Here is a 144179-nt window from a genome sequence, read left to right as displayed (position 1 = left end):
GGACCTACTGTATAGCACAGGGAACCATATTCAGTATATTGTAAGAACCTATAATGGAAAAGAATCAATCTGTCTGTCTGCTGCTGCTGCTAAGTCGCTTCAGTCGTGTCCAACTCTGTGCGACCCCATAGACAGCAGCCCACCAGGCTCCCCCGTCCCTGGGAGTCTCCAGGCCAGAACACTGGAGTGGGTTGCCATTTCCTTCTCCAATACATGAAAGTGAAAAGTGAAAGTGAAGTCACTGAGTCGTGTCCAACTCTCAGCAACCCCATGGACTGCAGTCTACCAGGCTCCTCCATCCATGGGATTTTCCAGGCAAGAGTACTGGAGTGGGGTGCCATTGCCTTCTCCATCTGTCTCTCTGTCTATCTAAAATAGCATCACTTTGCTGTACACCTGAAATGTAAATCAACTATGTGCCTGTGTGCATCCATGCTAAGTTGCTTCAGTCGTGTCCAGCTCTTTGCAACCCCATGGACTGTAGCCACCAGGCTTCTCTGTCCATAGGATTCTTCAGACAAGAATACTGGAGTGGCCTGCCATTTTCTCCTTCAGAGGATCTTCCCACCCAGGGATTGAACCTGAGTCTCTTATGTCTCCTGCGCTGGCAAGCAGGTTCTTTACCTGGGAAACCCCAAATCAACTATACTTCAATTAAAAAAGAAGATGAGATAGAAGAATCAACTTTTAGTCCTATCTTTGTTACTAGCAGGTAGAGGCTGCCTGCATTCTTGGCTTATGGCTTCTTCCTACGTCACTTGGTTTAGTGGTCACATTTCCTACTACTCACTCTGATCTACTCCCTGTTATTAGGAGTAGATCTCTGACCCACATAGATAACCCAGAATAATCACCTCCTCTCAAGAACCTTAATTTAATCACACCCCAAAATCCCTCTTATCATACTTGAATGTGTAGTGATAGTTGCTCAGTCATGTCTTACTCTTTGGGACCCCATGGACTGTAGCCTGCCAGGCTCCTCTGTCCATGGGATACAAGGTAACATTCACAGGCTCCAGATATTAGGATTTGGACACCTTTGAGGGGCCATTATTCAGCCTACCACAGATAACAACAAGAAATGGCAGGTGTCAACCTAAACCTTTTAGAAGATTACTGAGAGGAAAAAAAATCCTTTTCTTCCCTGCTCTACTATGACTATTAGGGAAAGTATTGACTGAAACAGCTTGCCCAGCAGTAAGGCAAGACCGTAGCTGCTTGCATGAGCTATCTTAACAACAAGAGGTCCTGGTAAGGAATGCAGAACCAAAAAGCTACCAGCAACCGGAAGAATTCAGGAAAGGTCAAAAGGAGAGAGGAGGATTCACCATTCCATATGTCCTACCAACCTCCCAGAATCCTTCTCACTGGAATCCATCTCAGCTGAGTGATGCACACACCACTAGGAAAGACCCTAAATTAGGGAAATTTCAAGCTAAGAGTATATGTATATTCATGAAGGGGCTTGAACAGCAGAGAACTCAGCACAGAATTGGGGCAAAGATTCAGAGTCTAAGCTTTAGTTGATTTAGTCACCAGGGTCAAAAAAGGTCAGCATCATTATTGTATCCTCCACCTGAGTTCCCGCAGAACTGAAAGGTAAGTATCAGATTGTGATATATATCCCTTGAAGAGGAACTAAGGCTTCATTTCATCGCTGAACTATTGTTTCTTAACTGCTTTTCCTTTGTTCCTGAATTCCTTCATTTCCATTTGTTGTTCAGTCATTAAGTCATGTCAGACACGGCGACCTCATGGGTTGCAGCATGCCTGTCCCTGTCCTTCACTATCTCCTGGTGTTTGCTCAAATTCATATCCATTGAGTTGCTGATGCTATCCAATCATCTTCTCCACTATTGCCCCCTTCTCCTCCTGCCCTCCATCTTTCCCAGCATCAGGCTCTTTTCCAGTGGGTCAGCTATTTGCATCAGGTAGCTAAAGGACTGAAGCTTCAGCTCCAGCAGCAGTCTTTCCAATGAATATTCAGAGTGGATTTCCCTTAGGATTGACTGGTTTGATATTTTTGCAGTCTAAGGGATTCTCAAGAGACTTCTTCAACACCACAGTTCAAAAGCATCAATTTTTTAGCGCTCAGCCTTCTTTATGGCTCAGCTCTCACATCTGTACATGACTACAGCAAAAACCATAGCTTTGACTATATGGACCTTTGTCGGCAAAGTGATATCTCTGCTTTTTAATATGCTGTCTAGGTTTGTCATAGCTTTTCTTCCAAGGAGCAAGGGTCTTTTAATTTCATGGCCTGTACAAAGGCAAGCATTGTGGCCAGACTTAGGTCACAAAATGCCTAAGACCAAAATGAAAGAAAGCCTTGCTTGCTTCTCTTTCTCCAGGACCGTTACCCTATCTGCTTCCACCAGCACCTCCACAAGTTCAATCTGGAAGCTTTCCAAACTCCTTACTTTAAGAGTTTTTATGAGGGCTTCATAATTTTGGTAGGAAGGGGAACCCCTTCCAGGGCTTGAGAGTGGCTCTTGTCTAATAGTTGGAAATGAATTATGCGAGGAGACTCTCATGCTGACAAAGCAAGAGGCTCTATTGGGAAGGGGCACCTGGGTGGAGAGCAGTGGGATAAGGGAAACCAGGAGAACTGCTCTGCCATGTGCGTGACTCGTGGTCTTGGGTTTTATGGTGATGGGATTAGTTTCCAGGTTGTCTCTGGCCAGTCCTTCTGACTCAGGGTCCCCCCTAGTGGTGCACGCATCACTCAGCCATGATGGACTCCAGGGAGAAAGAGTCTGAGAGGCTGGTATATATGGCCTGGAGTCTCCTCTATGGTTTTGACCTTTCCTGAATTCTTCCGGTTCGTGGTGGCTCATTAGTTTCATGTTCCTTATCCGGACCTCCTGTCATAAAATAGCTCATGCAGATGGTTACGGCGGTACCTGGCCAGGGTGGACGGTTTCAGTCAGTGCTTCCCTTAACAATAACACAGGCATGAATGATTAAATCATTGGCCATTGGTGAATAGATTCAATCTCCAGCCCCTCTCCTCTTCCTTGAGGTGTGGTTGGGGCTGAAAGTTCCAGCTCTCTAATCACAGTGGTTGGTTCCCCTGGAAGCTAGCAACCCCTACCACATCCGTAGGGTTCTTCCAAAAGTCATCTCATTAACATAAACTCAGGCTGTGGTTGAGTTGCAGGAAAGAGTGGTGCAAGAGGACGTTGCAATGAAAAAGAGAAAAAAGTTTTCCTTTTACTCTTGCCCTTTCCTGAGTTTTTCTTTTTCTTTAACTGTTCTAATCTATAGTCTGTAATGAAGTTTACTTTTCTAAAAACTAACCTGATAATATGTAAGTTACATCCTGTACCTATCTCCCTCTAACCCTGGATGAGCTATATTTTGCACCTGTTATCCTTTGCGTGTGTGTTAGTCGCTCAGTCGCTCGCTCTCTCACTCGCTGACTCTTTGTGACCCCGTGGACTGTAGCCCTCTGCCTATGGAATTCTCCAGACAAGAATACTGGAGTGGGTTGCCATTACCCTTCCAGGGGATCTTCCCAACCTAGGGAATCGAACCTGGGTCTTCCACATTGCAGGCAGATTCCTTACTGTCTGAGCCACCAAGGAAGCCCTGTTATCCTTTAACTCTATGCTAATCCCATCCTTTATCTGGTGCTTACCTTTGCAGCACTCTCTTTTCAGACCACTCCTTGTAGTTCTCTTTTTGCATTATAGAAAGAAGGCTGCAGGAACTTCTCTGGTGGTCCAGTGGCTAAGACTCTGAGCTCCCAATGCAGGGGGCCTGAGTTCAATCCCTGGTCAGGAAACTAGATCCCATGTGCTCCAACTAAGACCTGGAGCAGCCAAATGAATAAATTAATTTTTTAAAAAAGAAAAGAAGGCTGCAGTATAATAAACCAAACCAAGACAATAGACCTAAGTGGCTACAAGATCTAATCATAGGGCTACCTGTCACCAGCCTATGACTGCTTTTGAAACAATGCAAGAGGAAGAAGAATGTTAGATCCTTTCACCTTGGGAGCCCCTATCTATATGATCCTCCAGATTTCTGACTGGGGGGCACAGTTCTTGAAGCTCCAGCCTGCTGTGTTTCCCCTTTAGCCAGTAAGGATTAAAACCATCTTTCTATTTTCTCCAAACTCTGTCTCTATAATTTCTTGTCTTAGGTGGGCATGTGTGCAAGGTAAGTTATTCAGTAATATCTGACTCTTTGCAACCCTATGGACAATAGCCCATCAGGTTCCTCTGTCTATGGGATTCTCCAAGCAAGAATACTGGAATGGGTTCCCATGTCCCCCTCCGAGGGATCTTCCTGCCCCAGGATTGAACCCAATCTCTTACATCTACTTGTATTGGCAGGTGGGTTCTTTACTACTAGGGCCACCTGGGAAGCCCCTTGGTGGGCAGAGAAAGCCAAGATTTTGGCAATAACAAGGATGGTGATATCCCAGGTCTCAAGTGAGTCCCTGGGACAGGCCATCAAATGTGGATCCTTGGCTTCGCACGGGAAAGAATTCAAGAGCAAGTCATACAAAAGTGAAAACAGATTTATTTCGAGTGATACACATCCCATAGACAGAATGTGGTCCATTTCAGACAGTGAGAGCAACTCTGGGAGAAACACTCCATAGGTAGAGTGTAGTCCATCTCAGAAGGTGAGAGGCCCTCAACTAAGGGGTGGTTAGCCTTTATGGGCTGGCTAATTTCTTAGGCTAGTGCTGCTGCTGCTGCTGCTAAGTCGCTTCAGTCGTGTCTGACTCTGTGTGACCCCAGAGACGACAGCCCACCAGGCTCCCCTGTCCCTGGGATTCTCCAGGCAAGAACACTGGAGTGGGTTGCCATTTCCTTCTCCAATACATGAAAGTGAAAAGTGAAAGTGAAGTCGCTCAGTCATATCCGACTCCTAGCGACGCCACGGACTGCAGCCCACCAGGCTCCTCCGTCCATGTGATTTTTCAGGCGAGAGTGCTGGAGTGGGGTGCCATTGCCTTCTCCGTCATAGGCTAATGAGTGGGAGGATTATTCCAACTATTTGGGGGGAGGGGTAGAGATTTCCAGGAACTGGGTCACTACTAATTTTTGGCCTTTTATGATTAATCTAGGAACTAACTGTCAGGGTGCCTATTGGTGTGTCATTTAGATGCTAAGGTATTAAAATGAGATTATAATGTCAGTCACTCAGTCCTGTCCGACTCTGTGCGACCCCATGGACTCTAGCCCACCAGGCTCCTCTGTCTGTGGGATTCTCCAGGCAAGAATACTGGAGTGGATTGCCATTCCCTTCTCCAGGGGATCTTCCCAACCCAGGGATCGAACCCTGGTCTCCTGCATTATAGGCAGATTATTTACCATTCAAGCCACCTGGGAAGCTAATGAGGCTCAAAGTCTACTGGAAGTTGAATCTTTCACTATCTTGAACCCACCTGGTTCTAAGCAGTTTATGTCGTGTCCTCAACAGCCATGTCATTCTTTTAAAGGTTATACCTTCCCAACTTCCTGTCTCATTTGAAAGGGACTTGTAAAAATAACTCAATATACTCCTGTCACTTTTATGCTCTGCAACTATTTCAGGAGCTGGGAACAAAAACTAAATATCATAACAAAAGATGTTCCTACACCTCTTATCACTTAGGAAATCACAAGGGCTTTAAGAGGAATCATGGATGAAAGAGAAATGTATTTCTTATTCTTCTATATTGTTCTCTGATGGACCCTGTCAATGATGAAAAGGAAGAAAAGACATGCTAAAGACTAGAAGGAAATATTTGCAAGCCACAAAGCTGAAGAAGGACCTATATCTAGAATGTGAAAGGAAAATCAGAATGAAGTCGGTTTTGCTAAGAGAGCGCTAAACTTGAGCCAGGAGACCACTGAGGAAGTGTGACTTATGCAGGGCTCAGCCAGATGGAATATGAACTTTGAACACATTGTCTTAAAGTAGGCTTCCAGAACATCTGCACAATGTTCCAGAAATTCAAGATAACTTATCAGACTGTTACTCTAAATAACTCATGACTGCCTATAAGGACAAATATTTCCTTTTTCGCTTCAGAGCAAATCCTAGTCTTGAGAGACGACTTTAACAATCTTGTTGCTTTTGCCTTTATAGGCCCCTGACTCTTTTTCTAACCTGGAACATTCTTCTATTTTACCTGAATCTCTGTCTCCTGCACTGTGGCTCCTAAGTCCCCCAATAAAACTCTTTTGTTCTTTTCAGCCTCAATTGATTATTGTTGGACAAGAATATATTTTAAAATGCTGAAAACTTAGCAGTAAAAAACAAAAACCAAAAGGATGCAATCAGGAAATGAGGGGGTGGGGTGGAATAAGCACATAGATATATAATACCACTAGTCCCTAGGAAAATGAAAATTAAGACTATCAGCAGATAGGGTAGGGGTCCCCAGAGGAAGAGAACGAGGCATGGTTTTCTTGTCAGAAGAGAAGCAATTTTGTGATCTAAGCCTAGCCACAAGACTTGCCCTTGAACAGGCCTCAGTGGTTAATGATCTTAAGGGAACAAAAGAATCCAGGAACAAAGGAAAAGCAGTCAAGAATCAATAGTTCAGCCATAAAGCAAAGTTCTAGTTCCTCCTCAAGGGAAGAAATACAATCTAATGCTTATCTTTGAGTTCTCCAGGAACTCAGCCCCTCATCCGGGTGAAAGACAGTAACTACATGCTGAGCCCCCAGAGTGGTCAGAACCTAAGGAATGATTGCTACTGCTAAGTCGCTTCAGTCATGTCCAACTCTGCGACCCCATAGATGGCCTCCTACCAGGCTCCCCCGTCCCTGGGATTCTCCAGGCAAGAACACTCACTGGAGTGGGTTGTCATTTCCTTCTCCAATGCATGAAAGTGAAAAGTGAAAGTGAAGTCGCTCAGTTGTGTCCGACTCTTAGCAACCTCATGGACTGCAGCCTACCAGGCTCCTCCGTCCATGGGATTTGCCAGGCAAGAGTACTGCAGTGGGGTGCCATTGCCTTCTCCGAAGGAATGATTATGCCAACCTTTTCTAACTCTCATGATTTCAGTCAACTAACGCTTGCACTCTGTCAACCTCTGCCCTAATTCTGTGCTGAATGCTCAGCTGCTCAAACCCCTTCATGAATATGCATGTATCCTTAGGTTAAAACTTTCATAATTTTGCTGTTTTGAGTAGACACTGACACTGATCTGGACTCTGTGGGACTCCTGGGTGCAGGAAAACTTTCCGTTCAGGCTCCCTGACCTTCCCTGAGTTCTAAAAACCTGGTTCAAACCGTTGCTAATTAGGGAAGGGAGAGGATGCAGAGACCAAGGAGGGAAAGCAATAGTGTGGCCTTGAGGCAGGATCCTGATTCTCGCTTAAGGGATATACATAACAATATCTTTGGGCTCTTTGTAGAACCAAGTTCAGTTCAGTTCAGTCGCTCAGTCCGACTCTTAGCGACCCATGAATCGCAGCACACCAGGCCTCCCTGTCCATCATCAACTCCTGGAGTTCACCCAGACTCACGTCCATCGAGTCAGTGATGCCATCCAGCCATCTCATCCTCTGTCGTCCCCTTCGCCTCCTGCCCCCAATCCCTCCCAGCATCAGAGTCTTTTCCAATGAGTCAACTCTTCTCATAAGGTGGCCAAAGTACTGGAGTTTTAGCTTTAGCATCATTCCTTCCAAAGAAATCCCAGGGCTGATCTCCTTCAGAATGGACTGGTTGGATCTGCTTGCAGTCCAAGGGACTCTCAAAAGTCTTCTCCAACACCATAGTTCAAAAGCATCAGTTCTTTGGCATTCAGCTTTCTTCACAGTCCAACTCTTGCATCCACACATGACCACTGGAAAAACCATAGCCTTGACTAGACGGACCTTTGTTGGCAAAGTAATGTCTCTGCTTTTGAATATGCTGTCTGGGTTGGTCATAAAGCTATTCTCTTCTACTTCACTTAAAACTCTTGTCTCAGATTTGATTTGGCACATGTGCACAAAGTCTGAGCTTTCAGCATCAGTGCTGCTTTGGGCAAGATCTCTGTTGTTCTCCTTACTTGACACAAGTAATAAATTCTCTCTTCCCCAGGTTTTTTTCTTTTTCCTTTTTGGCTGTGCTGGGTCTTCGTTGCTATGCATGGCTTCTCTTTAGCTGCCAAGAGCAGGGGCTACTCTCTAGTTGCGGTGCACAGGCTTCTCATTGAAGTGGTTTCTCTTGTTGCAGAGCACGTGTTCTAAGGTGCACAGGCTTCAGTAGTTGCAGCTCCCAGGCTCTAGAGCACAGGCTTAGTTGCTCCACAGTATGTGGGATCCTCCTAAACCAGGCATTGAACCTGCGTCTCCTGCATCAGCAGGCTACCAGGAAAGCCCCCACTTTTCTCACTTTTTATCTTGATCATGTCTTACGGCTGGACACAGGTAACAAGACCATACTGAGATATCACTTCATGCCTATGAAAATAGCTAAAATAAAAATGGGTGGGTTTCCCTGGTGTGTGCATCCATGTAAGTTGATTCAGTCGTCTCCAATTCTTTGCAACCCCATGGACTGTAGCCTACCAGGCTCCTCTGTCCATGGGATTCTCCAGGCAAGAATACTGGAGTGGGTTGCCATGCCCTCCTCCAGGGGATCTTCCCCACCCAGAGATCAAATCTAGGTCTCTTACAACTCCTGCATTAGCCTGCCTGCCTATGCAGGAGATGCAGGTTCCATCCCTGGTCCAGGAAGATCCCGTATGCCTTGGAGCAACTAAGCCCATGCACCACAACTACTGAGCCCACATGCTGCAACCACTGAAGCTTGCACGCCCTAGAGCTTGTGATCCACAACCAGAGAAACCACTGCAACGAGAAGCCCGCACTTGCCATAACTAGAGAAAAGTCCATGCGGCACCAGAGACTCAGCACAGCCAAAAATAAAGTAAATAAAATAAAATAAAAAATAGATGACAATAACAAATGATGGAGAAGATGTGAAGAAAAGGAATTTCTCTTATATTTCTGGTGGAAATGTAAAATGGTATACCCTCTGGAAAGAGCTTGGCAAACTTCATTTAGTTTAAAAAAACATGCACCTAGAATATGACCCAGCAACTGCACTCCTAGATGTTCGGTCCAGAGAAATGGAAACCCACATCCACACAAAAGGCTATATGTGACTGTTCATCAAAACTTTATTTGTAATACTAAAAACTGGAAGCAGCTCTTAACAAAAGATCCTTCAATGGGTGAAAGGTTAAAAAACTGTGGCACATACTTTCCATGGAACTTGACTCATCAGCTGAAAAGAGTGAACTACTGATACACACAACAGTATCCATGGACCTCAGAGCATTACACTGAGTGGAAAAAAAAACGCCAATCTGAAAAGATCACATACTGTATGATTCCAATTAACTAACATTGTCAAATGACATTCTAGACATGGAGAGTTGATTAAGGGCCACCAAGGTTTAGGAATGGTGGAAGGGAGAGTTGGGGTGTGTATATTGCAAGTAACTGACTATTAGCTCTTTTTATTGTAGAAGGATAAGTGTCTGACATTAAGCTTTTGAGGGTTGGGGCCTCTACTTCAAAGGTGCTCATCTTAAACACACATGCTACTTGTAACACAACCAGATAAAGAGCCAGGCTGCCCCACACAAGAAGTCCCCCTTTTGGAAAGCCCTGACCGACCTCAATAACTCATTTGAGTGAGCAACCCTGCTTCTTTCTTCCCACGTTTTAATTCCCAAAAGAGTAAACCTGAGAAACCCTAGGCATCCCATCCTCGACCTCAATAAAGACTGAACCCTAGGTCCATATTCTCTTTCACTCTGTCCCGTGACCTTGCTGTGTGGCCCAAGATATGCTGTGTACCCTCCAGTGTCATAAACTTTGTTTTTTCAAAGTTCCCAGATGGCTTTTGACGATATGGATATGTAATCATAATAAGAACCATAAGGGCCAGTCCAGTTGCAACTCTGGCTCCCAAAGGGGGAATGATAAAGATGGGGCTTATCAAGCACAGTATGGCTCAGGCATTTCTAGCCCACAGTATCTGTACAGAAGGCTAAGATAGACACAGAATGGGGTGACTTTACGGGGCATTTTTGGTGAAGGAATAATACTGTCTCTTGATTGCAGCTGGGTTGCATGAATTTATACATGACCAAATAAAAAGTACTCACACATATATTACAGCAATATTAATTTCCTGGCTTTGATAGTGTTACTGTAGTTACAGAAGGCGTAAAATGTTTGCAACTTCCTATGAGTATACAATTACTTCAACATAAAAGACATAGAGAACCAACAAGTGGACACAGGGCTGGAAGGAGAGGGTGGGATGAATTGGGGGTTTGAGTTTGATATTTTCAGGGCAAGAGTACTGGAGTGGGTTGCCATTGCCTTCTCACTATATATACACTACCAAGTGTAAAATAGATGGCTAGTGGGAAGCTGCTATAAAGCACAGGAAGCTCAGCTCTGTGCTCTGTGATGACCTAGAGGGGTGTGGTGGTAGATGTGGGAGGGAGGAACAAGACGGAGGGGATATGTGTATACTTATGGCTGATTCATGTTGTACAGCAGAAACCAACACAACATTGTAAAGCAATTATACTCCAATAAAAAAAATAAAATGTTAAACACATACAATCATGTGTATGTAAGCTATAATACAATAAAGGCAATTTTTAAGTGATCTTTTAAATGTTTGGGAAAATGTAGTGTAACAACAGCCTGAGTTCATTCTTTGGAGCCAGGAATAATTGTGCCATACCCATAATCTTCTTTAATCTCAGAGAAATGTCTTAACCTCTCTGAGGATCCATTTTGTCATCTGTAAAATACACACAATACTACCCACATGACCAGGTTGTTGTGAGGTAAAGAAATCTATATAGAATGTTTAGTTCACATAAGCATTCCACAGATTTTAGTTTTCTTTGTCTTTTCCCCTATCCTCTTATGGGTTTTCTTATATAAAAGAATTCAAAAATCATTAAAATATATTCCTTATCATGTTTCTTTACTTTAGTGGTTAGTCATAGCATTGGGACTCACCCAGTCCTTAGCCACTATCATTCTGTGTTCAGTAAATTCACCCAACCAACACAGGAATTGTGGTTTACCAGGGAGCAATGTTAACACTTACCACTAGGTGGCAGACCCCACTGTCAATTGAAGATCGATTTGGTCACCAAAGGTGATGGTAACCAGCTATGTTTAGGTTATGAAGTCTTGCTGTTTCCTGCTCTGCAGGATATCTGGAAGAGATATCTCCAGTTCCTTCAGATTTTTCTAAACCCTGAGATTTTTTTAATGTGATCCAATCCTGTACTCAGTTAAACTTGATTCAACAGTGTATCGAATATTTATCAAGCTCCTGTGACAAATACTCTGCAAAGGACTGGGGACCAGAGCCATGCACAGGGACAGTAGCTTTTAGACTGTTTGTGTGTGTGTGTGTGCGCGCGTGTGTGTGAGTGTGTGTGTGTTTATTGCAAAGTGTTTCCCTATCAAATCCTCCTATGTAAATCATATAAGGAATTGTAAAATGTATCTGTTCTACTTCACACTCAAAATGCTTTGACCTGGGCAAAGCTAGAAAGAATATGACCAAGTGAACAAAAATGATTCAGATGGATTTCAAATCAACTATGGTACCTTCTCAAGACATCTGGGGTCATAGGATAACCAATCTGTCCCAGTTTTGCTGGGACTTTCCCACTATTAGATCTAAAAATCCCACATTCCATGAAACCCTTCCTGCATGAGTGCTAAATTGCTCTAGTATTGTCCAATTCTTTGTGACCCCATGGACTGTAGCCTGACAGGCTCCTCTGTTCATTGGATTCTCCAGGCAAGAATACTGGAGTGGGTTGCCATGCCCTTCTCCAGGGGATCTTCCCAACACAGGGATCGATCCTGCGTCTCTGGCATTGGCTGCATTAGCAGGTAGATTCTTTGCCACTGAGACACCTGGGAAGTCCAGCCTTTGGACTGGGCATAGGCAAATAGACGCCGATTTAGGCATGAAATTTGGGTGAAGCTGAGGCAATGAATTGGTCAGCTGGTGTTAGTAAAAACACTCAACCACACAGTCTTCAGCAACACCACCCTCTGCAACACACACACACACAACACCCCTCGGAGTGTGTGGATTACACAGCTCTGCACTCTGCTACCAAGAGCATCTGGTTAAGCATGGTAAAAGCAGACTCCAGTTACATGCTTAAAATAAGTTAGGAGAGGGACTTCCCTCGTGGTCCACTAGCTAGGACTCCATGCTCCCAGTGCAGAGGGCTTGGGTTTGATCCCTAGTCAGGGAACTAGATTCCACAGGCCACACAGAAGATGGAGGATCCAGCCTGTCTCAACTAAGACCCAGCACAGCCAAATAAATAAATAAATATAAAATGGCTCAGAGGTAAAGAATCTGCCTGCAATGCAGGAGTCCTGGGTTCAATCCCTGGGTCAGGAAGATCCCCTGAAGAATGGCAACCTACTCCAGTATTCTTGCCTGGAGAATTCCATGGACAGAGGATCCTGGTGGGCTACAGTCCCTGGGGTTGCAAAGAGTCAGACATGACTGAGTGACTAATTCTTTCATTTTAAAAAAGAAGAAGAAAAAGAATATCCTTCCTTTTAAAAAAGAATGTTAGGAGGATTGCACAAAGGTGGATCACCCGGCACTGTCAGACGCTGCTCAGTGCTGGGAACAAAGAGGGACAGTGGGGTAGATGAGTAGGAAAGTGGGACCCAGCCTGCTGCCCATGCTGCCCATGTACAGCCTACACATAGATAATGCATGGACTTCAGGGGCTGAGCCAAGTTTTCAAGGTAAACAAGGCTCAGGGTGCTGTAGCCTGTGTGTTTGATTTGGCACGGGGCCGGGGCGGGAGCAGAGGCAGGCATCTCATGATAATGACTCACAGTGCCTGGGAATGGCTGCACCTGAGGAGGGTGTATGAGGGACCATCCAGCCACCCTCGGGAGAGCCAACGTCTAGTTCGGGTGAGTCATGAGGCATGGTCACCAGCGGTCATCCCCTCCTCCAGCCTCAGTGGCTTGCAATCATTTCCTGTGTCATCCTTAGGCTCTGAGGGAACAGATAGAGATGTTGAGAAAAATAAGGCTTCCTTTGTCTATTCTTTGGCTAACCTGAAGTCAAGTTTGATGTGAAATGGAAGATAAATGACTGAATCTTTCTCTTGTTTAATAGGTCACTGTCACTTTCAATCTGGTCCTGAAAATGTTCCATGCTGATACTTTTACCCTTGTGTTTAGTCACTAATACATTTACATGTAGGGCTACTCTGGTGGCTCAGTGGTAAAGAATCCACCTGCCAATGCAGGAGACACGGGTTCAGGCCCTGAATAGGGACGATCCCCTGGAGAAGGAATTGGCAACCCACTCCAGTATTCTTGCCTGGAGAATCCCATGAACAGAGGAGCCTGGTGGGCTACAGTCCATGGGGTTACAAAGAGTTGGGCATGACTGAGCAACTATTACTTATAATTGATAGTCAAGACTGTTGAATGAGTGAATGACTATTCTGGTCTAGGATTTTGTCTGTGTGTTTACCTTTATGTTGCTACCAGAGACTGCTTCCAAGGAGAATCCTCTCAAATATCTCTGACCTTGAATCAGAGTCAGGATGGAAGCCTTTTATTTGGCCACTCGGCATTTAGGATCTTAGTTCCCCATCAGGGATCAAAACTGTGCCCCCTGCAGTGGATGCTCAGAGCCTTAATCGCTGAACCACCAGGGAGCCCCAGAATGGAGCCTTCCAGAAAAAGAAAACCCAGAGCTTCCAAACAAGACCAAGAATCTCCATATGAAGTGCAGGCCGCTGGACCCTGAGATTGCACCCTTGTTTAGACCCATTGGTCTTTTTCCTCTGCTTGCCCATCTGTGAGCAAATTCTTCCTATTAGATCTTCTATTACAGCTGAATCAGCTATAAACAATGTTTACCTCAAGAAGGAATGGGCAATAATAAGTATGAGTAACATCTAAAATTGATGCTTTTGAACTGTGGTATTGGAGAAGACTCTTGAGAGTCCCTTGGACTGCAAGGAGATCCAATCAGTCCATCCTGAAGGAGATCAACCCTGGGATTTCTTTGGAAGGAATGATGCTAAAGCTGAAGCTCCAGTACTTTGGCCACCTCATGAGAAGAGTTGACTCATTGGAAAAGACTCTGATGCTGGGAGGGATTGGGGGCAGGAGGAGAAGGGGACGACAGAGGATGAGATGGCTGGATGGCATCACCGACTCGATGGACGTGAGTCTGAGTGAACTCCGGGAGATGGTGATGGGCAAGGAGGCCTGGCGTGCTGCGATTCATGGGGTCGCAAAGAATCGGACACAACTGAGTGACTGAACTGAACCGAACTGAACATATGAAAAAGAAATCTTGAAGGTTTCTGCTGTTTTTTTAAATTGCTTTTTCTATTATTGTTTTTTTTCTGTTATTTGTAAACTGAATAAAGCTCATAGTGAAAAATCTAGCATAAATTCTTCAGTGGATTTAAATCTTTGTATTTTATTAAAGATGCCATTTCTGCAGATATTGGATTGTCATATATCTGTGTGTGATACATTGTTTAGTCAGCCTTCAGTCAAAGACTTTTCAGAAGTCTGGTAATAATTCCTTGGTCTCTGAGGTTGGGATCAACATGCTAAGGAAAAGAACGTCACCTGAATCCAAGATACAACTTAATCCCAAACTCAGCAGATGCTCATTTGAATAGGATCCAAGGAAAATAAGGGAGTTTCCTCTTCATCTATTAATTTTTCCTTCTTCAATATTGGTTATGAGTCTCTCCACCCTTCTAGAAAGATATTCCTTCAAAATCCCCCAAAGAAATATTTGAAACTTCCAGTTCTTCGGGACTAGATTCCAGTTCAAAGGTCTTTGACTTTGAAAAATGAAAAACAAAAGGTAGGGGACTTTCATATGTAAGAGAATTCCATGTCCTTACAAAAATCCCAGGTGGCTCAGCAGCAAAGAATTCACCTGCCAATGCAGGAGATGCAGGTTCAATCCCCAGGTCAGGAAGATCCCCTGGAAGAGGAAATGGCAATCCACTCGAGTATTCTTACCTGGAAAATCCCATGGACAGAGGAGCCTGGCAGGCTACAGTCCATGCAGTGGCAGAGTCCAACACAACTCAGCAACTGAACAACGACAACAACAACAACCTACTGTATAGCCTGGGAACCATAGCCAACATCCTGTGATAAACCATAATGGAAAAGAATATTTTTAGAATGTATTTATATGTAAAGAATCTATATCTATCTATCTATATATATGTATGACTGAATCACTTTGCTGTACAGCAGAAATTAGCACAGCATTGTAAATCAACTATACTTCAATAGAATAAATTTTAAAAAACTACCAATGCCTGCTTCCCTCCAGATATTCTAATTTTGTGGATCTGAGATACAGTCGAGCAATAGGATTTCAAAAATCTAATAGGTAGCAAAATTAGACAACTACTCACCTGGACAAAAAAGTAAAAAGCCCATTTGGTCTGTGCACTGGCCACAGTGCTAAGCATTTGCACTGATCCCACTAAGGCTAGATGCTAGTACCCTCTCTCTTAGTCTGCTAAGTGTCTCAAGCGATCAGGTTATTACACAAAGTTCTCGCTAGTGGTAGTTGGAGAGACTAGGAAAATTAGAAAGGGGATGAATATTAAAATTCCCGTATTACCATGAGAAATAACATCCAAGACGAGGGAGCTGCAGATGGACTGCATCCTTTTCTTAGAGTCTGCTGCTTAGGTATTCAGCACTACATGTGTCCATTAAATGGCCACAGAAGAAGATTGGATACTGATGATGTACCATTTCCTAATGGGTACAAATGCTTTCAGACTGCTCAGATTCATAAGACTATGCACTGGACAAGCGATTAAGGCTTGGAACACATTTTCAGTATGATGGTACTCTTGGGTTCTGTGTCATGTGGCCTTGGAACACATTTTCAGTATGATGATACTCTTGGGTTCTGTGTCATGTGGCCTGATGAAGGTGTGGTCCGTTGTGTTCTAAAGTCAAAGGCTTGGCTTAGTTCCAATACGGATCCATATTATAACATTTTTTTTTAACATAGTGGGATTTTTTTTTTAAGTTACAAATGAGGGTGGAGTGTATGGAGAGAGTAACATGGAAACATACATTACCATAAGTGAAATAGATAGCTAATGGGAATTTGCTGTATGACCCAGGGAACTCAAGCTGGGGGCTCAGTAACAACCTAGAGAGGTAGGTTAGGAAGGGAGGTGGGAGGGAGGTTCAAGTGAGAGGGGACATGGGTAAACCTATGACTGATTCATGTTGCTGTTTGGTAGAAACAAACACAACACTGTGAAGCAATTACCTTTCAATTAAAATAAATATATTTTCAAAAATATGCTAGAGTAACAGAAACTAAAAAAGATGTTATGAATGTAACTTAAGTTAAGATGCTATGGATATAATGTATAACATGATGAATATAATTAACACTGCTATATGTTATATATGAAAATTGTTAAGAGAGTAAATCCTAAGAGTTCTCATTACACAGAAAAAATTTTTCTGTTTCTTTAATTTTCTCTCTGTATGAGATGTGGATGGCCACTAAACTTATTGTGGTGATTTTTTCATGACATATGTGAGTCAAATCATTATGATGGACACCTTAAACTTACACAGTAGTGTCTGTCAATTACCTCTCAATAAAGCTAGAAGAACAAAAAAATAGTGTTGTGAATTATACGGTAAGCACATCAATACATCAGTACAGGGGCTTTCCAGAAAGTTCAAATGATAAAGAATCTGCCTGTAATGCCAGAGATCTGGGTTTGATCCTTGCGTCAAGAAGATCCCCTGGAGAAGGGCATGGCTACCCTCTCCAGTATTCTTGCCTGGAGAATCCCATGGACAGAGGAGCCTGGTGGGCTACAGTTCATAGGGTCACATGCTGTTAGTAGGCAGAATTAGAAGTTAACATTTCACAATGGACTATGATGCCTGAGCTAGTTTATTGTGTAGAATAACTTAGCAGTTACCAAAATCACCAGGCATTATTTAGTGACAGAGGCCTGGCTTCCAAAAGAGTTCTAGCACTGGCATCTCTGAAGGGGAAAGGTTGAAAAAAGAAAAGGGGATGACTTTAGAAAGGGAAGAGAGGAGAGAAGTAAAATTTACAAAACATTTAATGGATGAAATCATAAATCTCACCCCAATAGTTTTAATGAATCTGAGATTAAGAACCTAGGTAGATCTAACCAAATCACTGCAGCTGAAAATATTCTCTGCCACATATGGACCCGTAGAGCATCACACAGGTTCCCTGGCTCGGTATCACCCACTTATTCCCATTACACATTGACATCCCCAAAACTCCTTGTCATGCTCTGAACTCAGTTTCTTTGAGCACCGAATTATCGGATAGTATTGTTGCCTTCCTTTATTGTCTGGTAGCCAGTCACTTACCGTGCATTTCCATGTTGTCATTCTATTAAGTTTTTAATTAAATAAACAAAGATTTCAGTGTTTGAAGAATGAAGAAATTCTTTGCCAAAGGAACTTTAATGACAAAACTGCAAACAGTCATGCAAATAAATCACAGCTGGTTTGATGGGTTTGAGAGAATGGTTCTGTCTACTTTATGCTACCTTGGCTGCACCTGAGTTAAGAATTTAGTTGAGGTCTGGCCCCAGGATGTCAGATGGCAGAGAAGGACAAGGAGCCCAAGAGGTAAGGCACCGCAAATGACCCAGGAGCCTGGCAGAGTGAACCCAACTCCACATCACACCTGGGTGTGATGGTTAATTTCATATGTCAGCTTGGCTATACCATTGTACCCAGTTTTTGTTGAACACCAGTCTAGATATCAGGCTTCCCTGGTAGCTCAGTTGGTAAAGAATCCACCTGCAATGCAGCAGACCCTGGTTTGACTCCTGGGTAGGGAAGATCAGCTGGAGAAGAGATAGGCTAGCCACTCCAGTATTCTTGGGCTTCCTTTGTGGCTCAGCTGGTAAAGAATCTGCCTGCAATGTGGGAGACACGGGTTCAATCCCCGGGTTGGGAAGATCCCCTGGAGAAGACAAAGGCTACCCACTCCAGTATTCTGGCCTGGAGCATTCCATGGACTGTATAGTCCATGCGATTGCAAAGAGTCAGACATGACTGAGTGACTTTCACTTTCACTTAGTCTAGATAGCACAGTGAAGGCACATTTTAGAGGAAATTAATATTTAAATTGGTAGACTCTGAGTAAAGCAGATTACCCTCCATAATGTGGGTGGGCCACATTCAATCAGTTGAAAGCCTAAAGAAAAAAAGACTGAAGTCTCCAGTTATTGTTGAGTCTCTAAGTTGTGTCTGACTCTTTGCAAGCCCATGGACAGTTGCCCTCCAGGCTCCTCTGTCCATGGGGTTCTCCAGGCAAGAATACTGGAGTGGATTTTCATTTCCTTCCCCAGGGGATCTTCTAGACCCAAGGGTCAAACCCTAGTCTCCTGTATTAGCCGGTGGATTCTTTACCACTAGCCACCAGGGAAGCTCAAGGTCTTCAGAAGAAGAGGGAATTCTGCCTCCAAATGAACTTTGGACTTGAGATCACAACATCAAATCATCCCTGAGTCTCCATCTCCAGCCTGCTGGTCTGCCCTGAAAATGTCAAACTTAGTCCCTCAAATCACATGAACCAATTCCTTAAAAACCCTCCTCTCTCTCTCCATGCATACACAACACACATATTCTTTGTTATTTTACACTTTTAAAAGTATTTTTTTTAAGTTTGTTTTTAATTGGAGGATAATTGCTTTACAACGTTGTATTGGTTTCTGCTGTATAATGTGAATCAGCTTAGTTATACATATATCTGCTGGGATATATGTATGCTGGGAAAGATTGAAGGCAAAAGGAGAAGAGGGCAGCCAAGAATGAGATGATTAGATAGCATCACCAACTCAATGGGCATAAACTTGAGCAAACTCTGGGAGATTGTGAAGGACAGGGAAGCCTGGCATGCTGCAGTCCATGGGGTCACAGGGTTGGATACGACCGATCGACTGAACAACTATAAGAAAGCCTCCCTCCCACACCATCCCCATCCCACTCCTGTGGTTCATCACAGAGCACCAGGCTGGGCTCCCTGTGTTATACGGCAGTTCCCCACTAGCTAGCTGTTTTACACATGGTAGCATATATATGTCCACACTACTCTCTCTCATTTGTCCACCCTCTCTTTCCCCCATTCTCTACATCTGCAGCTCTATTCCTGCCCCCACACACATCCTATTGGCCCTGTTTCTCTGGAGAACCTTGCCTAGTACAGGAGGTGAGCCTTCTCCCAAGGTCCAATTTTCCCCGTTATCCATATCCAGCATGCAGGTGTGTTTAACACTCTGAGAAGGGGAAAGGTACAGCTAAAAGGGAAAACTATGACCCGGGCATCCTGCAGCTCCCTTAGGAGCAGTCACTCTGAAGTGAGTTTCCCCGCTGGCCAGAGAGGAAACAAATGACAAAGAGTCGTCTACAAGCTCTCTGTGTCCAGGCAGTGAGCGGGCAGAGAGGAGTGACAACAGTCTGCAAGCAGGACCAGGTGAGCTGGGCATGGATCTGAGCAGGATCTCTCTAGCCCATTTGTTCTCCTAATAGGAAAAAGGGCTTAACTGGAATCAAACTGGCCAAGCCTAAAGAGCATTAAAGCTTCCCTGGTGGCTCTAATGGTAAAAAATCTGCCTGTAATTCAGGAGATCTGGGTTCTATCCCTGGGTTGGGAAGATCCCCTGGAGAAGGAAATGGCAACCCACTCCAGTATTCTTCGCCTGGGGAATCCCATGGACAGAAGAGCCTGGCGGGCTACAGTCCATGGGGTTACAAAGAGTTAGACATGACTGAGCAGTTATCACACAAAGGGCGTTGGGACTAGACCTGTGAGCATCCCAGGAATATCTTCAGAGGAGAATCTCCAGAAACTCAAGACTTTCTGTTAGAGGCGCTGAGCATTGAGTTTATTTATTTAGCTGCCAAGGGTCTTACCTGCAGCACTCAGGATCTTTCACTGTGACCTGGGGACTCTCTTGGCACACCAGTTTAGTTGCTCTGAGGCATGTGGGATCTTAGTCCTCCAACCAGGGATCGAACTTGTGTCCCCTGCATTACAGACAGATTCTTAAGCACTGGACCATCAGGAAAGTCCCTGAGCACTGGGTTTTTTCATATTACAATCATGGGACTTTATTTTGAGGTCACTTGCTGCTAGAATTTGAACATGTGAGTTATATTTGTGTGATACTACATTAATTGGGCAATATTCCATTACCATCTGAGCCACCAGGGAAGCCCCACAAATTAAAAAAAAAAAAAGGCGACCTATCAATTCATTGCTGTGAAGTGAACTAGAAAAATTGAATAGATTTGTCAACAATATATTCTCCTTTGTGTTTTCCTCTTTCCCTGGACTAAGCAGAATAAAATCAGTTTCTTGTGACTTTTCAGGGACTTTTAAAACAAATGAATCTCCAGGAGATTCCAGAACTAGTGTGGACTGGCTTTCCAAAACTTATTTGTCCATGTGACCATTTTTTCAAGAAGCATTTCTTGAGGTTTGTGTTTCATGGGACACATGAAATAAACATAATCTTCTTTCTTATTACTCCCCAGTTCTCTATTCCTTTTGTGTGCAGAGCAAAGCTCTCAGTCTGACAAGAGAGAAGCCCTTCACATTCTGCCCCCTGCTCTGTGGGTGTATCTCTCACAATTTCTTTCTTTATTTCTCTTTTGGTTTTATTAAACTACTTGAGTTAGGACTAGTCAAATCTGAAGTCTCTGGTCTGGGGCTAGACTAATAGAATTTTTTCTTGAGCAAGAAATGGTTTGCCTGCTCCTTCCTACTCCCACTCCCTCTTTGACCATAAGGTTCATAGCTATCCTAGCTATTATGTCAGCTTCTTAGACTTTCAAAGGAATATTTAAATCAAGCAAATTTGCTGTGAGGAAGTTAGTTGTTTAATATGAAAGCAATCTAATTTTTGGTAACCTAGCTAAGTTCTCCTGGAAACTCTAAAGACCAAATCTCTTGCTGGTATTTTCAGATAATGATTTTGTACATTTCAGATGACTTTATCTTAATTCATTTCCATTTTTACCTTCTGTGTCTGTCCTGATGGTAGATATGGTTCTCACAATTTCTGTTCAGTGATGCAATAAAATTTACCATCCCTGGAACTGATCAAGTCCATGCCCATCTTTCATTCATGAAAGAAAGATTTATTTGGTTTCTCAGGACAAGAAAGATCTATGTACAAAGGTTCTATCCTAGTACACGTGCACAAAGGGCCTTTTGCATTTAATTTTTATTGTTATTATTATCAATTTTTGGCCATACAGAGCCACATGCCAGATCTTAGTTCCCCGACCAGGGACTGAACCCATGCTCCCTGTAGTGGAAACGCTGAACCTTAGCTGCTGAACTGTCAGGGAAGTCCCGCCTTTTGCATTTAGAAAAGAAGTAAGTAATGCTTAGTCCTGTGAGGCTCATACAGCTCTGAGAAATTTGGTATGAACTAAGAACCAGTCATAAGAGCTGGGGTTTACATCTAAAGGACTTCTCTATTCGTGGTTTGGGTTATTTCTACGCTTTGGCTTTGCAGAGGCCCAATTAGCATTTCCTCCTTTAACCATCATAGAAAAGCAAAAAAAGAAAAAACAAAGTCTCTGGTATTGCCACAGGCTGAGAAATAATCCCAATGTCTACAGAACGATACCATGCAATCAAGTTTGGACCACCATTGAGTAGGCGCTTTGAAGACACCCTTCCATGTAAGAAGGTTGCTAGGCTTGAAATGTTCCCTTTCAAGAAAAGGTTCTCTCTCCCATCCTCAAAGAACCTTTACTTGGGGGTTATCTCTGCTCCTCCCCGCTGAACTGCTTATGGCTACCTGGTACACATTCAAGTTCATGACGTGCTTGGCCTTTTAACTTAGAAAAACAACTCCAAGCCCAGAGTTGTGTGTAGAAGCCACCCTTCCTGCCTTCTTTTCAGAACTAAGATCAAGGTTTTCTTATGAAAGCGGGACTTCCTGGCAGTCCAGTGGTTAAGACTCCACGCTTCCCTGCAAGGAGCAAGAGTGTGGGTTTCCAGGAACGAAGACTCCACATGTTGTTGTTGCATGCTCAGTTGTGTTGGACTCTTTGTGACCCCAAGGACTGTAGCCTGCCAGGCTCCTTTGTCCATGGGATTTCCCAGACAAGAATACTGGAGTTGCCAGTATTCCTCCTCCAGGGGAATCTTCTCAACCCAGGGAAGGAACCCATGTCTCTTGCGTCTCCTGCTTTGGCAGGTGGATTCTTTACCACTAGTGCCACCTTGGAATCCCAAGATCTCTCATACCGGGCAGCCAAAAAAGAAAAAAAAAAGGTTTTCTCATAAAGGACAGTTTTTTCACTGATTTAACAAAAAGGGAGATAGTCATCAGAGAGATGTTTAAAAGGATAAAGTGAGGACACTCTCCTATCCCACAGCCTGTCTCTGATCTCCACGTTTTGGCTTCTGCCAGTTCTCTCAGAATAAACTGTTAAAGGAAGCACAGATCATCTGGGCCCCACCCACTAGCAGCCCGGCCACAGCTCCATCTGCCTTGGGGTTTCAGAAAAACAGATCCACATCTGAGTCACTGGTGGCCTCTCTGGGTGAAAAGGGGGCTGGCCTCTGGGATCAGGTGATGGTCGCCTGGCTGGAAACACAATTACTAAGCCAATAGGAAGAGTGAATGTATTATAGGCATGCTTGCCCTGCTTCTGACGTGCAGGAGCTGCAAAGAAGCTGCTTTCAAAGTGAAAGGAGGATTTCAGTTCACCACAGGCTGTCCGGAAAGGAAGAATGTGGCGACATCTCGTTACCTCAAAGCACAGCTGCGAGAGAGGAAGCCTGAGTTTCTGCAGATGGATCAGAAGAGCAAACATCACAGGCTGACAACCCTCCACGTCAGCTCAGCCAGGGTTGATCACTTTCCTCAGAGTATGGTTGTTGGGGGAAGTCTGTAAGGGTGATACTGGCCTAAATTTCCTGCTTGTGGGGGAGGTCTCTAAACTCAGCATTAAGGGAAGGGTGGATGCCTCCACCATCTCAATTCTGCAACAAGTGCAGGCAAACACCACTGGTTCTAGTCATTCATTTATTCATTGGTTATTTCATGTCATTTCACCATACTTACTGAGCGCCTACTAGGTGTCCAGTGTTGCACGGATGCTGAAGAGACAGCAATTAACAAGAGGAGCTGTACCTGAACTGGTGGCAGCTCAGACCCATGGTACTTTAGGATAAAGGACAGATGACCCTGTCTTCATGCTACCCAAGAAGGGCCAACCTGCAGGGGTTAGAAGTGCAAATAGATGAACATGAGAGCCAAAAAACCTTTGGGTTGGAAGGGACAGTTGGGAATTCCCTGGCAGACCAGTGGTTAGGGCTCCATGCTTCCACTAGGCTTGGGTTTGATCCCTGGTTGAGGACCTAGGATTCCTGCATCCCTCGCTGCCAAAAATGAAAAGGGAAGGTTCTGTCAGAATGATTCCCCCTGACTTCTTTTTCCAACTCCTGGTGTTTTTTTTTTTTTTCAGGAAAATGACACTTACTGACTCACAATTAATAGTGTGAACTCTGAATTATTTTCTTAGTTCTGGGTCAGCATTGATTCAAACTCTCTACACCAGTCCTCTCTCCAACCAGCTGTGTTTATTTGTAAGAAAATTAAAGGGAATTATTAGTTTATAAGTTGTTGTTTTTTTTTTCCAGTCATGCCATGCAGCATATGAGATCTTAGTTCCCTGACCAAGCATCGAACCTGCACCCCTTGTCTTCACAGAGTCTTAACCACTGCACTGCCAGGGAAGTCCCTATAAGTTTATTATTATTCTATAAAATTAGTGGGAATTATTCTGTTAGAACCATAGAATAGAGGAGGGAAGGGTAAGCATTTTTTTCCTACTGGGCACATTTAAAGATAATTAAAAATTACACTAATGTCTCTGATATCATTAGTGCTTCGGTTTTATCAAGATAAATATGCAAGTGATAGGAAAAGAAGAGGTAGGGAGTAAAAAGGAGAAAGAAATGAAACTTAAAGAAGACAGGAGGCTTCCCTGGTGGCTCAGTGGTAAAGAATCCACCTGCCAGTGCAGGAAATATGAGTTCGACCCCTGGTCCAGAAATATCCCACATATTGAGTAGCATCTAAGCCCAAGCACAAGTACTGAGCCTGTGTTCTAGAGCCTGGGAGCTGCAACTGCTGAGCCCACGTTCCCTAGAGCCTGTGCTCTTCACAAAAAGAGAAGCTACCACAATGAGAAGCCTGAGCACTACAAGCAGAGAGTAGCCCCCGCTGGCCGCAACTAGAGAAAGCCCGAGGGGAGCAAAGACCGAGCATGGCCACAAATAAATCAATAAAATTATAGGGGGAAAAAAAGTCAGGAGCAAGACTTCCCTGGTGGTCCAGTTGCCAAGACTCCATGCTCCCAACACAGGGGGCCCAGTTTCGATCCCTGGTTGGGATGCTGTATCCTACATGCCACAACTAAAGACCTCACACACTGCAGCTAAATATTAGGATCAGCCAAATAAAAATAAATAAATAAATATTTTTTTTAAGTCAGGAGCTTTGCCACAGTGAAGTGGGTAAAACAAGATTGGAATTTAATATTGCTATTTCCTGGGCTTCTCTCAACTGCTGTGCCCAAAGGGTTCAGATCTTTCTAAAAACTGATGAATAAAGATAACAGCCACTCATCCTTCAAATCTCAGCATCCAAGCTTCAGAATATGAAAGCCAGGAATTAATACAATATGTCAAAGAGGCATCAAAACTATAATTGAAAGACACATCCTGGTTTCTATTTTTACTTTTCAGCTTTTAAGAGGATAAAAAACCTTAGGACTGGCAGCACCTAGAAAAGACATCTAGGAGTTGATATTTAGCTGGAGATTTATTTCATTGTCTATTTAAAGATATCTAAGGAAGACAATGTCACAGCTTCCTAGATGAATCACTCCAGTGTTGAATGACTTCTCTAGCTTTCACCTACATCTAGTCTCCTGAGTTTCCCTAAGATGCTCTGCTTTTGTGATCGGGACTGTTGCTGCTCTACATTTTTCACAATTCAACATCACAGTGCAACCACCCTCGACAAGACCCCTGAACCTCTCACACAGTGGGATTTATGTGAGTTGGTGGCTAGTGACCTGGGAGCGCTGAAAACACAGCCCTTATCCACCTGCGCCAATGGATGGGACCTTCTTTGTCATGGGCAGGTGGCAGAGCTCTTGCCTTGAGCTTTGGTGAGTCCCTGCATGTCCTCCTGGCCAGGAACCTTTCATGTTGTTTCTTCTCCTGTATTACTTTGAAATCCGCTTTTAAACATCCAGGTAGTTTATTTATTTATTGTAATTGAAGTGCAATTGATTCAGAATGTTGTGTTCATTTTAAAACAGAACAAGATCCTATGTTCCTTGGCTCCATGTGCTCAACCTTTTTTTTGTCTGTGGAAAATTTAGCCAAGGAATAAGTTTAATCAGAGAAGTGAGAAAATGCAGAAGCAAAGAAAAGCAGTCAAACAGAACAAAACAATAATAGATTAGACAGTAAGTAAAGTCAAGGACCTTTAGTTCCTTCTCAAGGGCTATAGATAATATTTGGAGCCATATCCTGTGAGCTGTCTTATAGATACTGAAACCTCCACCAGGTGGGAGAAGGTAACTACATAATGACCAGACTGTAGCCAGGACATAAGCCGCCACAATTTCAAGAACTGGTCTCACGGAAATGGGAACAAATCCACCATGGAACTGAAGATTAACTGTACCGAAAGTAATTAGGAGGATGCCGATCACAACTCTGATGACCAATTTCAAGATGACCATCAGAGCTGACTGTCCTCTTTCTGCAATGTAGCCCTTCTCTCTGCCTATAAAAACTTTTGCCCCCTGATTATCAGTGGGAAGTAATATACTCTAGTATTCTTGCCTGGAGAATTCCTGTGGATAGAGGAGCCTGGCAGGCTACAGCCCATGGGGTCGCAAAGAGTCCGATACAACTGAGTGACTAATACTCTCACTTTCATATATATATATTTCATATATCTATATCCTTTTTCAGATTCTTTTCCATTATATATTACAGGATATTGAATATAGTTGCCTTTGTTATACAGTAGCTCCCTGTTTATCTGTTTTATATGTAGGTGTTTATATCTGCTAACCCCAAACTCCCAATTTATTCCTTCCTGCTTCCCCTTTGGTAACCATAAATCTGTTTTTCATGTCTGTGAGTCTGTTTCTGTTTTGTAAATAACTTCCTTTGTGTCACATTTTAGATTTCACATATACATGATATCCTAGGCTATTTGTCCTTCTCTTTCTGATTTACTTCACTAGTATAACAATCTCTAAGTCCATCTACCTTGCTGCAAACGGCAGTATTTAATTCGTGTTTATGGCAAGTAATGTTCCATTATATATATTATGGGGCCTCTATTTCTCCAGTGAAGCTCTTGTTCTCAGGCTTCACCAGTGAAGAGAAAATCAAGGGCCCAAATCATAACTCCAGAGATTGATTCTCTAAGGCCCACTCAGTCTTCCTGGAACTCCAGCTCCACAGTTGGCTATGCTAAGGCTCCACTCCAGAGTTCTTCCTCTCCTCAGTACTAGACACCTGTTGTTTTTGTCTACCCAGCCTTCATCCCCTCCTCAACTGATAGAACTCTGATTTCCTGTAGGATCATTCCCTCCCCCCAAATTATTAATACCATGTAATCCAGCAATCCCACTTCTGGATCCAGACACACAGAAGAACTGAAAGCAGGGTCTTGAAGAGATATTTGTACACCCATCTTCATAGCAGCATCATTTACAATAGTTAAAATTTGGAAACAACCAAAGTGTTCATAAATGGATGAATAGATAGGCAAAATATGCTACACACATACAATGGAATACTATTTGGCTTAAAAAGGAGGGAAATTCTGACATACACTACAACATGGTTGAACTCTGAGGATTTTATGCTAGGTGAAATAAGCCAGACACAAAAAGATAAATTCTGTATAAGTCCACTTATGTGAGGTATTTAGAAGAGTCAAAATCTTGGAGACAGAATGTAGAATGGTGATTGCCAAGGCTATTGTGTAATGAGCCCAGAGTTTTAGTTTTACAAGGAAAGAGTTCTGGAGATGAATGATGGTGATGGTTGTAAAACATTATGAATGTATTTAATAGTGTTGAATTACATCCTTTAAAATGGTTAGGACAGTAAATTTCATGTTATGTGTACTTTACCAAATTTCTTGAGAGCTTTTAACCAGCCTGATGCCCAGGCTGTATCTCTAATTAATTACACCAGATTCTCTGAGGATGGGATCTAGGCACACACACACACACACACATATATATATATATATATATTTTTTTTTTTTTTCCCTCTTGGAAATAATGGAAACAGTGACAGACTTTATTTTCTTGGGCTCCAAAATCACTGCAGATGGTGACTGCAGCCATGAAATTAAAAGACCCTTGCTCTTTTTAAGAAAAGCTATGACAAAGCTAAACAGTGTATTAAAAAGTAGAGATATTACTTTGCCAACAAAGGTCTCTATAGTCAAAACTATGGTGTTTCCAGTAGTCATGTACAGATGTGAGAGTTGGACCATAAAGAAGGCTGAGCACTGAAGAATTGTTGCTTTTGAACTGTGGTGTTAGAGAAGACTCTTGAGAGTCCCTTGGACTGCAAGGAGATCCAATCCATCCATTCTGAAGGAGATCAGTCCTAGGTGTTCATTGGAAGGACTGTTGTTGAGGCTGAAACTCTAATACTTTGGCCACCTGATGGGAAGAGCTGACTCATTAGAAAAGACCTTGATGCTGGGAAAGACTAAGAACAGGAGGAGAATGGGCTGAGAGAGGATGAGACGGTTGGATGGCATCACCAACTCAATGGACATGAGTTTGAGCAAGCTCAGGGAGATGGTGAAGGACAGGGAAGCCTGGTGTGCTGCCGTCTGTGTGCTGTGCTGTTCTTAGTCGCCCAGTCATGTCTGACTCTTTGCGACCCCATGGGCTGTAGCCCACCGGCTCTTCTCTCCATGGGGATTCTCCAGGCAGGAATACTGGAGTGGGATCCTACTCCCTCTTCCAGATTATCTTCCCAACTGAGGGACTGAACCCAGGTCTCCCAGGTCTCCCAGGTCTCCCAGGTCTTTATGGTCTGAGCCACCAGGGCAGCCCAAGAATACCGGAATGAGTAGCCTTCCTTTCTCCAGAGGATCTTTCTGACCCAGGAATCAAACCAGGGTCCCCTGCATTGCAGGTGGATTCTTTACCAGTTGAGCTACCAGGGAAGCCCAGTGCTACAGTCTATGGGGTCACAAAGATTTGGACACAACTGAGTCATTGAACAACAATAAAATCTCCCCTGGTAATTCAAGTGCAGTCAAAGCTGGGTTCCAGTACACTAAAAGTAAAGTATATGTCAATTCTCCCTTCTCAAACTCTTCTCGAATAGCACTGAGTGGAACGTTGGGTAGGATCCCCTGTTCATTAATGAAATATAAATACCTATATGGCCTTCTCTGGTGGCTCAGATAGTAAAGAATCTGCCTGCAATGCAGGAGAGCCGGGTTCTGTCTTTGGATCAGGAGGATTCCCGGAAGAAGGGAATGGCAATCCACTCCAGTATTCTTTCCTGGAGAATTCCATGGACACAGGAGGCTGGTGAGCTACAGTCTATGAGGTCACAAAGAGTCAGACATGACTGAGCAACTAACACACACACACAAACCTGTATCATTTATTTTTTAAGCCTACTGATTATTTCTTTTCTGTTTTTTTTCCTTTCCTTAAAACATTTTTATTTATTTATTTGACTATGCCAGATCTTAGTTACAACATGCAGGATCACTTTCCCTGACCAGGGATTGAACCCAGGCTCCCTGCATTGGGAGTGCAGAGTCTTAGCCACTGGACCACCAGGGAAGTCCCAAAACCTATATAATTTCAGTGGTTATTTCTCTTGTATCTTCTTTCTCCACCCCCTCCTACTTTTGCTTCTTTCTCTCTTTCTGTCTTCCTTTCTGCTGAGCATATTTAATGTATAAAAACTATAAAATGTATAAGGTGTAAAAACTATACAGTCCATGGAATTCTCTAGGCCAGAATACTGGAGCGGGTGGCATTTCCTTTCTCCAAGGGATCTTCCCAACCCAGGGATCAAACCCAGGTCTCCCACATTGCAGGCGGATTCTTTACCAGCTGAGCCACAAGGGAAGCCCATATTTAACTGAATGCCTGTTAAGTTTGGTGTTAGTTTGGTGCTCTTTTCCTCCTCTATCAATTGTTTCCCAAAACAGAAATTCCTGACTTCTCTGCCTTTCCACCCTCCAATTTACATCTTGTCTGAAGTTCTAGTTCTAGTTCCTAGCTCTCTGCCTCCCTGTCCTTTACCTTTAATTCTTGAGCAGTACAGCTCTTCCCCAAATAGTATGCCCAGGGTCCTTGACTTCCAGCATTCCCAAGATGGCCGTGCCAACAAAGTCCTTCAGGAATCCTCGTTATCTCATATTCATTTCATAGTGTTGGGTACTCAAGGCTTAGTAAAACTTGTCTACGTGTGAGGGGCAAGTTCCCTAGGAAGACAGGAGATGGAAACCCTGGATCCCAGGACAATGGACTTTTGAGACATTCCCCCTTCATTTTCTTACTGTTGGCAATAAAGTTTACTCAATCAGTTGATTGAAAGGAAGGTCTTCTTTGGTCTGGGTGGGTGTTAAAGGCAGGACAGTTAGGGGAGGTGGAAAGAGAAACACTCCTTCTGTGTACCAGGGCCCAGTCAAGGCCCAAGGGACACAGTTATAAAAGGCACAGCACCTGCCGTAAGGAAAACACAGTCTAAGGGGGAGGCAAGTGATTAGGACTTATGGTAAGTCCTATGCTAGGGGTGAGCATGGGTAGCATGGAAACTAAGAAAAGGGAACCAAACCTAAAATGAGGAGATGAAGAAATAGTCAGGAAAGGCTTCTTGTAAGAGGCATCATGAGGACTGTTTAATTTTTAACTTGAAAAATATGCAGGTAACATAGGTTCAGGGTAGAAAATTAGAGTGAGTCAAGAAAGGACATGAAAGATAAGCATAAACACCTTTTTGAAAACGTTCTGGGACTTCCCTTGTGGTCCAGTGGTTAAGAATCTGCCTTGCAATGCAGGGGACTTGGATTCAACCCCTGATGGGGAACTAAGAGCCCACTTGCCCCAGAGCAACTGAGCCTGCACTCTACAACTACTGAGCCTCTGTGCTCCAGAACCCTCGAGCCACAACTAGAGAATCCATTTGAAAGTGTTAGTTGCTTACTCAGAGTTGTCCCACTCTGCAAGTCCATGGGCTGTAGCCCACCAGGCTCCTCTCTCCATGGGATTCTCCAAGCAAGAATACTGAAGTGGGTAGCCATTCCCTTCTCTAGGGGATCTTCCTGACCCAGGGATCGAACCTGTGTCTCCTGCATTACAGGCAGTTTCTTTACCACCTGAGCCACCATGGTTCACTACAAAAGATTCCATATGATCCAGTGAAGATCCCACATGCTGTAATTAAGACCCAACTCAGCCAAAAAAAAAACCAAAGTTCTAATTTGTGCAATGTTGAAGGGGGTTCTGGGATTAAACTTGCGGCCACACTTTATTGTACAGGGTCCTGTCCTGGGATGCCATGCTTGGTGACAGGTGCCTGAAAATGCTGAAATAAGTCTCTGCAAAGACGTAAGTTCCCTGAGGAGAAAAGAGGGGGAAGATCTGTATCCAGGCCGAGGTCTTTTGAGGAGTCCTCCTCCGCTCTCTGATTGCTGGCAACAAAAGTTACCCACCCAGTGAAGACCTTGAGGGGTCTTTCCACCTGAAGCGTGCCTTGGACCTTATTTTATTTTATTTTTATTTTCTTGAGAAAGAAATGGAAAATTTTATTCAAACCAACCTGAAGATTAATCGGGGAGACAGACTTTCAGGAAACTGAGGACTTCTCCCAGACCTTTTTTCATTTTTTAGTGCATCTATGCTGCAAGCACTGAATGTGTGTTCCCAACTACCTGGCAGGGGGTACAGAATGCAAATGGGAATATAGATCATGTGTTCCTCCAAAGAGCTACCAGTTTTGCTAGGAACGTCTAAAATGAATACTATTTTTCTCCTGATGATGAGAATAATTTCTGTCTGAATCTCAGTGCCTAGCAGGCAGGCCACAGCCTAGGCATTTAAAATATTTGATAAAGAATGCATAAAACAAGTAGAAAACACTGAGTCTGTTTATAAGCTCCAGTCCTATTGTATGATAGACCATAGGGTAATAGAAACTCTTGTTGTTGTCAATTTTTATTAAGTAATCTATTTTTTTAAATTATTAATAATTATTTTTGGCTATGCTGGGCCTTAGTTGCTGTGCTGGCTTTCTCTAGTTGCAGTGAATGGGCTTCTTATTGCGGTGACTTCTTGTTGTGGAGTAAGGGTCCCAGGGCCCACAGGCTTCAGCAGCTGCAGCACGCAGGCTCAGTAGTTGTAGCTCACAGGCTTAGTATGAGAGTCAGCAGTTGTGGTGCATGGGCTTAGCTGCTCAGCAGCATGTGGAATCTTTCCAGACCAAGGACTGAACCCATGTCCCCTGCATTGGCAGGTGGATTCTTATCCACTGCATCACCAGGGAAGTCGCTTAATCTATTACTTCATTTAAGCTGTAGTAGATGATCTAACTTTCACAGCATCATCTTTCAGGATATGAAATAGCTCAACTGGAATTCCATCACCTCCACTAGCTTTGTTCATAGTGACGCTTTCTAAGGCCCACTTGACTTCACATTCCAGGACGTCTGGCTCTAGGTGAGTGATCACACCATCATGATTATCTTGGTCGTGAAGATTTTTTTGTACAGTTCTTCTGTGTATTCTTGCCACCTCTTCTTAATATCTTCTGGTTCTGTTAAGTCCATACTATTTCTGTCCTTTATCGAGCCCATCTTTGCATGAAATGTTCCCCTGGTATCTCTAATTTTCTTGAAGAGATGTCTACTCTTCCCCATTCTGTTGTTTTCCTCTATTTCTTTGCATTGATCACTGAGGAAGGCTTTTTTATCTCTTCTTGCCATTCTTTGGAACTCTGTATTCAGATGCTTATATCTTTCCTTTTCTGCTTTGCTTTTTGCTTCTCTTATTTTCATAGCTATTTGTAAGGCCTCCTCAGACAACCATTTTGCTTCTTTGCATTTCTTTTCCATGGGGATGGTCTTGATCCCTGTCTCCTGTACAATGTCACAAACCTCCGTCCATAATTCATCAGGCACTCTATCTATCAGATCTAGGCCCTTAAATCTATTTCTCACTTCCACTGTATAATCATAAGGGATTTGATTTAGGTCATACCTGAATGGTCTAGTGGTTTTCCCTACTTTCTTCAATTTCAGTCTGAATTTGGTAATAACGAGTTCATGATCTGAGCCACAGTCAGCTCCTGGTCTTGTTTTTGCTGACTGTATAGAGCTTCTCCATCTTTGGCTGCAAAGAATATAATCAATCTGATTTCGGTGTTGACCATCTGGTGATGTCCATGTGTAGAGTCTTCTCTTGTGTTGCTGGAAGAGGGTGTTTGCTATGACCAGTGCATTTTCTTGGCAAAACTCTATTAGTCTTTGCCCTGCTTCATTCCGCATTCCAAGGCCAAATTTGCCTGTTACTCCAGGTGTTTCTTGACTTCCTACTTTTGCATTCTAGTCCCCTATAATGAAAAGGATATCTTTTTTGGTGTTAGTTCTAATAGGTCTTGTAGGTCTTCATAGAGCCATTCAACTTCAGCTTCTTCAGCATTACTGGTTGGGGCATAGACTTGGATTACTGTGATATTGAATGGTTTGCCTTGGAAATGAACAGAGATTATTCTGTCGTTTTTGAGATTGCATCCAAGTACTGCATTTCAGACTCTTTTGTTGACCATGATGGCTACTCCATTTCTTCTAATGGATTCCAGCAAATTTGGAAAACTCAGCAGTGGCCACAGGACTTGAAAAGGTCAGTTTTCATTCTAATTCCAAAGAAAGGCAATGCCAAAGAATGCTCAGTTGCACTCATCTCACATGCTAGTAAAGTAATGCTCAAAATTCTCCAAGCCAGGCTTCAGCAATATGTGAACCATGAATTTCCAGATGTTCAAGCTGGTTTTAGTAAAGGCAGAGGAACCAGAGAGCAAATTGCCAACATCCGCTGGATCATCAAAAAAGCAAGAGAGTTCCAGAAAAACATCTATTTCTGCTTTATTGACTATGCCAAAGTCTTTGACTGTGTGGATCACAATCAACTGTGGAAAATTCTGGAAGAGATGGGAATACCAGACCACCTGACCTGCCTCTTGAGAAACCTATATGCAGGTCAGGAAGCAACAGTTAGAACTGGACTTGGAACAACAGACTGGTTCCTAATAGGAAAAGGAGTACATCAAGGCTGTATATTGTCACCCTGCTTATTTAACTTCTATGCAGAGTACATCATGAGAAATGCTGGACTGGAAGAAACACAAGCTGGAATCAAGGTTGCCAGGAGAAATATCAATAACCTCAGATACGCAGATGATACCACCCTTATAGTAGAAAGGGAAGATGAACTAAAAAGCCTCTTGATGAAAGTGAAAGAGGACAGTGAAAAAGTTGGATTAAAGCTCAACATTCAGAAAACTAAAATCATAGTATCCGGTTCCATCATTTCATGGGAAATAGATGGGGAAACAGTGGATACAGTGTCAGACGTTATTTTTTTGAGCTCCAAAATCACTGCAGATGGTGACTGCAGCCATGAAATTAAAAGACGCTTACTCCTTGGAAGGAAAGTTATGACCAACCTAGACAGCATATTAGAAAGCAGAGACATTACTTTGCCAACAAAGGTCCATCTAGTCAAGGCTATGGTTTTTCCAGAGGTCATGTATGGATGTGAGAGTTGGACTGTGAAGAAAGCTGAGCGCCGAAGAATTGATTCTTTTGAACTGCGGAGCTGGAGAAGACTCTTGCAAGTCCCTTGGACTGCAAGGTGATCCAACCAGTCTATTCTAAAGGAGATCAGTCCTGGGTGTTCATTGGAAGGACTGATGCTGTGGCTGAAACTCCAATACCCTGGCCACCTCTTGCGAAGAGTTGACTCACTGGAAAAGACCCTATGCTGGGAGGGTCGATACACATGAGTTTGCATGAACTCCGGGTGTTGGTGATGGACAAAGAAGCCTGGCGTGCTGTGATTCACAGGGTTGCAAAGAGTGGGACACGACTGAGCGACTGAACTGAACTGAACTGAACTGATATGCATATAATAGCACACATGCACATATGTATACCGAAATATATATCACCCTCTTTTTATTTAATCAATTTAATTTATTTATTTGGATGCACTGGGTCTCAGCTGAGGCATGCGGAATATTTTAATTGCATCTTACGGGATCTAGTTCCCTGAAAGTGAAAGTGTTAGTCACTCAGTCGTATTGGACTCTTTGACACCCCATGGACTGTAGCTTACCAGGCTCCTCTACCCATGGGATTCTCCAAGCCAAAATACTGGAGTGGGTTGTCATTCTCTTTTCCAGGGGATCTTCCTGGCCCAGGGATTGATCCTGGGTCTCCTGCATTGCAGGCAGATCCTTTACCATTTGAGCCACCAAAAAAAGAAGAAGAAGAAGAAAAAAAACACCAAAACACAGACCAGGGATCAAATTCAGGTCCCCTGTATTGGGAGTGCAGGGTCTTAGCCAGGGGACCCCCAGGGAAGTCCACCATCTTCTTTTTAATAGAAAAGCCTAGGGCAAAGTCCTAGAGGGTGTGTGTGTGCGTGCTCAGTCATGTCCCACTCTTTGGGGACCCCATGAACTGTAGCCCACCAGTCTCTGTCCATGGAGTTTTCCAGGCAAGAATGGGTTGAATGGATTGCCATTTCGTCCTCCAGGGGATCTTCCCCACCCAGGGATCAAACTCAAGTCTCTTCTCTCCTAGAAAGATTAGAGACCAAAGTCTAGGATAGGACAGTGGGTAACAGCTGCTGTGAAAGAGCAGAAGCACAGGCAGACAGCAGAGTCATGAAGTGGGTTATCAGACAGAATGGAGTTCAGACTGTGTTGAAAGATGGGAGGGAAATATAACCAGTCAGAGACTACAAGGAAGCCTAGGGCTTATTTGTAACACACAAGATCCCTGGTTTTTGCCACCATAAAAGGGGACCAATGTATCCCAGTTTTGCCTAAAACCCTCCCAGTTTTAAGTTTTGCCCAAAACCTTCCCAGTTTTAAGGCACAGGCTTCCAAGTCCTGGAAAATCCAGGAGTGTCAGAGCCATTCAATTATCTTGGTGGGTTGATCCTCTCTTCCCCCACACCTTGCCCAGGCGATAGAGATGCTGAGTTTTATTTCATCTTGTCTGGATGGAGGTTTGATTTGTTCTCAAATGTTCCAGGATGGAGAGAGACAAGGAGAAAGCACAGGGTTAGATCGTCAGCTTTGTTTTCACCTTCACTGTCAAAGGAAAGAGCAGCATGACCAATTGCAGAACCAAACCTGGAGGCTGGATTTCCTTCAGGTTTCTTTGGCTCCAATGTAAATCAGATCAGGTGTCTTGATCCTTTTTACCATCCTTCACACCTGACTCTATGGCAGGCTTTGTTCCCTCCACGGTCTGGATCAGGACTGGACTTGTCACTTTGACCTTTTGGGACATTTGCTCATCTATCTTTTCACCTTTCCTGCTGGTCTTTGCTCAGATGGCAGAGCCGAAACTACTATTGCTGCTCTGTGTCTGAGCTCTGAGATCAGCAGGAGGGTTAGATTGCTTCCCCAGGAGCCTTCTCCTTTGGTGGAGCAGCTGGCATTACCTTTAGAGACTGCTCAGGTTTGGGAGGCTTAGAAGTTGGAGAGTGACAATTTTTCTCCTTCATAAGTATTTTCTTTTCTAGAGGCTTCTTCCTATCTTTTCTTCATACATTTCTGCTTGGTGCGGTCTGTGATGACTCACTTCCTGTCCTCAGCCCTTCCTTTTCCTGAATTTCTTCACTTTGTCAGCTTGTGTGTCTCCCCCCGAGTTTGAAGTTCTAGTTTTGGCTCTAGAACGTCCCTAGCAGCTGTGTCAACAAGCTTTGCCCCTCACTCACAGAGGCTGCTCACCCGGAGGTGCTAGTAGAGGAAATGTCTTCCTTGGCAGTACCCTGAGGCTTTACACTCACGATGAGTCTGTGGGCGGGAGGACCTGTACCATCACGCCTCTCTAATCATCTCGTCTGCCATATCTATCTTCATAGTCGTCTCCTCTTCCTTTGTATTTCTAATCCCTCGGGTGCCCACGACCAAATACTCTTCCTACCACTGCCTGTCCTGTAATCAAAGCCTCTGTCATAGTCTCTCTTGCCTCAGTCATCATAGCAATCCTGGCCTCCACGTCCATCCACATCCCCATGTGGACCGGACCATCCTACTGTCCTATTTACGCTGACACACATCATGATATTGGCATGAATCATAACTATCTCAACACTTCTCTCCAAAGCTATCATCACCTCTTCTGGACAGGTAGTCATCACAGCTGTCTGCAGCAGGATGGGCCCTACAGTGGGCATCTCTTGTCAGAATACCAGTTTCCATCTTGACTGAAAGAACCAGGTATTGGATCAGCAATGTCCATTTGAAATCTCCTGCCATGAGGTCACTAACAGTCGGACAGGATTGAGCGACTTCACTTTCACTTTTCACTTTCATGCATTGGAGAAGCAAATGGCAACCCACTCCAGTATTCTTGCCTGGAGAATCCCAGGGACGGGGGGAGCCTGATGGGATGCCGTCTATCGGGTCGCACAGAGTCGGACACAACTGAAGCGACTTAGCAGCAGCAGCAGCCTTCTAGAAATCCTTCACTGATACTCAGGGTAATACTAAGCAAGGAATCTAAACTCAGGACCTCAAAGTCAGGGTAACCAAAACCTTTCAATCTGCTTGCTGGGTTCATGGGATAAATGCACTGGATTTGGGATGATAATGATGTATCAACTCAGGTTCATTGATTGTAGCGAATGTACCACCCTCATGGGGGTGGACTTTGCTACTGGGGGTGGCTGTCAATATGTGGGGAGAGGAGGTATATGGGAACTCTGTACTTCCTGCTCAATTTTGCTATAAACCTAAAAACTACTCTTCTGTTTTTTAAGATTGCTTTTTTGATGTGGACCATTTTTAAAGTCTTTAATAAATTTGTTACAGTATTGTTTCTGTTTTTTTGGTTTTTATTTTTCCACCAAGAAGCATATGGGATACTAACTCCCTGACCAGGAATCGAACCTGCACCCCCTGCATTGGAAAGCGAAGTCTTAACCACTGGGCCACCAGGGAAGTCCTAAACTACTCTTAAAAAGTACAGTCTATTTAGGTCTACCACCCATTTTTTGATTGGATTGTTTGGGTTTTTTTCTATTGAGCTCCAAAATTGTTATCACATTTTGGAGATTAATCTTTTTGTCTGACCTAAACAGACATTTCTCCAAAGACATACAGATGGCCAAGAGGCACATGAAAAGATGCTCAACACCACTAATCATTAGAGAAGTGTAAGTCAAAACCACAGTGAGGTATCACTTCATACCAGCCAGAATAGCCATTATCAAAAAATCTACAAACAATAAATGATGGAGACAGTGTGGAGAAAAGGGAACCTTCCTACTCTGCTGGTAGGGGTGTAAATTGGTACAGCCACTGTGGAGAACAGTAACGAGGGTCCTTAAAAAACTAAACATAGAACACCACATGACCCATCAATCCCACTCTTGGGCATATACCCTGAGAAAACCATAATTCAAAAAGACACAAATACCCCCATGTTCACTGATGCTCAGGGTACTACTACTCACAATAGTTACACTATTTACGATAGCCAGGACATGGAAGCAACCTAGATGTCCACTGACAGATAAACAGATAAAGATGTGGTACATATATATATATAAAATGGAATATTACACAGTCATAAAAAATAATCAATTTCAGTCTGTTCTAGTGAGGCAGATGAATCTAGAACCTGTTATTTGGAGTGAAGTAAGCCATAAAGAGAAAAATAAATTTTTCCTATCAACGCATATATATGGAATCTAGAAAAATGGTACTGATGAACCTACTTGAAGATACAGGCACAGATGTAGAGAACAGATTTTTCAACGCAGTGGGGGAAGGAGGCGGGGATGAACTGAGAGAGTAGCATTGACACATACACACTACCATGTGTAAAATAGACAACCAGTGGGAAGCAATTCCCTTGCACAGCACAGGGAGTTCAGCTCTGCTCTGTGATGACCTAGAGGGTGGAATTGGGAGAGTGGGAGGGAGGCTCAGGAGGGAGAGGATATAGGTATACTTATGGTTGATTCATGATGTTGTACAACAGAAACTAGCACAACATTGTAAAGCAATGATATTCCAATAAAAAATAAGATTATCATACAATAAAAAAGTAAAATCTATTTAAAATTAACCTTTCCAGATCTAATTATGATTACATCAGATTTCTTTTTGCTATTGTTGGCATATATAACTTCTGCATGTACACCTTACAGTTATGTCTCTTATCTTTTATCCAGGCAGATAAGCTTTGTATTATAACAGTTCTTATGCCATACATGCTTAATGTCAAAACTGATATACTGGCATTTATAGCTACCACTTACTGTTGTTAATCTCTACCTGTCCCACCTGTTTCTTGTCCTCTTTTTCCTCTTTTCTTGCCCACTTTGAATAAATCACATTTTTATTATTACATTTCCTCCCTCTATTAGTTATATCACCTTTGTATTAATATCATTCTTTAAGTCATTACCCTAAGACTATAACATGCATCCTTGACCGAATACAGTATAACTAAATTAGTACTTTATTTTCCCAGATAATGCAAAGATGTTTGACGGCTTATTTAAAATTTTTATTTATTTATTTACTTTTGGCTGTGCTGGGTCTTCATTGCTGTCCTAGGGCTTTCTCAAGTTGCAGTGAGCAGGACTACTCTATTTGCTGTATGTGAATTTCTCGTTGCAGTGGCTTATCTTATGCATGGGCTCTAGGGTGCTCAGGCTTCAGCAGTTGTGGTGCACAGACTTAGTTGCTGCCTGTGGAACATGTGGAATCTTCCCAGACCAGGGATTGTGAATCCATGTCCCCTGCACTGGCACTTAGATTTTCCACCACTGAACCACCTGGGAAGTCCAGTGTTAGGCTGCTTTCACTGCATTTACCTACTCCCACCTTTCAAGCCGTGGGCTTCCCCGGTGGCTCAGTGGTAAAAGAATCTGCCAACATAGGAGTAACAGGAGATGATGGTTTGATCCTTGAGTCAGGAAGATCCCCTGGAGGAGGAAATGGCAACCCATTCCAGTATTCTTGACTGGTTGCAAAGAGACAGGACTGAGCACACACACATACACACTTCTTGTACTATTGTTACTTATTTTAGTTTTGCTATTGTCTAGTCACTAAGTCATGTCCAACTCTTATGTGACCCCATGGACTGTAGCTCACCAGGCTCCTCTATGCATGGGATTTCCCAGGCAAGAATACTAGAGTGGGTTGCCATTTCCTCTTCCAGGGGATCTTCCCAACCCAGGGATCAACCTTGCTTTTGCTCCATGCTCTTCAAAAGTGACAGTTGGGTTTTTTGGTCTCTTTGTATTTTGGGGGCCAGAATTTGCCCCAACTGTACATGCATGCACATGCATGTAGTTATTTTTAGTCTCATACAGTTTCTTTGTATTTTGCCATTTGAGGAGAGATGTGTCCAGATCAAGCATTGCAGCACTGCATTGAAGAGTCCAAGGCCCCAGCCGGTCTCACTGATTCAGATTTCAGAGCTACTGTGTAGTCACTGTGACTCTGCACGCTGTTAAAACTGGCACATACTCTTTTCCCTTCCAGTAATTTTTTTATCCCATTCAGCTGACCATGACTCAGGACTTATCTTCTTTTCCCAAAATGGAACTTCTTGCATGTTTTTTTCCTTGAGTATAAAGCTTGACTCGTCTAATATTTTCAACCACTGTGCTCTCCTGCCTGTTCCCTCTCCATCATAGCACTTTTCTTGGTTTTAATAATATATTACTAAAATAGTGTCTGTCTCCCTAACTAGATAATTGTTAAGCTTCAGAAGGGCAGGGACCATGCCTGTTTTGTTCACATTTTTGTTCCCATTACACGCAGGTGAACACATGGTCCTCCCTGCATGGTAAATGAATAATAACAATAATAAAAACCTTCCACATAATTTACAAATGGCAAGCAGATTTCTGATTCATTAGCTGAGATTGTTATTGTTCATGCCATGATCATCTTTTGAAAAAGTCACAGATCTATGAAGACTAAATCCACTAAAATATATACACAAGCTAATTTCAAATGCAAGCTTCCCAGGTGGCTCGGTGGTAAAGAATCTGCCTGCCAATGCAGGATTAGCAAAAGATGCAGGCCGATCCCTAGGTTTGGAAGATCCCATGGAGAAGAAAATGGCAACCCTTCTCCGTATTCTTGCCTGGAAAATGCCACGGACAGAGAAGCCTGGAGGGTTATTGTCCATGGGGTCACCAAGAGTTGGACATGACTGGGCACATAGCACAGGGCAATTTCAAATGGGCATTACAAGTAGTCAACAATCATTTCTAATTTCACCTTAATTTTCTGACACTTTTCTCATATTATCTCTTACATTCTCTCACTTAGGAGATCTGATCTGTTTAGTTGAGTAGAAAGTGATCAACTAGTTTGAGCTCTCTCATCTACTCTTTTATCTTTTCAGGGTACTTTCTAATCTCTACTTTCAACATAGAAGGCACAGCAGTCTGTTTTCTCCAGATACTCTGGGTTCTTGCTTCCTTAATCACTCCCTTCTATCTACAGCAACTACAATCTCTTCCATTTATCCATTTTGCTCCGTCCTCAGATTTTCATTTATTCAACAAATATTTATTAAACGCTTACTAAATACTTTGCGTTGTTTTAGTCTCTTTGAACATATCAATGTGTAAATGCTAATGGAATTTATGTAGGCGTGGAGGGAGACAGACAATAAATAAATACGCAAATTATAGCATCATTGACTCAATGGACATGAGTTTGAACAAACTTGGGAGATAATGGACAGGGAAGCCTGATGTACTGTAGTCCATGGGGTCCCAAAGAATCGAACAGGACTGAGTGACTGAACCAAAAAGATTTTATTAAAGAGAAAAATAAAGCAGGGGAGTAGTTTAGGAATTGAGGTGGGGTGGGGGGCTTCAATTTTAAAAAGGGTCAGGAGAGGCTTTACTGGGAAGGTAACAGAGCCCTGAAGGAAGTGAGAGAACTAGTCTCATGAGTATCTGGGTGTTATGGGCTGAATCGTGTCTCCTTTGAAATTCATGCGTTTAAGTCCTGACCCTAGTACCCCCTCGAATGTAACCTTATTTGGAGAGAAACCTTTTAAGGAGGAGATTAAGTTAAAATGAGGTGGTAATGAGGGCTATGATTTGGCCCATGTGGAAGCTGGAAAACCAGTGAAAAGTGTTTTATACAGGAAAGACTGATGTATTGGGTTAGCTATTGTTGTTCAGTTGCCAAGTCCTCTCTGACTCTTTGCAACTCCATGGACTGCAGCAGGCCAGGCCTCCTTGTCCCTCACCATCACCCAGAGTTTGCCCAAGTTCATTTCCACTCAATCAGTGATGCCATCCAACCACTTCATCCTCTGTCTGGGTTTATTATATAGATGATAAAATGAAGATGGAGAATCGTCTTTTGAATTTAGCAGTGGTGGCCACAGCATGAGCAGTTTGGTGGAGTTGTGGGAACAAAAGTAGTGTGTTTGACAAGGGGACAAGAGGAATCGAAGATAGTTTTTCCTGTACTGAGCAACTATGAAATATGGTTGACTGTGGAAGGGGACGTGGAGGGTTTTGCTTTTAGACCGAAGAAATTAAGAGCATGTCTGTATGCCAGTAGCTTAAATAAAATAAGATCTTCAAAATTTTGATGGGGATATAGCCTCACATATAGCCACACAATTGGTCTCATCTTTAATGCTCTTTTGAAAACACTGCTGAGGAATTCACAGCAGCTGGGTTGTTTCTAAACCACAACTCTTATCACTTCACTCATCTGCTCAGGAATCTTCAGGGTGTCCGGAACTGCATGAAAAGTTCTAATGCCTTGGCCAAACATTCAAATCTCCAGTTTGGCCTTTTGCGGTTTTCTCTCTTTCTTGCCCTGTTAGCGAACTACAAAGCATGGCAGACCAGGATCAGAAGGCTTGGATGAAAAGACATGGTTCTGTAAATAACTACTTATGTGACTGTAGACAAATGACGTAAGTGCACCAGGCCTGTTCTCCTCCTTTCTAACAAGAAAGGGGCGTGTCGGATAGACTAGATTGCTGTAGGTCACCGAGGAAATCAGCATCTCTAAACAAGCGGTAATTCCCAGCCCAGTGGCTGGATCTTCTACCCAACTCACGTTACCCCTTCTACTTTCAGGAACTACATGTTTTGTGCGGTCACTTATTTTTCCTGCTCTTCTTTTGAGTTTCCAAACGGACCAGGCTTTACAGCGGTAACTCCTTGAAGATCGGCCGCCACCCCACCACCAGGGACTCGCCTTTCACTCTTCCTTTCACTTGGGACCGTCCTCTCCGCAGTCAGAATCCGCCACGTAGTAAGTGCTGCTTCCAACCAATCAAGAAGAAATTATCTCAGACTTTTGAGGGACATCCGCTTCCACCAATGATCTTCAAGTATTCTCTAGCGCCTCGCTTTGAGGGGCGAGGCCAATCAGCACAATGGCCAATCTTCTCTGGGGAATGGCGTTCTGGGTACTGCCAAATCAACCAATCAGACAAAAAAACTGCCTGGAGGGGCGTTCCTCATTGGTAAGCGCGTCCGGAAGAGGGCAGTCCGCCGGCTAAAGGCAATACAATTTGATTGGCAGCTTTGCTGTTGACAACCCAGGAGAGCCCACCTGCTCCAACAAGACTAGCGTCGGTGCCCAGAGTGGCAGAGTCTGCAGCCAGTCAGCGAGCAGATGCGCGGAAAGATCGTTCAATGGGCGATGTCCGGGGGAGGCTGTCACTCAGGTGGCGCTGGCGGAGGCCGGGCTAAGACGTGGCCGAGGGAAAGCTGCTGGACTTCCTGACCGTCTAGGCGGCGGCAGAGTCCCTAGCGCGTCCTCGCCTTGGTCGGGGATTCTGAACTGCGGGAGAGGCGGGCGCCGGTGGCTACACCTCCATGCCGGCTCGCGGGGCGGGCCGCTGATGGAGCGCGCCACCGGCCCGGGGTCGCTGGCACGGACTCTGCTACTGCCGCTGCTTCTGGGGCTCGTGGCGGGGACAGTGGCCGCGCAGCGCACCTCTGACCTCCTCGCACCGACAGCGGAGGCGGCGTTCGGCCTCGGGGCCGCTGCGGCTCCCACCTCTGCTACGCGGGTGCCGGCGGCGGGCGCCGTGATTGCGGCCGAAGTGACGGTGGAGGACTCCGAGGCGCTGCCGGCAGCTGCAGGCGAGCAGGAGCCGCGGGAGCCGGAGCCGGAAGAGGAGCCCGATATTCGGCCGTGCGGCAGGTAAGGGGCGCGGGTAGAGCATCGAGATCGCTGACCCCTGGAGGCGACTTGTTTATGCGCGTGCGCCGCGGAGGATCCGGGGGCCGCGGTCCCCCCTCCGCCGCGACTTCTAGCTGGCAGAGGACTGCTGGTGACCTAGGGGAGAAAGCGGGGCCGCCTGCCCATCCCCTGGACCAGAGAAGGGCCTCACTCTGCTCCCTGGCACCCGGTTGTAGTTTTCTGGTGCGAGCAGCATCCTCAGAGGTACCTGGAGGATGCTCGGAGAACGGAGTGAGAAGTGGGAAAGAAACGTTACTTTCTTTCTTTGCTTTCGACCTTTACTCGTACCGCAAGCAACTTACAGCACGCCTCATCGTTTGTTTGTTTGTTTTTTTTAATGAATTACCTTATGTCTGTGCTAGTGTGACAGCTCTATGGGGAAAGAACTTCATAAAGAGATTTCACCATTTTTCTTTAAATACATCCCTGTAGTGCCCACGCACCAGGGTTGAGGTCAGTATTTCTCTGAGATCTGTGGAACACCTGCATTAGAACCGCCCGGGGATGCTGGTTGACTGTACAGTTTTCTAAGTCCCATTCCAGATTGACTGGATTAGACTTCCTTAGGGTAAGAAACTGGAATCTGCACATTTAATACGCACTGCAGACAATTCTTGAACACACTAAAGTTTAGAAGCTATGGTTTTGTTTGAATTTCGGCAGTTCTTTGATATTTAGAGGGTTTAGTATATAAACATTTAATATAGGGCTGTATTGGTTGAGTTGTTTCATCTCCTAAAAACGTTTCTTCAAGATACATGTTTTAAAGCACTTTTCATGGCTGGGCACACATGTGAGGCATTTTAATGGTAAATTATTTCGCAGACGACTAACTTTAGCACACCCGAGGAGAAAGTGAGATCCCATTTAATGGATGGAATGATAACAGGAGCTTTAAGTAAATTAAACCAGAGAGGGTTACTGGGTTAGAAAGTATTTTAAGTTTAAATGTAGTAATGACTACATTATGACAAATTAATTTTACTTTTTCAGTTAAATACCAGAGCTTTGATCTATATGCCTGGGTGAGGGCGCTAAGTCACTTCAGTCGTGTCTGACTCTGCGACCCTGTGGACGGTAGCTCGGCAGGCTTCTCTATCCATGGCATTCTCCAGGCAAGAATACTGGAGTGGGTTGCCATGCCCTCCTCCAGGGGATCTTCCCCACCCAGTGATTGAACCCACCTTAGCAGGTGGGTTCTTTACCACTAGCATCACCTGGGAAGTACTAAAATTTTAGAAACACCCTTTGAATGTTTATATGTAGATGATTTTAAAATGCCAAACATTTGACAGAATGTTCAGAGGTTTTGCTAATGAATTAGCTAGCTGTCCAGAAAGAATGTTTTTATTTATCTTAAACTTCTGAAGCACTTGCCCAAAGTGAGTTACATGAAGTAGAGTAGTCGGTTTCATTTTTCTTCAAATACAGATCCACTGGAGCAGGTATTTATTAATGCTTAAAAGCGCCCCCCCCCCCCCCACAATGATGCCCTGGGGTTACAGAGGTTAGGCAGATAGCTCCTGTCCTTCAGCAAGAGGTGCAGTGCAGCAGTGAGGATTAAATAAGATGACCCGTAATGACATTACAGGGCAGAAGCAATGCAAATAAGTGCTATCAGTGTCCCATGTTTCTTGTGGTGTTCAGTGAGTGGTACTGGGGTGAGGTAGGAAAGAAAACAAGAAAATACTCTGGCAGAATGAGTTGCTTCCTCAAAAGTGGGTAGAAATGTGGTGAGCAGAGGCTGGACTTGAAACAGCGAGGGGCACAGCAGCTGTATGTTTAGGGAGGGCTTCCCAGGTGGTGCTAGTGGTAAAGAAAATGCCTGCCAGTGCAAGAGATGCAAGAGACTCGGGTTTGATCCCTGAGTCCGGAAGATCCCCTGGAGGAGGGCATGGCAACCCACTCCAGTATTTTTGCCTGGAAAATTCCACAGACAGAGAAGCCTGATAGGCTGCAGTCCACAGAGCCCCAAAGAGCCAGACACGACTGAGAGCATACACACACACCCATTATTTTGTTTGTATGCATCTGTGTGTATGTGTGCATGTGAGTGACCTGTAGGTACGAAAGAGTTACAAACATACATACATATGTGCTGGGCAGGGAGGGGTAGATGATAAGCCTAGAAAAATAGGTTGCAGCCATGTTGTATATATACAGCCATATGCTGGTAACATCATCATCACCTGGAAACAGAAATCCAGAATCAGGGCCCCGCTGAGACCCACTGAATGAGTATCTGCATTTTAAGAAGATCAGCCTGCAGTTCACATGCACACTACAGTTTGTTCATTTGTTTTTGACTGCACCCCTTGGCATGTAGGATCTTAGTTCCCTGAATGGGTGCATGCTAAGTCACTTCAGTCGTGTCTGACTCTGTGATCCTATGTACCGGAGCCTGCCAGGCTCCTCTGTCTATGGGATTCTCCAGGCCAGAATACTGGAGGGAGTTGCCATTTCCTCCTCCAGGGGATCTTCCCAACCCAGGAACTGAACCTATGTTGTTACGTCTACCTGCATTGGTAGGTGGGTTCTTTACCACTAGCACTACCTGGGAAGCTCCCTTAGTTCCCCAACCAGGGATCAAACCCGTGCCCCCTGCAATGAAAGTGAGGAGTCTTAACCACTAAACCATCAGGAAAGTCCCTCATATACTACAGTTTGAGAAGTGTTGTGTAGAGTATCTCAAATGCCAGGCCTGATCTAAGTTTGTGCTTAGGGACTATTTCTCTGGCATTACGGTATACAGTAAAAAAACTTGAGGTGTGGAAACCAAAAGGAGCATGTTATAACAGTGTCTGTGAGAGGTGCACTGTCCAGTGGATAGAGAACAGAGGGGGTAGAGTTGAGAGATTGCAGGTGGAACCTTGGTTCTTGGCAAATAAATTGATTCGTCCTCTCTTGGCACCACCAGCTAAAGATGCAGATGGGATGGCTAGGGAGTAGAGCACAGGTGGAAAGTGGAAAGATTAAGGGGAGGGGGGGAAAAGGTAACTGGGTTGGTGTTGGACATGGTGACTTGGCAGTGCTGGCAGGAAGTCTAGAGGGAGAGATTAAGTAGGAAACAGTGCCTGCAGGTGGAGAGATGTCAGGGTAAATGGTTGAAACTGTGCAGAGAGGAGCCAGGGATAAAAACTTCAGGAAATGCCCTTTATGTTTTGGAGAGATAAGTCGGCAAAGGCGAGAGGTACAGCTGGCCAGATTGTACAGCAGGCATAGGGTGAGGACTGAGAAAATGAAGGTAGTGGTAAAGATCCTGCCTACCAATGCAGGTGGATGCAAGAGAAGGTTCAATCCCTGGGTCACGAGTGACAACCCACTCTAGTATTTTTGCCTGGAAAATCCCATGGACAGAGGAGCCTTGCAGGCTACAGTCCATAAGGTTGCAAAGAATTGGATGACTGAAGTGACTTAGCAATCAAGCAAGCATACTTAAAGAAGGGGTTAAAGATTCATCCTTTTTGGGAATTCTCTAGTGGTTCAGTAGTTAGGACTTTGAGCTTCCATTGCTGGGGGCATAGGTTCAGTCCCTGGCTGGGGAACTGAGTGAGATCCTTTAAGCCACACTACACGGCTCCCTGCTCCCCCCAACCCCCAAAGAAAAGATTCACCCTTTTTGGCCTCACTTCCTCAGTCCCTCACTGTTAAACCTGTTGAGATTGCTGATCTTCTTTATATATGCAGAAAGTGCAAGCTTGTATAGACAGGTTGGAAAAGAAAGGAATAGGAGAGGAGGCGAAGGTAGCTGGCAAGCAGAACTACTTTTCTCAGAAAGGACAAGAGAGGAGTTTTGCCTGCCAGAGAATAAGAGATCTTTGGCAAACAGAATTGGTTAGGATAATATGGGCTGGGGTTTAGGTGTCTGCCCAGTAGCTTAAGATAGTATGGAAAGTTTGAGAAACCTTGAGTAAGTAAATTGGTAGAATCAGCAAGAGATAAATATGTAGTTTGTATAAGACTTTTTTTAAGTGCGCTACAGAAAAAAGTGAAAAAAAAGAATATCAGTTCTATAATAATAAACCAATATCCTGTTTATTTAAAGAAGGAAGATTAGGGGAACAAATCTGGGTTAACGGAGCGTTTATTGCAGATAACTGAAGAGCCATAGTCTTTGCAAAACTTTTAAAAGTAGGAGGTGGGAAATTGAGATCTTTGTTTTTACAGGTTGTCTTGTGTCTCTCAAGAAGCAGAATGCAACTTGCTCATTCTTTTTTTTCTCTTGATGGAATTTTCATTTTCTTGTGATGGAATTTTCAGTCTAAATGCTTGCTCTGCATCTCAGGCATATAAATGAGTGAATAAACTATTTTTTTTTCCCTTTAAAAAGTAGCTAAAATGAACTTGCTTTTCTTGTAGCAGTCTTGCTGTCAGCGGTTCTTCTGGTAAATATTACATTTAGTTGAAATTTAAATGAGACGGTCATTGCAGAGTGTTGGGAAGCAAGTCAAAATCTCATCTCACTGTTCGGTTTTATGCATGCACGTTGGCGTTAAATGATGAGTTATGAGTTTTCTGACTTAAGCACAAAAAGCAAACTGCAAGGTGTCATTTGGCATTCTTGTGATGGGTTGAGCATCCTCAGATTGACATCTGACAACCTTGGAAGTTGTAAAGCCCTAGTTTTAGCTATCACACCAATTTTTAAAGTATTATGTTCCTTTTGCCTCTGATTCCCCTCTAACAAAAGTATCACTACATTTGACATTCATTTCATCTCTCATGCTTCTTTAATTTGTGCATCTATAAACTGGAATTTTTGGATTTAATGAGTTGTAACAGGAAAGCACTTCCCAAATATAAGACGATTTAATTCCTCTTTATTTCTTTCTCCTCTCTATCCTTTATAGGCTGATCTGATCTAAATCAATGGTTTAGAAATCTAGTCTTCCTCAGATTTTCAAATTCATAATCCTTTTTTTTCAACTAAAATGACCATTGAATAATAGAATTACAGGATACAGTGTTGAAAGGAAACTCAATTATCTGTTCATGTTTCTGACCCCAGACTTTTTTTTTTCACTTATTTAAAGCTTTTTATTTTGTATTGGGGTCTGGTTGATTAATAATGTTGTGACAGTTTCAGGTGTACAGCAAAAGGACCTAATCATAGATACCATGTATCCATTCTCCCCCAAACTCCCCTCCCATCCAGCTGCCACATAATACTCAGCAGAGTTCCATGTACTATATAGTAGGTCCTTGTTGCTTACCATTTTAAATATAGGACTATGTACATGTCCATCCCAAACTCCCTATCTATCCCGTCCCCTCGGCAACCCCAGACTTTTAAAGCTGACTAAGAATCACACTGAAAGAAGAATTTGTGCATAACTTTCAAGTCAGGCTATAAACCAAAGTAAATACACTTGGTGAGTAATGGATTATCCTTCCTGTCTATAATTGTCTTTTTAGTGTGATTGACACCTGGACTCTGGCTTTGAGATTGACAGAGTTGAGGAAAGTGTTCTGTATTCATACTCCTGGGTGCAGAAGGTGACCTGTCTTTATCACCTAATGTAAGCTGTGGCTCCCACATGGTCCTTCATTCCATAAATACTGTCTGGAAACTCCATCGGGTTTTTTTTTTTTTTTTCGTAAGATAGGAGCTGATTGTATATTTCTAATACAAAACATTTTAAAATGCAGAAAGTAAAGCTGGTAGGTTTTAGAACTAAGTGTGAGGGGGGAAATTTTTTTTAAAGTTTTTCAGAAAGAGACTTACAGACTTAAGAGAACAAACTTATTATGGTTGACGTGGGGGAAAGGGGTAGTTAGGGAATTTGGGATGGACATGTACACACTGCTATATTTAAAATGGATAAGCAACAAGGACCTACTGTATAGCACATGGAATTCTGTTCAGTGTTATGTGGCAGCCTGGATGGGGAGTTTCTGGGAGAACGGATACATGTATACGTACGGCTGAGTGCCTTCACTGTTCACCTAAAACTAACACACTGTTGTTAATTGGCTGTGTGCTAAATTACTTCAGCCACGTTGGACTCTGCGACCCTGTGGACTGTAGCCTGCCAGGCTCCTTTGTCCATGAGATTCTCCAGGCAAGAATACTGGAGTGGGTTGCCATTTCCTCCTCCAGTTAATTGGCTATACCCCAATACAAAATAAAAAGTATAAAAAACATTGTTTTAATGTTTTCCACGCTGTTCTATTTGTCAATAACCATTTTATTTAAAAGATTTCATAGAATAGAGCAGACAAAGTGCTTTGAAAATGTTTAATTCTAATTGGAAACGGATATCTGCTGCTCTCACTTGGTTTACAACATTGAAAACTTAGACTGTATTTCTGTAAGGCTTAGCTGATATGTCAGAGTTATATAGTTAGTAATTTTTGGCACTATATTTGTTTGTATTGAGGGCATGACTAGTCTTGTGACAGGTTTAAATAAAGGAAGTTTGATCTGAAGATTTACTTAGTAGGTGAGGACTACAAAGTAAAGTCCAATTAATACATTCGTTTTTCAACAAGAATATATGCTTCCTTGAGTGCGAGCATATATTTTAGTCAGAGGATTCTTAGTTACATTTTAAAAAAAGCAGATTTAACCCAATCACATTTTAAATTTTGTGACTGTTTTTTTTTTCCTATGAAAGGAAATGTGCAATTTTAAAATAAGCAGTTGTTAATGTAGAAACTATTCAATCGATAGAACTTTCTACTGTCACCTACTTCTGTTTCAAATGGGAAATTTATTCAGGCAAAGTTACTGTATGAAAGAATTCAGCATTTACTTATCAGACTCTGATAAACTTAATTATAAATAGGCAGGGATTCTGGGTGATGGAAGTCGGAGCAAACAGAATTTTTTAAAATTGGTATTTATTGTGGCCTAAGAGCAGTTCTGCTCAGTTAAGGGCATAATCAAGCAATAACAGGATGTATGACATTTTGATGAGATTTCTGAGGGGAATAAAAGCTACACATTATAGTAATATAGGAGTCGCCACTTATGTAGACATATAGTTAACAGAATAGTTGAATTAGAGTTTAAAAAAACCCCAAAATTTATACTTCACAGTTCTGTCCAAAATCTCTTTTAGGTGCGTGACCTTAGCCAAGTCGCATCTTTTCACGTCTTTCTCAGCTCCTTTTTTGTTTTATGTGAGTAGTAGTATCTGCCCCAGCAAAATTTATTCATCCAACGAACATTTACTGCATCTTACTAGGAGCTCCACACTTTTGGGTGCTGGGGGTGGATACATGGACTGTCCTTGAGTCCAGGCCTGAGAGGGAGCTGCAAGTGTTAAAGAATTAACTGTACTGAAATGGATGGTAATGACATAAGAGGAGTTTGAGAGCGAAGAGAATGAAGACGTCAAGTGAGCGAGCCCTTGAACATGAAGTGTCAAGGAAAGTCTCAGCTGCTGGGATGATGTGAGCACAGGCTCAAAGCTGTGGTTGCTAAACCAGGGCTCCGGGACCCTTATGTGCTTGCTTGTGGGGGAGCCAGGAGATTGGTTCTGTGTTTTCCAAACAACCTAAGGGAGATTGGCCATTCACTGAGGAGAAAGCTAATTAAAAAGTCAAGTTTTCTCAATTTTGCACTGGAACTAAATACCAGACTTAATTAGTAATATTAGCTCTTTCTTTCCAGAAGTCTTGAATATTGTGATTAGTACTTAAATAGTTTCTCTAAAGAGAGGAAAATTCATTAGAAGTGATATTTGGGGGACATATGAAATCATTTAAGACATGAGACAACCAAAAAATAAAGAAGAAAAAGACATGAGACAAGAGCCAAGTTAACAAAGGAACTTTGTTCAAAGAGTTAGAAGCCTAGGTTATGCCAGATTATGCGTGATACCAAGTAGTGTGGCCTTTATTCAGTGGGCACAGGGAGTTGTGAAAGTTGATCAGATCTCAATTATAGAAACAAAACTGTCAGAAGAGTGGAGGAAGGAAGAAACCAGAGGCAGGAAGTCTTTTTTTGTTCGTTTGTTTTGGGTTTTGTTTTCTGTTCATTTTTTTAGTCTTTTTTTTTTTTGGTTGTTTTTGTGTAGGTTGGATGTCTTTTTAAGATGTTCTAATGTCATAGAACAAGGCCACTGGGATGAAGAAGAATGAAAAGATTTAAAGGAAGCTTGAAAAACAGATCAGGAGTACACGACTGTTGCTGAAATGCAGGGGGTGAGGGAGGAGGCAGGTTTCATTTCTGATACAGATGTTCAGTGATAGGGTGGATGCAGAAAGCCTCGGGAGAGAAGGGACGCTTTCTGAACACCTTGTGGTGATGCCCTGCTGAAAATGCTGAACTGGGGTTGGGAGAGGGATGAGCTGTAAATACTACATTCGTTTAGGGAGCTGTCAGATTACACATACAGTAAGTGATGGACTTTGGATAAAACTAGAACTCCTCGGCCTACATTTTGGAGATTGAAAGCTGTCAGGATGGCAGGTGAGGATGGGGGCAAGGACTGGTCTAGAATGGGAGACAGCCAGTGTTCCAACTAAGGGTTTCCCTGGTGGCTCAATGGTAAAGAATCCACCTGCTGATGCAGGAGACATAGGAGACACAGGTTCAATTCCTGGGTTGGGAAGATCCCCTGGAGGAGGGCATGGCAACCCACTCCAGTATTCTTGCCTGGGAAGTCGCATGGACAATGGAGCCTGGTGGGCTATAGTCCATAGGGTTGTAAAGAGCTGGACACGACTGAGTGACTGAGCACACTCACTGTACTCCAGCTGCCACTGGAGGGACAAACCTGATGAGGGGAGGAGACCTGGCCTCAAGAGAGGTCATTGCAAACCTTTCTTGAAAGGGGCTTTGAAAAATCACACTATGAGTGAGAGAAAGTGCTTGCTGCTGAATCATCCAAACAAATGACTTTGTAAACTGAAGCAACCTGTAAGTGAGAGGAATTTCTAGAGTTTGCTGATAGCATTGATCAGTAGGCCATCTTCATCCCAGTAATGGATTATTATTATTATTATTATTATTTTACTCCCAGGAAATCGCCCTTTGAGGTTAACGACTCTTTGCCAGACTGGTTTTATCTTGAGACTCACCTCAGATACTTGTTAAGTCACCATCTCTGAAACCCCTCTGCAGAGGGAACCTCTGAATTTTCACTGGTTTTTAACAAGCACTCCAGATTATTTTGGTAATCAGGTCAATTTGAGTTATGCTGAGCTGGGTGAAATCGTCCTGTTTTATCCATGAAAAAGCAATTTGAATAGAACCATGAGCAGAACAACAGCAGGGCCGTGGGGATGGGCACACAGGGTTGACTTCAAAGCTGATTCTTTCCCCTGGAAATGCTGCCTGTGTAGTTCTTTTGATTTTTAAATAAGTTAAAGAGTTTTTCATCTCGTTCATAGAAACTGCCAAATAGAGTGGATCATGGGGAGATAAATGGCCTTAGATTCTCCCTGTTTTTTTTTTTTTTTTTTAAGGAAAGGGGAGGCCTTGATGTTTGTTCTAAGTGCTGCATCTTATTTTGACCTCTGGTTGTTCTGCATCCAGCTGGAGGACTGCTTTTCAGCAGTGTCTGTCTCCTTCATGTGGCTCTCAACCAATAGTATTTCAGAGCATCTCTCCAAGAATGTGATAAGATGTAACTGTTAAGTATCTCTTTGCCCTCCAGCTGTTACTTATTTCCAGCAGCAGCAGAAGGGAAAGCCCTCTTCCAGTGATGTGCTTAAGACAGAGCCCATAAATTGTAGCAGTGGGGATAATGAATTTTTTTTTTTGACACCTGACATGGGCTTCCCAGGTGGCTCAAGTGATAAAGAATCCACCTGCCAGTGCAGGAGATGCAGAAGGCACAGGTTCCATCCCTGGGTCAGGAAGATCCCCTAGAGAAGGAAATGGCAACCCATTCCAGTATTCTTGCCTGGGAAATCCCATGGACAGAGGAGCCTGATGGGCTACGTTCATGAGGTCTCAAAGAGTTGGACATGCCTGAGCATGCAAGAATTGACAGGGTTTGTTATGGAAATTTCTGTTATTCCCATTAAGAGGAGTTAAAAAGAATTAAGGATACACCATTCAAATCTAAGAACCAGATTATACTAAATATCAATGGCCAGTTAAGAGCGTGATGTACTTAACTGTTCCTGCCTGCATGTTTTTCTTTCTTTCACTTATTGCTTGAATTCACACATACCCTCTAGATACAATTCATCATCTGAAAATATCTTATTTTCTGAAAATATCTTGTTTATTTTAAAAAGCAGAATCTTTACATAAGACATATGCGTCTTTTTTTTAAAAGGGTTTATTCTTGGCTGTTTTGTCTTCGTTGCTGCTTGGGCTTTTCTCTAGTAGTGGTGAGCAGGGGGTTGCTCTCCATTTGCAGTGCTTTGGACCCTTATTGTGGTGGCTTCTCACCTTGTGGAGAATGGGCTCTAGGCACGCGGGCTTCAGTACTTGTGGCACACAGGCTCGGTAGCTATGGTTTGCAGGCTCTAGAGCGTGGACTCAGCAGTTATGACAGATGGGCTTAGTTGCTCTGCAGCATCTGGGTTCTTCCCAGACCAGAGATTGAACCCATACAGCAAAGTGACTCAGTTGTAAGTATATAATATACTCAATTATATATATATGTATATATATACACACATACATATATTATTTTTCATTTTATTTTCCCTGGTGGGTTGTCAGGTATGAATTTTTATACCTTTCATCATGATATAATTTTTTGGCTTACTTTATCCTTCTCCTCCAACTCCCAGTAGGTCTCTTTAGAATATGAGATAATGTGTGGGGAAGGAAGTCCAGTTGTTCCTTTTCTTTTGGTTTGTTACTTAAAATTACTAGTTTGTAGTATGGCAAAATCTGTATTTTCATAAATCCTGTTCAGTTGCTCAGTCGTGTCTGACTCTTTGCGACCCCATGAATTGCAGCACGCCAGGCCTCACCAACTCCCAGAGTTCACCCAAACCCACGTTCATCGAGTCAGTGATGCCATCCAGCCATCTCATCCTCTGTTGTCCCCTTCTCCTGCCCCCCATCCCTCCCAGCATCAGAGTCTTTTCCAATGAGTCAACTCTTCCCATGAGGTAGCACAAAGTACTGGAGTTTCAGCTTTAGCATCATTCCTTCCAAAGAAATCCCAGGGTTGATCTCCTTTAGAATGGACTGGTTGGATCTCCTTGCAGTCCAAGGGACTCTCAAGAGTCTTCTCCAACACCACACTTCAAACGCATCAATTCTTCGGCACTCAGCTTTCTTCACAGTCCAACTCTCACATCCATACATGACTACTGGAAAAACCATAGCCTTGATTAGATGGACCTTTGTTGGCAAAGTGATGTCTCTGCTTTTCAATATGCTATCTAGGTTGGTCATAACTTTCCTTCCAAGGAGTAAGCGTCTTTTAATTTCATGGCTGCAATCACCATCTGCAGTGATTTTGGAACCCCCCAAAATAACGTCTGACACTGTTTCCACTGTATCCCTATCTATTTCCCATGAAGTGATGGGACCAGATGCCATGATCTTCATTTTCTGAATGTTGAGCTTTAAGCCAACTTTTTCACTCTTCTCTTTCACTTTCATCAAGAGGCTTTTTAGTTCCTCTTCACTTTCTGCTGTAAAGGTGGTGTCATCTGCATATCTGAGATTATTGATATTTCTCCTGGCAATCTTGATTCCAGCTTGTGCTTCATCCAGCCCAGCGTTTCTCATGATGTACTCTGCATAGAAGTTAAATAAGCAGGGTGACAGTATACAGCCTTGACGTACTCCTTTTCCTATGTGGAACCAGTCTGTTGTTCCATGTCCAGTTCTAACTGTTGCTTCCTGACCTGCGTATAGGTTTCTCAAGAGGCAGGTCAGGTGGTCTGGTATTCCCATCTCTTTCAGAATTTTCCACAGTTTATTGTGATCCACACAGTCAAAGGCTTTGGCATAGTCAATAAAGCAGAAATAGATGTATTTCTGGAACTCTCTTGCTTTTTCCATGATCCAGCAGATGTTGGCCATTTGATCTCTGGTTCCTCTGCCTTTTCTAAAACCAGCTTGAACATCTGGAAGTTCACAGTTCACGTATTGCTGAAGCCTGGCTTGGAGAATTTTGAGCATTACTTTACTAGCATGTGAGATGAGTGCAATTGTGCAGTAGTTTGAGCATTCTTTGGCATTGCCTTTCTTTGGGGTTGGAATGAAAACTAACCTTTTCCCGTCCTGTGGCCATTCCTGAGTTTTCCAAATTTGCTGGCATATTGAGTGCAGCACTTTCACAGCATCATCTTTCAGGATTTGAAATAGCTCAACTGGAATTCCATCCCTCCACTAGCTTTGTTCGTAGTGATGCTTTCTAAGGCCCACTTCACATTCCAGGATGTCTGGCTCTAGGTGAGTGATCACACCATCGTGATTATCTTGGTCATAAAGATCTTTTTTGTACAGTTCTTCTGTATATTCTTGCCACCTCTTCTTAGTATCTTTTGCTTCTTTTAGGTCCATACCATTTCTGTCCTTTATTGAGCCCATCTTTGCATGAAATGTTCCCTTGGTATAGATAGGGAACTAAATTAAATTAACACTTTTATTCACTTGATAAATTTATTCATTTGCTAACTGAGTAAGTTCTCTGAAACGTTTCAAAGGAGTTTACTTGAACTGGCTTGTCTTATTTTCTTTGAAAGGTTTCAAAGGAGACTACTTGAACTGGTTTGTGTTGGTCAACTTGTAGCTTTACTTTGAATTTCTGTATATTATATATGAAGTAGAATTGATTAAAAATAGCATTTTATAATCCAAACCAGGAACATAACTGTCTATGCTTGGAAGTTGTATCGTCTTTGAGAAGTAGACAAATATACCTAACAAATTCCTAGAAGGACTGTTCAACACATCTTTTCTTTCCACAAATATTTATTGAGAGCTTGTCATGTATCTGGGGTGTATGTTCCAGGATGCGAAGGAACAGCAGGTACAAAGATCTGAGGGAAAATTACACACAATGTGTTTGAGGAATTGGGGGAATCAGTCTGGGGATATTGATTTTAGGTATGTGAACACTGAGAAGCCTGTTACACAGTCTGAATCTGGCAGGCAGTTAGATATGTATGCCCAGAGTTCAGGAAAGGGGCCTAGAACCAGAAATATAAATTTGGAAGTTGCAAATGTATGTTGTTATTGTTGCTGCTGCTCCTAGGTGGCTTCAGTCGTGTCCGACTCTGTGCGACCCCATAGATGGCCGCCCACTAGGCTCCTCTGTCCCTGGGATTCTCCAGGCAAGAATACTGGAGTGGGTTGCTATTTCCTTCTTCAGGGCATCTTCTCAACCCAGGGGTCAAACCCACGTCTCCTGCATTGCAGGTGGATTCTTTACTGTCTAAGCCACCAGGAATAGATGATATTTTAATCTAGGAGAGCACGAAAGAAAAGTACATGTTGGTAGAGAATATTTTTGGAGATAGGAGAGATGAGGAGCAACCAGGAAACGAGACTCAGAAAGGAAGCTTAGAATGGAGAAAAAATAATCAGGAGAGAACAGTGTCCTGGAAGCTGTGTGAAGGGTGGTTGACTGAGGATAAACAACCAGATCCTGATGTGTGTGTTATTCACTAAGTGGTGTCCCACTCTTTGCGACTCCATGGACTGGGGCCCCTTCAGGCTCCTCCTACTGTATAACACAGGGTTGTTCAGTGGCTCAGTCGTGTCCGACTCCTTGCAACCCCATGAACTGCAGCATGCCAGGCTTCCTTGTACTTCACCATCTCCTGGAGCTTGCTCAAACTCATGTCCATTGAGTCGGTGATGCCATCCAACAGTCTCATCCTCTGTTTTCCCCTTCTCCTCCTGCCTTCAGTCTTTCCCAGCATCAGGGTCTTTTCAAATGAGTTGGCTTTTCACATTCAGGTGGCCAAAGTATTGGAGCTTCAGCATCAGTCCTTCCAATGAATATTCAGAACTGATTTCCTTTAGGATTGACTAGTTTGGTCTCCTTGCAGTCCCAGGGACTCTTGAGAGTCTTCTCCAACACCACAGTTCAAAAGCATCAATTCTTCAGCACTCAGCTTTCTTCACAGTCCAACTCTCACATCCATACATGACTACTGGAAAAACCATAGCTCTGACTATACAGATCTTTGTTGGAAAAGTAATGTCTGCTTTTTAATATGCTGTCTAGGTTAGTCATAGCTTTTCTTTCAAGGAGCAGGTGTCTTTCAATTTCATGACTGCAGTCACCATCTGCAGTGATCTTGGAGCCCAGAAAAATAGTCTCTCACTGTTTCCATTGTTTCCCCATCTATTTGCCATGAAGGGATGGGACCGGATGCCATGATCTTACTTTTCTGAATGTTGAGTTTTAAGCCAGCTTTTTCACTCTCCTCTTTCACCTTCATTAAGAGGCTCTTTAGTTCTTCTTGATGTAACACAGGGAATTACATTCAATATCCTGTAATAAAGCAAAACGAAGAATATAAAAAAGAACATAGATGTATGTAACTGAATCATTTTGCTGTATACCGGAACCTAACGCAACACTGTAAATCAGCTACAATTGTTTTTTTTTTTAAGTGCCAGTAAACTAGGGGGAAAAATGTAGCTGATAGAGAACAGGAGAAGTGGCTGGTCACGTGCTACTGGATGGTCAAGTGAATGGGATTTGTCAGTGTGAAAGGCATGGGTGAGTCCCATGAAAGCCTTTTCAATGGAGGGGTAGAGGCAAAAACTTGATTAGAAATAGTTCAGTACAGGAAGGGGAGAGAGGATTTGGAGACTAAAACTGCAGAACACCTCTTTCAAGGAGCTTTGTTCCAAAGTGGGGCAAGCAATGGATTGGAAGCTGGAGCAGGGAGAGTTGATCATTATGTTTAATCTGGTTTGGTTTTTAAGTTGGGAGAAATAGTAGCAGGTTTGATGGCTGGGGGTGGGGAGTGCCGTGTTAGAGAAGAAATAATTGATGGGAAAGCAAGAGGAGAGGTTTTGAGGAACAAGTCCTCATATATGCATGGGGAAAGACCTGTTGCCTGAGTGGAAGTGTTGGGAGTGGATGGGAATGTGGACAGTTCATTTGCAGTACTAGGAGGCGAGGGGGATTTCATGGGTCCAAGTGCTGATACATAAAGAGATGAGATGGTGGGATCTCTTGATTATTTCTATTTTCATTAGTAAACATGTATCTAGGAGGCCTAGTCCCTGAGATATATGAGCTCGGAAGAAGTAGTGTAGGAAGTTTGAGGACAAAGGCAGAATGAAATAGTTAACCCAAGACAGTGGGAGAGGATAGACTAGAAACCATATTATGATTGTGGAACAACATTTGTAGCCCTTTAGATGTTGATGGTATATGAATAAAAGTGAGACCTGTCAGCATGGTTATCTGTCTTCAACTGCCCAGATGCAGGATGGAGCAAAGGCAGAAAGTTGAGTTTAACTCAGGCTGGAGTTCTGCTAGTCCAGTGTGATGTGTAGGAGAGGAAAAAGGGAGTTGAAGGCATGAGCAGGGAAGTGCTTAAGATGAAAAATGTGGAATTTTAAGCTGGATAAGAGGAACTTCGCTGGCAGTCTGGTGGTTAAGACTCAGCATTCCCAATGCAGGGGTCCTGGGTTCAATCCCTGGTCAGAGAGCTAGATCCCACACTCGGCAGCAAAGATCCCTCATGGGAGAACTAAGACTGGTGCTGTCAAGTAAATAAAAACTATCTTGGCTTTAAGGAAAAAACCAAAACCAAAACGAAAAACTGGATAAGGAAAAAGTGAAGGCATAATGGTAGTGAGGTCCAGGGCAACAGTGGTAGGATCAATAACTAATAGATTTTGGTGGGGTCAGAGAAGTAGAGGAGGTGAGCTGAAAAGAGGAGTTGGTGGCTTGGGGTTGGATTCTTAAAATTTCAGTGAGACAGAGAAGCTGTGATAGGTAATGACAAGGTCTTAGGTAAGGTCTGATCATGGGAATGACTGAGGCAAGGTAGACAGATCATGAAAACCCACAGAATGTGTTAATAGTGACAATGAACCAGGAGCCCAGAATTCCCAAGGAATGGAGCCAGCGACCCAAAGATGAAAAGTCAATTATTAGGAGGGGTAATGGATGCAATGATTTGATCCTGAGGGTTTTTAGAGAGGAAGGAAAGAAAATAGTCTAGAAATGGTAGCACGGTACGAGAACTACACTGGATCTGGTAAGGGTGATGGAGAAAAAAAATTCTCATAGCTTCTGAAGGAGTGTCCTCAGGTTTCTGTTAGAGCAAGAAGGTGAGTGGACATTCAGGGGAGGCTGTTTCAGGGTGAAGGCTTCGGGAATTGGGGAAATACAAGAGTAAAGGACAGAACAGGGTATGTTGAGTTCCAGGTGGGGATTAGAGTGTGGGGACGAGGAGTGACCTTGGACTCTGGGGCTTTTCATAAGTGGCACAGGCAGATAAAGGGCATAGTGCAGTTGTCTTGGAGGGCTCAAGACGAGGTGGAAAGACTGCAGGTGTCATGGGGATGTACCCCTGCTCCCTGCCCTTACAGATAGAGGCCGGGGAGCAGCTGGCTCCTTTCTTGCATTCCTTATTGGCTGCACTGGGTCTTTGTTGCTGCTCTTTGGCTTTTCTCTGGTTGTGGTGTGTGGACTTCTCCTTGTGGTGGCTTCTGTTGTTGTGGAGCACAGACTCTACAGCTTGGGCTCAGTAGTTGTGGCACACAGACTTACTTGTACCATGGTGTGTGGGGTCTTCCTGGACCAGAGATCAAACCCATGCCCCCGCACTGGCAGGTAGATTCTTATCCACTGGACCACCAGGGAAGTCCGGGAGAGGCTGGTTTCTTTTGAGTGTATGCCTTTGGTATCTTTTTAACTCTGTCCTTTTCGTTTTGAATTTTACAGATCATTAGTGATCATCAGCACTTTAGATGGCCGAATCGCTGCCTTGGATCCTGAGAATCATGGGAAAAAGCAATGGGATTTGGACGTGGGGTCTGGTTCCTTGGTGTCATCCAGCCTTAGCAAACCAGAGGTGAGAATTTTCTGCTATGTGTCGACAAGGAAACTTAGTTAAAATGAGCACTTGTTGCTATTACTAGTAGATACTTGCTTACAGGACTGGGGCTCAGGAGCTGATCACCTAGGTGTGGGGGCTGTCTATCTCTAGCAAGCTGTGTCCCCTGGAGGCATTTGCTTAGCTCTTCTTTCCCTCAGTTCCCCCTTCTGTAAGGTGAGGTGGATGGTGTAACCTACTTCTTAGGATTGTTTGGGGCCTGGAATGAGTTAATTGTATAAATGAGTAATTGAGGATACTATCTGCTGTACCAATAAAGCTCATTATCTGAGCTGTAACATGATCATAATTTCTTCTTCCTAACATCATCATCATCACCATCACGAGGTCCCTAGGAATAATAAAACAAATATAAACACCTGTGTTTTAACAGTTGGAAATACATATTGCAAAACCCCATGTATTCCCTATGTGTTCCCTCAGTTGTCCATCTTAATTTTAAATATAATTCATCTGAAATTTTCTTGTAATTTTAGACAAATTGGATTATTTGCAATTAGCTGCTTTCAAAACTTTTCTGGCACGTGACTCCTGAACTTGCGCAGGTGACTTAGCCCCTCAGAGCTTTAGCATCTGCATCAGTAAAGTCATGACATTGCCAACCTACCTCAATGAGAGGAGCAGGTTAAGGGGAATTAAATGACAGAAATTTATTTTTCTCACCTTTAGTCTAGACTCAGATGAAGTCTCTCTCCTTTTCTGGCACTCTACCCTCTTGTTTAAATCATTTAAAACAGGTCCCTCTTTTGAGTTATGACTGCTGACATGAAGCAGTCCTCTGTTTTCCAGAACATTCTCAGCCTTTTACCTTGTTATTAGAGGATAATCACTAGGGTACTCTTCCTCCTCCTGCCCCCACCCCTACTCTTTTTTTTTGGCCTCATGTTGTGGGATGTGGGATCTTAGTTCCCTAACCAGGAATCAAACCCAAGCCCCTTGCAGTGGAAGCATGCAGTCTTAAGCACTGGACCACCAGGGAAAGTGTTAGTCTCTCAGTCATGTCTAACTCTTCGTGACTTCGTGGACTGTAGCCCTGCCAGGCTCCTCTGTCCGTGGAATTCTCCAGACAAGAATACTGGAGTGGGTAGCCATTCCCTTCTCCAAGGGATCTTCCCCACCCAGGGATCGAACCCAGGTCTCATGCATTGCAGGCAGATTCTTTACTGTCTGAGCCACCAGGGAGGCCCCTCTGGAGCACCAGGGAAGTCCTCCATTTTTTCCCCCTTTCATTATCAATCTTTCCCTTTCCAAAAGCTTTTAAGCTGATAACAAGTTTGGGAAAAACCTAGCATGAGGGCCTTGAGAATGACCTGATTAGTGGTGATGGAATATTAGGATGGAAAAACTGCTATCAGTGACCCCACTGCCCTCTAGAAAACCCAGGTTGAATTGTGTTCTGGAGCACCCAGGCAGATACTTAAGGAGATGATACTTGCCCAACCTCCAAGCTTGCTGTGTGCTAAGCCTTGAGTAGACTTTCAGAGCACCTGCTGCTTATCCAGCAGTATGGCGAAAACATCTGTTGAGAATCGTGAACTTCTGTGTTGTGAATTATTAATATAAAAGCACTTTGATTATAAATTAAGTTACAAATTTTGAATCAGGTGCCGTAGTCAAATGAATCATTTATGAGAGTCATTTATTTGTGTCCTCCCGGGATAATGCCTGGGCATGCACATTCTGCTTTATTTTCAAACTAGACATAAAAGATGGTGAGCAAAATCAGAAGACTGTAAGCTGTTTACACCTGAGGTAACATTCTGGTGTGTTGTAGTGGTGTAAAGCATGTATGCTTTTACAAACTAAAATATGCATACTGACAAAAAGAGAAATTGCACGTTATGACAAATGGTTGTGATAACCTGAGTGCCATTGAGTGTGTTTAAATTATAAGCAGCTGGTCAACCTTGAAGCTTTTCTTTCAGTAGCAGCTATATTAGCTGTTTTTTAAACTACATTTCAATTTTCTCACTGTCCCTACCATTTTCTGTGGTTTATTAGGGCTCTCTTGTTTTTTGTTTTGAAATTTATTTATTTCAACTGGAAGATAATTCGTTTACAGTATTGTCATGGGTTTTGCCATACATCAGTAAGAATTAACCATAGGCATACATGTGTCTCCTCCATCCTGAACCCCCCTCCCACCTCCCTCCCCACCCCATCCCTCCAGGTTGTTACCGAGCACTGGTTCTGGGTGCCCTGCTTCAAATATCAGACTCGCACTGGTTATGGGGCTCTCTTGTTTTAAATGTCCTGTTTCTAGTTTAATAGAAGACAACTTGATGTTCCTGTATGCTTCTGCCTTCAACGTGTTGCATTGTTGTTTTGGTTGAGCTATATGAAGAAGAAAATCCACAGGTAGTTGGGAAAAGAGAGTATTTTAGTAGCCTTTTCAGATAATTGTGGTCATTCTTTTTTGGTGCTACACAAGAACAGGTGAAGGTTTCTGGAAGGTTAGTTGCCCTGTGGAATCTGAAATCATATCAATGAGCAGTTGTACTCTGTCGCAGTAACATCCATTGGCCTGTCTTGCTTTTTACTCATGCAGGATCTTCTAATATCATTGGGAAAATATTGATTCGTTGAGTTACACAGATCTTAAAAATGTTGACATATTTCCTTGTAGAATGTTTTGTAAAGTCAAACTTTTTATTATCCCCACCAATCTCGTGAGAAGATCCTTTAAGTACTGGGAAGCTCACATGGGAAGATACAGCTTTTACAAGATTCTAATTTTCACTTGGCAATTTAGATTTGATCATTAACATAGTCAATTGTTTTCCTCAAAGTAAGAGGTTCACTTTGTTTCTTTTTGAGAAAATGTCTGCCAGATACCCAAGTCTCATAATCATAGCTTTTCTCTCAGTTTTTCAAGTAAAAATGGAGCTTTGTGAGCAGTGCTGTTAGTTCAGCTCAAAACTCAATTTCACAAGTGCTTTTTCTCAGAACATGCTTCCGTTTGTGGCAGAAGTCCTTAATGTACACCTCCTGGTTGGTTGGGCAGAGTAGTAGAACGGTATGTGTTTGGGTCGCATCTGGATGAAATTAATTGTTATTGTTTCATCAGAACAGTCTTTTTTAAAGAAATTTATTTTTAATTGGAAAATAATTGCTTTACAATGTTGTGATGGTTTCTGCTGTTCATCAGCATGAATCAGCCATAGGCATACATATGTCCCCTCCCTCTTGAATATCCTTCCCACCTCCCTCCCCATTCCACCCCTCTAAGTTGTCCCAGAGCATCGGATTTGAGCTCCCTGCATCATACAGCAAATTCCCACTATCTCTTTTACATATGGTAATGTATATGTTTCAATACTGCTCTCTCAACTTGTCCCACCCTCTTCTTCCTCCACTTTGTTCATAAGTCTGTCCTCTATGCCTGCAGCTCCATTGATGCACTGCAAATAGGTTCATCAGTATCGTCTTTCTAGATTCTATATATATGCATATATATATATATATATATATATGCATATATGGTATTTGTTTTTCTCTTTCTGACTTACTTCACCCTGTATATAGGCTCCAGTTTCATCCACCTCATTAGAACTGACTCAGATGCTTTCCTTTTTATGGCTGAGTAATATTCTATTGTATATATGTAGCACAACTTCTTTATCCATTCATCTGTCAGTGAACATCTAGGTTGCTTCCATGTCCTAGCTATTGTAAATAGTGCTGCAATGAACGTTGGGGTATCATCAGAACATTCTTGAGTGAAACTTTTTTCCTTCTGTTTTGTCACAAGTGAAGATTCCAGGACTACAAATTGGTGCTAGATTCAGGCCAAAGCATCAGTTTTAGTTATGGTTGCTTCTTCACCATAAATGCAAATATCACCCCAGGGAAAGGCAAATAGCACCACCTTCTTATGAAAACCACTTGACCATCTGCACTTGAGACAGAATCCACAGACCATGCTTTGAGACCAACTGATCTAGTATATAATAGAAATATTAGGAGAGTATTGGTAAGGTTATAAACATTAACAAGGAGAGAGAACAGGTGAGCTTGGGTCACCTGTTATTCAGCAAGGTGTGTGTCACTCATCATCTAGAAGTTATGTTCAGAAACTGGACGACACACCACCAAAAGAGGAACAAAAACTGCTATTTGAAATGCCCCAGATTGGATGCATAGCGTGACAATACCCTTCTGAATGCATCTGATAGACTATTTTATGACAGTCCTTAGCTTTTAGGGAGAAAAATTAATTTTCTTTGTCTGAAGCTCAGCATTTGCTAGGGCAAGTAGTGTAGAGAGAAGGACTGGGTAGAACCCAGCAGGCAGAAGGAACTGGTGGGGAGATGTAACAGGAGCCACCCAGGTGACATAAGTCTCCATTTGTTGACTCCTCTATTAGAACGTCAGTTTCTCCATACTTTCATCAGGAGTGGTATGAAGATGAAACAGATTAAACCCAGAAGACCAGAGAAGGTGTATTCTTTATGCTGCTGCTGCTGAGTCGCTTCAGTAATGTCCGACTCTGTGCAGCCCCATAGATGGCCTCCCACCAGGCTCGTCCCTGGGATTCTTCAGGCAAGAACACTGGAGTGGGTTGGAGTGCATTTCCTTCTCCAATGCATGAAAGTGAAAAGGGAAAGTGAAGTCGCTCAGTCGTGTCCGACTCTTAGCGACCCCATGGACTGCAGCCTACCAGGCTCCTCCGTCCATGGGATTTTCCAGGCAAGAGTACTGGAGAGGGGTGCCATCGCCTTCTCCAATTCTCTGTGCAGTGATTATTTTTTATTTTTATTCTTTTGCTATCTATTTGTTTATCTTTGACTGCACTGGGTCTTCATTGCTTTGTGGACTTTCTCTAGTTGTGGTGCATGGGCTTCTCACTGCAGTGCCTTCTCTTACTGCAGAGCCCAGGCTCTAGGCACATGGGATTCAGTAGTTGCAGCATGTGGGCCCTATAGTGGAGGCTTACTAGTTGTGGTGCATGGGCTCAGCTGCCCGATGACATATAGAAACCTCCTGGACCAAGGACCAAACCTGTGTCCCCTGCATTGGCAGGCGGATTCTTAACAACTGGACCACGAGGAAAGTCCTCTGTGCAGTGGTGATTAAAGTGACTGACTGATCTGATGCTTCCCAGGTGACTCAGTGGTAAAGAAACTTTTAAAGTTATCAGTGCTAGGGGAACTGGTTGTGAGTCGCATGTACTTCTGCTTGATAATAAAGTCAGATCATCACAGGAACTTTGCAGTCTGTGTGGTGTGGAGTGAGCACCGGGGTTCAGGGGCTCGTTCTAGTTGATATGCCGCTGTTAACTGGCTGTGTGACTTGGCTAAATTATTCCAGTTGTTGTTGCTGTTGTTCAGTCGCTCAGTCGTGTCTGACCCTTTGTGACCCCGTGGACTGCAGTGCTCCAGGCTTCCTTGTCCTTCACTATCTCCCAGAGCTTGCGCAAACTCATGTTCTTTATTTCAGGAGAGCTTTAATTTCCTTCTCTGTAAAATGATGGATAGGACTAAATTTCTAAAGATTGTCCTAATCTCAGGGCTCAGGTACCATCAAATACACAAAACACCCTTATAAATTATCTAGAGGAATTTTTTGACTTCCCTTTTTATTACCAAGAGTTGACTCATTGGAAAAGACTCTGATGCTGGGAGGGATTGGGGGCAGGAGAAGGGGATGACAGAGGATGAGATGGCTGGATGGCATCACTGACTCGATGGACGTGAGTCTGAGTGAACTCTGGGAGTTGGTGATGGACAGGGAGGCCTGGCGTGCTGGGATTCATGGGGTCGCAAAGAGTGGGACACGACTGAGCGACTGAACTGAACTGAACTGAAGGATTCTTTTAAAAATAGCACAAATTCATGACCATTAGGTACATATCTCGTTGCCTCTCGACCTACTCTGATGATGCCCTTAACCTTTTCTGATTCAAAAGGCATAAAAATAGTTTATTATGTTGTTTTAGTCATGTTTCAATTATGTTAAGGAAAAAAATAAGTTCCCAGAGGATAAGAGAGATTGACAGTTCCATTAAAAACAAAGGTTTCACATTATTTTTAGAATGAATTGTAAGCTGCAGGAAGGTTGAGTTGCCTTGGGACAGAGATCTGATTTGCCGCTCTTTCCTCTTAACTAGGTATTTATAAACTTCCTCAAAAGAATAGTGATATAAACCAAGCTAAAATGTGTGTGTGTCTGTGTCTGTGTGTCAGAATGAATGATGAACCTAAAGTTTACTCGGTTAGCTTTAGTACATGTGCTCCTAGGTTCTATATCTAATACTTTCTTTAAAAATTATTTATTTTTAATTGATGGATAATTGCTTTATAATATTGTACTGATTTCTGCCATATATCGACATGCATCAGCCATAAATATACATATGTCCCCTCCCTCCTGAACCTCCCTTCCACCTCCTATCCCGTCCCACCCCTCTAGGCTGTCACAGAGCCACAGTTTGAGTTCCCTGAGTCATACAGCAAACTCCCACTGGCTATCTATTTAAATCTAATACTTTTGACAGTAGTTAAGAATTATGTTTTCAGTTTTCAGAAGGACCACCTGAAATCCAATTTGCTTTTTTCTAGTGATTTACATGCAGAGTCAAAGCACTCAGGAGATTTGGCCATGGTTCTTCACTGGTGGTTTTAAAATTTTGTTTTGTGACATCAGTTCAGTTCAGTTCAGACACTCAGTCGTATCTGACTCTTTGTGACCCCATGTACCGCAGCACGCCAGGCCTCCCTGTCCATCACTAACTCCTGGAGTTTACCCAAACTTATGTCCGTTGAGTCAGTGATGCCATCCAACCATTTTATCCTCTGTCGTCCCCTTCTCCTCCTGCCTTCAATCCTTCCCAGCATCAGGGTCTTTTCAAATGAGTCAGTTTTTCGCATCAGGTGGCCAAAGTATTGGAGTTTCAGCGTCAACATCCATCCTTCCAATGAACACTCAGGACTGATCTCCTTTAGGATGGACTGGTTGGATCTCCTTAGCATGTTTTTTTTTTTAATCTATTTATTTATTTAAATTGGAGGCTAATTACTTTACAATATTGTAGTGGTTTTTGCCATACATTGACATGAATCAGCCATGGGTGTACATGTGTTCCCCATCCTGAACCCCCCTCCTACCTCCTTCCCCATCCCATCCCATCCCTCAGGGTCATCTCAGTGCACCAGCCCTGAGCACCCTGTCTTATGCATCAAACCTGGACTGGTGATCTGTTTCACATATGATAATATACATGTTTCAATGCTATTCTCTCAAATCATCCCACCCTCACCTTTTCCCACAGAGTCCAAAAGACTGTTCTGTACATCTGTGTCTCTTTTGCTGTCTTGCATATAGGGGCATCATTACCATCTTTCAAAATTCCATGTATATGCATTAGTATACTGTATTGGTGTTTTTCTTTCTGACTTACTTCATTCTATATAATAGGCTCCAGTTTCATCCACCTCATTAGAACTGATTCAGTCTAATGCATTCCTTTTAATGGCTGAGTAATATTCCATTGTGTATATGTACCACAGCTTTCTTATCCATTTGTCTGCCAGTGGGCATCTAGGTTGCTTCCATGTCCTGGCTATTGTAAATAGTAGCTGGTTTTTCTTTGGGGTCTCTAGATGGCATTAGGATCACAGTTCACCAAATCTAAGTAGACATCAGATTATTGAACTATCTGCTTCTCTGTGTTTTGAAACACAGTTATAAATGCAAAGACCTTCCTTCTCTGTATTTAGAATGCATATTATAACTGTGTATATATAGCTAGTCTGTCCTTAGACAATATCTTTACCTTTTCTTTATTTAGAGATACTATATTTGTTTTTTGTTTCATTTTTCTGTAAAATGTCCTCCCCTTTTTCCCTCTTAAAAGGAACAAACAATTCTATTATAGGTCTATACTTAGAGTTTGGGGTTTTGTTTTATTTTATTTTAGGCATGTTTCTCCCCAAGGGACACACTGCCTTTTGGTTTCAGACAGGTGCAGAAACAACTATAATCCGAGAGCCTTCCAGCCTCCTCCCTGCCCTGCATCAGACTGCATTTGTTAAGATGGGCCTTCAAGAGGGTGAGGGTTGGTGGAGGGAGCCTTTGAAAAAGAGTACATTTTTAATGGTTACTTGATTTGTTCATAAAGGGTCCATCAGTAGACCGTTTTGAGCATTGCTTTATTTAAAGAGACTCTGTAATCTCTTCTAAAGATTCTCTAATTTATACTGAAAGATGTCTGATCATTTGGCAGTTTTTCATTTGTACAAAAACTAGCACAATGTGAGTCTTAGATGAGCACCATCTCAGATGGTGGTTTATTTGGAAAAGTCGCTGTCAGTCATGGAGCAAGCCAATATTTAAATAATTGCTTAGGCTAATTGCTTTTCTTTTAATTATAGAAGTGAAGCAGTGCTTTGATATAGTTTTGTCTTATTCACCGCTTAGCGTGGCTGAAAGCAGTGCTGTGAACTAAATCGATTTATTCCACCGTGCATGTTGTCAAATGAGAAATTGATTGGCTCTGTTTTGTAGAAAACTGACTCATTATGCATATTGTTTATCTACTTTATGGATGTTTATTAATCTAAGTGAAGGCAGAGGCAGTTCCTAAACTCTATTTTTTACCATGAATGCCGAAAGTATACCTAAGCAGTTAAGCTAGTCATTTTCCTTGAGGTATTTTGTTTTATAGGTTGAGTATAGGTTAAGGAAAGAAAGAATGAAAAAATGAGTATCTACTTGGTATCTCACTGCTCTTGGGCAATAATTCAGAATCTTTGATGATTATAAATACCAAATTACTTCAGGATTTGTTTTTTCTTCTGCATTTTCTTTCTTTCTTCTTCTTCTTTTAAATCTACATTTCCTTTTAAACATGTCACACAGGATGCCTTTGACTAATATCCAAATCTACTGAAAGATTTCATAATTCTTCATGTTCAATCAACTAACTAGTTGTTAACCCTGAGGCCCTCTCCTTCATCCTTGAGGAGGTATGATTCCCTGGAACACCGAACTTCCAGCAGATAAGCTTCCTCTACTCTCCCTGTCACATTAATTTCAACATTCTCATTGAAATTTAGGGACAAAGACATCATGTGTTAGTCACTCAGTCGTGTCTGACTCTTTGCGACCCGCCATGGACTGTAGCCTGCCAGGCTCCCCTGTCCATGGAATTCTCCAGGCAAGAATACTGGAGAGGGTTGCCATTCTCTTCTCCAAGGGGTCTTCCCAGCCCAGGGATAGAACCTGGGTCTCCTGCACTACAGGCAGATTCTTTACCATCTGAGCCACCAGGGAAGCTCATAATCGAGAGCACACTTACCATGGTGCTCAATGTACTGTGAGCACCTGACTGCTGCTGCTGCTTTTTCTTTTTTTTTAATATTTATTTATTTTGCGGCATTGGGTCTCAGTTGTGGCACACGGGATCTTTCACTGCCATGTGCAGGCTTCTCTGTAGTTGCAGCTCGTGGGCTTAGTTGCCCTGCAGCACGTGGGATCTTAGTTCCCCAACCAGGAATGGAACCCACGTCCCCTGCATTGAAAGGTGGATTCTTAACCACTGGACCATGAGAGAAGCCCCTGCTTCTTAACCCTAGTGAGAGAGTCAGTGGTACTTGAACTTTAACACACCCAAACTCAACTGGTCTTTAAGGCGGCAGAGGGTCCTGCAGGACTGTGCGGCTGGTGTTACAGCAACGCGCAGGTCCAGTAAGATCCTAGCCGTTATGGAACTTATGTGGCACTATGTGGAGCTAGCAGGGGAGCCAGATATAAAATTACTATAGTGTAAATATCATAGTCGAATTACGGTAACTGCTACAAGGAAGGATAGAACTAAGAGACGCTTAGCAAGGGTACCTGACCTCCCAAGGTGGGAGGTCAGAGAGCGCTGCTCAGAAGAAATGGTGTTTACAACTGAGATCCTTTGAGGACAAAGAGCTGTAAGAGATGGACAGAGATGCAGAGAAGGACTGCTCTGGGAGAAGAAATGGCCAGCATCAAGGCCTTGCAGTAGGAATGATCATGGTGTGCTCAGAGCACCTAAAGAAGGCGAGGATGGCAAGTAGGATGAGGGTGAGGTAGAGATGAATCCATAGAGGGAGGCTGGGCTCAGGCTATACGGGGTCTCATAATGTATGGGAAGCGTTTTGGATTTCATCCACAGCCATGGGAAGCCACTGAAAGGTTTTAACTGGGAGAGACTCCTGCATGGTCAAAATGGAAAGGGTTTTTTGACATTCTGTTTTGCGGAGACTTTCAGTGAGGCCGATGAATTAGAAGTTTGGCACAGTGAGACATTTGTATTATCAGCCAGTTATCTCTAACTGTGGAAGCATTTATATTTAGAAAATATTTGTAAAGGGACTTCCCTGGTGGTCTAGTGGCTGGGACTCCGTGCTCCCAGTACAGGGGACCCAGGTTCAATCCCTGGTTATGGAAGTAGATCCCATGAGTGTGCTCAGTCTCTTTGTGAACCCCGTGGACTGTAGCCCCCCAGGCTCCTCTGTCCATGGGATTTTCTGCATGTCACAACTAAAAAGTCACATGCAGCAACTAAAAGATCCTGCATGCTGCCATGAAAATTAAAGATCCTGAGTGCTGCAACTAAGACCTGGTGCAGCCAAATAAATAAATAAAAAGAAAATATTTATGATGTATTCACACCAGCTAGAAGTTGTGTGGAAATCTGGAAGAAAGTAGACAAATTCTTAAAATCCTACTAAACCAATCCCTCCTGTACTCTGCTGACTATGTATATTGTCTGTACTAATCATAGTATACTATGTTACATAGTTGTACTAACCATCACTTTGCCGACAAAGGTCCATCTAGTCAAAGCTATGGTTTTTCCAGTAGTCTTGTATGGATGTGAGAGTTGGACCATAAAGAAGGCTGAACGCCAAAGAATTGATGCTTTTGAACTATGGTGTTGGAGAAAACTCTTGAGAGTCCTTTGGACTACAAGGAAATCAAACCAGCCAATCCTAAAGGAAGTCATTCCTGAATATTCATTGGAAGGACTGATGCTGAAGGTGAAGCTCCAATACTTTGGCCACCTGATGGGAAAAGCCGACTCACTGGAAAAGGTCCTGATGCTGGGAAAGGTTAAAGGCAGGAGGAGAAGGGGACTACAGAGGACGAGATGGTTGGAATGCATCGCCTACTCAATGGACAGGAGTTTGAGCAAGCTTCAGGAGGTGGTGAAGGACAGGAAAGATTCACTTGCTTCAGTCCATGGGGTCGCAAAGAGTCAGACACGACTGAGCAACTGAACAACAACCACCATAGAAAATGGACTGGAAGAGGAAGAAGAGCAGAAGTGTGGAGACCAGTTAAGAGACTAGTCTGGAACAGATGGCGATAGCTTGGATTGGAGTGAGACAGAGGAAGTGGAGGGAAGTAAAGTGATGGATCGAAGAGAAGTTTAGGGAGGGAAGTCTTTGTGAAATTAAAAAGCCAAAGGAGGAATTAGTAACTTAAGAACAGGTGTAGAGAGGGAGAACATGAATTTGTTTAGATGTGATGAGTTCAAAGTGACTTTGAGAGCTCTCCAAGCAGAGATGTCAAGAAGGCATTTGTATATACGGGTCTGGTGCTCACAGAGGAAAAGTCTGCGTTGAAGAGAAAAGTTAGAAGTGTTAGTATCCTGGGAACTGAGAGAAACCGTCACCCGGCAGAGGAGTATGGTGAGAAAATGACCTCCAGCCAACCTTTCCGAACCCCTAACACTTTTTATTTAATTTTCACAAACTTTATTGGAGTTTGTGCTTTACAATGTTGGGTTGGTTTCTGCTGTACAGCAAAGTTAATCCGCTATACATATATCCCCTCATTTTTGGGTCTCATTCCCATTTAGGTCATCACAGAACAGAGTAGAGTTCCCTACGCTCTGTGGTAGGTTCTCATCAGTTACCTGTCTTAGGCATAGTATCTGTAGTGTATGCGTGTCCATCCTAGTCTCCCAATTCTTCCCACCCCCACTTTTCCTCCTTGGGATCCATATTTGTTCTCTACATCTGTGTCTCTATTCTGCTTTGTAAATAAGGTCATCTATATCAATTTTTTCTTGATTCCTCATATGTGTATTAATATACAATATTTGTTTCTCTCTTTCTGACTTACTTCACTCTCTGACAGTTTCTGGGTCTATCCATGTCTCTATAAATGACCCAGTTTTGTTCCATTTTATGGCTGAGTAGAATCCCTAACATATGAAAATTCAAGTAGCGAGTGATGAATCAGAGAGAAAAGGGTTTCAAGGATAGATTAGCTTTAGTAGGATTTTAAGATTTTCTTGCTCTCTTGTAGATTTCCCCACCTCTTGGTTGGTGTGAATTCTTTAAAAGTATTTACAAATATACTTAGAATGCAGATGCCTCACTAAGAGAACCCTTTGATTCATCAAAGTCTGATTGAAAGTCTTCAAGTAGAAGAAAATGTTTAAAAAAAAAAAAACCACCACCAAAACCCTTTCTGTTTTGACTGTGGAAGAATTGGGGGAACAGAAGAAGGAATGGGAAAAGCAGGATCCTCAAAATGGTAGAAACATTCATCAGTAGTTTGGGGACCAAGAGATATACCTTTTTAAAAATTAATTAATTTTAATTGGAGAATAATTACTTTACAATATTATGGTGGTTTTTGTCATACGTCGACATGAATCAGCCATGGGTGCACGTTTCCCCCCATCCCGAACCCCCTCCCCCCACCCTCCCCCCATCCCTCTGGGTTGTCTCAGGGCAGTGATTTTGGGTACCCTGCTTCATGCATCCCCCACTCCAGTACTCTTGCCTGGAAAATCCCATGGGTGGGGGAGCCTGGTAGGCTGCAGTCCATGGGGTCGCTAAGAGTCAGACACGACTGAGCGATTTCACTTTGACTCTTCACTTTCATGCATTGGAGAAGGAAATGGCAACCCACTCCAGTGTTCTTGTCTGGAGAATCCCAGGGACGGGGAAGCCTGATGGGCTGCCGTCTATGGGGTCTCACAGAGTCGGACACGACTGAAGCGACTTAGCAGCAGCAGCAGCAGCTTCATGCATCAAACTTGCACCGGTCATCTATTTTACCTATGGTAATATACATGTTTCAGTTCTAGTCTCTCAGATCATTCCACCCTCGCCTTCTCCCACAGAGTCCAAAAGTCTCTTCTTTACATCTGTGTCTCTTTTGCTGCCCTGCATATAGGATTATTGTTACCATCTTTCTAAATTTCATATATATGTGTTAATATGCAATATTTGTGTTTCTCTTTCTGACTTACTTCACTGTATATAATAGGCTCCAGGTTCATCCACCTCATTAGAACTAACTCAAATGTGTTCCTTCTTATAGCTGAGTAATATTCCATTGTGTATTATGTACCACAACTTCTTATCCATTTGTCTGCTGATGGTTGCTTCCATGTCCTGCTGCTGCTGCTGCTGCTGCTGCTAAGTCGCTTCAGTCGTGTCCGACTCTGTGCAACCCCATTGACGGCCTCCTACCAGGCTCCTCTGTCCCTCGGATTCTCCAGGCAAGAACACTGGAGTGGGTTGCCATTTCCTTCTCCACTGCAGAAAAGTGAAAAGTGAAAGTGAAGTTGGTCAGTTGTGTCTGACTCTTAGCGACCCCATGGACTGCACCCTACCGGGCTCCTCCGTCCATGAGATTTTCCAGGCAAGAGTACTGGAGTCGGGTGCCATTGCCTTCTCCGCTTCCATGTCCTAGGTATTGTAAACAGTGCTTCAGTGAACATTGGGGTATATATATCTCTTTCATTTCTGGTTTCCTTAGGGTGTATGCCCAGCAGTGGGATTGCTGGGTATTATGGCAGTTCTCTTCCCAGTTTTTAAAGGAATCTCCATACTGTTCTTCACAGTGGCTATACCAGTTTGCATTCCCACCAACATTGTAAGAGGGTTCCCTTTTCTCCACACCCTCTCCAGCATTTATTGTAGACATACCTTTTTACATAGCTGTGGAGGGGACTTTCCTGTGGTCCAGTGGTTAAGACCCCAAGCTCCTGATTCAGGAGGCCCAGATTTCATCACTGATCAGGGAACTAGAGGCAAATCCAGCATCTAAAGCCAAACAAGGGGAGTTCTTTTTTTTTTTTAGGAAAATTCTAGCTAAGAAATGAAGAAAGAATGATAGGATTGGAAGTCATTCTCTGATCATTTTATTGAAGTAGTAGATCCTCAGTTGATACTAAAATGGTGAAAAGTTGATGGGACTCTGTAAAATGGAGGGACCAGACTGACTCCACTGAATCCACTGATTAATAGTAACAATATGGCATAACTCAGGGGTTGGCAAACTTTTTCTATAAAGTGCTAGATAGTAAATGTCTTGGGCTTTGTGAGCTATGTGGTCTTTATACTTGTAGTGCAAAAGCAGCCATAGGCGATACAGAAGTGAATGAGAATGTCTGACCTCTATTGTTAATATAATAGGAAGTATACAGCACAGCCTGTGAGGTAGTCTTGTCCCAAAACATCAAGGCTGCATCAGATCAAAGCTCCAGTTTTTATTACACCTTTTAAAGAAATACAGGGAATAAGGACTTCCCTGGTGTACCAGTGGCTAAGACTCCATGCTCCCAATGTAGGGGGCCCAGGTTTGATCCCTGGTCAGGGAACTAGATCCCACACGCTGCAACTAAGAACCTGTCATAGCCAAATAAATTTTAAAAAGAAAAGATAAAGGGGGGAAAAAAAGAAAGAAAGGAAAGAAACACTGGGAATAAAGTAACAAGTCACTTGCAAAATCCACACTGAGGGACATTCTGTAGGATGAATAATCTGGTTTCTCAAGTAAATCAAAGCAAGAAAAATGGAGTAAAAGGCGCCCTGATGGGGACTAAAAGAATCAAATGTGATATGTGGACTTTATATTCCTGTTGGAGCAAATGAATTATATAGTTCTGAGTGCTAAGTTACTTCAGTCATGTCTGACTCTGAGACTCCATAGATTATAGCCTACCAGGCTCCTCTGTCCATGGGATTTCCCAGGTAGAAATACTGGAGTGTGTTGGCATGCCCTCCTCCAGGGGATTTTTCTGACCTAAGGATCAAACCCACGTCTCTCACATCTCCTGCCTTGGCAGGTGGGTTCTTTACCACTAGCACCACCAAGGAAGCCCCAATTATATAGTATGTTTTCGCAACAGTCAGGGAAATTTGAATGTTAGATGATTTTTAAGGAATTCCTCTTAATTCTGTTAGATGTAACATTTGGCATGGTAGTTATTTCTCAGCAGCAAATACTGAAGTATGTGTAGGTGAAATGACATGATGCCTGTGACTGACTTTAAAATACTGCCCTAACAAATAGATGTAACAGATGAGTGGAGAGTAGCGAAATGTTGATGATTGTTGAAACTGGGTCATAGACACATGGGGTTTTATTATAGTCATCTCTTTACATTTGATGTTTCAAAACTTTCATTTTAAGTTAAAGTTGAATATACCCACCCAAAGTGTATGTGTTGATGGCGGAGGTTGGGGCTGGGTGGGTGGGGAGGTGATCTCATAGAAAAAGAAGGAAGAACCAAATGAAAATATGTTTTTTTCAAATAAGAATTTTTGTTTTTAGTCAGTTCCTTTATTTTCTCAGTTGAAGACAGAGTTCTTATCCTCACATTCTGATTTCAAATAGCAGTCCTTGATTCCAGGTGCCACTGGTATGCATTATGCCATTCAAGTTTTGATCAGAAATGGTAATTGAATTACTTTTACTAAGCTGCTTTGTGACTTGGTGGTTAAAGACCAGGGTTGGATCTTTGATACTGAGTTTGCCTGCCGATTTGACAAACCTTTTATTTTAAAATTATTCACAGGAAGAAACAAATAGAGGGAAACCCCGCCACCACCCCCAAATAATAAGCATGTGTGTTTTTGAAAATGACTGAAGTGGGAAGCTAGGCACATAATTAGTTTGAGATGCAGAGCAGCGAATCAGAACAAATGGCTCCTTCCAGAGACAAACTGGTGGAATGTGAAAATGCATCACCATAACCTACATTTTTTTTATACCAAGAGATTTGCAGCTGACTCTCCGGGTGACTCATTCCTATGCTGGGAGGGTGAGGTAATGCTTTTCTGAGAGGTGAGGTCATCTCTCTACCTGAACTGCAGGCCCCAACTGCTTCTTGTGGCTCTCAAGGAAAAAGCGCCATCTGCTTTCACAGCTGCAGCCTCAAAGACTTCGCAAAGATTGGTGCAGAGGTTAGTAGCCGTGAGTGTGACTCATAAGCAGCCAATTAGTGAAGAGCAGCTATTTGAAAGTAAACTTGAAAATCATCATCCAGAAATATGACATGATCAAGGCTTGAATCATAATGTTTTTTTGTTTTGGGTTTTGTCCTCTTTTAAAATAAGGCCAAAAAAAAAAAAGTAGATAAAACAAGGCAGTTTGTCTCCATATGGTCAGTCACATGACGTCTTCTTGGTTGTTTAAACGGTGTTTTTAATTGCAGATAAGTTAACTTTCTTTTACATTTGGAAGCAGCTCCTGTTCATCTGATGGAGGTTTTTGTTTGTTCTTTTGTGTGTGTGGAGGGGGGGCAGGGGGAGTGTTTGGGGGTGGTTGCACTTCGAAATGTTTGTATTCCCTAAGGACCTGCTTGTTTAGATAAAGAGAAGTTGTTTAATGGAAGAGGAAACAAGTAAAAATAAATGTTATTTGTTTCCTGCAGACCCACCAACCTCTCTTCCTCTTTCTTGTAGTGATACACACCTGCTCTGCCTATTTGTCCTCAGCCAGTGCTTGCTGTTGACATTACCAGACAATACCTGTTTTTAAATTTTATCATTTTATTGAAGTTTTTATTATCTTTATTTTCATTTTTAAAAAATATATATATTTCACTGCATCAAGTCTTAGTTGTGGCATGTAGGATCTTTGATCTTTAGTTGCAACATGTGGGATCTAGTTCCCAGACCAGAAATTGAACTCAAACCCCATGCACTGGGAGTGAGGAGTCTTAGCATAGCCATTGGCCCACCAGGGATGTCCCTTATTATCATTTTTATACCATAGTTTGAATTTATTGTTCTAGTAAATAGAAGAGAGAATATAATGTGGAAGGTAGAGAACAATAAACTCTTGATTTCCTGACTAATGTGTAACTTAAAAGGGGAGATTACTTTGGCTAAATACTATGGTAGCTTCAGTTCAGTGCAGTTCAGTTGCTCAGTTGTGTCTGACTCTTTGCGACCCCATGAATCGCAGCACGCCAGGCCTCCCTGTCCATCACCAACTCCTGCAGTTCACTCAGACTCATGTCCATCGAGTCGGTGATGCCATCCAGCCATCTCATCCTCTGTCGTCCCCTTCTCCTCCTGCCTGCAATCCCTCCCAGCATCAGGGTCTTTTCCAATGAGTCAGCTCTTCGCATGAGATGGCCAAAGTATTGGAGTTTCAGCTTTAGCATCAGTCCTTCCAAAGAACACCCAGGGCTGATCTCTGTTAGAACGGGCTGGTTGGATCTCCTTGCAGTCCAAGGGACTTCTCCGACACCACAGTTCAAAAGCATCAATTCTTTGGCGGTAGCTTCACCATGACCTAAATCTGTTCTTAATGACAACTTTGAGTTGAACATTCTTCAAAAGATGAAAAACTTTGATTTTTGAAATTAGAACTTTTTATCTGTTGTTATCAATAAATAGAAGAAAGCAAAGAATAAAATAGTAATGTTAAAATTCTAAGATAGTATGTGGTGGTATACATATGTATACATGCCAATGTCATTTGAGAGCTCATTAAAAATCAAATGTTTATTTTTATTTACATATTTGTTTACTTTTGACCATGCTACATCGCTTGTGGGATCTTAGTTCCCGACCAGGGATTGAACCCAGGCCCCTGGCAGTGGAGGTGAAGAGTCCTAACCACTGGGCCACCAGGGAAGTCCCCCCAAATTTAGATTTTTTTTTTTAAATAAAGAGAAATAGTTGGAGATCTTTAGATAGTGAGAATTATGATGAACCTTCAATTTCATGGTATAGCCTTCTGAGTTTAATTACAGCTGCAAAGCTGAGTATCTTTTCTCTTTAATCTCTTATTTGGAAGTAATTTCACGGTACAAGAAGTTGCACACTTTTTGGTATGAAAAGTAGTACCAAAAAAAAAAAGAGAACCAACCCTTGTATTCCCAGATTAATCTGCTCAAAACTTACTTGCTCTATCATTTAAGTTGTATGTGTAATCTCTCCTCTCCCAAACCCCCATATGTACTCTTTTTTTCCTGAAATATCTGAAGATAAATGAAATATCTGTTATAGCTCTTTACTCCTAAATGCTTCAGTGTGCATTTCTTAATAGAGATACTCTCTTACATAATCACAGTACAGTCATCAACTCTTTATCTATCATCTATTCCAGTTTTATCAGTTGACTTAATGTCTTTTATGGTGTCTTTCATTCCCAGTGTAGCGTCTAGTCTAGGGTCAGGCAGTACAGTTACTTGTCCCAGTAGCTTCTTTTAATCTGGATTTTTTTCCCCACAGACTCTATCTTTTATGACATTGACATTTTTGAAAAATGTTGTCTCTCTGGCTTTTTACTTAAAAATAAAATAGAATTTTTCTCCTTTTGTGCTTGTCTGATGTTTCCTGATTAGATCCAGGCTGTGCATTCTTGGTTCAGAATGCTGTATGGGTAACCTTCTCTTAGGGTTTCCTGTCCATCAAACTCATTTGATCATCCAGTCAAGGTATTGTCTAAATTCTCCACTATATAATGACTTTTCTGGGTTTTTTTTTTTGTTGTTGTTGTTGTTGTTGTTTTTAATCTATTGTAACTAATAAGCAGTTGGGAAGATACTTTGTTGTTGTTTAGTTGCTAAGTCATGTCCAATTCTTTTGCGACTCTATGGACACTAAAGCCTGCCAGGCTCATCTGTCCATGAAATTCTCTAGGGAAGAATATTGAACTGGGTTGCCATTTTTTCCTCCAGGGGATCTTCCCCACCCAGGCATTGAACTTGTGTCTCCTGTATTGGCAGTTGGATTCCTCACCACTGAGCCACTAGGGAAGCACAGGAAGATACTCTAGGACCATGCAGATATCCTGCTCCTCATCAAAATTTCCCCCTAGATTTAACACCATGGCTGATTTTTGCCTGACATAGTCTTAACTGTGATGACTGCAAGATGCTAATTTTTCCAACTGCAGTCCTCTCTTCAAATATATCAATAAACTCTTGGCATTTTATTGCAGTGAAAGCATTCCCTTCTCTCCCATATGTTGTTTATTTTATCTTTTTATTAACAATATGAACTCATAAATTCCTTGTTTTTTTTCAATGCTTTATAATTCAGTAGTTAATCATTCTGGTGCTTCAGTTCCAGATGTGGGCAGTGACATGTTTCCATCTTTTTTTTTGTATATATTCTTACTTTTCAGACCAATAAGATATTAAAGGTTCACCTTCTACCTGCCTTGCCCCAGCCCAAGAGTCAGCCATGTCTCTCAGAGGCCTTTCTTCTTTTGCGGAGGGAATGGAATTTGATAAAATCTGGCCACTAGGTTTGAGTGCATTAATTTTACAGCCACTGTATAAGCATAAATGTGTACACATTAACATATTTAATATTTAACAGTACAATGAACACTTTTTAAGACTGTAATATTGTCTCAGTATAGTTACAGCAAAAAGCATAGCGGTAAGACTTCTGTCAGTAAACTTCCACTGCTAAAATTTTCTTGGATTTCAAAGGAAAAGCATAAGTGATGCTAGCCTGAAGGCCAAATGGGATGCCAGTGGGCAGAGTTGGTACTGGAGGGTGTCCAGGGAGAATGAATGACATTGACAATGACATAAGTGAACACTAACAGTAATAACATTAAATATCCTGCTTAAGTGATGATGCCTGATTTCCACCCACATGGGGAAAGGTGAAAGACAAGGAGGAGAAGGTTGTATGAGGTTGTGTTTAGAGGACTTTGAATGTTGGACTTAGGATTTGGGGTCTTTAGTAAGAAGATAATGGAGAGCTATTGAGGATTTTTGAATAGTGTCATAACAAGCTTAACTCTGACTTAGAGATTAATCTAGAAGATACACAGAGGTTAGGTTGAGGAAATACTCAGCTAAGACCTGTGAAGAGATTATTATAATAGTTCAAGCCAGAGATATAAGGATTTGAACTATGAAATGAAGGAAAGAAGTGGATTAGAGTCGTGTTTTTCAACCTGTTTTCTAGAACTCCAGGAGTGTGGGACAAACCTGGGGGTAGGGAGTGGGGGAAAGAATATATTAACTGAACAACAACTTAAAACTCTTTGTGACAGAAAAGCATCTCTTTAAAATATCCCTGTAAGTATCTCTTTAAAGAAAAGATTGTGCTGCTTAAGGAACAAAGAAGTCCATAGAGAAAAAAAAATTTTTTTTAAGTTTATATCGACATTTGTTTGGAGGCTTTTCGTTTTTAAACTCATACTTCTTTCATATCCCCTTTTCCAAAGTTTGAGCCTTCACAGTCAGGAAATAGTGGCATTAGCTGAAATAAGTCAAGCTGTGTCCTTTCTTTCTTTTTTTTTCCACCACATGGCTTGCAGGATCTTAGTTCCTTGACCAGGAATTGAACTCGGACCCCAGCAGTGACAGCGCCAAGTCCTAATCACTGAACTGCCAGGGAATTCCTGAGTTGTGTCTATTTGTTAATGCTGAAAGGCCAGTGTCACAAATGCATGCACTAATTTAACTCTTTTCTCCAGAAACACCGTGTTCTTGGCCAAAACCTTTAGAGTCATCCTGGGCTCTTTTCTTTTGCTCATGTGTGCAGGGAATCCACCATGAAATCCTACTGGCTTTACCTTCCAATCGCATCCCTAATCTAACCACCAGCATCACCTCCACTGTCCATCACCACCACCGTCTCGGGCTTTCCGCTTGCTCTCCATCCTTGCCTCTGCAGCCTGTTCCCCTCCGCTGTCACCGTGTACTTCCTGCTTAAGACCTTTGCAAGGGCTGTTCCCCCATATCAGCAGAGTTAGCGCTTGTGTTTAGAGTTTGCTCAAATGTTACTTTCTCTATGGGAGCCTGCCCTGAGCTTAACCATTAATGACAGTCCCTTCCCCACCTATGCATATACTTTCCCTTCCTCCTTTATCTTGTTCTATTTTTTTTCCTTATGGCATTTATCCCCTATCATAGTCTGTAATTGTATATTATGTTATTTAACTCCCCAGTCCAGAGTTTGAGATCCACATTGGCAGGTGTTTTTGTTTTCTTTTTATTTGTTTTGCTTACTTGTGTATCCTCAGCAACTGAATAGTCCCTGACGTGTAATCAGTTCAGTTCAGTTCAGTTGTTCAGTCGTGTCCGACTCTTTGCGACCCCATGAACTGCAGCATACCAGGCCTCCCTGTCCATCACCAACTCCCTGAGTTTATCCAAACTCATGTCCATTGAATCGTGATGCCATCTAACCATCTCATCCTCTGTCGTCCCCTTCTTCTCCTGCCCTCAATCTTTCCCAACATCAGGGTCTTCAAATGAGTCAGCTCTTCGCATCAGGTGGCCAAAATATTGGAATTTCAGCTTCAACATCAGTCCTTCCAATGAACACCCAGGACTGATCTCCTTTAGGATGGACTGGTTGGATCTCCTTGCAGTCCAAGGGACTCTCAAGAGTCTTCTCCAACACCACAGTTCAAAAGCATCAATTCTTCGGGGCTCAGCTTTCTTTATAGTCCAACTCTCACATCCATACATGACTACTGGAAAAACCATAGCCTTGATTAGACAGACCTTTGTTGACAAAGTAATGTCTCTGCTTTTTAATATGCTGTCTAGGTTGGTCATAACTTTCCTTCCAAGGAGTAAGCGTCTTTTAATTTCATGTCTGCAATCACCATCTGCAGTGATATTTAGAGCCCCCAAAAACAGTCAGCCACTGTTTCCACTGTTTCCCCATCTATTTGCCATGAAGTGATGGGACCAGATGCCATGATCTTCGTTTTCTGAATGTTGAGCTTGAAGCCAACTTTTTCACTCTCCTCTTTCACTTTCATCAAGAGGCTCTTTAGTTCTTCACTTTCTGCCATAAGGGTGGTATCATCTGCATATCTGAGGTTATTGATATTTTTCCCACCAATCTTAATTCCAGCTTGTGCTTCTTCCAGCCCAGAGTTTCTCATGATGTACTCTGCATCGAAGTTAAATAAGCAGGGTGACAATATACAGCCTTGACGAACTCCTTTTCCTATTTGGAACCAGTCTGTTGTTCCATGTCCAGTTCTAACTGTTGCTTCCTGACCTGCATACAGATTTCTCAAGAGGCAGGTCAGGTGGTCTGGTATTCCCATCTCTTTCAGAATTTTCCACAGTTTATTGTGATCCAAACACTCAAAGGCTTTGGCGTAGTCAGTAAAGTAGAAATAGATTTTCCATGATCCAGCAGATGTTGGCAATTTGATCTCTGATTCCTCTGCCTTTTCTAAAACCAGCTTTAACATCTGGAAGTTCACGGTTCACATATTGCTGAAGCCTGGCTTGGAGAATTTTGAGCATTACTTTGCTAGCATGTGAGATGAGTGCAATTGTGCTGCAGTTTGAGCATTCTTTGGCATTGCCTTTCTTTAGGATTGGAATGAAAACTGACCTTTTCCCGTCCTGTGGCCACTGCTGAGTTTTCCAAATTTACTGACATATTGAGTGCAGCACTTTCACAGCATCGTCTTTTAGGATTTGAAAGAGCTCAACTGGAATTCCATCACTTCCACTAGCTTTGTTCGTAGCGGTTCTTCCTAAGGCCTATTTGACTTCACATTCCAGGATGTCTGGCTCTAGGTGAGTGATCACATCATCTTGATTATCTGAGTCGTGAAGATCATTTTTATATAGTTTTCTGTATATTCTTGCCACGTCTTCTTAATATCTTCTGCTTCTGTTAGGTCCCTACCATTTCTGAACTTTATTGAGCCCATCTTAGCATGAAATGTTCCCTTGGTATCTCTAACTTTCTTGAAGAGCTCTCTAGTCTTTTCTATTCTGTTTCCTATGAAAACCATACTGGAGTGTACCTGTGGGCCTCAGGAGAGACAGGTGGTTCTTTTAAATTGCTTTTGGTTGATAAGCTGTGCGACTTCGTATGCTGCTCCGGAGGCCAAAGTACATCAGGCATGAGACCTCGGCAGTATTTCCTATGACATGCAATAGGCCCTCCATAAACGTTGTTACAAGAAGGAAGGACAGCTAAGAACATGAAATCATTCAGCTTGGTTACCAGGCTTCTTGCTCATAGCAGATCTGAGAAATTTAATGAAAGAAAGAGTGGGATGCTGCTTAATCGAACTGTGTTCCTTAGACCTGAATCATTGATGGTAACTGGCTTGGATAAAATAGGCCTGGAAAGTGCTGCATAAACTGTCCCTTTACTAGAAAATCACATTATCCATTAGCATAGTAATCACCATAAGAACTCCCGCAGTAACCTCTGCTGGAACTCACTTAGTCGCAGAACTCTCATTTGGTCTTGTTCCGGAACACTCTTGGCTCCTGGTGAACAGACTTTGAGGAACACCATACTGGAGTGTACCTGTGGGCCCCAGGAGAGACGGGTGGTTCTTTTAAATTGCTTTCGGTTGATAAGCTGTGCACCTTCGTATGCTGCTCCGGAGGCCAGAGTGCATCAGGCATGAGACCACGGCTCTTAGCTCCTGCTGATCCTTTTATTTATTTTCAAAGTTATTTATTATTTAATTATTAATTAACTTGGTATTTATTTATTAGTCAATTATTTAACTATTAATTATATTTATTTTATCCTTTATTTTATTTATTTTATTTTTATTATTTGTTCTATTGACATAGTTGATTTACAATGTTGGGTTAATTTCTATGTACAGCAGAGTGATTCAGTTATATATACATATATATATTCTTTCTCATATTCTTTTCCTATTAAGATTTATCACAGGATATTGAATATAACTCCCTACGCTATTCAGTGGGACCTTGTGGCTGGTCTATTCATTCTGTGTGTACTATAGTTCACATCTGCTAGTTCTAACCTTCCAGTCCATCTCTCCCCCACCCCTCCTTCCCTTGGCAACCGCAGGTATATTCTCAGTGTCGGTTGTGAGTCTGCTTCTTTTGTGTAGTTAGGTTCATTTGTGTTGTGTTTTAGATTCCACATGTAAGTGATATTGTATGATATTAGTGTTTGTCTGGTTTACTTCATTTAGCGTGATAATCCCTAGGTCCATCCACATTGCTGCAAGTGGCATTGTTCTGCTCTTTTTTATGATTGAGTAATATTCCATTGTATATATGTAGCACATCTTCCTTATTCTTTCATAGAATCCTTTTAAAAGTTAGCTTTTATTTTAGGTATTTGGGAACAAGATGATCATTCCTTCCCTGGATGGAGACCTCTTCCAGTGGGACCGGGATCGTGAGAGCATGGAAACAGTTCCGTTTACAGTTGAATCACTTCTTGAATCGTCTTATAAATTTGGAGATGATGTTGTCTTGGTTGGAGGAAAGTCTCTCACTACATATGGACTCAGTGCATATAGTGGAAAGGTGAGTAAAAATGTTCAGCTTGTTTGGGGAGAAGTCAGACTAAATAAGACTAGAAGAAATAATTTCTTAAACTGTACTATTACTGGTTGAGGTCTGCTATAATTTTCCCCCAAGGATATCATTTCTTTTGATAAAAGAACTGTGGAGTAAAAAGGGGGACATACTATTAAGAGAAACTGAATTTATCCAAAATAACAGAATAAACAACAGAGTCACACAGCAGAGCCAGGAATAGCAGAAGGAAGAGAATGAGTAACCGTGGTCTGCTGCGTGTCGGGTGCATTTTTCATGCATCATTTGAAATCATCACAATATTTCTAATGGTTACATTAAAAAATTTTTATTTGGATAGATGAGGAATGCTCCAAGGATTAATAATAATCTTGATGATAAGAATAATTGCTACTACTTATTTATTTCTCTAGTTTGAGCCTGTCATGAGAGAATCTAAGAGGCAAGTTCGTGCTCATTTTAAAATGAGAAAATTGAGGGTTTTAAAGGTTCAGAAACTTCCAAGGTCAGATTTGATTTAAATCTGTCTGATGAAAATGTCATGCTGTTAATGACCTATGCTTTCTCCATTATTAGCTCTTAGGAAATAATCTGACTCTTAAGATTGGGTCTTATAAATCCATTGCTGGGAATAACTAAAAATATGCCTTTTTAGAAAGGTAAAAATCTCTTTCTAACCCCTTAACACATCAATACTTGAATATTTGTATATAGACTTGAAAACAAGGAAGAATAGAAAAAAGGTCTTTGATCCTTGAGTCTTTCAAACTTGATGATCCCTTGTCTGAGTGTTCGGCCCACAGGCCCTTCTTGTTCTCCCAAGCTTTTTTGCCTTCTCCAGCCCCCTGCCTCTGTATTGTACTGAGGAGCCCTTACGGTCCTCTCTCCTTCAGTGCTCTCATCTGTGAAACAGTGGGACTGAACCTGGGCAGCTAGTTTTGTGATTTGATGTGCTGCTCCAAAATTCTGGTATCCTAGCAGGTATGCTTCTTTCTGTGAGGATTTTGGTCACACCATCCAAAGAATTTCCCCTTTCCTTTGAATGAGGATTTGAAGGGAGGTACTTGAAAATGCTAACAACTGTTAGAGAAGGTTTTAATTTTTTAGAGCTAAATGCTTCTGTTGTATGGAAACTCCGAGGTGGTTTTTCTTTTTTTTTTTCCTTTAGCTCACCTTGGATTTTATTCATGATATTATTACTAAGAGATCACAACTAGCTCTCCATTTCTTCATGGAAATGCTCACAGTAAGACTGAAATTGTCTAAATCCTGAAACTCGCTCCCTGAAGTGAATATTCACTGGCACTTCTATGGTTCTGAATGGTTCATTTTAGGAACTGGTGGTAATCTAGTTATTGCTGCTTTTTTTTCTTCCAGTTTTTTTAAATTTATTTTAAAAAATTTTATTGGAGTATAGTTGATTTACAGTGTTATGTTAGTGTCAGGTATACAGCAAGGTGAATCAGTTATACATACATCCACTCTTTTTAAGATTCTTTTCCATATAGGCCGCTGTCATCGTTGTTCAGCTGCTAAGTCGTGTCCAGCTCTTTGCCACCCCTTGGACTGTAGCTTTCCAGGCACCTCTGTTCATGGGATTTTCCAGGCAAGAATGCTAGAGTGGGTTGCCATTTCCTTCTCCATTGAACCCATGTCTCCTGCTTTGGCAGGCGGATTCTTTACTGCTGAGCCACCAGGGAAGGCCATTACGGAGTATCGAGTAGAGGTCCCTGTGCTAAACAGTATAGCTGTTGCTTCTTAATCCTTGGGTGCTTTTTATTCTTTTTCTCAATATCCTTTTACTTTTTATAAATTATCGAGAGTCTTTTACTGTCTCTGATCTCCTGGAACGTGTTCTCTTTACTAATTTTACACCTGTCTTTTCAGGTGAGGTACATCTGTTCGGCTCTGGGTTGTCGCCAGTGGGATAATGATGAAATGGAACAAGAAGAAGACATCTTGCTTCTGCAGCGCACCCAGAAAACTGTGAGAGCTGTTGGACCTCGCAGTGGCAATGAGAAGTGTGTATTGAGATGATGTTGCTGTTGATGTTTAGAAGTACAGTAAGACCTGAGTTCATCGGCTTTTTCTTTGTTGAGATTTTCTGAACTGTTTTGTTTCCCCCAAAGCATCCTACTTTTAAAAGAGAAACATAGCCCCTCAATTTATCTGTTTATTTAGGCTATGCTGGGTCTTGGTTGCAGCATGCAGGCTTCTCCAGTTGTGATGCATGGCATGTGGGATCTTAGTTCCCCCACCAAGGGTTGAACCCACGTCCCCTGCATCGGAAGGCAGATTCTTTACCATTGGACCATCAGGGAAGTCCCTGTAGCCCCTAAATTTAAAACGGCTTCGTGACTATTAATATTAACAAATCTTGAGCTGAACTTCTCACCATGTGCCTTCGGATATGGTAACCAGGAGAAGTCCCGTACAATGACTGTGTATTAGCTTTGTTGTTATTGCTTAGTCGCTCAGTTGTGTTTGACTCTTGGCGACCCCATGGATTGTAGCCCCCCAGGTGTTTCTTTCCATGGGGTTTCCTAGGCAAGAGTACTGGAGTGAGTTGCCATTTCCTCCAGGGGATCTTCCCCTCTCAGGGATTGAAGCCAAATCTCTGCGTCTCCTGCATTGCAGGAAGATTCTTTACCAGAGTCACCAGGGAAGCCCATATATTAGCTTAGTTTTAGGTTAATGATACTTTTCACAGCAACCTCACTGGTCAAAGTTCCTTGAATACAGACAGACAAAGCTGATGTGCTTTGTTTTACTTGGGCCTGTTGGAGTCTGAAGTTCTCTCTGGTAAATAGTTTTGTGGTTTGTCTGACTACCACCTCAATTTTAAATTAATATTTTAATCTATTTTCTTAAAGTGTTAAAATATAATTTATTTGGTCAAATACTTTTTTTTGTTTCCTTTTTCAAATAATATAAATTTTTACATTTAAAATAACGTGATTAGGGACTTCCCTTGTGGTGCAGTGGTTGAGAATCTGCCTTCCAATGCAGGGGGATCTGGGATCAATCCCTCATCAGGGAACTAAGATCCCACACGCTACAGGGCAAATAAGCCCATGTGCCACAACTGTTGAGCCCACAAGCCACAACCAGAGAGAAGCCCGCACACCACAGCAAAGGGTCCTGCTTGCTGCAACTAAGACCCAATGCAGCCAAATAAATAAAAACTAAGATAAAATTATATGATTGGATTAGATATGCTAGTGGTCATAAATTACATGCTTGACTTTTTTTAAACCTAATGTTTAAATTCTAAATTGCTGTGCAGTAAAAAGAATTTGAGAGCCCATCTTTAACTTTTCGAAAGTGAACCAGACTTTGAACCAGACTTTGAGATTTTGTCTAATTTGATGCACAATAATTGTTTCCTGAAAACTTTTCTCAAGTTCAGTGAAGAACATATTCTCTCTTCATTCCCTGGACTGTAAGTCGAGGGCTTTGCTGGCAGCCGGAGCTCCTTCATCCTGATGAGATTTTGTTTCCCTAAATGTTGAGTGCTTGTTGGATGTTCAGCCGCCATAGGAGCAGATGTGCAACTTAACAGAGTTTGAGTTATCAGAATGGGAAGAGTCTGACGTCTGAGATCCATATTCCTTGAGTATCTACTTTTTAAGAGATGTCAGAATTCTAGGGCCATCTTATATCTGTGTCAAGACCATTATAGTGTCAATAGATATGTGATTTTTCTATATGTTAGTTATAGAGGAAACATTACTGCTACCACTTTACAGATAAGGACACTAAAACTCAGACAAGGTTAAGGCTAACCAGATCTGTCAGTAGAGAACGAAGATTGGAGCTGAGGCGTTATGACCTTCAGACTCGGTATACTGGGTCACATTGCCTTTCAGGGCTCTATTTTCATAAAAATCTAAACTTGATGTATTCATCTTGCCTTTTACATTGGCTTATCGGGATATCCCAATAAAGGTTAATTTCTCTACACTTGAGTGAAATGTTTCCACACTTTAATTAAGAAGTAGGACCGACTGCAAGCAGCGGCATTTTGATGTGACTTTGATGTGTTTTGAGAAAATTGCCTTGATTTAGAAGTGTGAACGCTTGTTAATCTTTGAGAGAAAAATCTATCCCATAGCTGTTGTCAGATCACAGCTCTCAGAACCAGTTTCTAAAGGGTCACGATCCAAGTTGCGCCCTCTTGTGGCTGAAATCAGTAGTGTGCTCTTTTCCAGAAGATTTGTGTTTAATTGTTCCTTTTCTCATGACCCAAATTTTAGTGTTTGTTTCTTCACTCTACAAGAGTTCTTTATTATTTGTTCCCTTTTTAAAAATGTTAATTTCTAAAACATGCCTTTGTAAATTTAAGGTGGAATTTCAGTGTTGGCCACTTTGAACTTCGGTATATTCCAGACATGGAAACTAGAGCTGGATTTATTGAAAGCACCTTAAAGCCCAGTGGAAACAAAGAACAGTCTAAAATTATTTCAGACGTGGAAGAGCAGGAAGCTGTCATGATGGATACAGTGATTAAGGTCTCCGTTGCGGATTGGAAAGTTGTGGCGTTTAATAAGAAGGGAGGACACCTGGAGTGGGAATACCAGGTACCTAGAACCACTGAGAATTTATGAATGTGTTTCTTGCCTTCTCAGTCTGACCAGACATGTTGGACAAGGGGAGGTGACTGCCATTTTGCAATTTTTCAACTTATTCTGTGTGCTCTAAGAAATTTGTGATTTTACATTGGTTCGAATGTGAAAATTGCTCAGTTGTGTTTGACTCTTTGTGATCCCGTGGACTATACAGTCCTTGGAATTCTCCAGGCCAGAATACTGGAGTGGGTAGCCTTTCCCTTCTCCAGGGGATCTTCCCAACCCAGGGATCGAATCCAGGTCTGCTGCATTCAGGTGGACTCTTTACCAGCTGAGCCACAAGGGAGGCCCTCTGTTAGAATGTGGCTATTATGAAAAAGACAGAAGATAGCAAGTGTGGGTGAGGTGAACAGCTTACAGCAGCGTTTCTTTGACCTAGATGTTATGGGAAACAGCACAGAGGATCCTCATAATATTAAACAGAAGTGAAGAGAGTTGATCTTAAATGTTCTTAAAACACACATACAAAGTAGCTATGAAGTGATGGCTGTATCAGCTTGATTGTGCTAATTATTTCACAGTGTGCACATGTACCAAAATGTCTCGCTGTACACCATAAGTGGCTTCCCAGGTAGCTCAGTGGTGCAGACCCGCTTGCCATGCAGAAGACACGCATTCAGTCCCTGGGTCGGGAAGATCTCCTGGAGAAGGAGATGGCAACCCCCACCAGTATTCTGGCCTGGGAAATTCCGTGGAGAGAGAATCCTGGCAGGCTGTAGTCCATGGGGTCACAAAAGAGTTGGACACGACTTAGCAACTAAACAACATCATAAGTACATACATTTTTATTTGTCAGTTATACCTCAGTAAAGCTGAACAACAACAAAAAAGCTGGAAAAGTGAAAAAATGTTTAAATAAATCTGTGGTTTTAAATGGTATTTCAGGAGTCGGGATACATGTAAATACTGCGTGAAGATATTTACGTTTCTTTTCCATTCTTTGCTTGCTTGTTTGCTTAGTTTTGTACTCCCATTGCATCTGCCTGGTTGGTTAAGGATGGCAAAGTCATTCCCATCAGTCTTTTTGATGATACAAGTTACGCCCCCAGTGAGGGAGTTTTAGAAGATGAAGAAGATATTGTAGAAGCTGCCCGGGGAGCCACAGAAAACAGTGTTTACTTGGGTGAGTGGATGTCTCCTATCTCGAGATAGTACATGCTGAGTCCAGGTTTTATTTCTACGTGGTCTCTCCCTGGTCCAGCTGTGCGTATAGTAGTTTTAATTCCTTAGTACATTCTCTGGCCCTAAGATTTATACTTGATTTCTGTTCTGCAGTGTTTTCTCATTCTTTCAGTTCTGAAACTTCTAATTACCATACTATATTTTTTTTCTCAGAGACCTTTATTTAAAATGCTTAAAAATGTTGCCATTATGTAGCATGGTTTCGTGATGTATCCTCAAAGTCTAAAACTTTTTACATTTGTATTTGTACCTCTATAAACTTGCTCCCTCTTAAAGATTATGTTTAGTTTTTTCTATACAGCTTATCTGAAAAATTAAAACAAAATTCATGTGTGCTACTGGGCAATTGTAAGCCTTTAATATATTTTGAAAACCCTAAAATCTAATTATTTGAACTAATTTTGTGGCCAAATACTCATAAAATTCTTTTAGTGCTATCAATGTGCTACGCACCCCTCAATCTCAGTGAAATGCAAGAATTTGAAAAAGTAACATGTCACACACATGATATGATAGTATTTAATTGAATTGTTAGTATCTTGTGAATGATAGTGTTTAGGTTTTCTTAAAGAAAAGGTTACTTCATCTAAGCTATTAGTGTCCTAAGAGTACAATTATTTCTTTCAATTTTCCTGCCAGAGGGGTTTTCAGTTTTTACCAAAGATTATTCAGTGAGAAACATTGTAACTTGTACGTAACTTTCCTGCCCTGTTTTTGTTGAATAACCTTTGGGTCAGATTTGAGTGCTTCATGCATGAGTCTTTGAAAAGAGCTGTGTAGCACATGAATCAATAACTGAAATTTGTCTAATTTTATTAAATCAAAATGAACCTTTTTGAAAAAAAAAATCATTGGCACTTGATTCTAAATGTAATCGACAGGGTTCTGGTTGATTTAGGAATGTACAGAGGCCAACTGTATCTGCAGTCATCAGTCAGAATTTCAGAAAAGTTTCCTACGAGTCCCAAGGCCTTGGAATCTGTCAATAGTGAAAATGCTATTATTCCTTTGCCAACCATCAAATGGAAACCTCTAATCCGTAAGTGAACTGTGAACTTTTACAAATGTTATTAAGATGTTCAGAGGCCTGATCATGACTGTCTTTGCCCTAGTTTTGAGTATCACGAGGATCACAACCATTATATAGTCTGTGCTTTCTAATGGCCTCCTAATGGCTCAGCAGGTAAAGAACCCGCCTGCCAATGCAGGCACAGGTTCGCTCCCTGAGTCGGGAAAGTCCCCTGGAGGAGGAAATGGCTACCCACTCCAGTGTTCTTGCCTGGAGAGCCCCATGGATAGAGGAGCCTGGCGGGCTACAGTCCATGGAATCGCAGAGTAGGACACGACTGAGCGCGATGCTCGTACTTTCTAATAAATGGGGAAGGTATTTCAGAAGTTAATGAATTTTGATTATCATTTACAACATGATTTCATCAAAGCAACAGCTGCTTCTGTAGAAATCAGTGTTAATAAAATGTTTCTCTAGACAGGTTAGAAAAACTTTAAACCATTCTCTGACTATGCCTTGGTATCATTTAGTTTATATTTATATTAAGAATATTTGTGAAACATTATCTGGCTGTCACATCATATTCTTTGAGACACTCAAATGAATTGAATTCAAATATTAAGCCATCTATTTTCTTCAGCTGTCTTTCTCTACCTTGTATATGTTTTTTAATCACATATACCACATCATATCTTAATGACTTATATAAATGATTCATCTTCTCTACAACACTGCTTTTCAAGGGAAAAAACCTTGGGCCATTGTTTGGCTAACATATTTAAACTGAACTGTGGTTGAATATCTGTGTTTTGAATGAATGAGGCATATACATTTTCATTAAAATCACAACAGTTAAGATTTCACTGTTTTCTTATAGATTCTCCTTCTAGAACTCCTGTCTTGGTGGGGTCTGATGAATTTGACAAATGTCTTAGTAATGATAAGTTTTCTCACGAAGAGTACAGCAACGGTGCACTTTCAATCTTGCAGTATCCTTATGGTAAGTGTGATTACATTTGAACTGAAAATGGTGTCTGATTTTTCTATTTATTTTAGTTTATTAATTTGAAGTTAATTAATAGAATTCGAATGCAGGGTAATCAGTTGGAGGGTAAAAAATAAAATATCTTGGGAAGCAAATGTTGTATATGGTGGCCAAGGTTCCCAAGACTGTTTGCAGGGTTTTGTCACGTGCTAGATTAGACACACCTAACTTACCTCTGTCTCTATTCCTTCATCTGTAAAACAAAGATGTAATAATCCTATATATCTATTTATCGAATTGTTCTAAGGTCTAAATGAGATAGTGCAGTCTTTTTCTGTTTTGACATGTACACACTGCTATATTTATTCATTCTAAACATTCTATTTATCTTTGGCTGCACTGGGTCTTCGTTGCTGCGTGTGGGCTTTCTCTAGTCAGGCAGAGCAGGGGCTACCCACCGTGAGGGCGCAAGGGCATCTCATTGTGTTGGCTTCTCTTGTTGCAGGGCCCACGCTCTAGTGCACGAGGGCTTCAATGGCTCTGGTGCACGGGCTCATTGCTTGTGGCTTGTGGGGCCTAAAGCATGTAGGCTTCAGTAACTGTGGCTCAGTGCTTGTGACTCAACAGGCTCTGGAACACAGTTGCGGTACATGGGCTTAGATACCCCTCAGCATGTGGGATCTTCCCAGACCAGGGATAGAGCCCATGTCCCCTGCACTGGCAGGTGGATTCTTACCCACTGCACCACCAGGGAAATCCAATAATGCTTAGTCTTAATTAGCACCAAGTCTGGAAACAATAAATGTTCAGTAAGCATTAGTTTTTGTTATTAGCTCTTATTTAATGATCAGCTTATATAATATAGTCTATGTAATATCCGTCTGTATAGTGAAAATAGATGTTTCCCATAAGAGCTATGTGAAAATGCTATACACTGGGGTTATTTTATTTTTGTATTAAGACAAGGAAAATTAGCATGGAAGTCGAAAATAGGTGAAATTTGGCATGCAGCACGTTCCTATTTATTTAGGAAAGTGAAAGTAAAGTCGCTCAGTCATGTTCGACTCTTTGCGACCCCATGGACTATAGCCTACCACTTTCCTCTGTCCATGGGATTTTTCAGGCAAGAATACTGGAGTGGGTTGCCATTTCCTTCTCCAGGATATCTTCCCTACCCAGGGACTAAACCCAGGTCTCCTGCATTGTAGGCAGATGGTTTACCATCTGAGCCACCTGGAAAGCTGGGTATATTCAGATATGAAAGTTGAACATCTTTTGAACAGTTGAACATTTAAAAAAAAATCCTCTAATCTGCATTAGGCAAAAACATAGGTTCCTCATCAGTTAGTTACCCTAGATGGTAGAACTGGGAAGTTATTGTAGAATTTAAATTGATTTAGTTAAAAAAAAAAACAAGGTACTAAAGTCTGTTGTTGATCAACATAGAAGGTAAAAGAAAACTGTGTAATCTGCCCACATGGTGTAAAACAGAAGTTAAAAAGAAAAGTTGCTTTCTAGGACAGACTCATTTTAATAGCCTGAAATGAACCAGAGAGCACAGTGGAAATGTTTTCCTTTCCTTGTGAAGAATGAGTCATGCTAAAATTTGGTATTTTGTTGTGGCTAAATGAAAGGAAAGTTTAAAATCCTCGAAGGAAGTTTGAATACTAATTTTATTTTCCACTTAAAGGTTTGCATTATTAATGAGATAATGAATAAGAGTTTTTTTTAAGTCATATTATTATTCTATAGAAAGAAAGTGTATGATGTTATGGAATAAAGAAAAATATATCTGTAGGAAGAGAAAGCACAGTAAATGAGGCTGTGGAAATGTGCAAAAGAAGAGATGGAACTTTAGAAAAAGGAATTGAAAGTGTTATAAGTCATAGGGAATGAGATAATTATTAGCAGTTAATGGTGGAACTATATTGGTTTATCTTTTTTAAAAAGCCCACTTCTAATGTTTATTTTTTTGAAGATAATGGTTATTATCTGCCATACTATAAGAGGGAAAGAAACAAACGGAGCACGCAGATCACGGTCAGATTTCTTGACAACCCGAATTACAAGAACATCCGAAAAAAGGACCCTGTTCTTCTCTTACACTGGTGGAAAGAAATAGTTGGAACTATCGTGTTTTGTATTGTAGCAACAACTTTCATTGTACGCAGACTCTTCCATCCTCATCCTCACAGAGTAAGACATTTTTTAGAATCTCATTTATTTCAAAGTGTTGGGACTATAGATAACTTTGTGTGTGTGTGTGTGTCTGTGTGTGTGTCTGTGTGTGTGTGTATGCGCACGCATGCATGTGCCCATGTGCTGGGCCAGGGGTACATTTCCTTAAATTTCACCCTAAAATCACTGTTGCCTGTACTTTTGTTTCCACGTGCTTGTCACCCTTCGTTCACTCTTCAGCCCTGGCTCCACCCTGATCATTTCCCTTCCTTCTGACAAAGAAAATGCTGTTGTTTTGTGTTCTTCTAATACATTTTCTCAGTATTGTTTGTTCTTCCATGTTATTTTACAGCCTAATATTGTTAGCTAACTTCAATTCAGCTTTTGTACTGAGAGTGATTTTTTTCCCCCACCTCTTCAGCAAAGGAAGGAATCTGAAACTCAGTGTCAAACTGAAAATAAATATGATGCTGTCAGTGGAGAAGCTAATGACAGTAGCTGGAATGACATAAAAAATTCTGGATACGTGTCACGGTAAGAGTCTTAAGCTAGAGTGTATGTGTGTGTTGTAGCTTCTGGTGGTAACTGTTCAAATCCAGAAAGGAATAGCCTCAGAGAACAAATGGATTGCCAGAACGGAGAGGAGTGGGACTGGTGGGTGAAATGGCTGAAGACTAGAGTAGTTGTTCATTTGACATGTGCTCTAAACCTCCAGTTATATGGTAAGTCACAGGGATATAATAGACAGTGTAAGGAATATGGTCAATGATAACTGCAGTAACTGTCTATGGAAACAGATGGTTACTAGACTTACCGTGGTGATCATTTTATATTGTATACAAATGTCAAATCGTTATATAGTGGCACCTGAAACTTACATATTATATGCCAACTATGTTTCAATTAAAAAAGAAGAAACAACCTGTAAACTAAGATCTTGTTTAACTTTTTTCTCTTTAATGTATGTGTACTAAGTCGCTTCAGTCATGTCCAACTCTTTTTGACCCTGTGGACTGTGGCCCATCAGGCTCCTCTGTCCATGGGATTCTCCAGGAAACAATACTGGAGTGGGTTGTCGTGCCTTCCTTCAGGGGATTTTCCAGACCCAGGGATCAAACCCTATTCTCATATCTCCTTCATTGGCAGGCGAGTTCTTTACCACTAGCGCCACCTGGGAAGCCCTGAAACAGACTTATCCTTTAAGTTACTTAAATTCATTCAAAGTGGCATATAAGATGGATAGAAGTTTAGTGTTACAAAACTTTAGAATTACAGCCACCATGTATGTCAGTTACATCTCAGTAAAACTGAAATTTAAAAAAGAATTATGGCCACCAAATTGAGTTGTTAATTCAGATAACTTAGTTATTGAGGGTTTACCATGTACTGGGCTTGACATTAATAATTGATAATTATTACATACTAAAATATGATATAAATGATAGTTAATTATTATATTATTAGAGTATGATGTAAATCTCCTGTGTTACCAATCCTCAGTTATTTATCTCATCCTTATTCTGTCTAAAATAAAAAGCAGAAAAATGGGAGAAATACACCAATAGAATAGATCATTGTTAAAAGCAGAAAAAAGAGATTGGTTACTTAAAAAGCAGCCAATTCAAATAATTTGAAAGTAAAATATAAGTAGAGAATCTGTTAACAGATCTGTCAGGTGTATAGATTTTAATGCTTTGTAGGACTAGAAATAATGCTATGGTTTGGTTTTCTTATTCCATGGATTATTGTTAGATTTCCCCTTGGTTTTGATAGCGTGCCTAGCGCTTCCGTAATGTGGGGACAAGGGGAAGTTCTGTATGAAACTTATTGCTTAATATCCAGGATAACAACAGCTTTATGACAGAAAAGACTGATAATTACAACTAAAATGTGTGTTATTTTGATTATCTGTGGGTTTATCTAAGCTGCATTCATACTGTATTCTCAAAAATTGAGAATTGACTGTAATCAGTATGTTCTAGCAAAACGTACTAGGTGACCAGCAAGTGGTAAAGGCTTTAATATCCTTGCTAATAGAGATGCTGACTTATATGTCAGCGGCCAACACCAGCAGCAGGCAGGGAGGGAGAGGAGAGGGGCCCATCAACTCCATGGGCAATTCACTGCCCAAGCCGTTCATTGTTCATTCAACATCGGTGCTGAAGAACTGTGTACAGGACAGTAGCTCAGGTTTTGGGGGAAATATCAACAAACCAGACTGGGCTTATCGCCTGGAGAAGCTTAAAGTCTGTGGAGGAAGGTGATACTAGATAAAACATAAACATACAAGAAAAAAACCATGAGCTAAGTGACTAATCCTGACCATGATGATTCAAGAAGGTGTCATAAATGAGGTCACATTTTAATTAAACCATAAATCATGAGTGACAGGTGGAGATGGAGGGTGAGTGGGGTATGATGAATAAGCATATATTTGTAAGGCTGTTCTGAAGAGGATTGGAATAATGTACTCTAAAATTGAATCAGACTTAATTTTCCTTTCATTTTATTCAATATGAAGAGAATGCTGTTGTTTTTAAAATACCGGAGATCTGTGTAATACCTGGTGTTTATTGACTGCCTACTATGTTCTAAGCATCATTAAGAGCATGAACTCTGGATTTAGTCATGAATTTACATCCTAAGTTGGGACCTGAGTCAAGGTGATACTTAGGTTTATAGAGTCTGTAATCATGTATAGGATATGGTTTTATATATAATGGATATATCTCTTTTTCAAAAGACATATCCATTTTTACATTAGTGTTTTCTTTAATGTAGGAAGATAATTCAGTTGGCCCTCCAGGAGGAGGACGTGAATTTCATGGGCTTTTGCAGTTGGGGAGATGGATTTGTACTGAAGTACCTTGAGTAGGTATTTTTAGGCATACAGATTATTACTCTTCATTCTCTGGACAGTAATTGGCCCATGGAGGGTTGGGATATATTGTCTCTCCTCCTAACACCACGCTCTAACCAGCTGAGCCAACTGCTAAATTAGTAGGAGTGTGCAAGTCATAAAGTAATAAACTTAGCCTTATAAGGGACACCAAAGGTAATCAATCTAGTTCAACTCCCCTTTCTGTGGCTGGAAGAATATCTTCCACAGCACACATGCATGCATTCATTTATTGATTGATTCATGCATTATTCGATAGATATTTGTTAGACCTTCTATTTGCCAAGTAAAACCAGACTATGGAAATACAAAGAGAAAAAAGAATGCTTACCTGCCATCAAGTCTGTTAGTCCCTCAGTCATGTCCAACTCTTTCCAACAGCATGGACTGTAACCTGCCAGGCTCCTCTGTCCATGGGATTCTCCAGGCAAGAATACTGAAGTGGGTTGCCATTGCCTTCTCCAGGGGATCTTCCTGACCCAGGGATCGAATTAGGTCTCCTGCATTACAGACAGTTTCTTTACTGTCTGAGCCACCAGGTAGTCAAGTCCCCTACAGTTCAGTGGCAATGGAGAGAGAAAGCTGCATGTAAATAACTGCAAAATAGTAAGACTTAATTTAAATATTCCATGTACTGTGTGCAAAGTGCTATAAGATCATTAAGATAGGGGTCTAGGAAGGCCTTACAGAGGTGGTGAGATGAGCAGAATGAATGAAGAATAGAGTTTTATTAAGTCCAAATTTTCCCGTTGGAGCAAATAGTGGAAGCAAAAGCCCTCAAGTTTGAGAAAACCTGGTGCAAGCTGACTGGAACATACAGAGCAGAGCAGCAAGGCCAGACATTAATGGGGAAATAGGCTACCAAGTGGAGGTCTGCCTGTAAGTGCCAGATGGTGAGTTAGCTTCTGTCCAAATACCTTTGGTGATGAGCACACTGTCTCCTGAGGCATCTCAGCAAATTTCAGATAGCTTTGGTTCCTAGAGAAATTTCTGGATAAAAATGTACATAGGGACTTCCTTGGCGGTCCATGGTTAAGACTGCATGCTTCCACTGCAGGGGGCATGGATTTGATCCCTGGTCATAGAATTAAGATCCCACATGTTGCATGGTGCAGCCAAAAAAAAAAGTTACTTAAATATAATAGGACTGATTAAATCTTTTCCATAAAATACACAGGCACTGACATAAGAGTAAAATACATTTTCTACTTGAGTACAGAATGCCCCAGGAGATAAAAGGTTAGAGAGTTAAGGATTAACTATTTTGATGGGTGATGGAAAGTATTGGATAGGACAGAAGAGTTTTTAAATTGCTGTGAAAAGACAGCCTTCAGAATGGGAGAAAATAATAGCAAACAAAGCAACTGACAAAGAATTAATCTCAAAAATATACAAGCAGCTCCTGAATCTCAATTCCAGAAAAATAAACGACCCAGTCAAAAAATGGGCCAAAGAACTAAACAGACATTTATCCAAAGAAGGCATACAGATGGCTAACAAACACATGAAAAGATGCTCAACGACACTCATTATCAGAGAAATGCAAATCAAAACCACAATGAGGTACCATCTCACACCGGTCAGAATGGCTGCTATCAAAAAGTCTACAAACAATAAATGCTGGAGAGGGTGTGGAGAAAAGGGAACCCTCTTACACTGTTGGTGGGAATGCAAACTAGTACAGCCACTATGGAGAACAGTGTGGAGATTCCTTAAAAAACTGGAAATACAACTGCCATACAACCCAGCAATCCCACTGCTTTCCATACACACTGAGGAAAACCAGAATTGAAAGAGACACGTGTACCCCAATGTTCATTGCAGCACTGTTTACAATAGCCAGGACATGGAAGCAACCTAGATGTCCATCAGCAGATGAATGGATAAGAAAGCTGTGGTACATATACACAATGGAATATTACTCAGCCATTAAAAAGAATGCATTTGAATCAGTTCTAATGAGGTGGATGAAAGTGGAGCCTATTATACAGAGTGAAGTAAGCCAGAAAGAAAAACACCAATACAGTATACTAATGCGTATATATGGAATTTAGAAAGGTGGTAACGATGACCCTATATATGAGACAAACAAAAGAGACAGATGTATAGAACTGTCTTTTGGACTCTGTGGGAGAAGGCGAGGGTGGGATGATTTTAGAGAATAGCATTGAAACATGTATATTACCATATGTGAAACAGATCACCAGTCCAGATTCGATGCATGAGACAGGGTGCTGAGGGTTGGTGCACTGGGATGACCCTGACGGATGGGATGGGGAGAAAGGTGGGAGGGGGGTTCAGGATGGGGAACACATGTACACCCATTGCTGATTCATGGTAATGTATGGCAAAAACCACTACAATATTCTAAAGTAATTAGCCTCCAATTAAATAAATTGAGAAAAAAAAAATTGCTGTAAGAATAAGTGATTAACAAGTGATTCCCCATGAAGCAGAAGCTTTTTAACTTTTTATAAATTTCCCAGGGAAAAAATTAAAATGTGTTTGCTTCATTTATACAAATAGAAAAGCAAAGAAAGCTAAATAAGAGTTTATTTACAGTCTATTAAGATAATTTCTAGGAGATTTAGTTTATACAGAGCAAAATTTAAAACCATTACAAACTTTTATAAATTTACTTTTCTTTTTTTAGGTATCTAACAGACTTTGAACCAATTCAGTGCATGGGCCGTGGCGGGTTTGGAGTTGTCTTTGAAGCTAGAAACAAGGTTGATGACTGCAATTATGCTATCAAGAGAATCCGTCTCCCCAACAGGTAATGGATGGTACTTTAAGTGAACTTGGAGTTGGAACTGTGTTATCTAATCTCATAGGCAATATGTCCTTCTTACTGTACTCCATGGAGACTATAGAAAACATAGTTTCTGAATCTTATGTCCTAAGTGCCACCAGGTAATCAGCTCTTTTAAAAATGTCATCTACTCTGACCACTTTGTATCCTCTTAAAAAATATGCCCTGTTTTTGATTCTTAACAACTCAGGGCATTCCCACAGTGAATTTTGATAACTACAAACTTCTAATACATATCACCATTGAAAAATAATCTATATTTATTGTGGAAAATAATAAATAGTATTAAAATAAAGACCAGTCCATGTCTGCTCTACCCAGTAATAAACACTTTTAACATTTTAGGGTATTTTCTTTTGATTTTTTTTTACTGGTCATAAATTTACCTCATTGGTAGCACAGTTATCAATATGATGCAATTTATCTATTGCTTTCTTTGTTGTGTGCTCAGTATTTTCCTTGCAATTAAGGATTTGTTATTGAAATGCTAAAATATTTTGAAGATGTTTTATGACTGGATAATAGTCCAATGAATACTTGTGCCATATCTTATTTAACTGTTTGCTGTTATTAAATACTTAGATTTCCAATTTGTTGAAATTAAAAATAACTTTGCAGAAAATTTTGATCACATCTATTTCCTTAGGATAGATTCCTGAAAATAGAATTTTGGGCTCAGAACGTGTGCTACTTAAAATGATTGGCTTTCAGTAATACCTGTCTTGCCGTCAAGTGTTGAAGCCTCCTGTGGCTTCTTTTCTTTAAATAATGGATTTATTTATTTTTGGCTGTGCTGGGTCTTTGTTGCTGCACGAGGGCTTTCTCTAGATGTGGCGAGCAGGGGACTTCTGTTACTGCAGAGCGCGGGCTCTAGGGCACATGGGTTCAATAGTTGTGGCACACAGGCTCAGTTGCTCCAACCGGGCACGTGGGATCTTCCTGGACCAGGGACCAAACCTGTGTCCCCTGCGTTGGCAGGTGGATTCTTAACCACTAGACCGCCAGGGACATCCTCTCCCCTGGATTCTTGATTAAACATTCACTAATTGCTGGACTATCATTCTAATGAATAGTTAAACGTGCTGTCCAACAGATAGAGACACAGGAGTGAGACGGTCTGAGTGAGACAGGCTGGAACCTGGGACCCTTTGCTGCGATGCTTGCACCTGGACACACTTCTCCTCAAGCAACAAAATACAAAGAAACTATTAATACATAGGACTAATAAATAAGCACATGCATGAACAGTTCTGGCGAATTGTGGACAAAAGATACAGAGACCAAAAAACCCAACTGCCTCTTTTGAAGATCCTGGAGCAAGAGCAGGGTACTGCGCTTACCCTCTGCACACAACACCACCTAAGGGGTGGGCAGACCACCTAAGTCACCCCGCTGGCACAACCCCTGGACACATGCCTACACTCACCCCATGTAAGGAACCAACTCGCTCCTCCTCGGGCAGCGAGTGAGCAAGGGAACCTGTTGTTTATTCTCGCTGCCCCTGTTATAGCAGGGGCCCCCATAAAGCCTTGCCTGAATTTCTTATCTGGCTTCTGATCAATTTTTATTGATTAAGGAAGCCAAGAACCCTGGTTGGTAACGTGAGTGCTTTGATATATAATTTTCTTTTCTTTGGTCTATAATTTTTGAGTTTAAATATTCCTATATATTAGGCTCTGCATAGGATGTAAAATTAAGAAAGGCTTCTGCCCTCCAGACCCTGTAACTATTTGAGGCCCTTGTATATGTACTCAAATAACTGCAAAGCGAGGAAGATTGTCACCCATAGCTTAGCTTAGTAAATAGGTTCTCATGAAGAAAGCACAGATGTAGCCAAAAAGCAGTTAAGGAAAGCAAGCCTTATGATGGTGCTGATGTCTGCACCATGTTCAAGGGGAGCCTGTCCCTTGGTGGACACACATGTAGGGGAAGGACAGCCAAATGCGCTAAATGGGCTGAGTGTAGTCTCTAGGCAAACACTCACAGACGTGTAAAGGTTAGTAAGGATTCTGGCAGGAGTGAAGCAAGGGTGAAAACGAAGGGGTAGGACTTCCCTGGTGAAGCAGTGGTTGAGACTCCATGCTTCCCCTGCTCAGGGCATGGGTTTGACCCCTGGTCAGAGAACTAAGGTCCTGTAAGCTTTGCAGCATGGCCAAAAAAACTGGAGGAGAGTATGGAAGAACGATGGGAAGAGTGGCTTCCAGCACCTGAAATGCCAGGCAGAGGAGTTTAGAGTTTACTGCATAGACAGTCAACTTTGTGCCTGTAAGCAGAAGAATGACATGATCAAAGTGGAGGTGGTATGTAGTAAGAGACAAGCATGTAAGCATGTTCAGTAGGTTTTTTTTTTTTTTTAAGAAGGTCAATCCTAAGATGCAGAGCATTAGTGCAGTAGAAGTGGAGACAGATGAGGAAGGAATCGTTCAGTCGCTCACTCGCGTCTGACTCTGTGGCACCCCATAAACTGCAGCATAACAGGCTTCCCTGTCCTTCACTATCTCCCAGGGTTTGCTCAAACTCATGTCCATTGAGTCAATGATGCCATCCAACCATCTCATCCTCTGTCGCCCTCTTCTCCTCCTGCCTTCAGTCTTTTCCAGCATCAGGGTCTTTTCCAGTGAGTAGACTCTTCAAATCAGGTGGCCACAGGATTGGGGCTTCAGCATCAGTCCTTCCGGTGAATATTCAGGGTTGATTTCTTTTCGGATTGACTAGTTTGATCTCCTTGCAGTCCAACGGACTCTCAAGAGTCTTCTCCAGCACCACAGTTCAAAAGCGTCAATTCTTCTACACTTAGTCTTCTTTATGGTCCAAATCTCACATCCGTATATGACTACTGGTAAAGCTATAGCTTTGACTATATGGACCTTTGTAGGCAAAATGATGTCTCTGCTTTTTAAATGCTTTCTAGGTGTGCCATAGCTTTTCTTCTAAGGAGCAGGCATCTTTTAATTTCATGAGTTCAGTCACCACTACAGTGATTTTGGAGCCCAAGAAAATAAAGTCTGTCACTGTTTCCATTGTTTCCCCATCTATTCTCTATGAAGTGAGGAAGAAATGAGTGTCAGGAATTAAAAGGAGGAGGTGATAGGATTTGGTCACTGAATGTGAAGAATTCAGAAATCTATTGGAATTTTCAGGGCAGGACCATTAACAGTAATAAAGCCCAGCGAGAAAAGTGGGAGTGGCTGCCTCTCTCTTGGGGAGGGAAGAGAATATAACATCTTCATTAATATTATGTTGTTTCAAGCAATGTGAGCTTAGATCCATCAGAAAAGGTGTCAGTTCAGTTCAGTTCAGTCGCTCCAGTTGTGTCCAACTCTTTGCGACCTCATGAATCACAGCACGCCAGGCCTCCCTGTCCATCACCATCTCCCGGAGTTCACTCAAACTCACGTCCATCGAGTCGGTGATGCCATCCAGCCATCTCATCCTCTGTTGTGCCCTTTTCCTCCTGCCCCCAATCCCTCCCAGCATCCGAGTCTTTTCCACTGAGTCACCTCTTCACATGAGGTGGACAAAGTACTGGAGTTTCAGCTTTAGCATCATTCTTTCCAAAGAACACCCAGGGCTGATCTCCTTTAGAATGGACTGGTTGGATCTCCTTGCAGTCCAAGGGACTCTCAAGAGTCTTCTCCAACACCACAGTTCAAAAGCATCAATTCTTCGGCATTCAGCTTTCCTCACAGTCCAACTCTCACATCCATACATGACCGCAGGAAAAACCATAGCCTTGACTAGACGGACCTTTGTTGGGAAAGTGATGTCTCTGCTTTTCAATGTGCTATCTAGGTTGGTCATAACTTTTCTTCCAAGGAGTAAGTGTCTTTTAATTTCATGGCTGCAGTCACCATCTGCAGTGATTTTGGAGCCCCCCAAAATAAAGTCTGACAGAGCAGATCAAATTCAGATGGTTTTCTGCCTAAACATTACTGCCTGTGATATTCAATGAAAGTGAAAGTGTTAGTCACACAGTCCTGTCCGACTCTTTGCGACCCCATGGACTATATAACCCGCCAGGCTCCACTGTCCATGGAATTCTCCAGGCAAGGAGTGGGTTGCCATTCCCTTCTCCAGGGTATCTTCCTGACCCAGGAATCAAAGCTGGGTCTCCTTCATTGCAGGCAGATTCCTTACTGTATGAGCCGACAGAGAAGCCTGAGGCTTTAAACAGAGAAGGATACACATACAGGCCTTTTGGATTCTTGTATATACCTTGTCGGGGTGCTTCTTCTCTGTCCTCCAGAGCTGCCAGGCTGAGCCTTCTTTTCTGAATACTTCACTTCCACCTGTTCATCTCCCTATTAAGGAATGAGCATTAAGCAATTACCTTTAAGGGTCTGTAGTCATTCATTTTTCGTCAGTTAAGAACTCTTTATTTGAATGGATGAATACACTTGTAGCACTTATTTCTAGAAGAGAAAAGAAATACTATACTTTTTAATACAATACTTGGTTGGTTTTTAGAATTACACTACTAGGCTGATTTTTCTGTTTCTGATTTTTAGAATCAAGCAAGAATTCTTTTCTTATCATTTTGCAGTGTTGGATATAATTGCTTCTTCAGAGCAACCTTCAGTGTCTTCTTTGTTTCTCTGTTTCAGGGAATTGGCTCGGGAGAAGGTAATGCGAGAAGTGAAAGCCTTAGCCAAGCTTGAACACCCAGGAATTGTGAGATATTTCAATGCTTGGTTGGAAGCGCCACCAGAGAAGTGGCAAGAAAAAATGGATGAAATTTGGCTAAAAGATGACAGGTAACTTGGTTTGACATAGACTTAAAAATGAGTGTTTCTTTCAGGTTAGTCTTTGACTTCCATGAATACAATATCTTTTCTATTACTATAACTTTAGAGGTTTTTTTGTGTTTTTTTTTGTTTGTTTTTAAACAAAAGAATAGCACATTACTGATTCTGTTATCATGTTTTAGAATATTCTGTAGTTACGTAAGTTGGTTTAGTTTTTAGAACATGAACTTCTTTTTCCTTTTTTTGTCCAGAACGTGAATTTCTAAACTCATTGGTAGATAGGGCTCTATGGTTTATAATTCACTGAGGGATTTACAGTAGCCTTTCTCAATGAGAGACATTGTCTGACTTCTGTCTCCATTTTTTATTTTCAATTTTCATTTAGTTTCTTAGGGTTGATGGTTAGCAATTTTACAACTCCTTTCTGAAGTAGTTTTAAACTACTTGCGTTTAAAAATACATGAACTTAGGCAACCTGTAGATAATTCTTATGTTAAATATGCTATTCCCGAGGAGAGAAGGTCATTTTAAAAACTACTAAATAAAAAGAAAAAGGAAACAGGTTACTTACTAAAGGGCTGGAGTAAAAATAGACTACTTACTCAATAGCGTGAGTTCATGCGTGTATGCGAGCCTGTGCATACTCAGTTGTGTCTGACTCTGTGACCCAATGGACTGTAGCCCATCAGGTTCCTACATCCATGGAATTTTCCAGGGAAGAATACTGGAGTGGAATTTCCTCCTCCAAGGGATCTTCCCCACCCAGGGATCAAACCTACCTCTCCTGTGTCTCCTGCATTGGCAGGCGGATTCTTTACCACCGAGCCACCTAGGAAGCCTCCTTCCTAAGTAGACTACTTACTAAAGAGCTGGAATAAAATTTCTGCCTAAAAGTACCTAACACAGCTCTGGATCCACATGAGGTGCCTAGTTAGCTACAGTGACCACTGTCTGTAGCCCAACCACAGAAAGACCAGGAGAAGTGGCTCTGTATGTCAAGGCCTGATTTGGATGGGGGCTTCCAAATCATAGGTACTGAGGGCTCCTGGCCTTGATCTTCCTTTGTGCTTTGGGTTTTACATGGAACCTGGCTGCTCTGGGCATAACAGTCCCAGATAACAGTTTCTGGTATGAAATCAAGCTTTCCAGTTAAGGAATGGCCCGACCGTGGTCTTTGTCTCCTGTGGCTTGTTTTCATTGAATTTCTGTGTCCTCCTTTGGTGACTGGCTTTATTATAGTTGAAGCTTTCGAAGCAAAGGGTGTAGTTACAACATTGTAGGTCAGCTATACCTCAGTAAAAATAAATCAATAGAGGGTAGGAGGGAGGCTCAAGAAGGAGGGCATGTATGTATACTTATAGCTGATTCGTGTTGTACAGCATGCATGCTGAGTTGCTTCAGTTGTGTCAGACTCTGCAACCCTATGAACCGTGGCCCGCCAGGCTCCTCCCTCCATGGTATTCTCCAGGCAGGAATACTGGAGTGGGCTGCCATGCCCTCCTCCAGGGGATCTTCCCGACCCAGGGATCAACCCCACATCTCTTACATCTCCTGCATTACCAGTAGCACCACTTGGGAAGAACATAACATTGTAAAACAATTGTACTTCAGTAAAAAAAAATGATTTAAAAAAAAGATACTCAAAAAAAAATTAATAAACAAGCAGATAGAGGATGTACTTCATGCAATTTAATCTGCACATGTTCTCTCTTGTGCCTTTTACTTCTCCCACTCAGCACGGACTGGCCGCTCAGCTCTCCTAGTCCCGTGGATGTACCTTCTGTTAAAATACGCAGAATGGATCCTTTCTCTTCAAAGGAACGTATTGAAATCATAGCTCCTTCGCCACACAGCAGCAGGTCTTTTTCAGTTGGGATTTCCTGCGGCCAGACCAGTTCATCCGACAGCCAGTTCTCTCCGCTGGAGTTTTCCGGGATGGACCACGGAAATGTGAGCAAGTCAGCAGATGCAGTATGCCAACTCCAGGACAGCTGCCTTACAGACTGTGATGGGGAGGATGGTACCATGGATGGTAATGATGAAGGGCACTCCTTTGAACTTTGTCCTTCAGAAGCTTCTCCTTATGTAGGGTCCAGGGAGCGAACCTCCTCGTCTATAGTATTTGAAGATTCTGGCTGTGATAACACGTCCAGCAAAGAGGAGCCCAGAATGAACCAACCGCCGGTGGGCAACCATTGTGTGAATAAACTAACTGCGCTCCGGCATGCCGGTAGCAAATCTTCTTCCGAACCTACTGTGTCTGTTTCTCCGTCAAGACCGACCACTTTAAGTTTAGACCTCACTAAAAGCTCGGTGGGGAAACTCCAGCCCAGTTCGCCCAAGGTGTATCTGTACATCCAGATGCAGCTGTGCAGAAAGGAAAACCTCAAAGACTGGCTGAACAGCCGCTGCACCATTGAGGCGAGAGAAAGGAGCGTATGTTTGCACATCTTTCTGCAGATTGCAGAGGCGGTGGAGTTTCTGCACAGCAAAGGGCTCATGCACAGGGACCTCAAGGTCTGTTATCTGTGGTTTGTCACTCGAGGGTTTCAACCTGTTTTATTTTTCTATTTATTTCATTTACTTGTTTTTGATCAATTTAAAATTGATCTTATCTATTCATTTATTTGAGTGTATTGGGTCTTTGTTGCAGCACATGGGATCTTTCAGTGCGGTGGCTTCTCTTGTTGCAGAGCACAGCCTCTAGCGTGCTTTGACTTCATTAGTCGTGGTGCATGGGCATGCTGCAGTCCATGGGGTTACAAAGAGCTGGACATGACTGAGCAACTGAATTGAACTGAACTGATGGGCTTAGTTGCTCCCCAACACGTAGGATCAAACCAGTGTCCCCTGCATTGGCGGGTGGATTCTTAACCACTGGCCCACCAAGGAAGTCCTTTACTTATTTATTTTTCTTTTTAGAAGATTGACTTGACTTTTCTGAACCACTTTTCAGAGTCAGACCCATCTGGGCCAGCCCCCTAGGAGCTGAGTGACTGCACATCTCAGCCTCAGTTTGTTGTTATTGTTCAGTCGCTTAGTCGCGTCTGACTCTTGACCACCACGTGGACTGTAGCCAGCCAGGCTCCTCTGTCTGTGGAATTTCCCAAGCAAGAATACTGGAATGGGTTGCCATTTCTTTCTCCAGTACTTATTTATTTTTACTGAAGTAACACAATGTTGTGTTAGTTTCAGGTGAACAGCAAAGTGATTCAGTTATATATATATTCCCAGTTGAAAACTTCTTTACTGTGTTCATTCTGACCTGTCATTGAGCCTAATGTTAAGCCTTCTAGGCCCTCTAACCTTTTTATATTTTGGTCATGTGTTTCTCACATGTCAGTCTCAGCATAATTGCCAGCAGTTCTCAGGGCTTCATGTTTTAGAGGTGCTGGGAAGAAAAGTATTTTTTTCTGCCGCTATTGATCAAGAAGTCCTGGATTTTCTTGTAATTGATAAGCCAAGGACACACTGTTGTTGTTCAGTTGCTGGTTGTGTTCAACTCTTTGTGACCCCATGAACTGCAGCACACCAGGCCTCATGTCCCTTACCATCTCCCAGAGTTTGCACAAGTTCATGTCCATTGCATGCCGACCAATCATCTCATCCTCTGATGCCCTCTTCTCCTTCTGCCCTTAATCTTTCCCAGCATCAGGGACTTTTCCAAAGAGTCGGCTATTCCCATCAGGTGACCGAAATACTGGACACATACCCATCCCCAAACCAGTCTTCTGGCCAGGAGCTGGGATTATGCTTATTGGTGGATGCAAGCTCTAGATACCACCTCCAGATAACATCCCACATGAACCATGAACTTGCTGCCCAGAAGGAAATTCCTAAAGTCACTTCCAGATGCTTCCGGTGGAAGCATAGAGGGATGGATAGATGCTGGAGAACCAAAAAGGAACCAAAGTGTTAGTGTTGGGTGCATAGAAGCTGACACCAGAGCCCAGAGAAGGGAAGAATGAGGAAAATGAAGGCAGCACAGTCTAATCCTATCTCTCGTACAAGGTTATTTGAGGAAGAGTATGGTGTTGTGTGCTAAGTCATTCAGTCCTGTCCAACTCTTCTTGACCCCATGGACTGTAGCCCACCTGGCTCCTCTGTCCATGGGATTCTCCAGGCAAGAATACTGGAGTGGGTTGCTGTTTCCTTCTCCAGGGGATCTTTCTGACCCAAGGATTGAACCTGCGTCTCCAGCATCTCCTGCATTGGCAGGCAGATTCTTTACCACTAGTACTACCTGGGAAGCCCCATTTGAAGCCCAATGAAAGTATATTTTATGAGCTAAATGGCTTTTTTCCCCCCTTCTTTCAAAGGTCTATGAATGGTGGTCATGTTATCTGAGGTTAGAGTAAGCTGTAGGGAAAGATGATAATATTATATATGCATATATATATGTATATATATATATTTTTGCTGTGGACCATTTTTAAAGTCTTTATTGAATTTGTTACACTATTATTTATGTTTTGGTTTTTTGGCCAAGAGGCATGTGGGATCTTAGCTCCCCAAGACCAGGAATCGAACCTGATTCTCTGCATTGGAAGGCAAAGTCTTAACTTCTGGGCTGCTGGGGAAGTCCCAAGATGATATATTTCTTGTGCAAGATTTTGAATTTGAGGAGCCCATGGTTAGGTATATCCAATGAACAGTTGCATATAAGAGTTTAGAATTCGGGACAAGGTATATGGGAGCCTGTATTAGAAGAGACATAGTTAAAAGAATTCCCTGGCAGTCCAATGGTTAGGACTCTGCACTTTCACTAATGTGGGTCCCAGGTTCAATCCCTGGTCAGGGAACCAAGATTCCTCAAGCCGCACAGCCAGGAAAAAAAAATTTATATATATATATATATATATATATATATATATATATAAAGATTGTTGTTAAGAGCTGTTTTTCTCCTTGACAGCCTACATTTCCCTTTTATAACAAGCCCAAAGATCAGTCTGTCTCATTCACTCACCATGTAGTAGTGATTTGCTACCATAGGGCAAGAATTGGACATGTGGCAGTGGAGCAGATACCCTTTTCTCATGGACCCAGACTGTCTGGGTTTGAACCTGCTCCACTCCTTACTAACTGGGTGACCTTGGGTGATTTACTTAGCTTCTCTGGGCCTCAGTTTTCATACCTGTGTAAGGAGGGACCAATAGGACTAAAAGGGTTATGAGTTGCATGCGTTAATAATAATAAATGGTAATAAACCACTTAGATCATCTTCTGGCCTATTGCAAGTGCTCTGTATGTGTTTGTTATTATTATAATCATCCTTTAGGTCAGAAATGTAGAGAAGCTTGCTGACAGAGTGTATAGAATAATGAGATTTAGTGTTATGTGGCTGCCTGGATGGGAAAAGGAGTTTGAGGGTGGATGGATACGTGTGTGTGTGGCTGAGTCCCTTTGCTGTTCACCTGAAACTGGCATAACATTGTTAATTGGCTGTACCCCCAATACAAAATAAGAAGGAGATTGAGCATTAAGCACCCTAGACACTAGGGAATGTGAATCTCTAAGGATTTATTTAAACAGATGTTCAATGAATACTTGCTCCCCTTACCGTTTCTTTATTCACAGTACTTGTCTAGAATTGAAGGATTGTTTTCATTTTCATATTAGTCCATTGTAAAGGGAAAGATGCTTGAGAATATCAAGTGTCCTGTATTTATTTTCTGTAGTCATTTAAATAGTTCTCTTCCCTGTCTGTCCTCCATACACACCCACTAAGCTTTTATATGCTTTTTTTTTTCAGCCTTCCAACATATTCTTTACAATGGATGATGTGGTCAAGGTTGGAGATTTTGGATTGGTGACGGCAATGGACCAAGATGAGGAAGATCAGATGGTTCTGACCCCAATGCCAGGTTACGCCAGGCACACGGGACAAGTGGGGACCAAGCTGTATATGAGCCCAGAACAGGTGAACTGTTTCTTTTCCTTCTGAGGAATAAATAGATTTTTGTTAAAATAGTTTTTTTAGGTATGCTCTGTCCTTTTTTTTTTTTTTTGGCCATGAAGTCTGGCATGCAAGATCTTAGTTCACTGACGATAGATCGAACCTATGCTGCCTGCTTTGGAAGCATAGAGTCTTAACCACTGGACCACCAGGGAAGTCCCTAAATAACTTATTAATTAGGATGGCAGCAAGCTAGATGTGCCCCCGTGAATCTCCCATCTGTGCTGCATTTAAAATACCCAATAAAATAAAAATCTGAAAATGATGAAAACTGACAGTAGTGTTCCACAGGCAACACAGCTAGGGTGCAATTCCTGCAAGCTGGATTGGGGGTGGATAAAGAAATATACTCTCAATGCATGAAATGTGCTTGCCCTCTGAACCAGAACCTGACAACAGCCAGAAATTTACTGTTTATTTATTTTTGGCCCTGCTGGGTCTTCATTGCTGCACAGGCTTTTCTCTAGCTGTGGCAAGCAGGGGCTGCTTTTTGTTGTGGTGCGCAGGCTTCTCATTGTGGTGGCTTCTCTTATTGCGGAGCACAGGATCTAGGCAGCGGGCTTCAGTAGTTGGGCTCTGTAGTTGCAGTTCCCAAGCTCTAGATCACTGGCTCAATAGTTGTGGCCCACGGGTTTAGTCGCTCTGTGGCAGGTGGAATCCTCCCAGACCAGGGATCGAACCTGTGTCTGTTACATTGGCAGGCAGACTCTTTACCACTGGACCACCAGGGACGTCCCAGAAATTTAGAGGAGACTTTGAATGTCCTCCTCCCAAACCTAACTCTCATTTCCCCTTATGTGAACTAGGTTGGAACTGTTTTCAGAGACAGTTGAAGGTAGTTTAGCGAACTGCCCTCTGTGTTCATCCACAGGCACGGCAGGAAACAGCGGCGGACAGGCTGAGCTGTGTTGCCTTGTGGGAAAATCTCTGTAAACGGAACGGGAACCTGGAAGTGGGGGGAGCAGGGCATCCTGGGAGATTCAGTGTAGCATCCCCAATGCTGATGATATTCACAAGCTTATAGAAGCTTAGATGAGTGGTTCTCAGACTTTTTGGCCAGTGCCTGTTTATACTTAAATATGATTGAGAGCTTAATAATTTTTCTTGTGAGATTATATCTATCAATATTTGCCACATTATGGATGAAAGCAGAAATTTATAAAATTTTAGTAATTCAATTAAAAATAACTGTCTTAAATTTATCAAATCTACTTTCTGAAAAATAAATATTTTCCCAAAGAAAACTAGTGAGAATAGTGGTATTTATTTCCATTTTTTTAAAGCTCTTTACTGTCTGACTTAAAAGGGTTAGATTTCATATCTGCTTTTGCATTTAATCCCTTGAACTATGTTATTTTGGTTCAAGTATATTAAGCAAATCTGACCTCAAACAGATACGCAGTGGGGAAGGGAGGATCATTTTAATATCATTTTCAGGTAGATGTGGGCATCACCAAAACTCAATTAGCAAAAGTTTCTGAAGTTTCTGAAGAATCATTTGCCCTGTGGAATCTAAAACCATAGCAGTGGACATTCTGTATTCTGTTACTGTAACACCCATTTCACACTTTGAATGGACCTCTTTTCCCACACATGAGTTTTTAAAGTTGTGCATTGGTCATTTGGAAACTATTGGGTCTCTACATTATGTGTCTTCCAAAAATTGTCACAATTCATTATTGTTGTTGTTGTTTAGTCGCTAGGTCGTGTCCAACTCTTTGCGATGCCATGGACTGCAGCCACCAGGCTTCCCTGTCCTTTATCATCCCCCAGAGTTTGCTCAAACTCATGTCCATTGAGTCGGTGATGCCATCCAACCATCTCATCCTCTGTCATCCCCTTCTCCTAGTCCTCTCAATCTCATATAATATTTTAAAAAATCATCAATATTTTAATATCACCAACCAAGCTCACCAGAAAGGGCTTTTAAGTATTAGGAAAGCTGTCAGGTTCCCAGTGATGGACACAAATTTTCCAAAATTCTGAAGTTCACTTCAAAGTTCAACTTTTATCTTTGGCAACAACTGTCAGTTTTCCTTGAAGTGCCATTCTCACTTCATTCATCTTTAAGAAAATACTGTCAGGTATCCAAGTCTGAATAACCGCAGTTGGCCTATCAGTTTTTCTTTCAAGTCAAAGTGGTGCTCGATGAGAAGAGCTCAATGAGAAGTTCATATAGGAACTCGAACAATTACATCAATGCTTTCTCTTGAGACAGCATTTTACTTCAGCGTGGAGCAGAACTGCTTTATGAACACTGCTCATTGTGTCACACAGAATAGTAAAAAGATGCGTGCCTAAGGGGCAAGACATAATAAAATGAATCGGTTTTACTACTTCAGCAAGGATATTTTAAGTGAAACTGTCCTCTCTCTTACTTCCACTTTCTATTTTTCTCTTTTCTTTCTTGCTTTCTCTTTCTTTCCCTCTTTTTCTTTCTCTTGCTGTTGCTTTCTTTCTCGCTTTCTCTTTTTCCTTTTCTCTCTTTCTCTTTCTCTCTTCCTTTCTCTCTTGCTTTCTCTTTCTCTTTTTTCTTTCTCTTTCTCTCTTCCTTTCTCTCTTGCTTTCTCTTTCTCCTTTTCTTTCTTCCTTTCTCTTTCTCTCTCTCTTGCTTTCTTTTTCCTTTTCTCTCTTTCTCTTTCTCTCTTCCTTTCTCTTTCTCTCTCTCTTGCTTTCTCTTTCTCTTTTTTCTTTCTCTTTCTCTCTTCCTTTCTCTCTTGCTTTCTCTTTCTCCTTTTCTTTCTTCCTTTCTCTTTCTCTCTCTCTTGCTTTCTCTTTCTCCTTTTCTCTCTTTCTCTTTCTCTCTTTGTATCTCTTACTTTCACTTTCTCTTTTTTCTGTTTCTCTCTCTCTTGCTTTTTCTTTCTTTCTTTCTCTCTCTCACTCTCTCTCTTGCTTTCTCCTTTTCTCTTTCTCTCTTTCTTTTTCTTTCTTGCTCTCTTTTTTTCTCCCACCCTACTCCCCCAGTATGTAAACTGAAGAACATAATTACTACTAGTGTGGTTTGGTGCCACTGCCTTAATTCATGCTAAGATTCAGCAGAGCAAATGTCAACATAGTGAAAAGACAAATCATCTTAGAATTGTTATGAAAATAGTCTTGACTTTGTAGACTTCCTGAAAGGATGTTGGGATACCAAGGGATCCATAGACCACACTTTAAGAACCAGTGGATTTGATTATCTTTGGAAGGTTTCATCAGAGATGAGTCATAGGAATCGGCCTTTATTTTACTGTTGTACAGTATCCTTCTAGACTGCCTGAGTTGTTTGCATTATTCAAGTGTATTCTTTTTCATGCTTAACATTTTCATTTTTTAATTTAATTGGTCTTTTTTAATATAGTCCTATACTTAGACATCTTGAATTTCAAGATAAAGGAAAAATAGTATTAAAGTATTTAGGTAGGGGTAAAAACAGGCTACAGCTTAAAGAGCTTGTTTTCTGTAACACTCAACCCTAGAAGACAATAAACCAGTAAGTACAGTTTTGATGAAAAATAGCTATGACCTGCAAATCATGTTTCTGGACAAAAGTCATTCGTGTAAAAGAAAATAGGCATTTTTAGGTAAATAAGAGTGAAAATAAATCTTAGGGCATTAGCTAGTGGTCCAGCAGTTAAGACTCCATCCTTTCACTTTCAGGTGTTTGATCCCTGGTTGGGGAACTACAATTCTGCATGCCTCATGCTGTAGCCAAAAAATTTAAAAACTAAATAAATAAATAAAAAGAAATATTGATGTGAGTATTCTCAAAGTTCCGGCCTTCTTGGCCTTTGCCAAGTGTCAAGTTATGTGCCTGGCTTCATTTTCCCAAATGAAAGGCTTCTTATGAGTCCTAGGAGGTCACTTTTAATTTGAATGAGACCTTTTTAAGAGTCTGTTGGGTTGTAATTCATTTGTTCCTGTTAGCAAATAAGTTTTTGTTGAAGGCCTTCTCTCTACTTAGCCTCATTCTAGATGGTAGGAATACAAAAGAAACAGCTCCCTTCCCTCCAGGTCTTTATAATCTAGTTGTGAAAAGTAAGAAATAACACACATGGAAAATACAACCGAGAATGCAGAGAAGTCCATAATTAAGTGCCGTAATGAGGGCTAACCACAGTTGATGAGTGGTTTGGAAGATTTTCTCATAAAAATAGGTGAGGACTAAGATAGTCAGAAATGAGAGATTTGCTTTAGATAGTGCCGGCTTTGAAAAACTTCACCTCAGGGGTATGGGGGCAGCTTTTCCTGGCTCCTGGCTTCCGCTGGGCCTATTTCACTGATGCATATCTCAGTGCTATACCTGGGCTTCCTTCTGTGATGCTGAGTAGTTTAATTACACTTGGTGTGGGTGACTTGAAGAAAAGAGGCTTCAGAGATGATTAACTCTTTGCTAACATTTTTACCTGCAGGATTACATTTAAACCATGGGTGACTTGAAGAAAAGAGGCTTCAGAGATGATTAACTCTTTGCTAACATTTTTACCTGCAAGATTACATTTAAACCATGGGTGACTTGAAGAAAAGAGGCTTCAGAGATGATTAACTCTTTGCTAACATTTTTGCCTGCAGGATTACATTTAAACCAAGTAGGGACTAAGTCAGTGTTGGGGTTCACTCATGCTGTATGGTCATCTACGATACTGTCTCTGTGGCTGTTCTTCTGATCTTCTTTATTTGGGATTTCAGATTCATGGCAACAGCTACTCTCATAAAGTGGACATCTTTTCTTTGGGCCTCATTCTGTTTGAATTACTATACCCGTTCGGCACTCAGATGGAAAGGGTCAGGGTAAGTTCTTCCCCTCCTCTCCAAAACGGCAGAAGAAAATACTCTTCAACTGACAAAAAAAGTGAGTTGTAAGAGAAAAATAAGTTATTCTTAATACCAGCAACTTGGTTGACTGCAAGTAGAAGAGAAAGAATTTGTAGACTCTCTGCTTCCATTCAGTCTTCAAAAATTGTTGAGATAAATTGTCTGTTTTCTTGCTGTTGCTTAAATTGATCATAACTTAACCATATTTTGCACTCAAATTTGTCATAAGGGCAAAGCTAGGGGAACCACAGGGTGGAGCGATGGTGGTGGTCAGAGAATTTTCCAGAGAACAAATGACCACACAGTCATATGCTTAAAAGCTGAAAAACTAAGCATAGTTGTTTTCTTTCCCCTCTCAAAATAAACCATGATGACTATTGCCTTTAAGGAGTATAGTACTGAAAGTCTTAAAAGTAGTGTCTGGAATATATAAAGGATGAATACAGTTCAACAACAAAAAACAAACAACGCTGTTAAAAAATGGGCAAAGGACTTGAATAGATATTTCTCTGAAGATTACGGATGGCCAATAAGTACAGCATCACTATTCATCAGGGAAATGTGAATTAAAATCATGGTGAAATACCACTTCCCACCATCCAGAATAGCTATAATAGAATAAAATAAAAGCAGAAAATAAGTGTTGGCGAGGATATGGAGATATCAGTGCTCTGATGCATTGCTGGTAGGGGTGTAAAGTGGTCCATTCCACTGTGTAAGACAGTGTGACACTTCCTCAAAAAGGTGAACATGGAATGACCGTGTTCTTTTCCTAGGTTCTACTCCTGTTTCTCCAAGAGAAATAAAAACATAGGTCCACACAAAAACCTGTACGCAAATGTTCATAGTAGCATTTTCATAATGACTAGAAGGTAGGAGCAACCCAGATGTTAATCAGCTTGGATCCTGGCTTGGATCCCTTGTTTCCTAGATTTCATGTTTTGTTTTGTGTACTCTCTTATTATTATTACTCTCTTATTTTGCTGGAGTACATTCTGCCGTAAATTTCTCAGAAAGAATGTATGAGAGGGAAAATTATAGTCCTCGGGTATCTGAAAATGTATTTTTTCCCCCCATCCTTGTACATAATTGATAAATTGACTAGGTTCTAGTTCTAGATTGAAAATAACTTTCCTTCAGAACCTTGAGGGCATTGCCCCATTCTCTTATAGCTTCCAGTAGTACTGTTGAAAAGCTGATACCATTCTGATGCATCATTTTTTTTAATATGGGGTATTTTGGACCTGCTATATCTTCCTTTCTGAGGGCTTTAGGGATTTAGTTTTTATCAGTGCCATTATGAAATTTAGTCCTCTCAGATCCTTCCAGATCTCTCCACCAACCACACCAACCCCGCTCACTCCCCCACCCCCGCTCCCCTGCTCACTTGCTTACTTAGCACTTGGTAGATTCTTTCAGTTAGAAGGGATTCATCCTTTAGTCTAGTAAGTTTCCCTTTTTTTTTTGGATACATTCTTTGATTTTTTTGTTTTTTCCTGGGACTCCTGACTTATTCCTAAAAATGTCTAATATTTTTCCCACCTATTTTCTATCATTGTCTTTTTGTACTATTTTTTGCAGAAGTTCCTTAACTTGTTCTTCTAACTTTCCTAATTCCTTTGACAATTCAGTTTTTATCGTCTAAGATTGTTCCTTTTTTGTAGTATTTGCACTCTTTTTACATGAATTCAGTCTCTTCATATTGCTGAGAATCTCAATTATATGTATGTATGTATTTCTTCCTCCATACGGTCTCTTTCCTTTAGTGTTTTTTTTTTTTAGCTTTCTATTTGAAATATTGTAGATGCACAGAAAGTTGCAAAGATAACACAAAGAGATACCCTCCATCCAATTTCTCCTAAGTGTTACATCTTACATAATTATAGTACAACATAAATTTGACATTGGTACTTTGTATTATATATAGCTCCATGGTATTTTATCTCTTATATAGGTTTCTGTAACCAACACTGCAGTCTAGATTGTTCCATCCCTCTTGCTACCCCTTTATAGTCACACTTACTTTCTCCCTACTAATATCTCTGAGTTTTGTAATGATTTGTGTGTGTGTTTCACATGTTGACAATCCTGTCTGTTCATATTTAAGAATGGTGCTCTAAAATGGTAACTAGAAGTGGACATTAAAAAATAAAAAAGGAATTCCCTGGCAGTCCAGTGGTTAGGACTCAGAGCTTTCAACTGCTGTGGACCCCTATTCTATCCCTGGACAGGGAACTAAGATCCTGCAAGCCACGCAACTGAAAAAAAAAACAACCTGAAGTGGACATGACTGTTAAGTGTTATGATCCAGTTCGTTCTTTGGAGTGGCGGTGGGGGAGAGCACTCACATGTTAGCATCTCTTGGACTTTCCTCATTCTCTCCAGAGAAGAAGCTTCATTCTCCTGCCTGAGAAAGAATTGGGATGGATGGGGGATGGAGAGTGTCTTACTGTTGCAGATCTTCACTTTTTCATGCCCACCCCCGACCCATCCTCGTGCCTCTGTATTGGCCCTGTGTTTGGAATGCCTTGGTTCAGTTTCTTTGAAGAACAAATCTCTGTGTCCTGTGAAAAGTGAAAGCATTAGTTGCTCAGTCCTGGCTGACTCTTTGCGATCCCATGGACTGTAGCCTGCCAGGCTCCTCTGTCCATGGGATTCTCCAGGGAAGAATACTGGAGTGGGTTGCCATTCTCTTCTCCAGAGGATCTTCCTGACTCAGGGATTGAATCTGGGTCTCCCGCATTGCAGGCAGATTCTTTACTGTTTGAGCCATCGGGGAAGCCCTCTGTGTCCTATGGGGGTATATAATATCACTCCACATACAGAACTTCCGACAGCTCTCCTACAGCCATCTTCATCCCTCACCCCCACCTCCTGCAGACTCCACACAGCTAAGCAATTCCCCATCTGTTGGCCTTATCCCTCGTGGGCACCCTGGTTTATCTTTCTCTGTTGAGCTAAAGTACTTACACTCTGTTTCCATCTACTTTCTCGCTTTTTAAAGATGTGATCTTTTCTTCCATTGCACTCATTTTAAACATTTAAAATGTTTTTCCTTTCTTTGCAGTTGTTTTAGTGAAAATGTTTACTTTGAAATGTAGTTAGAAAAAAAATCTGCAGTGTTTACTCTTTTTTTTTTTTTTTAATTTATTTGGTTGCACTGGATCTTAGTTGTAGCACAGAGGATCTCTGACCTTTTGTTGTGGCCTGTGGGATCTAGTTCCCCAGATGAGGGATTGAACCCAGGCCCCTGGCAGTGGGAGTGCAGAGTCCTAGCCACTGGACCATCAGGGAATTCCAGAAAACCTGCCTTGTTTAGCCAGAACCCCTCTGAGATTCTGTTAGTGAATGTAAAAGAGACTATTCAGTGATTTGACCAAGATGTTTTTCAAAAAACTAATTTTATTGAGGTATAATTTACATACAGTACAGTGTACCCACTTTGTCCATTTTTATGCGATTGTGATACTTTTAAAGCTTCATGTAATGACCACTACATTCAAAATACAGAATATTTCTGTCATCCCCAAAAGCTGCCTTTTGTTCCTTCCCAGTCAGTCTCCTGTTCTTTCATCCTATCCTGATTCCAAGCAACCACTAATCTATTTTGTCTTAGAAAGTTTCATTTGAATGGAATCATACATGTATATACATTTTTGTGTCTGCCTCCTTTGACTCACCTTAAAGGTTTTAAGGTTCATTCATTACTCAGTGTGTCAGCAGTTTCTGCTTTTTATTAAGTTACATTCCATGGTATCTGTGCATAGTTCCTATGTCCATTTACCTGTTGGAAACACCTGTGAATAAAGTGGACGTTGCTGTGAACATTTGTAAACTGGTCTCTTTGTAGACATACATCTGTGTTTCATTAGTCTTGGGGAATTAGGAGGTAGCATTGGCAAATTATGTGTAAGTGGTTTAACTGTATAAGAAAGTGCCATTTTATATTCTCACCCACAGTGTAGGCGAGTTCTAGGTCCTTGGCATCCTTATCAACACTTAGGTTTTAGTCTTTACGTTTTTTGGGTATTCTGATAGGAGTGCAGTGGTTGTGGTTTCAGTTTGCATTTCTCTGATGACTCATGACCTTGATCATCTTTTCCAGTCCTTTGCCAAGTATATGTATTATGACTAATTTATTCCAGCCAGGGGCTTCCCATTTCATTTTCTTAATGATGTCTTTCAAAGGGCAGCAGGTTAAAAAAAAAAAAAAAGCATGTTATGGGATTAAAAATTCTGTGATTCAAGACTCAAGCATCCATCTGCACACTGGTATGACCTACCTATTAGCAGGTGAGGCGCTCCCTTCTGTGGCCTGTGTCATAGATTCTTCCAGTGAAGTTTCTGTTTTCCTTTAGTGGGAAGTGACAACGCCAACCCAGTTCATGTTTTTAAGTTCATTTTAGCTTATTTGTCAAGAAATATGAAGACATACTTGCTTTATTTCATTTCTCAAAACTGGTTCATTACAAAAGGAGTATCAGGAACGTCTCTGGTGGCACAGTGGTAAAGAATCCACCTGCCAATGCAGGGGACACGGGTTCAATCCCTGGTCCAGGAACATTCCATATGCTGTGGGGCAGCTAAGCCCCCAAGCCACAACTGCTGAACCTGTGCTCTAGAGCCTGGGAGCCACAGCTGCTGAGCCCACGTGCCACAGCTGCTGAAACCCATGTGCCTAGAGCCTGCATTCTGCAACAAGGGAAGCCACCACGGTGAGAAACCCACACACCACAGCTAGAGAATAGCCCCCACTCGCTGCAGCTAGAGAGAGCCCAAGCGTAGCAACAAAGACCCAGAGCAACCAAAAATAAATAAGTAATAAATGTTTTAAAGGAGTTTAAGGCACTGTGCCACATAGTTTGCCTGAATTACCTCATTTAAGTCTCAAAGCAATCATACAAAGTAGACACTGTTATCCTGTTTGTATGAAGATTTCCCAAAAAGCTAGTTTATTTTTTATATTCAGAATTTAGCACAATTGACTTAGTTTTCTTCACTCAAAAAGAACACTATGTCCTTTTATGTCAAATACAAGTGATTAGTGACTAGTAGAAAAAGTTACCCACTTAAGAACACAAATGTGTGTTCATGAATGATTGAATTATTTTTTATGCAGATCAGTCCATTTTCAATTAAAATCCAAATGTCAGGATCATGTACAGTTCTAATATATGTAAATTATTTGGTGATTTGGTGGCAGGTAAATCTGTGCCCAGGGAGCACTGATGTGTAGATTATCAAGTCAGGAAAAGCTATTGATAAATTTTCCATCTGCTTAATGTTCAGCCTTTCTTACAGTATCAAAAAAATCTCTGTTTAAATAGATCCACATATCAAAATGGATTTAAAGATAAGTAACACTTTTCTTTCTTTTCAGATCCTAACTGATGTAAGAGATCTCAAATTTCCACCACTATTTACTCAAAAATACCCTCGTGAGGTTGGTATAATTCTCATCTTTTATTTTCTTTAAAATCTTACTTAGGACGTGAAGTCAGCAGTCAGCTCATCAGTTTCCACGTTTTATAGATGAGGAGGCCTAAGGTCTACAGAGGAAAGTGACCTGATCCCAACAACATACAACTTGTAAAACCAAAGGCTGGGGAATTCCCTGGTTAAGAGTGTAACATTCCACTGCAGGGGTGCGAGTTTAGTCCCTGTTGTGGCAGCTAGGAGTCTGCTCCATGCTGCATGACAGCCCATTCGGGGATTGTAACAACCTTGCCTTTCAGTAGGGCTTCCTGGGTAGCTCAGTGGTAAAGAACCTGCCTGCCAGTGCAGAAGATGCAAGAGACGCAGGTTTTATCTGGAAAACTCCATGGACAGAGGAGCCTGGCAGGCTGTACGTAGTCCATGGGGTCACAAAGAGCGACATGACTGAGCAATTGAGCATATGCATGCCTTTCAGTAAGGCTGAACCTAAAGAGCCCACCCTCATAGGAGTCACGTTGCCATTATAATCAGGCCATTAATTTCTTTATCTTAGTGAATTTGAGACAGATCTTAAAAAACAGCTTCTTAAAAAAAAATCCCTCATTTTCCCTGATTTTGTGTGTTGGAATTATACCCCTCAGAGAAACAGTAAATGATTCAGAATAGTGGGAAGGGAAAGTTAAATAGTCTTGATGGTGAAAACTGTGTGTAATGAACTTTTGAAGTTTCCCTTTGCAGTTTTTGTTTATTTATATTATGTCCACAAACACATCACTTTAAAATTTACACATTGATGGATCTTAAATTTTCTTAGCAAATTCAGTTGAAGTAAATTAAAATTTGTGGCCAGTCATCAAATTGGAAAACATCTAATTGATCTTTCAGTATTTTAAGTATATTGAAGGGTTGCATTAAAAATGAACTTTATAACAATATAGAGATATGCTAACTTAAAGTGAAGCTTATTTTACTAAAAATTAGTTTGTTGTATATTTTGCAAAGTGGTGAATCAATTCCTGGGGGGCTCACAAGAATATGTGTTCTATTAAAGTGGTTCGAAAAAAATCGGGAAAAGGGGCTAGGTCCTGACCACTGGCATGGTTTGCTTTTCTCTTTATTTATTGGGGTATAATTGCTCTACAGTGTTGTGTTAGTCTCCGCTGTACAATGAAGTGAATCCGCTGCACATTTACATATATCCTCTCCCTCCTGTGTCTCCCTCTGTTTGCCCCCTTATCCCACCCATCAAGTCATCACAGAGCCCTGAGCTGAGCTCCCCTGAGCTATAAGCAGCGTCCCGCTAGCTGTCTCCTTCACGCGGTAGTGGGCGCACATCAGCGCTCCTCTCCCAGCTCGTCCCATCCTCCCTGTCCCCCTGTGTCCACGTGCCCCTTCTCTGTGTCTCTATTTGGTATGGTTATTTTTTAATTGAAATCTTGAAGTAGTTGTACATTCACATGCAGTTGTAAGATGAATCTTTTTTAAAGGTCAGGCTGTGTTTCAGAGATGTGATTTAGGGCCCTTTATGTTAGGCAACAACGAATTAACCTGAAATAGTCCATGTGTATTTGGAGCAAGACTTGGCCACACGATGACCCACAGGCCAAATCCAGCCTGCTACCTGTTTTGGTAATGAAATTTCATGGGAACACAGGCAGGCCCACCCGTGTCCGTACGGTCTGTGGCTGCTTTTGTATTTCAGCGGCAGAGTTGAGAAGTTGCTCACACACAGACGTAGAGAACAAACATGGACAAGGGAGGGTGAGGTGAGGTGGGTGGGATGGGATGGGATGAATTGGGAGATTGGGCTTGACATACATAGCCTGCTGATCCTATGTATAAAATAGATAACCAGTGAGAACCTTCTGTATAGCAAAGGGAACTCTACTCAGTGCTCTGTGGTGAGCTAAATGGGAAGGAAATCCAAAAAAAAGGGGGATATATGTGTACCTATAACTGATTCCCTATAGAATCAAGTGGCTCAGATGGTAAAGAATCTACCTGCAATGCCAGAAACCCAGGTTCTACAACATTCAACACAACTAATACAACATTGTAGAGCAACTATACTCCAATAAAAGTTAATTTAGAAGAAAAGAGAAACTGGCTCACCAACTTAACATAGTTACAGAAACATAATATTTGACAGACTCCTGATTTAGGCAGTGGTTTAGTGGCCTCTTGATCACAAAACAGTTTTTATCTTTCAGTATGCCATGGTGCAAGACATGCTGTCCCCATCCGCTACTGAACGGCCAGAAGCTGCGAGCATCATTGAAAACGCGATCTTCGAGGACTTGGAGTTTCCAGGAAAGACGGTCCTCAGACAGAGGTCTCGCTCCATGAGCTCGCCCGGAGTGAAACATTCAAGACACTCCAGCAGCCCCCACAGCCCTTTGCCCAGCAATTAGCCTTAAGTTCCGCTCGCACCCCTAATAGGTGACAACAGAATAGCCTGCTTCAAAGGAATGTTGCTTTTCCAAAATCGCAAACTTGAAAATATGGTTCTCCACTTGACTGCATTATAGGCTGCCTTTTCTAAATCAGATTTTAAACTGGATTTTGGAGCGCACACCTCATTTGAGCCAACTTTTGATTTTTGCTCCAGTCGAGGGGAGGTCCTGTCACGTGCGGTCCTTTCCCTCGTTGGTCTGTTGAAACTGGCTGGCCAAGCATCCTGTCCTCAGGTTTTGCCTCGGGAGGTAGAACCAGTCCCTAAAATGTACAGAGAGAATTATAAAATGGAAATATTTTTATAGTACAGAAAAATGAAAGTCCCTACATGGTGGTAACCATATTGTTCTAGAAAGACGCTTTCTAGAGAGATAGTGGAAGTTTTAAAACTGATTTCAAAACAAAGCTGACTCCATTTTTGTCCCTGGTGGGTGAATTAGGAAGCTGCATTATTTTGGAGGACAAGTAGCACAAATTATATAGCTAGTTTTCTAGAGTATTTGTAGCATTAAATAGCTTTATTCCTCAGATAGTTCTAGGGAGAAAGATTTTTAAGAGTTTTTTGTACTTTTACCTCCAATAAAAGAAAAATGAAGCTTTTTGTGTAAATTGGTCAAAAATTCTGGCTCGGGGAAGGAAAAAAAGCCGTAGTAAGAAACAAATCATATATTACAACCAACTGCTTCAATTACGGACTTTTTAAATCTAATGAAATCTTAAATGTCTTAAATGTAATACTGTAGGTTGATACTGTCTCAGAACTGATTGTAGATAACAGTTTAATCATCTAACTTGCTAACATTTTTTATTTTTCACTGTAAATAAGTTTATTTTTTATTTATAAAAATTGTGAACTCAATCCATTTGGGTTGGTGGTGTACAGAACGCACTTAAAAGTGTGTTAACTATTGTGACTTCTTTCAAGTCTAAATGGTTTAATAAAACTTTTAGAAATGATTTATGGTTGATTCTTATTTGAGGGAACTAGCTCCAAAATGGAATTTTTCAGATTTTAAACTGGGATCAAAGGTCTCAAAAGAGTCATCACCCTACTCTCAAGAAAACCTATTCCTTATAGATGATCTTATTTACGAAGCAGAAATAGAGACACAAATGTAGAGAACAAACATGGACGTCAAGGGCCAAGGGGTGAAATGGGAGATTGGATTTGACACATATACACTGTTGATACTATGTATAAAATAGATAATTAATGAGAACCTACTGCATAGCGCAGGGCTTCCCAGGTAGCTCTGTGGTAAAGAATCTGCCTGACAATGCTGCAGTCACAAGAGACAAGGGTTCAGATCCTGGGTTGGGAAGATCCCCTGGAGTGGGAAATGGCAACTTGCTCCAATATTCTTGCCTGGAAAGTTCCATGGACAGAGGAGCCTGGTGGGCTACAGTCCATGGGGTCGCGGAGTTAGACATGACTGAGTTAGACACTCAGTGGTGAACCACTTCAGTATGCTTGCCTTGAGAACCCCATGAACAGTATGAAAAGGCAAAATGATAGGATACTGAAAGAGGAACTCCCCAGGTCAGTAGCTGCCCAATGTGCTACTGGAGATCAGTGGAGAAATAACTCCAGAAAGAATGAAGGGATGGAGCCAAAGCAAAAATAATAACCCAGTTGTGAATGTGACTGGTGATAGAAGCAAGATCCGATGCTGTCAAGAGCAATATTGCATAGGAACCTGGAATGTCAGTTCCATGAATCAAGGCAAATTGGAAGTTGTCAAACAAGAGATGACAAGAGTGAATGTCCACATTCTAGGAATCAGCGAACTAAAATGGACTGGAATGGGTGAATTTAACTCAGATGACCATTATATCTACTACTGTGGGCAGCAATCCCTCAGAAGAAATGGAGTAGCCATCATGGTCAACAAAAGAGTCCGAAATGCGGTACTTGGATGCAATCTCAAAAACGACAGAATGAACTCTGTTTGTTTCCAAGGCAAACCATTCAATATCACAGTAATCCAAGTCTATGCCCCAACCAGTAATGCTGAAGAAGCTGAAGTTGAACGGTTTTATGAAGACCTACAAGACCTTTTAGAACTAACACCCAAAAAAAGATGTCCTTTTCATTATAGGGGACTGGAATTCAAAAGTAGGAAGTCAAGAAACACCTGGAGTAACAGGCAAATTTGGCCTTGGAATATGGAATGAAGCAGGGCAAGGACTAATAGAGTTTTGCCAAGAACATGCACTGGTCATAGCAAACACCCTCTTCCAACAACACAAGAGAAGACTACACATGGACATCACCAGATGGTCAACACTGAAATCAGATTGATTATATTCTTTGCAGCCAAAAATGGAGAAGCTCTATACAGTCAGCAAAAACAAGACCAGGAGCTGACTGTGGCTCAGATCATGAACTCCTTATTGCCAAATTCAGACTGAAATTGAAGAAAGTGGGGAAAACCACTAGACCATTCAGGTATGACCTAAATTAAATCCCTTATGATTATACAGTGGAAGTGAGAAATAGATTTAAGGGACTAGATCTGATAGATAGAGTGCCTGATGAACTACGGACGGAGGTTCGTGACATTGTACAGGAGACAGGGATCAAGACCATCCCCATGGAAAAGAAATACAAAAAAGCAAAATGGCTGTCTGGGGAGCCTTACAAATAGCTGTGAAAAGAAGAGAAGCGAAAAGCAAAGGAGAAAAGGAAAGATATAAGCATCAATGCAAAGTTCCAAAGAATAGCAAGGAGAGATAAGAAAGCCTTCCTCAGTGATCAATGCAAAGAAGTAGAGGAAAACAACAGAATGGGAAAGACTAGAGATCTCTTCAAGAAAATTAGAGATACCAAGGGAACATTTCATGCAAAGAGGGACTCGATAAAGGACAGAAATGGTATGGACCTAACAGAAGCAAAAGATACTAAGAAGAGGTGGCAAGAATATACAGAAGAACTGTAGAAAAAAGATTTTCAAGACCCAGATAATCACGATGGTATGATCATTCACCTAGAGCCAGACATCCTGGAATGTGAAGTCAAGTGGGCATTAGAAAGCATCACTACGAACAAAGCTAGTGCAAGTGATGGAATTCCAGTTGAGCTCTTTCAAATCCTGAAAGATGATGCCGTGAAACTGCTGCACTCAATATGGCAGCAAATTTGGAAAACTCAGCAGTGGCCACAGGACTGGAAAAGGTCAGTTTTCATTCCAGTCCCAAAGAAAGGCAATGCCAAAGAATGCTCAAACTGCCACACACTTGCACTCATCTCACACACTAGTAAAGTAATGCTCAAAATTCTCCAAGCCAGGCTTCATCAATACGTGAACCGTGAACTTCCTGATGTTCAAGCTGGTTTTAGAAAAGGCAGAGGAACCAGAAATCAAATTGCCAACATCGCTGGATCATCAAAAAAGCAAGAGAGTTCCAGAAAAACATCTATTTCTGCTTTATTGACTATGCCAAAGCCTTTGACTGTGTGGATCACAATCAACTGTGGAAAATTCTGAAAGAGATGGGCATACCAGACCACCTGACCTGCCTCTTGAGAAACCTGTATGCAGGTCAGGAAGCAACAGTTAGAACTAGACAGGGAACAACAGACTGGTTCCAAATAGGAAAAGGAGTACATCAAGGCTGTACATTGTCACCCTGCTTATTTAACTTCGATGCAGAGTACATCATGAGAAATGCTGCACTGGAAGAAACACAAGCTGGAATCAAGATTGCCGGGAGAAATATCAATAACCTCAGATATGCAGATGATACCACCCTTATGGCAGAAAGTGAAGAGGAACTAAAAAGCCTCTTGATGAAAGTGAAAGAGGAGAGTGAAAAAGTTGGCTTAAAGCTCAACATTCAGAAAAGGAAGATCATGGCATCCGCTCCCATCACTTCATGGGAAATAGATGGGGAAACAGTGGAAACAGTGTCAGACTTTATTTTGGGGGGCTCCAAAATCACTGCAGATGGTGACTGCAGCCATGAAATTAAAAGACGCTTTGCTCCTTGGAAGAAAGGTTATGACCAACCTAGATAGCACATTGAAAAGCAGAGACATTAGTTTGCCAACAAAGGTCCATTTAGTCAAGGCTATGGTTTTTCTAGTGGTCATGTATGGATGTGAGAGTTGGACTTGAAGAAAGCTGAGCACCGAAGAATTGATGCTTTTGAACTGTGGTGTTGGAGAAGACTCTTGAGAGTCCCTTGGACTGCAAGGAGATCCAACCAGTCCATTCTGAAGGAGATCAGCCCTGGGATTTCTTTGGAAGGAATGATGCTAAAGCTGAAACTCCAGTACTGTGGCTACCTCATGAGAAGAGTTGACTCATTGGAAAAGACTCTGATTCTGGGAGGGATTGGGGGCAGGAGAAGGGGACAACAGAGGATGAGATGGCTGGATGGCATCACCGACTCGATGGACTTGAGTCTGAGTGAACTCCGGGAGTTGGTGATGGACAGGGAGGCCTGGCATGCTGTGATTCATGGGGTTGCAAAGCGTCGGACATGACTGAGTGACTGAACTGAACTGAACTGAGTTAGACACACTTACCCACACTGTATATAGCACAAGGAACTCTATTATTCCGTGCTCGGTGGTGACCTAAATGGAAAAGAAACCCAAAAAGGTGGATATACATGTATGCATAACTGATTCACTTTGTTATACAGCAGAAACACACATTTCAAGCAACTATACTCCAATAAAAATTAATTTAAAACAATAGAAAGAAAACATTCCTAACCTGTTCTAATGGACATGAGTCTGGGTAAACTCCGGGAGTTGGTGATGGACAGGGAGGCCTGCCATGCTGTGGGTTCATGAGGTCGCAAAGAGTCGGACACAACTGAGCAACTGAACTGAACCTGTTCTAAACAGGCATCTTCTCGTCCTCTCCCAAAGACTTGACAGGACCAAGTCCTTTTCAAAATTCACTGGACTCATAATCCAAACACAGTAGCTCAGTTTCTCCTCTGGGCCAGAGACATAAACACCATTCTACCCTAAAGGGAGGCTGTGCAGAGCAAAGGCTACGGCAAAGCCAGTTGTGTTGGGATCACGATGTGTCTGATGGAGGCATGTGGCATGCAGAGCTGGCAGGCACAAACTCGCCAGACACAACCTTCAGGGGTCAAATGCATGATTGTTTCCATCTTACCTAGAGTTTGAGCAGTTTGTAAGCTGGGCACACGTCACAGATCTTTGTGTGCTCTTCCCAGATTCTCACTGCTCAGTGAGGCTCCATCTGTCTTTCTTCCCTGTTCTGCTTTGCTCCTAGCCAGTTCAACTCTTTTTTTTTTTTTCTTCCTCTCTTAGCCTGCTTCAGTTACTATTTTCCTCTTCACCCCAGCAAAGGATCCTGTTGATTTCTTCCCAGTCTGCCAACTCAGTTCCAGCTGCAGACCGTTTGACCTTCACAACCACCCTGAGAGCTAGCTATTTAGAGATTTCCCTGGTGGTCCAGTAACTAGGACTCCAAGCTCCCAATGCAGGAGGCCCAGTTTCGATCCCTGGTCAGGGAGCTGCAGATTCCACATGCAGAAACTGAAAAAAAAAAAAAAAAAAAAATCTTGCTTGCTGAGGCTGGGACCTGGTGCAGTCAAATAAATAAAATTATATTTTAAAATAATAATAAATTTTAAAGTTATAAAAATACCATGGCAGATGTTATTATTACCATTCTTATTGTAAAACTCATGTCCAGAAAGATGCTATGATTTGCCCCTTGATAACAGCCAATTAGAGCAGAACTGGGACCAAATCTCAGGAATTCCAATCCCTAGTTAAGGTTTTTGTCTACTCCCTCATACCAAACTGTCTTAAGGATTTGCAAGTATCTAACCTGGGCTTCCCTGGTGGCTCAGATGGTAAAGAATCCACCTGCAATGCAGGAGACCCGGGTTTGATCCCTAGGTCTGGAAGATCCCTGGAGAAGAGAATGGCTACCCACTCCAGTATTCCTGCCTGGGAAATCCTGTGGACAGAGGAGCCTGGTGGGCTACAATCCATGGGGTCATAAAGAGTTGGACATGACTGAGAGACTAACACTCCCTTTCACACGGGGTCTATGATCTTTGTTGCAACACACGCCAATCTAGTTCCCTGACCAGGGATGGAACTCTGGCCCCCTGCATTAGGATCTCAGAGTCTTAGCCACTGGACCAGCAGGGAAGCAAGCCCCCCTTCTTTCGTTTTAATTCTGCCTGTGCCTCTGCTGGCTATCAGTAGGAAAGCAGTGTTGGAAGCTCAGGGGCTGGGCCACAAGAACCTGACACCTCCTCAGGGGTCACCAGAATGGAGTCTCCTGCATTGTCTCCCAGAGCTCTTTCTCTGGACTCCAAACCCTACCTCTTCCTCCTTCAAGTTGTTGCTTTTCTGACACCTTTCCAAGCCCCCTCCCTCCAGACTTGCCCCACAGGATGCAATTGAGCCAGTAACTGGTACAAATAAATCTCCTTAATAGCTGAGATCCTAGAAGGGTACCCCTTCTTGTAATCCCATCAGCATCCAGCATAAGGTGTGGTACTTGATCACTTATTTGTCAAATTGGATTTGGAAAACATAGCATGTAACTGTCATAGCTGCAGCCCTCAGGAAATAGCCAAATGAGAAGGAAAAGAAATGTACCAATCACGGCAATAAATAACTATTTGCAAAGTGAAGGAGAAAAGATGGTTCGACAATCCTAATGTTAAAAACAGATTTAAAAATCTCAAATCCTGGAAGTTTTCTAAAGGAACGAGATCTTGGGGTTTAATTTAAATGAGAGGAAAAGTGGGCTGGACACTGAGCATCCATTTGGCTCTGCCTGATGCTGTTGCTTTAGCCTACTACCTTCTCCATTTTTCACTGAAGTGGGTTACATCCCCCACCCCTGCAGGGTTGGGGTCCCATGGGGAAGCCACACAGCTTATAGACTGTGCTGGGAGAAAGCACATGCACATGGCTTCCAGCTTCCAGGTTCCCCCAGTCAGGAAAGCAATACCCTCGCAGTGAGTACTGGTCCAGAGGTCATGAAGACTGTGAGAAATTCTGAAAACGAGCGACCTCGCAGAAAAGTGGAGATTTAGGATGTTCCAGACAGTTTCCTTTTCCAGATTGTTTCTCACTGATACTTTCCTGTGGATGCATTTACACCAAAAGTGATTGTATTTCTCCAAGGAAGTGGAGGCAAAACAAGCTTCCAGTGCAACCACGGATCATGGAGTGACTCAGTCTTACTCCTGGAGTAAGTCAAGGGCAAAGCAGGAACTCTGGATGTCTTCTGGATCACTTCCAGGGACGTTTGCTCTTTCCAGAACTAGATTTGTAAGGCACTTGGCTTAAGGAGACTTGCCCCTCCAGATTCTAGTCCTGCAACTACCATAACTGCCACCAGGGGGCTCATTTTCATCTTTTCTCCCAAGAAGTTTGGAAGTAAATACAGACCTTTCAGGGGCTTGCTTCCCTTGTAGCTCAGCTGGTAAAGAAACTGCCTGCAGTGTGGAAGACCTGGGTTTGATCCCTGGGTTGGGAAGATCCCTGAAGGGAAAGGCTACCCACTCCAGTACTCTGGCCTGGAGAATTCTATGGACAGTCCATGGGGTCACAAAGGGTCAGACACGACTGAGCAATTTTCACTTCACTTTCACAGACCTTTCAAACAGGATCTTTGGACATTATAGTGATGCGAAAGTGATATACATTCAGTAGAAACTGTACTTTGAATTTAAAATTTTGATCTCTTCCTGAGCTAGTGATACATTGCATGACATATTCTCTAGTGATGCTGGGAATTCAGCCAAACAGGAAGAGAAACAACCAGTACACTTAAAATCATTCTGCACCCAGATAGCTATCCTGTTTTTTACTTTCAATGCTATACTAAAAAGACGAGGACTTCCCTGATGGTTCAGTGGATAGGAACCCACCTGCCAAAGCAGCGGAACAGGTTCAATTCCCAATGCAGGAAGATCCCACATGCCACAGAGCTGCTAAGCCTATGAGCTACAACTACTGAGCCCGCGCTCTAGAGCTCCAGGGGCACAACAACCGAGCCCGTGCGCTGCAACTGCTGAAGTTCATGCACCTAGCCTGTGCTCAGCAACAAGAGAAGCCACTGCAGTGAGGAGCCTGCGTGCACACCGCAGCTAGAGAGCAGTCCCCGCTCGCTACAACCAGGAACGCCTGCCACAGCAGTGAGAGACCCAGCGCAACTAGAAATAATAAAGGGGCTTTCTGTTAGAAGATTTTGCCTGACTGATATGCAGATGACATCACGCTTATGGCAGAACGTGAAGGGGAACTAAAGAGCCTCTTGATGAAAGTGAAAGAGGAGAGTAAAAAACTGGCTTAAATCAACATTCAAAAAACTAAGATCATAGCATCTGGTCTCATCACTTCATGGCAAATAGATGGGGAAACAATGGAAACAGTGACAGACTTTATTTTCTTGGGCTCCAAAATCACTGCAGATGGTGACTGAAGCCACAAAATTAAAAGACACTTGCTCCTTGGAAGAAAAGCTATGACCAATCTAGACAGCATATTAAAAAGCAGAGACATTACCTCGCCAACAAAGGTGCATATAGTCAAAGCGATGGTTTTTCCAGTGGTCATGTATGGATGTGAGAGTTGGACCATAAAGAAAGCTGAGCACTAAAGAATTGATTCTTTTGATCTGTGGTGTTGGAGAAGACTCTTGAGAGTCCCTTGGGCTGCAAGAAGATCAAACCAGTCAATCCCAAGGAAATCAGTCCTGAATATTCATTGGAAGGACTGATGCTGAAGTTGTAGCTTCAATACTTTGGCGACCTGGTATGAAGAACTGACTCCTTGGAAAAGACCCTGATGCTGGGAAAGATTGAAGGCAGAAGGAGAAGGGGGTGACAGAGGATGAGATGGTTGGACAGCATCACTGACTCCATGGACATGAGTTTCAGTAAGCTCCAGGTGTTGGTGATGGACAGGGAAGTCTGGTGTGCTGCAGTCCACGGGAATTGCAGAGTCAGACACGACTGAGCGACTGAACTGAACTGAGGTTAATATTCTGAGCACATTTAAAATAGGTGAGGCTATGACAGTCAGAAGGTTGGCTGATTTAAATGCATTTTCAACTTAGGGGTTTATGTAACTCTATGATAAGTTGAGGAAATTCTATAGTTGAGACCTGGAATAGAAAACACTCTTCCACCTGTAAAGGTATTCCCCCTCCTCCAGACATCATGAGAACAACATAACAAGCAGGTCCATAGTGACTGACTTAAACATGCCAGACATAAAAAAATTCAACCATCACAAGTCCCATAATGCCTCTGCCATAAGCTACTTTTAAATTCCTCAAGTGGACAATGACTTAAAATAATAAACCCAGGGCAATATGTACTGGCTACTTCCAACAGCTTTAGCATCCATCATCCTTGGCTCAGCATCCCTCTTTAGAGCAAGAGAGTAGCTTCTTTTGCTGCTTTCCCTGCTCGGGCTAGTGCAATAAGAAAAATGGGGAAGGCATGAGGAAAAACCCAATCAAAGGCTTGGTGGGGAGGGAAGGAATGAGAAAGTGAGATCTCTGTAATGGAAGTGGAGAGAAATAAAAAGAACTCGACAATTATTTTTGAGGCAGGAAGGCCAGGGACACTGGAATTAAGTGAATAATTCAGTCAGTAAGTCAATTCAGTCCCTCAGTCGTGTCCGACTCTTTGCAACCCCATGGACTGCAGCACGCCAGGCTTCCCTGTCCATCACCAACTCCCTGAGCTTACTCAAATTCATGTCCATTGAATCGGTGATGCCATCCAACCACTTCATCCTCTGTCGTCCCCTTCTCCTTCCACCTTCAATCTTTCTAGCATAAGGGTCTTTTCAAATGAGTCAGTTCTTCCCATCAGATGGCCAAAGTATTGGAGTTTCAGCTTCAGCATCAGTCCTTCCAATGAATATTCAGGACTGATCTCCTTCAGAATGGACTGGTTGGATCTCCTTGCTGTTCGAGGGACTCTCAAGAGTCTTCTCCAACACCACAGTTCAAAAGCATCAGTTCTTCAGCACTCAGCTTTTTTTATACTCCAACTCTCACATCCATACATGACTACTGGAAAAACCATGGCTTTGACTAGATGGACCTTTGTCTGCAAAGTAATGTCTCTGTTTTTTAATATGCCGTCTAGGTTGGTCATAACTTTCTTCCAAGGAGCAAGCATCTTTTAATTTCATGGCTGAAATTACCATCTGCAGTGATTTTGGAGCCCCAAAATATAAAGTCAGTTAATAAGTGGTAGAGGAGAAAAAGATGACTCTTGGATTTCTTTTTTTCTTAAGGTTTATTTTATTATTTATTTATTTTTAATTGAAGGATAATTGTTTTACAGTACTGTGTTGGTTTCTGCTAAACATCAACATGAATCAGCCATAGGTATACATATGTCCCTTCCCTCCTGAACCTCCCTCCTACCTCCCTTCCCAGGCTCTTGGATTTCTGGTGTAGAAACTTCCTTAGAATCTAAAAAAGGAGGAGGTGGTTTGGGGACAGATTGCTGCCTTTTGAAAATAATGGATTTCCCAGGTCTCTGTGGTAAAAAAAAAAACAAAAACAAAAACAAAAACTGGGGCTTTGGTCAGGAGAAAATGGGGAACCATTCCAAGTTTCTGAGCCAGGGAGGCTCAGATGTGATGTGATCCTTAAGATCCCTGGCAAGTGAGGAAGAGAGTGGACTGGAGGGGGGGGGGGGGGGCGGCCTTCACCCAGCAGAGGGGCAAAGGGCCTGAGCCTGGTCTGTGGGGCCAGAAGACACCCCTTGTCCAGGAATTAAACCTGGGCTGGCTCCCAGTAGCCCGGGGCCGCTCCTCTGTCATTGCTCTTTGGTGCTGGTTATGGCAGGATTTCTCCAGGGGCTGTTGCAGTGGGAGGCTCCCTGTCTTCTGCCTCCTGAAAAGAAGGGAGCTTTTATTTTATGATTTTTTTGTAGTTCTACTTTAACTTTTTTTTTTAATCAATTCTTATTGGAGTATAGTTGCTTTACAATGTTGTGTTAGTTTCTACTGTACAGCAAAATGAGTCAGCTATATGTATACATATATCCCCTTCTTTTTAAAAAATTTCCTTCCCATTTAGGTCACCACAGAGTACTGAGTTCTCTGAGCTATACAGTAAGTTCTTATTCGTTATCTATATGCTATATACAGTATCAATAGTATATATATGCCATTCCCAATCTCACAATTCATTTAGAAAAAGGGTGCAGATGAACCTATTTGCAAAGCAGAAATAGAGACACAGAGAACAGACAAACAAATGTATGGATACCAAATGGGGAAGGGAAGGGGGGTGGGATGAATTGGGAGATAAGGATTTTTAGAACTCACTCTTTTCATACTGTTCATGAACAGCAAGCAGATCAAACTAGTCAATCCTAAAGGAAATCAACCCTGAATATTCATTGGAAGAACTGACGCTGAAGCTGAAGCTCCAATCCTTTGGCCACCTGATGCAAAGAGCCAACTTACTGGAAAAGACCCTGATGCTGGGAAAGATTGGGGGCAGGAGGAGAAGGGGGTGACAGAGGATGAGATGGTTGTGTTAGGTAGGTAGAATAGGGACAAAGAGTCCAAAATGGCGGTGGCTAGAAGACAGGGAAGGGGAAAGCCCGGGAAAATAGAACAAAGGAAGGTCCGAGGACCAGAGCGAGGACCTCAGGTGAAACAAACAACACTCCTGGCTGGCCCACTTGACATAGGGCAGGCCCAGGGAGAGACAAACATATAAAAAGGGGAACCAAAGCCAGCTCTCCCTCGCGCACGTGCTGGGGCGCTCTTCTCTTCACGTCTTTAGATGGACGTGCCCTCACGCCTCAAAGATGGATTTTCCTGCTATCTTCTAAATAAAATAGAGCTGTAACAAACACTGATTTGTCTAAGAGCTATAACACGGTCCTTTCGAGACCTGAGAGCTATAACACAGTCTATCCAAGACCCGAGAGCTGTGACATGCCAAGGGGGCTTTAATGTCTGTCACTCCAAATCTTTGTTGTGACGAGACAAAGAACCGAGGAACATACACTTGTGTGACAGTTGGATGACATCATCAACTCAATGAACATGAAATGAGCAAACTCTGGGAGATGGTGATGGACAGGGAAGCCTGGCGTGATGCAGTCCATGGGGTTGCAAAGAGTCACATATGATTGAGCTATTGAACAACAAGAGCTCACTCAGAGAATATGTCAGGAAGGATAACAGCAAGATTGGGATCAGCTCAACCTTGGCATCTGCTTTGTTGCTAGCAGCAAAAACACGAGTAGGAAGAGGATCCCAGACAACGCAGAGTTCACTAGTCAGAACTCAGGTGCTTTTAGGAGACAGAGGAAATTTGCACTCCCCAGAAAGGTCACAAATTTGACCAGTGGCAGGGAGAGGCTTTGATAACGGAGACGTAATGAAGGGGAAAGGATGTTCTTTCTTCAAAAGGGTCTTTTGAAGAAATACTCAGACTAATGGCTGAATAGATGAAGATACATTTGTACTCTGACATGTTGCAAATGAGTCAGCAGCCTAGATGGGATGATTAAATGTCTGTGAAGCAGATAAGTGACAAATCTCCAGGCTGCAGAGGAGTGTGAGTAGTACGATTGCAGCCAAATGGAATGGCTTCTATATCTGTTTAAATGGAATATTTTCATCGGGATAAAGTTTAGAAGTACCTACACCAAACACCACACTGGTTATCTCAGGAGAGAGGAGGAGGGGAGAAGGGTCAAGGGAATAGATTATTAACTCCAATCTTCATCTCACCCATCATTTGACCTCTTTCAACAGATGCACTATTTTCAGGATTAACAACATTCAAGGGCTTTCCTGGTGGCTCAGTGATAAACAATTCGACTGCCAATGCAGGGGACATGGGTTCGATCCCCGGTCCGGGAGGATTCCACATGCCACGGAGCAGCTAAGCCCGTGCACCACAACTACTGAGCCTGTGCTCTAGAGCCTGGGAGTCGAAGCTACTGAAGCCTGGGAGACCTAGGGTCCGTGCTCTGCAGCAAGAGAAGCCACCACAGTGAGAAGCCAGGGCACCGAAACTAGAGAGTAGCCCCCGCTCACCGCAGCTAGAGGAAAGTCTGTACAGCAATGAAGACACAGCACCGCCAAAACTAAACAAGTAAATGAAAGTAAAATTATCAAATATCAAATAATAATCAACTAATAAAACAAGAAAAAGGAAACCAATACACTATATTTCTACTATTTTAATTGATCTCATCTTTGTGTCCTGCTCTTTACAGTTTAGACAGACGTGATATGGTCTCATTTAATTCTGCTGGGCCCTCTGCAACTCAGGTATTTTCACGGCAGTTTTATCCATAAGGAACCAACACCATTGTTAAAATAACTACAGTCACATAACAGGAAGCTTGTAATAATCCACTTATCATCCCACTACTCACAATTTCACTTCTCTGAATTTCCTTCAATCCAGAGGGCAATTTCAAAGAGTGACAGGTAATAAGAGAGACTGCTTTGTAGTCACAATCAGCCGTACTACTATTTACTTGTTTATTATAATTTTCCTTGAGCTCTCTAATCTGTTTCCACAACTGCAAGTAACAGGTTGTGAAGATCAAGGGGATAAGATATATAATGTCTAGCACAGAATCCTACAGGTAGTAAGCACTCAATAAATAGAAATGAAAACAAAATCATAACAGTTTCCTCAGCTCTAAAATGGGTATAATTTGGGACTTCCCTGGTGGTCCAGTGATTAAGACTCCCCACTGCCAATTCAGGGAGCTGGGGTTCCATCCCTGATCTGGGAACTAGGATCCCCCATGCCCTGCAGCATGGCCAAAAAATAAAACAACAACAGAAGTAAACAAATAGGGCTTCTCTGGTGGCTCAGTGGGAAAGAATCTACCTGCCAATGCAGAGACAGGGATTCAATCCCTAATCTGGGAAGATCCCAGCCCAAAGAGCAACCAAGCCTGCAAACTGCAACTACTGAAGCCAGAGTGCCCTAGAGCCCCTGTTCCACAACAAGAGAAGCCACTGCAATGAGAAACCCACACACTGCAATGAACACTAATCCCCACTTGTTGCCTGCAACTAGAGAAAAGCTGGAGCAGCAACAAAGACCAAGCACAGTCAAAAATAAGTAAATAAATAAAATGGGCATAATTTGTTGCAGCGTTACTATGAGGATTAAGTGACATAATTTGAGTTAAACAGTCACACAAAAGTGCATATATGCAAATCTACCATTACCTGATGGGGGAGAGAGGAAGGTAGAGAAAGAACCCTTGACTGTTAACTACCCTCAAGGAGTAGAAAGGAAGGAAACAAGAGATGAAAGCAGGAAAGATCCCAAAGTGAAATATGTAGCTTATAAATTTCATATTGTTTCTGCAAAACTACAGACATTGAATATACATATGACAAAGATCAGAGGCTGACAGTTGATGTTACGAGGATAATGTGTTAGGTTAAGATGAAAGTGTGGTTATTCTTAAAGTAACCAAGAGACGCCCTTTGTTACCCAAGGGGTGTGGGGCTGCCTTGTGGGGCTACCCTGTGGGGCCAGGCAGGTGCGGGGGTGGTGCCGAAAATTCCCCCTTTCTTTCAGAACTTTGACCCTAGACTTAAGGTCAACAGGGCAGCCTGAGAGTCTTCCTTGGTTTGACTCCGAGGGGAGCCGGGGCGCAGGGTGGCCAGAGGGTTTGGAGACCAAAGGTATGTGAATGAGACATCTGTTCTCTGGCCTGCAGTCTGAAGTCTGGCTTCTGCGCAGCCGGGAGCGGCGCCAGGAATTGTTGGTGCAAAGACCGGTCGGGGAGGAAGAGAGCTCCGATTGACCACATGGGGGCGATAAGACACCGAGGGAAGGCTGGAGCTCCGCGGACCGTGGGGTTTGACTGGGTGGTACCTAGTCGGTCCAGTGGCTTGTCCCTTTGTGAGGCAGATGCAGGAAGGCGAACTGGACAGAGGGCACTTTAGTGCGGATGTGATGGAGCGCGGACGCTGCGCGAATAGTGCGCGCTGCGCAGAGGAGCTGGTACCTCCGCGTTGTTAATTACCTCCCACCTCCAGCCTTCTTTCCCTCTCTCCTCCCTCGGGAGGAATGAATCTGCCTGGGGCTCAGACCTGCTGGCCGCGGTAGGAGGGCCTCCTGCGCGAGTTTCAAAAGCAAACATTTCTGGAACGCCTACTGTACATCCACTCCTATACTAAGCACTGTATATTCGTGAGATCTCTTCTAATCTTCACAACCGCCTTGGGAGATAGTATTGCCTCAATTCTATAACGGAGGAAAGGAAAACTAAGTCGAAGGATTTACCCACAATAGGGATAATCAGGCACACCGGGCAAATTGTAAATATTTTAAAATAAATAATGAATGAAGAGAATTCAACCTCCCTGCTCAACAGGGAAATACGAACGAAAGCAACAACGGGGATCCCATTTTTCCACTGGTCGATGGCAAGAATTTGAAAGATTTACCTGTGGGGGTGCGTGTGTGATAAAAAGAATTCTCCACAGTGCTAGGAATGCAAAGAGGAATGCATTTGAATGAATTTTCCTATCTGTTGAAATTTGCAAACAAATTCTTCTTGATACAGAAATTCCCCTTGTGGAATCTATTCTTCAGAAATAGCCACACACTATATTAACCTTAGTGGGAAAGGCAAATAAGGTTTTGTTTTGTTTTAAGGTGATTTACCTGCAATTATGCAGCTATTGAACGAGCCTGGAGTCCAAACCCGCTGTATCTGATTCAGATAATCGCTGGCCTCGGGCATCCTTTGGAGCGGGGCAGGGGGAGCGCTCCCACTCGAATGCGGTTCACGGGCAGTGGAGCCTCTAGGGGTGCCTGCTAAAACGCACATTTCTTTGAGAACCTTTTCCAAAAAGAATCAAAGGCTTTAGCAATTGTTATCCTAGAACATGTTGTTTAGTCCCTAAGCCTTGTCGACTCTTTGCGACCCCATGGGCTCCTCTGTCCATGGGATTCTCCAGGCTAGAACGCTGGATTGCGTTGCCATGCCCTCCTCCAGGGGATCTTCCCATCCCAGGTGTGGAACCTGCCTCTTCTGCTTTGGCAAGCGGATTCTTCACCACTGAGCCACCTGGGAACCTACATTAAAAAAAAAAAAAGCTCCCTGGATGATTTTTAAAGCTCTGCTTTTCCATCTCTGCAGCAAGTTAGAATATTGGGACCTTTAAAAATGCCATTAACCCCCCGCCACACTCCAGCCTTAAAAACCCACACTCTCTGTCTGTGAGTTCCAGACATCAGGCTTTTTTTTAAGCTCCCGGGTGATTCCCAGATACAATCAAGGCTGGGAACTACAAGCCTCAACAGTCATAGTAAAACTGCTGGCCCAGAGGTGTGGACAGAAATGCAGAATCTCAGGTTCAACACCTCAGACTGGCTGGTTCAGAATCCACACTTTAACTGGAGCCCCCAAATGAGTCATACGCAAATTAACGTTTGAGGTAGATGTGGGTGAGGTTTTCCATTTATTTCAGCACTCCTCCAGTAGCCTAGCCTCGGTATGATAGTGTGGAGAGAAGACTGGAACTATGAGTAGCCACCTACAAATAGCATAAACAACTGGGCCATAGCTAATTCTACCAACATCTCCTATTGTTGGTCAGTTGCTAAGTCATGTCTGACTCCTTGCAACCCCAATGAACTGCAGCACACCAGGCTTCCCTGTCCATCACCAACTCTGGGAGCTTGCTCAAACTCATGTCCATTGAGTCAGTGATGCCATCCAACCATCTCATCCTCTGAAGCCTCCTTCTTCTCCTGCACTCAGTCTTTCCCAGTATCAAGATCTTTTTCAATGAGTCAGCTTTTTGCATCAAGTGGCCAAAGGATTGGAGCTTTAGCTTCAGCATCAGTCCTTCCAATGAATATTCAGGGTTGATTTCCTTTAGAATTGACTAGTTTGATCTCCTTGCTGTCCAAGGGACTCTCTTGAAGTCTATCTACTTCAGCACCACAGTTCGAAAGCATCAATTCTTCAGTGCTCAGCCTTCTTGCTTTCCTTTTTAGTTTATTATCATTTTTCCAATTGGTATGGAATCTCCTTGTCTTACTGTTCTTGCTGTATTCCCAGCCCTTAGACTTGTGCCTGGCATATACCATTAAACAAATATTTGCAAGCAAGTAAGGAGATGAATTCAAAAATAATTTTTCTCCTGCACGGTTGGCCTTTTTTCTTTTTTGGTATGTAAGGGACTCAAATGCTTCTTTCATTTGTGTTCTAAATATGTATATATATATATATATATATATATATATATAGGAAGCCTATATATATATATAGGCTTATGTCTATATATATAGACATGTGTGTGTGTGTATATATATATATATATATATATATATATATATATATATATATATATATATATATGTGTGTGGGTTTGGTCTCTGAGTCAGGAAGATCCCCTGGAGGAGGACATGGCAACCCACTCCAATATTCTTGCCTGGAGAATCCCATGGACAGAGGAGCCTGGTGGCCAGATATGAAGAGCCAGACATGACTGAAGTGACTTAACACACACATATATTTATATATTTTGTGTGTGATAAAATATACACATAACATAAAATGTACCATTCAAACCACATTTAAGTGTGTAGTTCAATAGCATTGAGTATATTCAGACTTTTGTTAACCATCACCAATCCCCCTCCAGAATTTTTACATCATCACCTTCCCACCTCCTCCCATCCCTGGACAATCACCATTTTTCTTTCTGTTTCTATGAGTATGACTACTCCAAGTACTTCTTATAAGTGAAACCTATACATGTACATATATACATACATACATACACATGTGTATGTATATACATACGTGTTTTGAAAGTGAAAGTCGCTCAGTTGTGTCTGACTCTTTGTGACCCCATGACTGTATAGTTCATGGAATTCTCCAGGCCAGAATACTGGAGTGGGTAGCGTTTCCCTTCTCCAGGGGATCTTCCCAACCCTGAGATTGAAGCCAGGTCTCCCACGTTGCAGGTGGATTCTTTACCAGCTGAGCCACAGGGAGATGTTTGGAAATTAATGCACACATTCTGGCTTGTTGCATGGCCAAACCACTCTTGAGACATTAAGTAGGTGTTGAAATTCCCTGACGGTCCAGTGGTTAGGACTTGGGGCTTTCTCTGCCAAGGTTATTGCTGTTGTTAGTTGTTTAGTCTGTAAGTAGTATCTGACTCTTTTATGACTCCATGGACTGTAACCCATCAGGCTCCTCTGTCCATGGGATTTCCCAGGCAAGAATACTGGAGCGGGTTGCTGCTGAGTCACTAAGGGAAGCCCTCATTGCAAAGGGTCCAGGTTTAATCCCTGATCAGGAAAGGAAGATCCCATTAGCCAGTGTGTCTCGGTCAAAAAAAAAAAAAAAAAAGCTGCTACTCTGATCCACCTCCTCCCCTCCATGCTGTCTCCTGTACCCCACTTTGTGATTTAGCTCTATCAGAGATTTACTACTGGCTGATCTTGTCAAGACTTCCAGGAACTCGACATTCTCTTCTGCTGCTTCTCAGAGCACCAGGGAGCCAGTCTCCAGGTAAACTGGATAAAAATGCAGATGCTTGACATTTGCTCCAGACCTAGTGACTTTCCACCCACACCTGGTGGGGCTGAGGAATCAGCATTTTATCAAGGTGCTCAGATAGTATTGCCTCCTAGGCGTGACTTCAGTTTCCAATCCACAGTGGACGGCCACTTGATCCAGAAGAGGGCACACTGCAGCACAAGCCTGAGGTCTGCAGCCCCGCCCTGCCTTAGGTACTTATCCTTCTGTGAAATGGGGCTAAGAATTCCTAAGTCACAGAGATGAGATGAACATCTTGGGAGATAGCATCTGCGATTGTGTTTTGTAAACGCTGAAGAATATACACATGTAAGGGCTGTTAGTATTATCTCAGAGAAGCCTCCCGGTCCTGTTTCTGCAGCCTCATCATCAAGGCCCCACCCCAGGCCAAAGAATGACAAAAACATCCCATCAGGTTGACATCATGGTGGGGGCGGGGAACTCAGTTCATGCGTCGTGTCTTAAGCAAATGAAGCAAAACACTTTATTAACATTTACCAAAAATTTTAAAATATCCATTAATGTACATTCTTTTTATTTTCTTTTAAGTACACCTCTTTATTTTTTTCTCAAGAGGCAGGTCAGGTGGTCTGGTATTCCCATCTCTTTCAGAATTTTCCAGTTTATTGTGATCCACACAGTCAAAGGCTTTGGCATAGTCAATAAAGCAGAAATAGATATTTTTCTGGAACTTTCGTGCTCTCTGTGAAGAAAGCTGAATGCCAAAGAATTGATGTTTTTGAACTGTGGTGTTGGAGAAGACTCTTGAGAGTCCCTTGGACTGCAAGGAGATCCAACCAGTCCATTCTGAAGGAGATCAGCCCTGGGATTTCTTTGGAAGGAATGATGCTAAAGCTGAAACTCCAGTACTTTGGCCAGCTCATGAGAAGAGTTGACTCACTGGAAAAGACTCTGATGCTGGGAGGGATTGGGGGCAGGAAGAGAAGGGGACGACAGAGGATGAGATGGCTGGATGGCATCACTGACTTGATGGACGTGAGTCTGAGTGAACTCTGGGAGTTGGTGACGGACAGGGAGCTCTGGCGTGCTGCAATTCATGGGGTCGCAAAGATTTGGACATGACTGAGTGACTGAACTGAACTTTATTTTTTTTAACTGAGATATAGTTGATTTACAATATTGTGTTAGTTCCAGGTATACAGCAGAGTGATTCACTTATATATTTATTCAGTTATATATATATATATATATATATATATGTTCTGTTTCAGATTCTTTTCCCCTATAGATTATTACAAGGTACTGAGTATAGTTCCCTGTGTTATCATGTTCCCTGTGTTATCATGTACTAGTTTAGATGGTAAATAATCCACCTGCTGTGGAGGGACCCTGGTTTGATACCTAGGCCAGGCAGATCCCCTGGAGACGGAAATGGCAACCCACTCCAGTATTCTTGCCTGGAGAA

The 144179-nt window shown here is 42.2% G+C and overlaps 1 protein-coding gene and 1 non-coding gene across 2 annotated transcripts; one reads left to right on the top strand and one right to left on the bottom strand.

The window, feature by feature from the left end:
- Positions 1-28891: 28891 nt before the first annotated feature.
- On the bottom strand, positions 28892-28964 carry TRNAG-CCC (transfer RNA glycine (anticodon CCC)). The gene has a single exon. It is a non-coding gene; the product is annotated as a tRNA-Gly (tRNA).
- A 14324-nt stretch (positions 28965-43288) lies between these two features.
- On the top strand, positions 43289-125090 carry EIF2AK3 (eukaryotic translation initiation factor 2 alpha kinase 3). Its single transcript, XM_068971642.1, has 17 exons — positions 43289-43593; positions 60429-60558; positions 84902-85096; positions 86996-87129; positions 89454-89688; positions 90697-90859; positions 91817-91957; positions 92805-92927; positions 94891-95108; positions 95512-95624; positions 100643-100765; positions 105406-105555; positions 107283-108063; positions 111302-111469; positions 116177-116278; positions 121683-121745; positions 123949-125090. The coding sequence occupies exons 1-17, from the start codon at positions 43289-43291 to the stop codon at positions 124147-124149; spliced, it is 3345 nt and encodes a 1114-aa protein (XP_068827743.1). The 3' UTR covers positions 124150-125090.
- The last annotated feature ends 19089 nt before the right edge of the window (positions 125091-144179 follow it).

The sequence above is a fragment of the Capricornis sumatraensis genome, chromosome 1 (assembly GCF_032405125.1).
Source record: "Capricornis sumatraensis isolate serow.1 chromosome 1, serow.2, whole genome shotgun sequence".
Classification (NCBI taxonomy): Eukaryota; Metazoa; Chordata; class Mammalia; order Artiodactyla; family Bovidae; genus Capricornis; species Capricornis sumatraensis.
This window is presented reverse-complemented; position numbering and strand designations above follow the sequence as displayed.

Bases quoted from the DNA above. Each gene is read 5' to 3' on its own strand.
- EIF2AK3 (XM_068971642.1), top strand. From the start codon at position 43,289: ATGGAGCGCGCCACCGGCCCGGGGTCGCTGGCACGGACTCTGCTACTG. The intron at 43,594-60,428 runs GTAAGGGGCGCG...TGAATTTTACAG, and splicing joins GATATTCGGCCGTGCGGCAG to ATCATTAGTGATCATCAGCA. The intron at 91,958-92,804 runs GTAAGTGAACTG...GTTTTCTTATAG, and splicing joins CAAATGGAAACCTCTAATCC to ATTCTCCTTCTAGAACTCCT.